At 46.9% G+C, this 138,522-nt stretch overlaps 1 protein-coding gene across 2 annotated transcripts; it reads left to right on the forward strand.

Moving 5' to 3' along the window:
• Window positions 1-21,488: 21,488 nt before the first annotated feature.
• On the forward strand, window positions 21,489-102,972 carry LOC146059104 (uncharacterized). 2 transcript variants are annotated; one of them, XM_083171226.1, is made up of 4 exons: window positions 21,489-21,562; window positions 98,176-98,362; window positions 100,397-100,610; window positions 102,420-102,972. In XM_083171226.1, the coding sequence occupies exons 2-4, from the start codon at window positions 98,341-98,343 to the stop codon at window positions 102,505-102,507; spliced, it is 324 nt and encodes a 107-aa protein (XP_083027352.1). In that variant the 5' UTR covers window positions 21,489-21,562; window positions 98,176-98,340; the 3' UTR covers window positions 102,508-102,972. The 2 variants fall into 2 exon arrangements, with proteins under 2 accessions (XP_083027352.1, XP_083027353.1); XM_083171227.1 differs by lacking the exon at window positions 21,489-21,562 and having other exon boundaries at window positions 98,083-98,362.
• Window positions 102,973-138,522: the final 35,550 nt, after the last annotated feature.

The raw sequence follows: 138,522 nt of genomic DNA on the forward strand, positions 1-138,522 counted from the left end.
GGGGCAGCGAGACCCTGACTCATTGAATACCGGAGCTGGCGAGGCTCCGGAACGCGGCGACCAGTGGCGAATGTGCAGCGAATCCTAAATAGGATTCGCTGCACGTCGCCGGTATTCACATTGAATACCGCCCACTGAGTTTTGATAAGAGAGGTGCATAAAAAGGTAGCCAGATGAGGCACTGCCTCACCTGCCATAGACTTTTTACTCCAGAGTTTTGAATATAAAAATGATTACAATAATAAAAATAAGAATTTTTTTTATAAATTATTTGTATTTGTGACATAATTTAACAGTTCAAAACACCGGAATATATGCTAGTATGACAGGAAAGGCTGTGCCTCACCCCACCGCACGCCACTGCGTGACCCTGCAACCAGGTGGGTAGATGAGCGGGGCTACATCTGTATACTGGAAAGTGCAGTAGAGCTTTTGGCATCTGGAGCTTGGTAAATCTCACAATATACCAGCCGGCCTTGAAACTTGTGGGGTCTCCAATATCTAATGTGGTACCCCCTACATACATCCTGAGGATGCAAAAATGTTATGGGTTTTCCCTGAAAATGTCCATTTTGGAAGGATTTCCCCAAAAATGAGTTTGATAAATATGAATGAGAAACATTATATAGACAGCAACTGAATTTACAGATGGAGCGCCTCTCAGTCAGCGCTGGGGCTTGCCAGAATGCCCCCGCTGGTGAGATGCTGCTCCATCTGACTGGGACGTGCGAGTGTCCCACATGCACACGCGTCCTAGTTTCCGGGGCGGATGTGAACCCTGCCCGTTGGAGCGGGGAGGTGGGGGCCAGCTGCAGGGACCAGTGGCGAGGCAGCGGGGACCTGCAGGGATCTCCGTTGTAAGGAGATCACCGCGCTTCTCATGCGTGGTCGTCCCCTTCCGGCTGCTGGCGGTTGGCGATCCGACCGCCAGACCCCTGCTGGATGGACAGCACTCCATCTGTACTCCAAGAAAAGGCATTTATTCCATTCATAACAACATTTTAATTAGTATAAAATAGCCATGGTAACAGCTATCCCCCTTTTTAGTTTAGATTAAACTTGGTATATTGAGAATTATTAATTTAATTTATTTTACAGGTAGTATTGTTTACAGCTGTGGAAGACAATAGCTGCGAGACAAAACATCCGTGTGCTCGAACTTACAATGAGGAGAATAGTTTCCCAGTTCCCCCTAAGGTGCGACCTGTAATAACCTTTGTGGAAAGTTGCCGTTTCTCAGGCTCAGTTTTCATATTTCTCACACTCAGCGTGAAGCCCCAATGGTTAGAACGTGATTGCTGGGTGTAGCTGAGTCTCTTGAGTCACGAATTGCTTAAATTGTTGCAAATGACTTCCCCGGGGACAGGATTCCTGGATTGTACAAATCAGAGTTTGCATATGGATGTGTCAATGCCACCTACTCCTTTAAGTCAATCTCTAGCATTATGTTTCTTGAATTAGAAATGAGAAATATAGCACTAGATAATGACAGAACTTCCTTCTACTGTCACCGAATGTTTCAGGATCTCTTATCTCATAAAATGGTGGTGGCGATTTTTTCCTTACACAGTTACAGTATATGCTGTTCGGTAAAGGCAGAAATAAAGGCACAAGACTTCTATACATCTTACACTTAAACATTGAGGTGGTGGGGGTGGAGCTTTATGATTATCTGGGATTGTCTAGGGGGTCGGTTACAGTATAGATGATAGACAATGTCTAGGTTGACAGTCATAAATAGTCTATTTACCCCTTGAATGGTGAGTTTTCCTGGGGCAAAACAAACCTACGACCACTCAAGCTGCAGCCACTACCTTTTGCAGGTAGTGGCACTGCAGCCAGCCCAGAAACAGCAGCGGTTACTCGGGAAAGTTCGAGGGGGCACTCGGGGAAGGGGGGAGAGAAGAGTGCCCAGCAGCAGCGTTGGCAGGGACTGCGCTCGGGTGTTCAGGAACTCGCGTGTTCAGGCACCCGAATTCCCGAGTGCACCCGAGTGGCCCCGAACTCGGTGGCAGCTGATGGGGATTGACGGTTGGTGGAGGAAATTGCCCGGCACTAAAGCGACCGCAGTGGGGTGGCGGCGGGGAGTGCCCGGGGGGTATGGGATGGGACAGGTGAGCGGCGGGGGAGTGTGTACAGTATGTAGGTGCAGTACACTTACTGGAGCCACCACTGGCGCGTGTCTACATACTGCATCATGGTATGTTCTGCCTGGTGCATGCTGCTTCACATAATGACCCTTATAGAGGGTCATTATGTGAAGCAGCATGCACCAGGTAAGAACATGGGGAGCCACTAATAGGAAAAGCTCTCTATTGCCCCAATAGTTTGTGGTATAATAAGTAAGGAGTACTTGTTTGTGGCATAATAAGTAAGTAATTCCCAACCTGGGAATGGCGAGTGCTCTTAGATAAGCTAATGTATCTGAAACCTGTGACAGCTGCCCCTTTAATTTTAATTCAGGTGTTGTGATAGGTGATTGTCTCACCTTTAAAAGCCATAAGCTAGTTGGCAGGTGAGCTCTAAACCAGACAAAAACACATTCATTTTAGCTATGATGTGTCAGCAGTTGGCAGGCTCTTGAGAGATTATTGTTAGTGTAGGACTTGCAGTGAAATGGGGTCCCTTGGCGATGGGCTGCAAGCTTAAATGCATTGATCAATTCATGAACTAAAACCTCATTATTTATTTATTTGATTATTTGTATATTAAGGTGAGTTAGACCCCTTTTACACCGTTGCAAAGCACCGGGTCTTCGCGGGTCAGACCCGGGTCAGCGGTGGTGTAAATGGGTCATGCCGTGTCCCTTTACACAGAACTTCTACCCAGGTCCTGACCTGGGTAGAACACTGCTAGGGCCTGGGTAGAGGGCGGTGTAAATGGGTACACCGGGTCATCCGACCTGGCTTCCATTTACATTAATGGGGGATGTGTAACCTGTGGACCGCAGCGTCCACAGGTTGGACAGGGGGGCAGAGACAGCCTGCGCTGCTGTCTACTGTACTCTGCAGACAGCAGCCGCGGCAGCGGAGGAAGTGAATGGATGCCTGTGTGCAGCATCCATTCACCTCCCCGACAAGAGCTGGGGGTTGCACGTGGGCTGGGGGCAGCCCAGCAGATTACCTTAGTGCTGGGCTTGCCCCCAGCGCAGCGGTCTGGGTCCCAGCAGCGGCGATCAGCGATTGGAGATGATGTCACGAACCGCCTGCGCCGGTGTAAAAGGGACCAAACACCAAGTTCCACCCGGCTTGAAGCTGGGTCCAAAATCCCGGGTGGGACCCGGCGTTTTGGTATAAAAGGGGTATTAGTTTATTATGGAGAGTGTTGAGCCCCTGTATTTGTATTTATTAGAGAATGTAGTCATAGGCCACTGCACCCCAACCTGGGAATGGCGAGTGCTGTTTGCACCCCATTCATAGGAATGGCCAGTGCGGTGGTACTCTGTGTATGTATGTATATATATATATATATATATATATATATATATATATATATATATATATATATACATACACACACACACAAATAAAAACATACTCCTTAACATATAAGGAGTACTACTATGTGATGCAATGTGAATAAGGAGTACTACTATGTGATGCAATGTGAATAAGGAGTACTACTATGTGATGCAATGTCAATGTGAATAAGAGACACTACTGTGTAGACAAGGCATTCCCAACCACGGTCCTCAAGGCACACTAACAGTGCAGGTTTTGTAGATATCCAGGCTTGAGCACAGGTGACTTAATTAGTATCTGAGGGATTCTAATTAATCCATCTGTGCTAGAGCCTGGATATCATTAAAACCTGCACTGTTGGTGTGCCTTGAGGACCGTGGTTGGGAATGCCTGGTGTAGACACTACTGTGTAGTGTGACATATGCACTACTGTACTACTGTGAGGTGTATTGTTAATAAGGGATACTCTTGTGTAGGGATGCCAATCCCGGGGCATTTTTTCAATCCCGGGATTCGGGATTGAAAAATGCTCAATCCCGGGATTCCCGGGATCCCGGGATTGGCTTCCCTAATAATAAAAAACACCCTGGCCGCCCGAGCGCTGGGTGGGTGGCAGGGACCGCTGGGTGGGAGGGCGGGTGGGTGGCAGGGACCGCTGGGTGGGAGGGCGGGTGGGTGCCAGGGACCGCTGGGTGGGAGGGCGGGTGGATGGCAGGGACCGCTGGGTGGGAGGGCGGGTGGATGGCAGGGAGCGCTGGGTGGGAGGGCGGGTGGATGGCAGGGAGCGCTGGGTGGGAGGGCGGGTGGATGGCAGGGAGCGCTGGGTGGGAGGGCGGGTGGGTGGCAGGGACAGGGACCGCTGCCGCTGGGTCCCCGTGAGCGCTGAGTGGGTGAGCGGGCGGGTGTCCGGCCGGACGTCAGCGCTGGGTGGGTGGGAGGGCAGGTGGCCGGGAGCGCTGGGCGGGCGGGCAGCCGTGGACGTGCGGCTGTGCCCTGCGCAGCGTGACCTCGCAGCGTGACCTCGTCACGCTGCGCACTGCGGGGCATGGGAGAAGCCGGGCAGCGTCTGAGTGCTCAGACGCTGCCCGGCATTAAACTGCGCATGCGCAGTTTAATCCCGAAATCCCGGGATTGGAAATTCCAATCCCGGGATTGAAATCCCGGCGTTTTGGGGGCCAAATCCCGGGATCCCGCCGATCCCGATCCCGGGATTGGCCACCCTACTCTTGTGGGTTTTTTGTGACTTAGGGACACTACTGTGTAATGTGAGTAAGGCTCACTATTGTGCAGTGTAATTTGAATTGGGGGTACTATTGTGTGTCTACACCCCTTCCCCATGAGCCCACATCCTGTTTTCAGCATGTATGTCTTTAATATGCGCTGTTCCTATTTAAAATGTAGTTGGGACACTTTCTGGTACATGGTACCAAAATATTTAATTATGGCTCTGATGGTGACAACTATGAAACCAAGTGTGTGGATGCATGCACAACTCAGCATGCAGGTAAAATGATGCATTTAGCCCAGTGCAGCAGCAATCATGGTCTCTGCAGTAGTCCCACAAAGTATAAATTCAGCAGAGCCATGGAGCAATACTCTCCATTACTAGTAAACATGAAAGCTATTCCCCCATCACTTTTTTCATCTAATTTATAAATTGATCTTGATTTGTTTCTTTCTGCTACATTGAGCAATCTGACATGACCTGATTAATCATCCCGATGGAATTAAGGGGGAAATTTACCAAAATGGATTCGTAAAAAATAGGTGTATTCGCAGGCAGAAATACGCCTATTTTTTACACATTTATATTTTCGGGATTTTCAATCCCGAAAATACAACAATTCGTATTCCTAAAGATGGAACATTCGTATTTGTATTTACAAATACGAATGTCTACACCATCGATAGAATACGACAGAAATCACCATTCAAAAGAATGGTGGTTCCTGATTTACTAAGCAGCCGTACTGATAATACGGCTGCTACTTGGTGTAAAACACCCACGCAAATACGACAGGAAAATACGCCTAGCGGCTCCTGATTAGCTGCTAGGCCGCAAGGCGGCCAATAGCGGCATTCGGGAGGCGGAGCCGCACGATGTACACAAACACCGTGCGGCTCGTCTGTCCAGTCTGGTTTCGCGTGTCGGTTTGTTTTTTTGCAAAGACCCATCCCTGGACTACGTCGCCCTGGGACAGGTGAGTATGGTTTCCTTCCATAGGTTCCCACATGGATTTCGTCGGACTCCGGACGCCAACGCCATTGCCGACATGGACAGCGACGTCGACATGGAGCCAGAAGACGACACAGGACCAGGACATCAGGACCAGGGCTACCTACGGGAAGAAGATAGGTAAGTATTAGTATGTAAGGGCTTTGGATGTATTAAAGTTTTATTTTAAATGTGTGTCAGTGTGTTTTATTTTACTATTTTTAATACTGTGGAACTACAAGACCCAGCGGGCCCTTTAATGCCCTTTGTGTTTCCTTTGTGGTTCTCCAAGTCCCAGTTTGCGGGGGAGGCTTGCTGGGACTCATAGTGCCCCAGTATTAGACAATAGATTATTCTTTTTTTTTACACCACTATCAGCCCGGTGACCACAGCCCAGGGTCACCGGGGACAGCACCAGGCTTCAGCCTGGTCAGGTAAGTCCTGGAGGGGGGGACCCCTTCATTGGGGGGGTCCCCACTCCCCCAGGGCCCCTGGCCAGGCTGACTGGTCAGTAGGGTTAATGTTTTGGCCGCGGGACCTTATATCATAAGTGTCCCCCGGCTTTGACATTACCCTGCTGGCTGGTTTGGCCTGGGGCTGGTTCTTAAAATACGGGGGACCCCTAGTCATTTTGTCCCCCGTATTTTGGGAACCAGCCCCGGACCTGGAGCCTGGGGCTGGTTGTTAAAAATCGGGGAACCCCTATTTGTCGGGTTCCCTGCTTTTTAATTACTGGCCCCGGCTCCTTCAGCCTGGTGCTGGTTACAGCTGTGGGGGGGACCCCACGCTGTTTTTTTTTAATTTTTCTATTTTTTTTACACACTGCAGCCTGCACGGATCTGACTGATCCGTGCAGACTGCCTGTACGAATTCGTATTAGCGGCCATATATAATATGAATTCCTACAACATTGGAGGGTTACAAAGCAGTCGTATATGACTGCTTTGTACATTCCCCTCCGGAACACGACTTTGCATACGACTGAAACAGTCGTATGCAGTCGTAGGGGAAATACCAATACGAAAAACTAGGTTTTTCATATTGGTAAATTTCCCCCTAAATGTTTTCTGAGAGTCCATAACTGATATAAACATGATAGCACAGAGTGAGGTCTTTCTCTGCTTTATCACGACTGTCTAGGTGGGAACATGGGATCTCTGTAGCTAGATATGTGGCGGGATTTGGCTTCACTTGAACTAGAATACATGTTCTGCCTGAAGAAATTTATACTAGTAATGTAACTAAAACTTTTTGGGCCCCATAGTATAACTCTAAAAAAGGCCCCCTCTGCTCACAATGTCACTACAATGCCACCAGGTAGAGACTTCTTATAAACATTATGCCAAGCAGAGCCTCCTTATACATGTTATGCCAGGTAGAGCCCCTATACACATTATGCCAGACAAGCCCCCTTAAACATGTTATACCAGGCAAAGCCCCCGTTACACATTACGCCTGGTAGAACCCTGTTGCACATTATACCCTGGGGGGCGGGGGGGGGGCGGAGCTGTGAGTTTTTTTATGCTAAAAGCACTAATGGGGACATCTGTAGCTGGCCCTTCTGGGAACATGATATGTAGCACACACTAATTATGTGATGAATGCTTAGCATTTAAATTCAGTGCCTGAGATTGTACAAAAACTTGGTTTCATGTTTTGAAACCTTGTCTCATGCACAAATAAAATATATTTGTGTGTACAGTATTTCATGTGTTTGATGTGTTTATACAACATAAATGCATTTTGTGTTCACACATGGGTCCCGTCCTCAAGATACCTCATTGAAATGTAAAATATTCTAAAATAAGGAAATAATCCATTGAAAATGCTTCTGGTTCTGAGCATTTTGCATATAGGATACTCAACCTGTATTAGAAAAACATTTACAAAGATCTCGTGATCAAATTGCTCATCTAACAAAAATTTTAAAGAAATTCGACATACAAATCCCCAATATAATAGACTAAGAGAAGATGTACGATTTTAGGTTCTAGGCAATATTTCATACCCCAAACTTTCACTATGATGCCTATAAAAATGACAGATGTTATAACATATTTTTTGCAATTTATTGGTAAATCGCGCATGTGTATGCCTCACACTGCACATGCAAGTCTAATATTAATGAAGATCGCAGCCAACAGATAACAGCCTGTGTAGAGCTGACTCCCTGCGCTACACAGGCTGAGAGCGTCTTGGGCTTATGCGTCTCAATGGAGACGCATAGCTCAGCCAATCAGGGCTGAGCTATGCATCTCCATGGAGACGCATCGGCCAATCACGCTCTCAGCCAGTGTAGCGCAGGGAGTCAGTGCTACACAAGCTGTTATCTGCACCGGAGAAAGACGGTTCAGCCCGCTGTCAGTGCGGGCTGAGCCGGCTCTGCTGCAGACAGACCAGTGCTGGATCCTGGATTGGTAAGTATGTTGGTGTAAAAGTGAGGTGTGTGTATGTAATAAAGTTATACTTCTCTGTGTGTGTCTTTTCTTTTAACATTCTTTTTACATGTGGACTACAAGTCCCAGCGGGCCCATTAATGCCCCGCATGCTGGGACTTGTGGTTCTCCAAGTCTGAGCCTGTGGGGGAGGTCTGCTGTCACTTGTAGTTCTCCTGTATAAAGCAATGTTAGGTATGTCAGATTAACCCTATCAGCCCGGCGGCCACTGGCCACGGATGCCGGTGAAAGCTCCGGGCTTCAGCCCTAGATGGGTGAAGCCTGGGGAGTGGGGGGGGTGGGGACCCCTTTATTGGGGGGTCCCCACTCCTCCAGGTACCCCGTCCAAGGCTGACCAGCCATGGTGCTCATGTTTCGGTAGGGGGACCTTATGTAAAAAGTGTCCCCCGGCTGTGGCATGACACCGCAGGCTGTTGGAGCCTGGTACTGGTTTCAAAATACGGGGGGACCCCCAGATTTTTTGTCCCCCGTATTTTTGGAACCAGGTCCGGCTCAATGAGCCCAGGGCTGGTTATGCTCAGGAGGGGGGAACCCACGCCATTTTTAAGACACATTTCCCAAATTCGCATCTCATTACATATGCGAATTGTATACTCTTCAATGGGAATACATCTGGATGCGAGTTCCGGCGCGTGTAAAAATCGCACTTTCAGAAATCGCTGATTTTGCGGCAAAATCAGCGATTTTTGCCGTTTTTCGAATCTCATTAAATATGCGAATTCGGTATTTTGTCAGTTTTCCGTGAAAATATCGCAAAATTCACATTTTCGCATCTCATTAAATGTCACCCTTTGGATTCCATTTGTAAACCCCCCTCTAAAAATCCTGCATTTGCAACAGCAAGCGACCGAAAGATGTGTTTCACTATGGCTGTATGCCTCATTCAGAAATGGAAGCAGTGCACATCGCACCTGCATTTTTGGATTCCCTGTACCCAAATGACAGGCTGCCGGTAAGGTTGCATTGTGTTTGATACTGGATCTGTTTTGCACATGCACAAAATGGGTACTGTACATGTGCAGGTGTCCCACCATGGAAGAATTATAGGAACCACAGCACGAAACATGTCATATGTTTACCCAATTGGAGTACATTAGGAATTTTAATTTCATATAATTTTATTTTTTTATTTAAAGATGATTTTATTCTTCATTTTATGTTCAAAGAAACCAGCTAGTCAAAATCCACACGCATCGCATTTGATGTGGAAATTAATATCAACATCAAATGTCAGTAAATTAATGATTTTGTACTGAAGAATGCAAAAAGGATGCTGATTTTAGTCGGTTTCAAGTGACCTTAAAAGTAAATACAAAATTGGTACATTAGTAAATATACCGCTGAGCCTGCTCATCTTGGTAATGCCAGGGGAAGGGCGGGGTGCACAGTATATGTAGCAGTGACTGTGGGTGGCTGGTGGTGGGGTTACTTCAGAGGGAATCTGTTACTACTGTAAGACCAGAAAGACTTGCTGGAGAGGGGATCTGAAGCACAAGGTCTGGCTAACACATTTCTAATATTATTTATTACACGTCTTTGTCTGAACCTGTACTGTGGCTCTGTATGAACACCATTGAATTGTATGCGTGATGCAACTCAGATGCATGCACAAAAAAAAAATCACACAAGAAAAAAAATAAAACACTGGGTACTCTTTACCTAGAACGGCGCCCGCGATCAGAATCGCGGGCGTCGGGGGTAAAAAATCGCGGTAATCGCGGGCATCGCGGGTAAATCGCGGGTACATCAAAATCGGGTACCCGCGATTACCGCGATTTTCCCATAGGGAACAATGTTAAAAAGCCTGATTGACCGCGATTTTACTGTAAAAAGCCTAATTGACCGCGATTTTGCATTCAATGCCTCAATGCCCGCGATTTTCCCATAGGAATCAATGTTAAATGGGCTACAGAGCCCAAATAGCCCCAATTAACCCTTAAATGTCCCCCCAATTTTTGTACGCCACCCCACGATCCACGCCAACCCGAAGCGTGGCGAGCGCAGCGAGCCCGCGAGGGGCGGCGGTACGCGTCCTCCGACCTTTTCATGCCCTACTATCCACGTCGGCGTGGAGTTGAGAATAGAATAGTGTGGCGAGCGCAGCGAGCCACCGAGCCCGAAGCGTGGCGAGCGCAGCGTGCCCCGCGAGGGGACGCGGATACCTTCACAGGTAAACGCGTCCCTTCGCGGGCTTCACAGATGTCCGCGTCGCCACGGACACCTGTGAAGTCCGCGAGGGGACGCGTATAACTGTGAAGGTATCCGCGTCCCCTCGCGGGGCTCGCTGCGCTCGCCACGCTTCGGGCTCGGTGGCTCGCTGCGCTCGCCACACTATTCTATTCTCAACTCCACGCCGACGTGGATAGTAGGGCATGAAAAGGTCGGAGGACGCGTACCGCCGCCCCTCGCGGGCTCGCTGCGCTCGCCACGCTTCGGGTTGGCGTGGATCGTGGGGTGGCGTACAAAAATTGGGGGGACATTTAAGGGTTAATTGGGGCTATTTGGGCTCTGTAGCCCATTTAACATTGATTCCTATGGGAAAATCGCGGGCATTGAGGCATTGAATGCAAAATCGCGGTCAATTAGGCTTTTTAACATTGTTCCCTATGGGAAAATCGCGGTGATCGCGGGCATCGCGTCGCGGCCGTTTATGTGCTGCCCGCGATGTCGCGATCACCGCGATGGGCGCCGTTCTAGGTAAAGAGTACCAAATACTGTATTGGTCCCCACAAAAATAAAATCAAATACATTGGACCTCACAGAAAATATACAAACACATTGTCCCCTACAGGAAAAAATTAAAACGTTTGCCTTTACTACAAAAACAAATAAAACACATTGGTCCCCAGAGGAAAAAAATAAAACACATTGTCACCAGCAGAAAAAGCTAAGACACATTTTTCCTGAAAGGAAAAAAAAATAGACACACTGGTCCCCACAGAAAAAATATGAAACACATTGGCCCCATCTCTTTGAAAATGAGTAACCTTTCAGGAGCTGCAGACTACCCCAAAAGCACTTCAGACAGCAGCTAATATGAATCAAGATGGCAGTGTAGGAAGCCAGAGGCTCCATAGTAGCCCAATTAATACCCCTTTCAGACAGAAAAAAAGACCCAGGAATTTCCCTGCTCTTGCCGTGTCGACCCGGGTTTTTCTTCTGTCTGAAAGGGTCAACACGGGTCTAAAGTTCCGGGATTTCGACCCAGGTATTTACCTGGGTTTTTCCCGTGTCAGACACGTGTTTGCGGCTGTGTGAAAGGGTCCGACCCGTGTTTTTCTCCCGACTATTGAAAAATCATGCTGATTGGCTGTGCAGCATGGCGCTGCGCGATTAGCTGATCTTTTCAGCTTCCCTGATTAGCTGAGCGGGCGTGGCAGTGGCGTGCAGCGCAGCACTAAATGGCCATGGCGCATTGGAAAGATGAGGAGATCCGTGAGCTGCTCAATGTCAGAGGGGAGGAAGAAATCAGCAAAACACACAGAGCGCTCATGACCTCCAGGTTCTGCAACTTGTCAGCCATGTTTAATGCAATGCAGTGAGCAGACACCTCCCACTTTTCATGATCTCATCTCTGTGTACCTTTAAAACTGTCCTTTTCTTATGACACACAGAGTTTTGCAGGAAAAATCCGGCTTCTGTGTGAAAGGGGTCGACACGGGAAATACCTGGGTTTTTGTTCCTGCGTGAAAGGGGGTCAGCACCTTGCTGCCTAGTTCTACCCGGGTTTTTGTATCTGGGAAATACCTGGGGTGTGTCTGAAAGGGGTATTAGCAAACGCCCGGTAAATAAATGAAAAACGTAATGGCTGCATAGTCATGTAGGAGATTAAACATGATAGCTGGGTGTGACCTTAGAGGTCATGTGACATGGAGAGCCTATGGCTGTCTTGGATTTGGGTTGTTGGCTGTAATCATTACTCTGGGAGTAGGAGGAGTCTTCCTCTTCTCCCAGAAAATTTCTGAGTGAGTACACGCATTTTGTTGCTCTGTAGGTTAGGCCCAATAGCTTAAACTTCACCCCTATTTCTGCTCTCCTTTAGACTAAAGCAGGAACATGTCCCGCTCTGCCCCCAGCCGCTCAAGGCGTGCTGTCAGGCCGCCCGCCCGCTTTGCGGAGGCCTTAGGATCCGGGAGGGGGGCTGCATCCTCACCTGAGGCAGACAGCTCTGCGTTGCGGGCTGCTGGTGGCTCCGGTGGAGGGCGTAGGGGCAGTGTGGCTGATGCTGCGGTCCCTGCGCCTCTTGACTGTGGGCTGACGGCGGCTCGCGGACGGAGGGCGGCGCGCGGCGGGCGCGCTGGTTCAGTAAGCGCCCGCCGCGGCCTGGCGCTGGTGGAAAGCAGCTTCCCCCAGGCGTTCCAGGCACCCGGGCGCGGTAGGGGACGCCTGAATACCCCAGCCGGGCGCTCGGGGAGAGGCCGCGTGACGGGGCCTGCAGCACAGCGGGTGCCCGATGGTGACGGCAGCCGTCCAGACGCGGCAGAGCAGTGTCATGCGGTGGGCGCAGGTCTGTTGACGGCGCCCGCCGCGCTGCTCGCGGGGCAGGGTGTGCAGGAGGCAGCAGGGATGGGATCAGCGCTGCTGAGGCCAGTGTGATGGCTAGCCCAGACCGGCGGCCATTACGCGGCTCAGCGCGAGCACATAACATGGCGGCCGGGCCTAGTCGCCCAAGAAGCCGCAGGGGGGTGATAGAGAATATTGAAGCAGGGCCTGAGGGAGGATCAAGGGGGTCAGAGAGGGGCATTTCTCCTTCCCCTGATCCTGAGACTCCCCTGTACGGCTATAGGCCTTCATGGGAGAGGCAGAGTCAGGATGAAGATGAGGGGTCACAGACTCCTCCTAGACCAAGGGGGAGAAGTAGCACTAGGAGTAGTAGGTTACACAGGAGTGTTAGCAGGGACAGGGATCTCGCAAGGGGGTCCGGAAATGCACGCAGGCCTTCCCCTGCAGCATTTGATCCAGCCTTATTATCTGCAGCCTTGTCATCAATGGCTGGGGCTCTGGCTCCTTTGATAGGGGAGGGTACTGAGGAAGCCGGTTCATCAAGGTCTGCCAACCGCAGATCTCCTGCTAGGGGGCAAGCTATTCCTGGTTGTGCAGAGTTTGTTAGGGCTTTTAGAAATGTCAGCCCCTCAGGGCATGATGCACGGCCTAGGTCTTCTCGCAGACAGGATGCTAACATCGCTTCCAGTGGTCGCAGGTCTGGCCGGAGCAGGGCAGGAGGGCCCGCCCGGTCTTTGTCTGTTGTTTCCTCAGATCCTGATGAGAGAGAGGCTGACCCTGTGGACGAAGGAGAGGCTGAGTTGGAGGATGACACGGATGACGACACCTGGGCGGCGCAGCCCGAGTCTACAGGTGAGGAAAATACGGATGAGGGGGCCGGTTCAGTGGCGTATTCATCCACAGTGGGGTCTGGCTCTAGTCGTTTTTCCTCTTCCTCCTCCTCTTCATCTGCAGGTGGGTCTGAGGTGGGCAGTGCTAAGAAGGCGCGCAAGCAGGCGGCCAAATATGCTAAAAAGGAGGCAGGTCGCCAAGCACTTAGTCGCAAGCGTAAGCGTACAGCTTCAATTACAAAGAGGGAGCGCAAGCGCCGCAACCTGCCTGGGGTAGTGCACTGCGACTACACTGCTGTGCTTAGGGGTCTTAGGGAAAGCTGTAGGTCAAAGATTCGGAAAGGAGAATTCGTGGACTTGTTCAGTTTAACTGACGAGTCCAAAAAAGCCTACAAAGCTGCCAAGGCTAAGGGAGGCATAGGAGCCGAAGCTTTCCGCTCTTATGATAATTGGCTGGCGGGATTCTGTGTTTTCTCCGCATGTTATCTGGAGGATAGGCCAAAGGAACATATGAACATCATTCGATACATTCACATGGTCCACGAGATGAGACGCACATATGGTGGGGTAGCCTGGAGGACATATGATGAGCAGTTCCGCCGCAAGCAGGACTGTTTGCATATCATAGATTTCGGGTGTAAGGACGTTGAAGTCTGGATGGCCCTCACCAGGACTCCCGTAGAGGCGGTGGAAGGCACGCGAGCCATTGTCGCGGCAACCCCTGCCACAACGGTAACGCAACGCCCCACAGGGAGTGACACGGCCGGGCCAAAGCGTTTCCACACAGGCGGGAGGTCCTTTACACCAGGTGCTGCCAAAGGGAAATGCTATGGTTTTAATAACTCTTTCTGCAATCAAGGGCAGCGGTGCCGATACAAACATGTCTGCATCAACTGTTCAGGGAATCATCCGGCATTTAACTGCTTTCGAGGTGGCCGCCCCTCTCGAGGGGCGGTTGCCTCGGCAGCACCAAGGCCCTCCGCATCAAGCAACCCTAGATAGAGCTTTTACTCCGGTAAGGGTGGAGTCCATGTCACCGTGGCTCCGCCAATACCCGGACAGAGAGTCTGCTGTTTTTCTGTTACAAGGTTTTACTGATGGTTTTCACCTCCCTATACAGAGCGAAGTAGTTGGGGGGAAGTTTAGAAACCTTCAGTCTGCTCGCGCCTTGTCCTCAGTTCTAAGGGACAAGGTTGACAACGAGCTGCGTTTAGGTCGCATGGCCGGGCCATTCCCTTCGGCTCCCCTTCCCAATCTAATTTTATCTCCAGTTGGTGTAGTGCCTAAGAAAGTACCTGGTAAGTTCAGACTTATCCAGCACCTTTCTTATCCGGCAGGTTCATCGGTTAATGATGCCATCCCGGAGGAATTCTGTTCAGTGACCTATCAGTCGTTTGATGACGCACTGGAGATGGTCCGGGCCAACGGTGCGGGGGCACTGATGGCGAAGGTCGATGTTGAATCGGCTTTTCGTCTCATGCCCTTGCACCCCGATGCCTTTAGGTACATGGGCTTCCGCATAGGTGAGGAGTACTTCATCGACAAGTGTCTGCCGATGGGGTGCTCTGTATCCTGTGCCTTTTTCGAGAGGTTCAGTAGCTTTTTGCATTGGTGCGTTGAGAAAGCATCGGGGATGAGCGGGATCGCTCACTACCTCGATGATTTCCTTTGCGTTGGCCCTGCTGGTTCCAAGCGCTGTGCTGTATTGCTCGCAACGGTTCGTTCTGTCTTCTCGCAGTTTGGAGTGCCAATTGCGGAAGACAAAACTGAAGGCCCTATCACCTGCCTGTCATTCCTGGGGATCCAGATAGACACAGTGTTAGGGCATTGCTGTTTGCCTCAGGAGAAAGTTACCAAGCTGAAAGGGGTCATTGACGCGTGCTGCGATTCTCGTAAGATTAGTTTGCGCCAGGCTCAGTCGCTACTAGGTCAGCTTAACTTTGCCTGCAGGGTCATCCCAATGGGTAGGCTGTTCTGCAGGAAGCTAGAGAGAGCAACCGCCGGAGTCGCCAGAGCTCACCATCTGGTGCGACTATCCGCAGAGATCAGACGCGACCTTGCTGTCTGGTCAACCTTTTTGGAGGACTTCAACGGCATCCGTATCTGGCTGGCTCCCGTGGTTGACAATTCCTCCCTGCAGTTGTTTACTGATGCTGCTGGCGCGACGGGCTTTGGATGCTTTTTGGCCGGTAGCTGGTGCGCGCAACCATGGCCCTCTTCGTGGTTTGCTAAGGGTCTCACGAAGGATATGTTGCTCCTTGAGTTGTTCCCGATCATGGTGGCAATGGAAATCTGGGGCGCGCGGCTTGCTAATCGCAGTGTGCTCTTTTGGTGCGACAACTACAGCACAGTACATGCGATTAACAACCAAAAGGCTAAGTCACCTTTAGTGCTAAGAGTGTTGGCGCAACTATTTCTGCAATGTCTCCACTTTAACATCCTCTTTAGGGCTAGGCATGTCCCGGGCACTCAGAACGGAGTAGCTGACGCGCTTTCGCGATTTCAGTGGGTGCGCTTTAGGGAGCTGGCGCCTGATGCTGACGCTGTTGGGGTCTCGTGCCCGGTTTATATTTGGCAGGTCATCAGCCCGGACTGGAGGGGCTAGCGGAATTGTCGGTAGCGCCGGCTACTCTTAGAACATACCGCCAGGCTTGGTCGGAGTGGGAGGCTTTTTCTGGAGGGTCAGCACAGCCAGGTATGCGTGGTAACAAGCTATTCCTATCCTTTGTCTGGGGTCTGTACAAGGCCGGAAAATCCAGAGCTGTCACAGCGCGGTACCTTGCGGGAATATCATTCTTTGCGCAGCTAAAAGGGGAACACGATTTCACAAAGTGTTTTCTAGTACGTAGAGCCTTGAAGGGTTGGGCTCGCATTGCCCCTGTAGCTCCCGATTGCAGGCGCCCCATTAGTTTCCCCCTGTTGTTATCCTTGTTGGATAAAATTAGTTCGTTTGCAGACTCCGAGTTTGAGACCTTACTGTTCAGTTTAGCTTTTTCCATGGCCTTTCATGGAGCCTTTAGAATATTGGAGCTGGTTTCGGCATCGAAAGTTAAGGTTGCTGCGCTATTACACACAGACATTCGCATAGATGCAGGGTCCCTTTGGTGCAGGATTAGGCGATCCAAAACTGACCAGGCAGCGAGAGGGACGTGGGTGCATATAGCCTCTGTTATACCCAATTCAGCTTGTCCGGTGGCAATGGCCGAGCGTTATGCACTGGTACGACCAGCGGGGGCCGAGTCATGGTTGGCACATTACGATGGGTCTCCCTTGACTAGATATCAATTTACCTGGATGCTCAGGAAATGCTTGGGTAGCCTGGGTCTGTCGCCAGGGGAATTTGGCACCCACTCCTTCAGAATTGGAGCTGCAACATCTGCTGCCAGCGCGGGCCCGTCAGTTAAGGAAATTAAGAGGCTAGGGCGTTGGCGCTCAGCGACGTACAGAAAGTATATTAGGCCTCACCTCCTGCCCTAAACTGTCTGTGCATGTATGGTTTCCAGCTGTGTGGTTGTACTCCTATGTTAACCCTGCCCGATTGTTTCCTACTCGGGGATTAGCCACGCTCTGTTGTTGGGCCAGCGTCCGGAGTTTTCACGCTTTTTTACCTGAACTGACGGACTGAATTCGGCTATTTCTAATTCGGCTAATTCGGCTTCAATTAAGAGTCCCTCAGCAGGTTCAGACGTTTTTTCCTCCGGCCGAGTAATCCCTTGTTTTCCAAACTCCCATCCAAACCCATTCCTACCTTTGTTTGTGGCTTCCCTTCCGTGTCCAGGAGTGGCTTCAATTGGTATTGAAGCATTAAGCACCAAATTGTGCAGCAACTACCAAATTCCGTTTTTTCTTTTGGCAGACCCTTCTAAAATTAGTGAATTAATGTTCCGGAATTCTAGAGGCAGCTTCTAACTGATGCTAAACATCTCCTTCTTTATAGGTGTGGGCTACGATGCATGCAGAGTATGGATAGATGGGCACTCCTTTGTGCATTGGGCGGCCAGGTTGATAGCCTCGGGCGAGGGCCCAGCGAGTGATTTTGGTCATTTGGTGAGGTGGATGGGCGTGAGAGGGATGTCCTGGCGCGAGCTTAGGACTTTCCTACTGATGAAGGTGAAGCGGTTTGGTTTGCCAGAAATATTGGCGATCCATCTTGGTGGTAATGATCTGGGGAAAATGTCCCAATTGCAGTTGCGGGCCCTGATTGTGGACGACCTGGCTGCCATTAAGGGTGCTTGGCCTGGGTGCACCCTGATCTGGTCCTTTGTGGTCCCCCGGTTGTGTTGGAGAGGTGCGAGAGATTGTAGGGCCATAGACGAGGCCAGGAAGAAACTGAATTCAGCTGTTGCTAAATGGGTGATCGGAGCCGGGGGGGCCGTAGTACCACACGATCGTATAAAGTTTAGGCATCACCAGCTCTTTAGGCCGGACGGGATTCATTTAGTTAAAGAGGGTTTGTATTGGTTCATCGAGGACTTGCTTGTAGTGATAGGTTCGGTCCTGTAATAGGTGGCCGGCGGGGGTCTCTGGGCAGTGACCCCGCGTTGGCGGGAAAGAGCGGCAAGTTATTGATTTAAGAGGTTCATCAAGTTATGTTATTGCGTATTTGGTCATGTTGCGGTGCGCTCGCCTCTCATTTGGCTTAGGCCTTCGCTAGATTACCCGACCGGGGATGGCGAACCCACTCGGAGGAGTGGGCAGCCAGTGCTGTGGGTTGAGTGGATACCGCTTTCTATGTTAGACGGATTACGCATGGGAGTTGGGTGGAGTTTAGTTAAAAGCCGCTCTTTTCTGGGCCACCATTAAAAATCTAAAAATAAAATAAAAAAAAAATTAAATAAAATATAAAAATAAACAAACAAATTAATAACAAAAAATTAGCATAAAAATCTCTTTCTAAATAAAATTCAGCTAACAACTGTTCTGCCAAATTCAAGTCTCCGTGTCTTTATTTATTACATAGAAGTATAAGTATTTTGTGACATCTGAACATGCTTGGGGTCACACATCTGCTATTACAATGTTTAGAAAAACGTAATGGCTGCATAGTCATGTAGGAGATTAAACATGATAGCTGGGTGTGACCTTAGAGGTCATGTGACATGGAGAGCCTATGGCTGTCTTGGATTTGGGTTGTTGGCTGTAATCATTACTCTGGGAGTAGGAGGAGTCTTCCTCTTCTCCCAGAAAATTTCCCCGCCCTCCCTTCCCTGGTATTATTCTCTAGAGGGTTTGGGTTAGTAGTTTAATCGCGTTAGCTGTTAGGCGGGAAAGAGCGGCAAGTTATTGATTTAAGAGGTTCATCAAGTTATGTTATTGCGTATTTGGTCATGTTGCGGTGCGCTCGCCTCTCATTTGGCTTAGGCCTTCGCTAGATTACCCGACCGGGGATGGCGAACCCACTCGGAGGAGTGGGCAGCCAGTGCTGTGGGTTGAGTGGATACCGCTTTCTATGTTAGACGGATTACGCATGGGAGTTGGGTGGAGTTTAGTTAAAAGCCGCTCTTTTCTGGGCCACCATTAAAAATCTAAAAATAAAATAAAAATAAAAATAAAATAAAATATAAAAATAAACAAACAAATTAATAACAAAAAATTAGCATAAAAATCTCTTTCTAAATAAAATTCAGCTAACAACTGTTCTGCCAAATTCAAGTCTCCGTGTCTTTATTTATTACATAGAAGTATAAGTATTTTGTGACATCTGAACATGCTTGGGGTCACACATCTGCTATTACAATGTTTAATTGCCAGGTGCATATATGCATGCTCCCATACTCATAAAGGGACTGGGCACATGCAAGGGCATGGGAGCATGGGTTTAGGCAGCTGCCCTGTGCCTCCTATGGTGTGGCACCCTCATGCAGCCACTCTGCTTGGGTGCCCTGCAAGTGGACTCTGATGGAAATATACTAGCCTACTAGCAATGTATATTTCTGCAGCAAACCTGCTGGTTTCTTGTGGTAGATACAATTACTGGTACAGGTTGTACCACACACACAGCCATACATGATAATCATTATCATCATCAACATCAACATTGACTGCCAGGCTGTGTGTGGTATAGCCAATGATAATATGACATCAAGGCAACTATTAGTGTCAGTATTTCAAGATGATATAGTGACAGTCTGTGCACATTTTTTCCCCTAGACTAGAGATGGGTATACCTTGGCAAAGAAACTCAGCAGTACAGACTGCGCAATGCCAAGATGGCGCAGCAACCAGTCAACTCGACTGAAGAAGCAGGCGGACTTGGAGTCAGGGCCCGGGGAATCACGCAGGGAATCATATTATACACAGGGACATGATTCACTGAGTCAGGTCCTTGTACACTACATTACTGTAACACACACAGCCAGGAATTCATATAGAATCTATATATAGATTCTATATGCAAGGAAATTGAATTCCTAGTGGGAAATGGTCATGGATGTATATGCATGAGCAGCTGTGTTTGTGTCTGTGTCTGTCATTACCCTCACAAATATTTTTTTTTTATCCCATTTGGGGTAATTTACCCCAGTTCCCTGACCACTGACCTAATTTATTTATTTATTTGCAGTTTCTTATATAGCGCAGCAGATTCCGTTGCGCTTTACAATAGTAGACAGTGATAAAACAAACTGGGTAACAGACAGACTTGGTGGTTAGAGGGCCCTGCTGCAAGCTTACAATCTATTAGGTATATAGGAGGGAAACACAAGGACAGGCATCAGTAATAGCATAGCAGTCCCAACAAGTTACAAGTCCAGAAGGGAAGCTATATAATACATAAGTGCCTCAGAGGGTTATGCGTGTAGAACTTAAATATGATAGGCTTGCCTGAAGAGGTGAGTTTTCAGGGAACGCTTGAAAGTTTGGAGGCTAGCGGAGAGCAGGGCCGGATTATAATGGGGGCACAAGGGGTCAGTGCCCCTGGGCCCCCCTCTAGCTAGGGGCCCCCTGTGGTTGGCATGTATTTTTCAAAAAAAAAAAAATTTTTTTTTTTAGCTAAAGGTTTTGTGCATGGGAGTGGGGTAGTGCTGCAGCTTCACCTATCTGCCAATGTGACAATGCTTAATGGTGCTGAGCATTGGGAGCCAAGTGTGAAGTGCATTATTGGGAGTTGACTAAGTCCCATGACACTTTGCACCAGAGAGACTGAGACGTTTGTGCTGAGCTCTGATTGGTGGAGCTCATTACATGCTTCTCAGGCCCATGGATAACAGCAGCAGCAGCCTAGTCATGGGAGGGTTTTTAATCAGAGGCAGCACTGGGACTGTGAGGTCTCCTACAGAGTAAGGTGCAGAGGGACAAACACAGGCTTTTCATGTGGTATGTATGTATGTATGTATGTATGCGTGTGTATATATGTGTGTATATATATATATATCCCCTGAAGTTACCCATTGACCAAGTTTATACTGCCTTTACTCTGTATTTTGACAGTGTAATATTCCCCATGCAGTTTGCGGCCAGTAATGACAAGTGCAAGGGGGCCCCCCTGTCTAAAGTGCCCCGGGCCCCCCGAAGGCTTAATCTGCCACTGGCGGAGAGTCTAATTGTGCATGGAAGGGCATTCCATAGGATGGGAGCAGCCCGATGAAAGTCCTGTAATAGTGAATGGGAGCTAGTGATCTGCTCAGATGAGAGACGCAAATCTTGTGCAGAGCGGAGTGGTCGAGATGCTCGACCTAATGCTTACCTAATGTATGTTGACTTTCAAACTATCGAACGTATCCCGTAATCAGTGGCGTAACTATGGAGGGTGCAGGGGATGCAGCTGCTATGGGGCCCGGGCCCTTGGGGGGCCCCATAGCACAGCAGGCATCCCCTGCACCCTTTTTCCTTATTAGTGCCGCTCGCTTGGGAGTGTCAGTGGTGCCTCTGCCCCCTCCCCCGCTAGCAACGATGCGCTACATATGAAGGGGAATGTGGTGGTCCGGCTGTTGCAGCCTTCCCCCCTCTCCCTTCTTTGATGCTGCCGGAGACTGACGTCACTATCTAGTGACCAGCCCCGGCGTGACACACGCTGTGCTGCTTGCCTGGCCCTGGGAAACAGGAGACACGGAGCTGTCAGTGCAGGAAGACTCGGCACTGACAGCATGAATTATATTGGTAAGGGGGGACAGGGTTAACTGTGGGTCGGAGGGGAGAGGATGTGAATAGGAGAAACACTGTGTGTGTGTGTCTCTCTCTCTCTCTCTGTATGTCTGTCTGTCTCTCTCTGTCTCTCTCTGTCTGTGTCTCTCTCTCTCTCTGTATGTCTCTGTCTGTATGTCTCTCTCTCTGTCTGTATGTCTCTCTCTGTCTGTCTGTATGTCTCTCTCTGTCTGTCTGTCTGTCTGTCTCTCTCTGTATGTCTCTCTCTCTCTGTACGTCTCTCTCTCTCTGTCTCTCTGTCTGTATGTCTCTCTCTGTCTCTCTGTCTGTCTGTATGTCTCTCTGTCTGTATGTCTCTCTCTGTCTGTCTGTCTCTCTCTGTATGTCTCTCTCTCTGTCTCTCTGTATCTCTCTCTCTCTCTCTGTCTCACTCTCTGTCTCTCTCTCTCTGTCTGTCTCTCTCTCTGTATGTCTCTCTCTCTCTCTGCCTGTCTCTCTCTCGCTCTCTCTGTATGTCTTTCTCTCTCTCTGTATGTCTCTCACTCTCTCTCTCTCTCTGTATGTCTCTCTCTCTGTATGTATCCCTCTCTATCTGTCTGTCTCTCTCTCTCTCTGTCTATGTCTCTATGTCTGTCTCTCTCCACCTCCTCTCATTTACTCCCTCCCCACCATGTCTCTCCTCTTTTTCTCCCTCTCTTCTGCTACAACCCCCCCCCTTTACACCTCAGCCCCTTCCATATAATCTCTCTCTATCTCCCTCCCCCCCCCCCCCCCCAAACACACACACCTGTCACCCTCTCCTTCTGTGGTGGGCGGCCCTTTCAAAATTTTGCTATGGGGCCCAGAAGGTAGTAGTTACGCCTCTGCTGGCGACGTGCTAGCCATCGCCCTTCCACTTGTGTGCGGCTATTTTACAGCTGAGGATTTATTGAATTAGAGACAATAATATTTATATATACTGAGCATTATACAGGATCATGGAACTCTCCACTCAAATAATTATTTTGGCGATTCTAAGTCTCTACTACCAGGCTTTTAAGCAAGTTTGATGATGTTTGTTATGGTGGCCTGTCTCCTGTCTGTACTCCTGATGGTGCGGAGACTGCAGAGGTCGTGGAGGGCAGCCTGCCTATATACACTACATATGTGAACGCTACTGCTCCTGTACCAGCCTCAGATATACGTACCTTTATGGGCCTGTCTGCTGTAAAACTTGCCATGGTTGCTTCAAGTCTCTGGGAAGCTATGTTCGCATGTCCAGAATGCTGCCTGGATTATCCCCGAGACGCTGGAGACAAACACCTTATTGCTATTTTTCCTATATTATATGGACCTAAGGACTGGCCGGATTGATCATTTACGCTGTATTGCTTTTTGTGAGATCTCTTCCACCGTTTCTACCCATTTTCCTTTAGCAGCACTATTATTTTTCCTCAGTAATACCGTATGCAATACCATGCATATATATCCATCCTGATTTTACTACTGTTATAGGTACTTTTAATGTATACTATGTGATGCTGCATTACTGATTCTGTATGGTGAACGCACTGTCATTGAATTTGATGGTGGGGGAGTTTTTTTTTATTTTGATCTGTCTACACATAAAGGTCAAGTCCACTTCCCCTGATATATCTTTGTTATAATATCCTGTAAATAAAGGGGGAGGGGGGAGTTTGCATAGAATAGTAGAATTTAGAATAAAGGGGTTATGGTTAAGGGATCCAAGTACGCCTTAGTTGTGGGTGGGTTGTACAGGGTGGGGGGGTTATAGGGTTGGTTTGTTTTGGGTTTTATGGGTGGGTTTAGTTAATTTTTATTTCTTATTTTCCCTGTTTGACCGGACACCTGACTTTGCAACAATCTTTTTTTTCCTTCCTTTTTTTTTTTTCCCAATGGGTATTATGCTGATAGTCTATATTTCTTTATTCGTATTTGCTATATTTTAGTGTGATATACTTCCTTAAATTTATGTGTGTTATATATCCGCTAGTATCTATAATCCAAATGGCACCTTTGGGTAATGGTAGTCCACATATCCTGCAATGAAAAGCTTTTGTTTGGAATGCTCACACTTAATACATTTTTGTCTCTGTATGGTATTTTATTGTTAACAACATTTTGATTATTTTCTACTGTATAAGTACCCTACGTCTGTCGTTTCGGGAACTGTGTCGGGCCTGGTGTTTATGTCTGCTTCACTCCTTGCCTATATCGTGTTTTTTGATTATTGTATTCTAAAAATTTCTACAGAAATCATTGAATTAAAAAAAAATAATTAAAATGTGGTACCAGGACCTTTTGTAAAGCAAAATATTGATCAAACTATATAGAAAAGTTGGTAGTACAAATAAAATATGTGCTTTCAAAAATTGCAACAGTATGTTCTACTTTCCTGTGCACTTAAGGCCCATACACATTTGACGATTTTGAGCTGAAAATCGGTCAAAACGGGTGTTTTGACCGATTTTCAGCTCAAAATTGCCTAGTGTGTATGGGCCAGAGATCCCCGACTAGCGATGATGCGCGCTCCCGCATCATCGCTACCGAGGTGGGCAGTCTGCTGGTTTTACCAGCACATCTAGCGATGATGGCTGGTTTTTTAGCCATCATCGCTAAATGTGTACGGCAGCCGGGCTGAAAGATCACAGACTTTCAGCCCAGCTGACCGCCCGCTCCCTCCCCCTGCTTATACTCACCCCTCCTCGCTCCCACGCTGACCGGCTCACACGGCAGTGACGGCACACGCTGCAGACCTGCAGCACAGACTTCTCTCCCCTCCCGGCTACACGCACGCCGGAGCGCCCCGCCCCCGTCCGAATGCCCCGCCCCCGGCTCACTGGCCGCATCTTCCCCCTGCTCCACACAGTGCGTGTATCATTATTTATGCACACGCAGCCGCTGACCACCAATGTTTAAAGGCAGTAATATATACATTGCTGGCACATGCCAGCAATGTATATATTCCTGGCACCACTGGCCACCAATGAAATTTATAATGCAGTAATATATACATTGCTGGCACAGGCCAGCAATGTATATATTACTGGCACCACTGGGCACCAATGTTATTAACAAGCCATTAATATACATTGCTGGCACATGCCAGCAATGTATATAGATGGCACCACTGGCCACCAATAATGTTTATAATGCAGTAATATATACATTGCTGGCACATGCCAGCAATGTATATATTACTGGCACCACTGGGCACCAATGTAATTAATAAGCCAGTAATATATACATTGCTGGCACAGACCAGCAATGTATATATTATTGGTACCACTGGGCACCAATGATTAGGTATTAGCTAGTAATATATACATTGCTGGCACAGACCAGCAATGTATATATTATTGTTACCACTGGGCACCAATGATTACGTATTAGCTAGTAATATATACATTGCTGGCACAGGCCAGCAATGCATATATTCTGGGCCGTCTTGATTCTAGGGGCCCAAGTTCCAGTGGCGGACTGTGGCAGGATGGCATGTGCCCCCCGAGCCAGTACAACTCTACAACTGCGGGACCGCCAGGTGACACTCCGTACATAAACAGCATTCACCTACTACCCGTCACTATCACCCACTGCCCATCACCCTCACGCTGCTGTCACCCACTATACGTCACCATCACCGCCACCCTTACGCTGCCGTCACCCACAATCCATCACTATCACCCACTGCCCATCACCCTCACGCTGCTGTCACCCACTATACGTCACCATCACCGCCACCCTTACGCTGCCGTCACCCGACAATTTGTCACTATCACCCGGGCGGCTCGGGGTGGAGTTTACCCGATTGCTGGGCTCCGAATATACGCAGCCCGGCAATCAGTTCTGAATCAGGCACCAAGAACAGGAATGCACTGATTAAAATGGCCCCTGCTCCCACCCTTGGAATTCAAACCCTGCCCATTATGTAAATAGCCTTGTATATGAAAGATTTTCAGCAAAGTCTTTCGCCTCCTGAAAATCTCTTGCTCTTTGAGGAAAATAGTCTAGTGTGTACGCACTACTTTGGTGAAAGATTTATCTATCAAAGATTTTGGCAAAGTCTTTTGAAATGAAAATCTTCAAGTGTGTATGGGCCTTTATAGGGAAGAGAAGATATTGCTTGTTTTAATGCCTACATTTTGGGATTAGATATAGTGAGCCCCAAATTCTCTTCATGTGATGTGGCTGCTACTTTACGTTTTCTCCTCCTCCCTCTCTCTCTGGGGGGGGGGGGGGGGGGGGGGGGGTTGTGCTCAGGGAGTACGCCTGCACCTATGTACTAAAAATAAGCATGCAATCTCCAAATTAAATGGGGTAAATCTTTAATGGAGAAGGATTTGGGGGTGGTCAATGTCAGTAGTCTGAAGCTGTGTACTCACAGGGCAGATATATTGCTGAGCAATATATTGCTCAGTGTCTCCTTTTCATCAGCGACCAGAGATGGTCGCTGATGAAAGGGAACCTCTGCCGGGGGAGCCGTAGAGGGAATCAGCTGGTCGCAGGAGCAAGCCTGCAACCAGAGATCATAAGGGGGCTAAAAACGGGAGCGCGCACCCGGTGATTTTTTTTGCCGGTGCACACTCCAATCGCTGCCAATATGGTCGCTCAGCGATTATAACCCGGGTGTACACAGCTTTACTGCTCAATGTCAACCAGCAGCTGCAATGGCTAATACAGTATAAGCATGCATAAAATGGGGCACAGAGGCTAGGGAAGACAGTGTCATTTTGTCACTACCTAAATTGTTGGTTGGGCCTCATCTAGAATACAGTGTACAGTTCTGGACACTTACTCCATAAGAAAAACAAATCTTGGAACTAGTAAGGGTTCAGAGAAGGGCAACAAGATCCAATATAGGTTGAACTTAATGGCTTTTTTTTTCAACCTCATCAACTATGTAACTATCATCAACTATGTAACTATGGGAGTTATTCTGAGAGATAGATTTGGGTTTTTTATTGTTTCTGTGCAGGGTAAACACTGGCTGCTTCATTTTTACACTGCAATTAGATATCAGTTTGAAGTACACCCCCCCCCCCCCACCCAAATCTAACTCTCTCTGCACATGTTACATCTGCCCCACCTGCAGTCCACATGGTTTTGTCCATCTAAGAGTGATTGTGGCTTTCCGATTGAATCAGAATAGCCCCCTATATATAACTATGTAAGGTCATTTATGAACACACAAAATAAGTCATTGCGGGAATTTACTAAGGTGGGAGTATATCAGGTACTATCTATTATCTTCTAGAAGATGCTAAATTAGTAGATTCTAACACTTACCCATAGTGACATCCCATATGAAATTGAACTCCCATCTTAGTAAAGCCCTGTACACATGCATCGATTTTTTTTTTATTTTTTTTACCGATTTTCAATTCGATTTTGCTTATAGAAGTAAAATCGAATCGAATCCTAAACTAATCTAATGGTTTTTGTGTCACTTTCGATCTACATTCGATTCGCGCTCCCGTTTTCACAAAATCGAACAGAAAAATCTACTGTTTAGCCAAGGAAATATCGAATTCGATCTAGTAAATCAAATGTGTTCAATGTACCATGAATGAATATCGAATTCGATATCTAATGCAAAAGTACAGATCTAATGCCAAATCGAATGGAAAGATCTAATGCCAGATCTAATAGAAAATCAAATCTAACATCGAATCAAAAGCAAATCGATGTGTATGTACAGGGCTTTAATTTCCCCCATACACACAATTCCTCTGTGTGCATAATTGTTAATATATAATATATTTTGTTTTGCGCTCCCTGGGTCAGGGTAGTGAGTGTTTCAGCTAATAAGAGTGCAGGATTCCTTTGTGACCATTACAATTACAGACTGCAAATTGGGATAGGCAGGATGAATGGGAAGTTCTGAATAAATCTGCACAATTTGTCAGATTTATGGATGAGGTGGGTTGCTGGGACCCCGAATCAGTGTGAACATTTTAGCACCAACAGTAATTTTTTGTTGTTGTTGTTACCAATCTAACAGTTTATGACACTGTAATTATTTCCTCTCACCTCCAATTTCCTCTTGACACATAGCAAAGTTTTCCTTTTTACAAATCTTTTTGAACAGAAATGCTGAATTAGTGCCGTGTGTTGTAGTGTTATATCATACAGCATAGATAAGAGCCCAATGTCCAATACAATCGGGAATATTACCAGCACGGGCATCTGGTACGCAGGGGTCACTTTACCTCTTCAGCTAAACCTGCTCTGTTTGCAGACACACACACACTCGCCTAGCTTACTGATAGGATGGATAAGCAAATAAAGGTGTAAAAAGGGATAACATTTATTGTACAATGTACATCATAGGTACCAGCCCAATGTCCATTTCAATCGGAAAAGATTATAGTATAGGGGGATCTGGTACGCAGGTATCACTGCAACAGGCAGACAAGGGTGAGACAGAAGCAGAATCCAATTACAACAAGCCGGGTCGGTACACAGAGGGTCACAGAGGGGCCGGTCAGGAGCGGCGAGCAGAGTTCATTAGTCCTCAGTTATAATTGGACGGCAGCAGAAGATGTACCGCAGACACCTGAGTATCCGCTTTCTGCACTTTCCTTTCCCTGGCTTGGCAGCTTTATCAGATGTTACACTGATGGCTGTTACTGGCTCAGGTATTATATTAGGGGTTAAGGCCGTCTCAACTGATGATGGTACCATCTGTGGGATTACAAGATCACATGTGCAGTTGATGAACCTCTTTTCAGCACAGGTCTTTTCCACAAGTATCACTTGGCCAGGACTTGTCTCATCCACATCAGGTGTTTTCTTTGATGGGATGACAGGATCATGGGTCCAGTTGATGAACCGCTTTTCAGCGCAGGCCTCTTTCACAAGTATCACTTGCCCAGGAATGGTCTCCACGCGAGGTGTTTCTATTGGTGGGACCCATGAGTGGTAACGTATCCACTTGGCAAATGGTATTTTAGCCACGGCCTCTTCCACAAGTATCACTTGGCCAGGACTTGTCTCATCCACATCAGGTGTTTTCTTTGATGGGATCACAGGATCATGGGTCCAGTTGATGAACCGCTTTTCATCGCTGGCCTCTTCCACAAGTATCACTTGGCCAGGACTTGTCTCATCCACATCAGGTGTTTTCTTTGATGGGATCACAGGATCATGGGTCCAGTTGATGAATCGCTTTTCAGCGCTGGCCTCTTTCACAACTGTCACTCTGCCAGGAATGGTCTCCACTACAGGTGTTTCTATTGGTGGGATCCATGAGTGGTTACGTATCCACTTGGCAAATGGTACTTTATCCACGGCCTCTTTCACTAAGATGACATTGGGAGGAAGCTCCTCTCCCAAATCTGGTGTTACCCTCGCTGGTCTCACAGGATCACGTGTCCAGCTGATAAACTGATTCTTAGCGCAGGCCTCTTTCACGAGAATCACATTGGGAGGAAGCTCCTCCTCCCAATCAGACATTGTAATATATTCTTTATATATTTTCTCTTTCTGAAAAAGGGAATGCATCCACTTTCCAACAACTCGTACTGAGAAGTGAGGATTCCACGGCAACAGCTCAAAACATCCTGTGGTTAGTGTGTGTGATGTCATACTGATCATGACATAATCTGCATATGAGACCCTACTACAGTGTTTACCTTTTATATATAGTAAATATAATCCCTTTTTTTTTTTTTTTTTACATTTACATTTATATAACAAATGTGAGCGATGCTGGTATTTTTAGCATCTCTCTGATGTTTGCACTCAAAGGGTTAATAGCCGAATAGTGTAGATTATACAGGTATAAGTGCAATGATAGCAGTGTGAGTGTATGTATACACATATAAGTGAGGTGATAAACTGTATATAAAGTATACTCACACTCTACCATCTCACTTTATACAATATAATTTCACATATACCCTGCTAATGTCATATAACCTGCCTTCATCTTAGGTCCATTGGCAACTAGTTGAATAATAATCGGTCCAGTGTGTGAGAGCAAACCATTACCAGCCATTTTCTCCCAGATGCTGGCAAACAGTCTGGCTAACTCCCCAACTGAACCGTTAGTTGGTGAGCGCAAGCCAACAGTGTCGGCCTACTTCACTGTCACAGCCTCCAGGGAGCTGCTTGTCAGCAGGAGGGGCAGCCTGGATCACCGCACCCCTCCAACCCTGTAATCAAAATTGCTGGACCCCACCCCCAGCAATTGTAGCACCCGCAAACTTCTTCCTCAACCCAATTTGCAGCACTCCATGCGCTTTCACCCCTTCACAATCTAACCATCATTAGTGCCCCATCATCAATGGAATCAGCACCCACCCATCATCAGCGGTAGCAGCACTCCCCCCAGTGTGTCAAAGTCTGTCAGCACCTGTGTTTCAGCATGTTATTGTCATCCTGTCAGCATCTGTCTGTCCATCATGTGTCTTTGTATGTTTGCGTGTCAATGTCTTATTGTTTTAAATGTTCAAAACATGCAGGAGTAGGAGAACCTGTTTGCCTACTTCTGTTGTATGGCCAGCATAACTTGTTGTCTGTCCAACCAACACACCACCCCACACCACACACCTAACCAACTTTTTCATCAGACCGGCCAACCTGCGAACCTTTTCCTCAAACCAGCCAACTTCTCTCCAACTTGTCATGTCACAGAAGTAGGCGGACAGGTTCTGCTTACTCCGGCATGTTTCCAATATTTAAAATAAAAAAACTTCTGCATGTGTCAGGCGAGCGCTGGCACACTGACACACTAGTAGCAGGTGCCGTTAATGAATGGCAGGGCCTATACTATACACAGTCCAGATGTGGATATTAATCTGGGTCCCTGTAATTGTGGGTGCTGCTAATGATCAGTAATATCGCTTGTGTTATGGGGCCTACACACGGAGCGATGTGTGCCAGCGATATTAGCAATGTAGATCGCTCCGGACACAGCGCTGCGTGATCTGTCAGGGCCAGTTTTCTCCGGTGAGAACATGATCGATCTGACTAGGTTTATACTGCATGCTGTATAAATCTAGATGGGTAAAAGCTCCGCTCTGGGACACATATCGCTATCGCCCCCACACACGGATTGCTTCGAAAATTACCCAAAATCGCTACATGTTTAGGCCCCATTAGACACAGAATTTCAGATGTAAGTATTGCCCGTGGACCCGTAATCGAGATGCAGCGAACAATAAGTAGATTCGAACAGCATGCAGTTATGGGTACAGGGCGGTACCACTAACAACCAGTGGTGTCACTTATGTTTCATACACAGTTTGAGTGTGGTCATTGCTCACAAACACTGTAATTATGGGTGCCATGAACAAAGTGGAGTTAGTATACAGTCGCAGACCCCAAGATCACGCGTGCTGCTAACTATCAACTGAATAACCATACATTCATTATTAATTATGGTAGCTCAGGTGACTGCACATCCCAAGTGGGGGTTACTGTGCTCACCATGGTTGAAGGGGGGGAAGCCGGGTGCAGGGGATATTGAAGACGGTGCTGTTGTAGGTGCTCATCAGCAGCACTGATCCTCTCCTGCTGATCAGTGTCCGCCTACATATCGGTCAGTTGGGGGGAACTTTAATCTACACCTGAACTGCTATTTGGAGAAAATTAAACCTGTTCTATCTTCCCAACTAGTTAGAGCAGCCACTTTGGGAGCAAACGGCATATTGGAACACTAACAATATCGTTCAGTTGGACGGTCGGAGGAAAGTTGGTCTGATAGATGCTCCGCTTTAGTCACATTAGTTATCTGGTTCTGCTAGTAATGTCTGGAGCCACTGTATTCTTTCCGATGAATGTGCCCCTGAACTTAATGAACCCTGGATGGCCAATGCTCAAAAATGTATGATTTTGAAAGCAGTTGTTTCACATAATTAAATTTACTGTTAACAATAAATGTGAATTTTTATTGTGTACATGGGTTTTAGTATATCTGTTTAGTGGCGATACATACAATATCACGGCAGTCGGAATGCTGGCATTAAAAAAAAAAACATGGGCTCCATGAGGGATTGAACCCTATCCCCCCTACCTTTCACCCTACCCCTCCCTTGCAGCAGCCTAACCATAACACTCCAGACCTCTGCCCAGCAGACTGATCTTAACTTTTTGTCTTGCTAGTGCCTAACCCGCATACCCGGCCTCCTAATCCTGAACTGATCTCTACACCCCTCCCCCAATTCGCGGCTGTACGCTAGCCTGTGCGAATACTAGCCAACCAGGATTCCAGCTGTCAGTATTCCGCTGTCAGCATACTGATCCTTTCTAGGCTCCATTGCCTGTCTTCAGACCGCCGTGATGCTGGCCACATCTCGCTTAGTGATTGCTACTTTATTATATTACAATCTAAGGATGTATTTATTACTGTGATTTCAGACTCTTGCTCCTTAAATAATGTAATAGTTCCCTAGTAGAAGCGACGTTCTCCGCTTTTAAGCGTAATCATGTTTACTACGTACATCTGTCGTTTTGAGGAGTTTTCTGTGTTTATGGCTGTAATATGTAGCTGGAACCAAATGCACTGGTTTTTTTTATTATTGTTACATGTTTCCTGCTGAGAAATGTGTTTTAAGTTGCTCTCTTTATGGTGTCTGCACTCTTTCTTTTAGAAAGAAAACATGACTCCAAGAACAAGCTCGGTGTACGATCTGTCATCCCGAAATCAGACAATGAATTGGAAAAACTCAAGATGCAGTCTTGAAAAAGAAAATGGAGGAATCCTCCAAATCAAAAATGTCAGAGGCGGAAAGGAACAGATTGCTGGCGGTAATATAAGTTGTGATATGCGATGGCGCTCCCTGTTAGTCATAGTAAATGACAGCGCTGTTTTTCTTATTTCAGTCTCAGGAAAGTTATCGGTACAATTGTCAACCTAATTATTTCTTCCAGCACTGAAGCCAGGCATGTCCAAACTGTGGCCCTCCAGCTGTTGAGATGAGCGGCGGGCACTTTTTCGGGTTTTGGTTTTGGATCTGGATCTTCCTTCGTGTTTTGGATTTGGATTGGTTTTGGCAAAACCACCCTTGCGGGTTTTGGTTTTGGATCTGGATTTTTTTTTTGAAAAATGCTAAAAATTGCTAAAATAACAGAATTTGGGCCTGTTTTTGCCCCTAAAGTGTTAATAACCTCAATAACATTAGTTTCCACTCATTTCTAGTCAATTTTGATCACTTCAACAGCTCACAAAATTGTTTTCATTTACTGTAGTTGGCCCAATTTCCCCTGTATGAGTTTCCTGCGCAGCCGCCGGTCTGTGCAGAGACTGACTTCTAATCTGTGGCAAGTGTTTATCTGTTCTGATCAGTTTAAAATTTAATAAGACCCCAATCTGTCGTGATCAGGTTGATGAACTCTGGAAACATTACCAGTTGCCTCCTTATCCATCACCTAATGGGTGGAGGGGAGGGGGGTAATTGGTGGCAGATAACCGAGTTCCTCCACCTCTCTAGGACCCCTGGTTTGGAGATCCCTATCTAGTCTACCCTTATAGACCCCTATCTAGGTTGTGAGGTCTATCATCTGTCACCCAATTTACCGCTAAGGTTAATTCGTTTGATATGACTGGCTAGGCGTGTGTTCCCTTACCTCCCTCACCACTTCACAACTTACATGTCACACTGGACACAGGATATATGTCGTCACACTGGACAATGGATATATGTCGTCACACTGGACACAGGATATATGTCGTCACACTGGACAATGGATATATGTCACGCTGGACACTGGATATATGCCGTCACACAATGGTTACATGTCACACTGGACACTGGATATATGTCGTCACACTGGACACAGGATATATGTCGTCACACTGGACACAGGATATATGTCACACTGGACACTGGATACAGTGGCGGAACTACCGAGGGTGCAGGGGGTGCAGCTGCTACGGGGCCTGGCGGCTGGGGGGGCCCGTGAACAGCAAGCAGTCCCCTGCACCCTCAGTAGTTTCATTCTGTTAGCATAGAGCCACCGCGGCCGTCTGCTTTAGCGTGCCTCAGCCGTGGAGAAGTACAGTAGCCGGGCGGAGGGAAGCAGCGCCGTGCAGTAGGAGCCACTGAGCCTCACCACACCTGACCTAACCACACAGGACGAGATTTGCTGCAAGGGTGGGGGTTACCGCAGCTAGTCAAGTGCCTGAAAGCAGCCGGCTCCCCCCCCCCCCCCTCTTTCTTCCGGTGACAGCCCGTGACCCGTCTACTCAGTGAGACCTGGAGGCTGAGGCGCAGAAGCTGACAGGGAATCCGCAGGCACTTGCCGGCCCGTGAGCTGTACGGGGAGAAGGAGGCAGTCATCGTCCAGGTGCGCAGTACCTCACTTCCGCGGCTTTCCCACACTGCCGCTAGTCAAAAGCCACCTGAGGCTGCTGGAGGGAGCGGAGGGGGAGAGTAGCGGTGCCGGTCCCAGCTGAGGGGGGTGTGGCTTAGTGTCGCCTAGACCCAGCAGTGCCAGCGGCCTGTTTTATGGGCTATTATCACCAGCGGCGCGCCTGTCCTGCAAGATGGCCTACAGCTGAGGAAGCTGTTTCTACCTCCCTGAGGACACTAGTTCTGCCGCATGGACCGTAGACCTCCGCCCCTGGCACTGTGAGTACAGCTCAGATGCCTAACTCTCTAGTTACCTTCTCTAATGCAGCCTAACAACTCTATAAACCCTCCTCCCTCGCAGTCTAAACTATACACCCCCCAATCCTGCAGCCTAACTGTACACCCCCACAGCCTACCTATACACCCCACAGCCTATCTATACACCCCCACCCCACCTATACACCCCCCACCCCCAGCAGCCTAACTATCTATTCAACCCCCCCCACCCCCACAGCCAAACTATATACCCCCGCAACCTAACTATACACCCCCTCCCCTCAGCCTAACTGTAACCATACACCCCAATAGCCTAACCTTAATTTTACACCCCCCTGTAGCCTGACCCTAACTATACACACACACCCCGCAGCCTATAACCCTAACCCTAACCACACACACACACCCTGCAGCCTATAACCCTAACCACACACACACACCACGCAGCCTATAACCCTAACCACAGACACAAACCGCAGCCTATAATCCTAACCACACACACACACCCCGTATAATCCTAACCATACACACACACACACACACACCACGCAGCCTATAACCCTAACCACACACACTGCAGCCTATAACCCTAACCATACACACACACACACACACACCCCGCAGACTATAACCCTAACCATACACACACACACCACCTTCAGCCCTCCTTTGGCGCACACTGTTCTCATTTTCAGAATGGGGAGGAAGCATATTTTTGTACCTGGGCCCACAACTCTCTAGTTTCACCTCTGTCTCTAGCTATCTATCTAGGGGGGGCACCAACTTTTTTCTTGCCTCCGAGCGACATGGACAAAATTACGCCACTGGTGAGAACCCGGGAGCGTCTGAGCGTGGGCATGGTAGGAGGCACAGTGCCACTGCCAGATTCTGTCTCCGTCCTCACTGTCCGATGCGGCGGCGGTGCTGGCGCGGCCGCTCACAGTTGATGTGTGGCTCAGTGCTGCTGCTGAGACGCGGCAGAGAGCGTTGTGTGGGTACGCACTCAGGATCTGTGAATCAGCCTGTGCGTAAAAGGCCAGGCTGGCGGCGCATGTGCAGAAGGTTGCGGATGCTGGGGCTGCACACACACAGCGTTTCTGTCACTGTCTCCAGCCAGCAAGTCCCAGTGCCTCAGCTCAGTTGCCGTTACCGTGTGGCTGTGAGGAGCCCTTGCAACCCTGGTCCCTGCTGCTGCACGGGGGTCAGGCTACTCTAGCAGGGCCTGGACAGGCTCCAGTCATGTGTTTTTGGCCCCACCCCCTTGCGGCCTGTGGCTGTCTCTGATGAGCCTTACGTTGCCCCACTGGCCCCTGCTGCCTGGCCCTAGCAGGGCCCTCCTACTCTGCCAGTCAGAGCATGAAACCCTTGGCATCGAGCAAGTAGCCCATAGCAACGAGCATGTAGGTAAGTGGCACTTATGTGGCGTAATATGTAATAGGCAGTACGGTGTGTGCTATTATATATAATGGGAAGTACAGTGTGTGGCATAATGTGTAATGGGCATTACGGTGTTTGGTATATTGTGTAATGGGCAATATGGACGTGGATCGCCCCCCCTTGCGGGCTCGCTGCACTCGCCACGCAGCGGGCCCGGTGCCTCGCTACGCTCGGCACACTAATTTATTCTCCTTCCGAGGGGGAGAAAGTGTCGGGATTTCGGCATTCGGGATTCCGGCGTCGGGATTTTGAACGCTGGGATCCCGACCGTCGGGATTTAAACTGCATCCCATTACGATGTGTCGCATAATGTGTATGGGGCCTTACGGTTTGTCGCATAATGTGTATGGGGCCTTGCGGTGTGTCGCATAATGTGTATGGGGCCTTGCGGTGTCACAATGTGTATGGGGCCTTGCGGTGTGTCACAATGTGTATGGGGCCTTGCGGTGTGTCACATATTGTGTTAGGGTATTACGGTGTTTAAGGGGCCTTGTGGTTTGTCGCACATTGTGTAATGGGCATTGCCAGGGGGGCCCCATTACACATTTTGCTATGGGGCCCACAAAGTTCTAGTTACGCCTCTGCCCGTAATGACAAATAATCTAGGTGTACGGGGAAAATACGAAAAAAAATGGGATTTTTCAAAAACTTATGGTTTTTGAAACAATTTGGTTTTTGGATATCCGGATAATGGCTAGTCAACCTGTAATATTTATACTGTGGTATATATACTGTGGGCCTAATGCAGAGGTGAATGTTATCTAAATGAAATGGCAATGTTTGTTACATAGGGCCTTATTCTGGTCGATGCGTAATTTTCCGAATTCTTTTGGATGGCGTTTTTTAGTCGTCTGCGCATGCGTGGGCAACGCTATGCGCATGTGCCACGCAAGGTCTCCGTACTCATTCTCACTAATACCGTACAGAAATGAGCACCGCATTCACTTGTGAAATATGGGCGTAATATAGGCGTCATTCTAAACTACACAGGGGCGTAGTTTCAAAGTGCGCTAAACTGGGCGTAAACATGGGCGTACACGAGGGAGTGCACTAATTCTGGTAGGCATGCATTCGGACAGCACATCGACTGCACACGAACAAAAAGGCAGGAAATATGCGGTCTTCATAAGCAAGTATTGCTTTGCGGACACCACTCGGTCATGCGCTAGGCATTCGGAACGCCCAATCAGTATGGGCGCACCTGAACCAATGTCAGCTGAACACAATACAATCCACTCCTTTACTCATTACTCATTAATTACACTCTTGTCATTGCTTCAATTGGAACCATTGCAGCTTAAATGGACCATTACTAAACACACAAATATATGCTCAAAGCACGGCTGCATTTGTTACACACATTTACACTGCAAGCAATGGACAGAACTTCCTATCACTAATGTAAATATATATGTCACTTTTTCATTCACCAATAACACCACACATTTGGGGATAAAACAAAAAATTTATTCCAGGAAGATTTAACACATAACATTTTAAAAGCATGTTTTTTGGCACATGCCAAAAATTAAAGTTACCATAACAGGAATTTTGTAACGAAATTAAAAACTAAAACATTGTATTGTTTGCATACATAACCACAGCAGTATCATTAGAAACACATCAGATGGCTTCACAACAAAAGTATAGCACCAACACTTCAAGTACAGCAGACGGTAATGGTAGCCGAAAGAGGGCAACAGGGGAACCAAACAAGACATTCGAACCGAGGGCAAATGTGGGTACCCTGTGCACGGGATTGGACACAGGAAGCTGACACACACAGCTAAATGAAAGATTTGGGAAGACATAAGGGTGGAGATTAATGCGGACACAAGTTCATTTGCGGCACTTTTTGGCCGTGGTAGGGCTCTTGCCACGTGCAGCAGCTCCTCGGCCATGGCCGCGTTGGGATGGTGGGGCAGGTGGAGCAGATGCTGTTGAAGGGGGGGATGGTGTTCCCCCTCTGCCAGCAGGGAGTGCTGGTGTTGGAAATGCACCAGAAACGACTGACAATAGGGCCCTATTGGTGGTAACTAGCTCCACCATAAGCTCATTATGGTGGAGGAGGAGGAGGTCATTTTGGCCCAGGGCTTGATCTGCCAGCACCTGCAGGCTGGCAACTATGGACTGCTGGGTGCCAGCCATGGCCTGCTGGGTGTCAGCTATTGCCTGCCGGGTGCTGACAATACCCTGCATGACATCCTCGGTCCTACGCAGCCGCTCTGATGCTAACTCTCCCTGCTGGTGAATCTGTCCAAGCATCTGCACCCACCTGTCAAAATCCGGTGTGGCCGTTGGCTGCTGCTGCTGCACATGGCTGCCACTGGTGGCAGGTGGCACTGACTCCTCCGGCTCCTCAAGAGATTCTCGACCAAACGGTGGGGATGCTGCTGAAAGAAAGAGAAACGTACAATTACAACACATTCCTGGAAAAATAGTACAAACCACTTATGCCATGCAAACAAATTACCTTCTAAAACAGAAACCAAAACGTCCACTGGGGCCTCACTATCCATGGTGCTCACCCCCCGGACCTCCTCAATTGCTATACAGCACTCAGCCATCTCCTTCAGGGGGGTGAGCTTCAGGCGGCCTGGCATGGGGCCAGCCCCAGAGGTTTGGCTGTGTTCCCACTGTTTGGTCAGTTTCTTCTTGAGGTTGGTTTTGAAGTAGTGCCACCTGCAACCAAAGTTTACATATTACTACATGTCACTCCTGATGTTTGCTGTAGCAGCCATTGCAATCTGCTACAGATTACAACATGTGCTTCATTCCACATAATTTACATTATGTTAAACTATAAAACCAACCCTTAGAAGATACATTCACACTCACCCTACAATAACTATCGACTAAGCTCCTAGCAACGTGACCGACCATTTACCAACTCCATCTAACATCTAATAAAAACATTACTGGTCTTGTTCTGCTCAAATGTAACACACATGAACTTGCCTCTTTTTGACGTGCTCCGTCTCACGAACTTGTGGAGCTACCGCATTAATCTCCACAGTTATGTCCTCCCAAATCTTCCATCTCCTTGTGTGTCAACCTGTCCTGTGGACACTCTATCCAATCCCGTGCACGGGGTACCAGTATGGCAAGCTCCTGCGGTTCGAATGCCATGTTCCTGCTGCTTGGTTCCTCTGTTGGCCTCTTTCGGACACGCCCACGGCCACCATTCGCTGTACTTGAAGTGCTGGCCAGGCTACTCTGTTGGGAAGCCACCTGCTGTGTTCCCAATGATTCTGCTGAGGCAGAAGATGGCCCAGCTGCAGATTGGGCATCTGTAGATTGGCCTGATGTTGCTGGGCCAGCTGCCTGCTCACCTCCCAATGGCTGGTCTGTGGTGAGGGGCACATAGGAGGTGCTGGAGTCCAGGCGAGCCATGAGTTCCTGGTACTCTTGGTCTCCCTCAGAATGAGAACCAACCATGTTTGCAACAACATTTTGTTTTTCTAGCACACCTTTATATACTATTTCTGTCATTGGCGTACATCAGCCACACCCTGCGTTCTTTGCGGCAGCGTTCCATACGGCAGCGTTCCGTTTGGCCGCGTACACCGTGCAGCACTTAGGCCACGCCCATACCAGCGGACAAACAAAATTTCAAAACCAGGCATACTTTCTAAGTCGTATTTTGTACTTATTGGCAAATTTGAACAACAATAAACACCTACAACTTTGGCCAGACATAAAATCTATATGTGAATGTTCATTTGTACTGTGCACTTGTTTGGTATGTACAACAAATGACACTAACCCATTCCATATGTTAATCCACTCCACAACTCAGGCAATAGTAATCAGTGCTTGCATCCAAATCACATGTGATAGGTCTCTCAATACTGGCTTGATGCTAGGTATAATGCTAGGCCATGTTTGGTGAGTATAATGGTTTCCCAACTTCTTTTACCCTGTCTGTTTTGTATATACTAAGTAATGCCAAGGTCAGCTCAAGCGAATGCCAACCTACAGCAAGTGTTGTTTTGCGATGCAATGTTTTAGCCGTTTGTTGTGGTGCATACACGCTGTTAATGTAAAAATGAACAATAAAGTTATTACCAAATATCACTGTGAACAACCAATTACAGGACATGATTGCTTGTATTGCGCCATTGATAAGATGGTGGCCTATGGGAGAGCAGCCCCATTCTCTCCAGCTGAGCTCAGGGCACTGGTCCCCGTAATGGAGAGTAGGCTGGGCCGTGCGGGGCCTTTTATTACGAACCGCCAAAAGCGCCATGCTTATGCAGCTGCCCGGCGCCGTATATACGCACGCATCCAGGTGCGGAGGACCATCGCCCAGCTGCAGCGGCGATGGTCAGACCTCAGGAGGCGACAGCCAGATTTGCTCCAGCAAATCAGGACCAGAATTGCTCAATGTGAGTGTTTACACAATAAATGGTCATTTTTACATGATTGCTTACATGAACTTTTTTAAGCCAATAAGGTAAACTGGCTGATCATGAGTTAAACATGCCATACACTATATGTGTGCTACTTCCTGTTTGACATCCAGTCATGTGGATATAATATGTAATTGTATAGGATTATTGTTTGTGATGCATACAATGGCCCAGATGTCACATCATAACTGCCATGTTACAGGCTGTGTTTGATAAAAGCCAGTAAGGAGCTGATTGGCTGGACATTTATCTCTACTTATCACCTTTGCATTTATTGCTTGTTAAGGCTTAATACAATGCCCCAATGACCCCTAATTGGCACTAATGTTTCTTTTCTCCAACACAGCACGGGATCGAGCACGACAGGCCCGGGAGAAAGCAGAGGCGGGGCAGGCCCAGGAGGAGGTGACGGAGGAGATGGTGGAGGAGGTGGTGCCGGAGGAAGTGGAGGCGGAGGTGGTGCCAGAGGAAGTGGAGGCGGAGGAGGTGCCAGAGGAAGGGGAGGAAGTGGAGGTGGCGGAGGAAGTGGAGGAAGTGGAGGAGGAGGTGGTGGCAGTGGAGGAGGCCAGGGATGAAGAGGAGGAGGTGGAGCCGGATGAGGAGGAGGCCTGTGAGGTGGTGCAGGCGCCAGAAAGTGGTATGTATACATAATGAATCATTATTCATTTTTTCGACTACTATTTGTTATGTAGCACTGGTGATTCAATTGTGTTTTACAATACAGGTTGAGTATCCCGTATCCGAGTATCCGTTATCCGAATTATTCCGAAAACCATACATTCCAGAAAGTAAAAAAAAAAATATTTTTTTTGCTAAAAACTCACTGGGGACATTTGTAACAGCACTACTGGTGACATGATATGTAACTGGCAGTATATATGTGCAAGAAAATGATTGCTTGGCATTCAAATTCAATATCTGAGATAGTACACAAATTTTGTTTCATGTTTTGAAACCTTGTTTTTTGAACAAATAAAATATATTTGTGTGTATTTTATGTGGTAATAAAATATATTTGTGTGTATTTTATGTGTTTATACATCATACATGCAAGATACTTCAAAATACATCATTGAAATATTAAAATATTCCGAAATACGGAATAATCCATTATCCAAAATTCTCCTGGTCCCGAGCATTTTGGATACGGGATACTCAACCTGTAGTATAAAGTCATAAAACAAACTGGGTACCAACAGACACACTTAGGGGTTAGATAGGGTGTCAAAGCCATCCCTTTCATCCTGGACTCATGTTAATTACACAGGTTCTGGGGATGGCTTTCAGCTCGATTTTAACTGCCACTGAACCTGTGTACTTAATCTGTATCCTGGATTAAAGGGATGACGTGCTCATCTAAGGGTTACATGTCCCTGCTGCAAGCGTACAATCTGTAGCCTCATATAGGTGAATAGAGTTTACAGTTGATTGATATTTCTAAACTAGATTAAGTATGGCATAAATGGAGTATGGACAGGCGTGGCTTAGAATGGAGTCACAAGTGGTCAGTGCCCCTGGGCTCTCCTCTAGCTAGCCACCCCCTGTGGTTTGCATGTATTTTTGCAAACATAATTGTTGGTTGATTTTGTCTTAATAATGATTTTGTGCATGGGAGTGGGTTAGTGCTGCAGCTTCACCTACCTGGCATTATGACAATGATTTATGGAGCAGACCATCAGCAGCCAAGCCATGCATGATTGCACAAATGTACTGTGCATTCCTGAGAGTTGACTAAGTCCCATGCCACGTTGCATCAGAGAACAGACACTGAGCACTTTTTGATGAGTTGTTATTGGTGGAGCTCATTACATGCTTCTCATAGCTTAGTCATGGGTGGGTTTGGATTCAGAAGGAGCACTATGACTGTGAGGTGTTCTACAGAGTAAAGGGTAGAGGGACAAAAACAGGCTTTCCATTTAGTATGTATGTGTCATATATATTTATATATGTCTCTATATACATATATATATATATATATATATATATATATATATATATATATATATATACACACGCATGTCACCTTGCATTTCTTAGATTTATGTATGACTATGTTAAATGTATTCATGATTATCATTACTAATTTTACACCCTTTTAACATACCCACAGATGAGCCTACCCAAGCAGATGAGGGTGTCCGTGGGGCCCTCCTGCGATTGAGGAACCACCTACACCTCGTCCTTGCAGACCTGCAGGACTTAACAGATCTCCTGCTCTAAAGTTTTATTTTATTATTTTTGAGTTTTCTAAATTTAATGTAAATAATAAATAGTTGTTCACAGTTAGAAGTTGTCTGTGTGTTTTTTTAACATTAAACAGTATATGTGTAATTTTTTTTTATATTTGTAAGTAGCAAAAGGTACATACTATATATAGATGTATGTTATTGTAGTGTGTAGATCCTTGCAATACACAAATGTACTATAATTGTAGAGCAATTAACATTATCCAAACAACAAAATATACACATTATGTTTATACCTGTTGTTAAGCACTTCACATGATGTAAGGGTTAATGTCTGTAATGAATGTGGAAGTAATGTGTTTAAGTATCTATTAGGATTTAATTGATTCCAATTCCAAACAAACACTTTTTAATGAGGTTACCTAATTGCATAAGTGTGTTATGTGACCGATTTCGGAGTTCAGATAAGAGTGGTGAGTTTTGCGAATATACACCGCATCGGTGCGTACGGGCAGGTTCCCGTCCGTTCTGACGCGGTAAGACCGTGCAAACGCTGTAAGACCGTGCAGAATATGTGTGTGTCCACCGCACACGCAAGGTTTGGATGTCGTCCGTAAACACACCCTGTTCTTCTAGTGTGAGTCCGGTGGGCGTTTCTTCGGATGATGTCCGCACAGCGTGGCGTGCGGACCGCTCCAAAAGATTTCGGAAATATACCCACCAACCAGAATAACCTCCATAGTTACATAGTAGGTGAGGCTGAATAAAGACTTGCGTCCATCTAGTTCAACCTATGTTTATAGTAGTTTATCCCTTGTTGTATAGTATGTTACAATATTTTAAAGACAGATTATGTTACTTATTCGTACCCGTGGATGTTTTTAACCAATAAATGTTTATCCGACCTTATTTTAAACGTATTTATAGTGTCCGCTGACACCACATCTTCAGGAAGAGAGTTTGTGTAGTTGAGCAATTTATTGCTATTGTGTATGCACACATTTTTCTGAAAACCCCTACAAAGCACACATGAGCTCACCGGACTGTATTAACAAAGGGTCACTAGTATCAGAAATAGTGTAGTAAAAAGCAATAGGCGTTCCTTGTTGGAGACTGTGAAGTGAATGAAAAAAATATCTGCAATGTGGGTGTGTTATAGGCATGCCAGTGGAAGTGGCCTACATCCTCAGGCACATAGCCAATTTGCACAGAGGCCATGTTCATTCTGGAGACACTGCACCTGCCATAGGGTTATGCAAGTAGATGCCAACGTGATGGTGCACCGACGGTGGACTGTCTAGAACCATCAAGGGTTCTCTTGTGTACAGTTTTGCAGAAAATGGTCATCTTAGGTTTTACACTCTCCAACACATGCTGACTGACATACGCCAACAGTTACCAATAGACGCTAAAGGCCCATACACACACTGGGCGATTTTGAGCTGAGGGCAGCTCAGTTTTGTACTTTGATCTGCTTTCAGCTCAAAAGCCGCACAGTATGTACGACCCAGCGATGAGTGGTGAGGAGATGAGCAATGGGGTGGGTGACATTCCATAGTGTCCTGTTATGGAAAGTTGTCCACCCCTGGAAAAATTGCTTAGACAGGGAAAAATCGCTCAGTGTGTATGCACTGAATGATTTTCAGCCCAGCGATTTAGCCCATCTCCACTGTCCATACATGCTGGGAAAACTCACCCTGCGTGAATGGACCTTTAAGCTCATACAGTGGCATCCCTCTCTTAATTAGGGCCTGTGTGAATAAAATGACACCTCTCACATAGTGCAAAGAGGAGGACAAAAAGCTCTCTACACATTGGAGTACTAAAGGGTCCGTTGATAGATATTGATTGCTGGGATCATTACGTGAAATTGAATTTAGCTGCCAATCTTAGCTTGTAGGAAGACTGTATAATAGGGTAGAAGAAATGTGTTTTTATATATTCGTACTTGCAATACCATAGAACGAAATGCAATGAAGTTTTCTCAGCATCCAAAACAGTTGTGATATTTGTTTAAAATAATATTTTTATTTATTTATTTAATGTCTCTAAAAAATTGATTTAAAAACACCCTCTTTTATCCACAATTCGTTATTGATACAATTTTTTATTTAAAAAAAAAGCTTTTATAAAAAAAAAATATGTATTATGTTTGTTTGTGTGTGTGTATATATATATATATATATATATATATATATATATATATATATACTGCATGTAAAGTCCGGCACACTGCCCCTCTCGCTCTTAAGGAGTCAGCTGGCCCGGGTGCCCATCGGAGGTGGAAACAGTTCCACTAGTATAATGTAAAGAAAGCGATGTCACTCCAGGTCTTTTTCAATAACAAAAGCATTTACTGATGCCTACGGCGTTTCGGGCCTAGCCCGTCTTCAGGACATAATCAGTTAACATTTACAATGTGTGACATATTTATACATAAGTGCAACTTACCCATCCCGGTGCTGTCTGCTCTCACATCCGCCCACCGGCGTGCTCTCCGTCTCCCTTCCGGATCCTCCCACCGGAGGTGACGCGGCGCCGTCCGGGGTCACGATGTTTTGACTGACAACACTGCAAGGCAAAAACGTGTATACATAACATTTATTAAGAAATCTCCACACATCAACATTTGTATATCAAGACATTGTGTGACATTTATTAGAGATCGATGTTGGGTTTTTGGCGATTTTTATCGCAAAAACGGCCGTTTTTTCATTTTTTTCCCAAATCGACTACTTAATGGGTAGTGTCGCGCTGGGACATGGGTAGTGTCGCGCTGTGTCGCGCTGGGACAGAGCGACAGAAGCTGTTAGCTGCATCGGAGGAAGCCGGTTCAGCCCGCTGTCAGTGCGGGCTGTCCAGCTCTGCTGCAGAGAGACCAGCGCTGGATCCTGGATCGGTATGTATAGCGGTGTAAAAGTGAGGTGTGTGTGGATGTGTGTGTAATAAAGTTTTACTTTTCTGTGTGTGTGTTTTCTTTTAACATTCTTTTTACAGGTGGACTTCAAGTCCCAGCGGGCCCATTAATGCCCCGCATGCTGGGACTTGTGGTTCTCCAAGTCCCAGCCTGTGGGGGAGGTCTGCTGGCACTTGTAGTTCTCCTGTATTAAGCAATGTTAGGAATGAGAATTTAACCATATCAGGCCGGCGTCCAATGGCCAGGGATGCCGGTGACAGCCCCGGGCTTCAGCCCTGGACGGGTGAAGCCTGGGGGGGGGGCTTTATTGGGGGGGTCCCCACTCCTCCAGGTATCCCGTCCAAGGCTGACCAGACATCGGTGCTCATGGTACGGCCGGGGGACCTTGTGTAAAAAGTGTCCCCGGCTGTGGCATGACACTGCGGGCTGTTGGAGCCCGGTGCTGGTTTCAAAATACGGGGGACCCCCAGATTTTTTGTCCCCCGTATTTTTGGAACCAGGACCGGTCCAAGAGTCCGGGGCTGGTTTCAGAAATACGGGGGACCCCTACGCTTTTTGTCCCCTGTATTTTTAGAACCAGGTCCCGCTCAATGAGCCCGGGGCTGGTTATCTACAGGAGGGGGGACCTCACGCCAATTTTTTTTTTTTTTTTATCACAAAATCGCACATTTTAACAAAATCGCACCTTTTCATGACTAAAAAAAATCGCACTTTTCATCCCGAAAATCGCCCTACATCGCACTTTCTCACACTTTTCATGCCGGAATACACACCTCATTAAAAATGCGATTTCTGGAAAAAAATGTGATTTTAAAAAACGGCGATACAGGGCGATTTGAGCAAAAATCGCATTTTCGGAAAAACGGTCAACACAATAAATCTCGCCCAATGGGTGAGATTTAATAGGATGAGAGATTCAGAAAGTGAGAGATTTGGAAAGGAATCTCCAGTTTTTTTAAAGCGGCAATCATGTACACTGGTAAACCAGTTTGATTTTGCAGTGTAAATGATTGCCGCTTTAAAAAAACCTGGAGGTTTCTTACTGCTTATTTCTTATATGTATCTGGCCTGCTCGGCTAGTTTCTATCCAGTGATCACTAGGTGGCCGAGCAGGCCAGATACATATAAGAAATAAGCACGAAATCACGTTTTTATAATAATAATCATCCTAACATGCAAAACATATTGTCTTGATATACAAATGTTAATGTGCGGAGATTTCTTAATAAATGTTATGTATACACGTTTTTGCCTTGCAGTGTTGTCAGTCAAAACATCGTGACCCCGGACGGCGCCGCGTCACCTCCGGTGGGAGGATCCGGAAGGGAGACGGAGAGCACGCCGGTGGGCGGATGTGAGAGCAGACAGCACCGGGATGGGTAAGTTGCACTTATGTATAAATATGTCACACATTGTAAATGTTAACTGATTATGTCCTGAAGACGGGCTAGGCCCGAAACGCCGTAGGCATCAGTAAACGCTTTTGTTTTTGAAAAAGACCTGGAGTGACATCGCTTTCTTTACATTATATATATATATATATATATATATATATATATATATATATATATATATATAGCACTTACCCAGCCTCCTAGAAGGAAAGGAATGGACCAGCACTCACAGTTTGAAGTATAAAGAATTGTATTAGCAGTTACAGCATGATGTGATACAAGCAGGCTGACCCAACAGCCGTTTCAACTGGATGCCTCTCCAGTTTTCATCTTGTTGCACCCCCAACAACATTTCTACATTAATAACTGAGTGCCGTCTTGCATATCCTTTTATATATATATATATATATATATAATTTATTTTTATTTAACCGATCCAACCCCAGCCTCGGGGTTCCAGGCGGCTGCCCGCTTTGCCGCCGTTGCCCAGGAACCGCCGCTGCGATTTATCCCATGTAAAAAATGGCACATCAATTGCCAAATCGTCAGTGTGGTCTGCTGGGGGAGCTCAGGGGAAATGGGGTCAAACCTGTCCTCAGTACAAGTCGGACTAGTGTATGGGGACCTTAAATGAGCACAAACTCCTAAATGAATACAAAAACTTGTTGATGCTAGTCACAGAAAAGCCGAGTCTTTTTGAATTTGGTCCTTAGAGGTTTATTGAACAAGATGAGCATGTGATCAGTGGTAATTAATGTTCAGTATTTACACTTATATAGAGGGTTTCATCAATGTCACCGGCAGCCTGATGCTGTGGAGGGTGATAGTAATATGTCCCTGGCTTTGGTGGTACCGATTGACAGGTACATCTAAAATCAGACTAATCTTTTCATCCAGTGGTGTAAGTTCCCCCAGTTGCCCGGAGGCAAGATGTATATTGGTAACCCCCCCCCCATATACACAAACACACACACAATCTTATATAAAATAGATAGAAAATGTCTCTTATGAAATATATAACTAGAGAGAGAGAGAGAGAGAGAGAACACACATTTCAGAACTCAGCCACAGATACTATATTAATGGCTTTCAATTAGTGAATTTAAACTCACAGGGGAGAAGTGGTGCCCCCTTGGGAGCAGGAGCCCGGTGGCAGATGACTCCATTGCCTCCCAGAGTTCTGTCTCCCTCTGATTTCACCACTTGTTATATTGACTCTATTCCAAAGAAAGTTGCCACTGTAGTTATCTGCTTTATTCGGTGTTAAGCTCTTCTTAAATTGAAAGTCAAATGAAATATCAGCCAAAACACTCTAATTGTGGTTCATATCACTCCATATAATGGGGTAGATGTATTAAGCCTTAACAAGAGATAAATGCAACAGTGATAAGGAGAGATAAACATCAGCAGGTGATTGGCTGGACGTTTATCTCTCTTTATCACCCTGGCATTTATCTCTTGTTAAGGCTTAATACATCTGCCCCATTGACCCCTAAATAATGTATTGCCTTTAGCTCTGCGCCAGCGACATGCCTGCAGCTAATACTACGGAGCATACAGCACGCTCGAGAACACTCCTCTCGTCGGGTGTGATCTGATACATGACTCATTTTTTTTACTGGTGAGGTGAGCAATGAAGCGATACTGAAGCTATGCCGCATGTCTATTGTATACATACCTAGATGTATGTCTGTGCCGCAAGTATTACATGTCCTGAATTTATGTCCTGGGTGGAACATCTAAATGTATTATAATTTATTATTATTTTATTTATAATAACTCATTAAGGATAACAGAATACCTATTGACAATTTATCTGGCCACTGATGCTGTACAAAAAGAGAAAAGATCAATGAGAGCAACTCCCCACTTCACAACCAAAGCCGACAGAAAGTGTCTCTCCCCTTCAATTAGTCTGCAGATTAGATTCTCTACAACCAATCTTGTTCCCAAAGTGGCTGAAATGAGAATGGGGAGAGGTCGGGCCAGAGCACACAAGGTCCTAGTTAATACATTCAGAGAAGGAGTTAACTCCATGCTTGCCATGTCAAGGAAAGATTTGAAAACACTTCATGTACGAGCAAATTCAGAGATATAAGCAACCCAATGGTTTACATACATGTCCAATGTTATATGGACTGAATATGTTCTGCATCCGTTATGCCACGCCACAGCCTGATTAATAGGCTGCTAGCATGTGGGGGCAGGGAGGGGGTGGCGACTGGAAGCTCCGTTATCACTGGTCACTTTATAGCTTCACCGGGCTTAATAAATCTGCCCGGGGCCGGACTGGGACCAAAAATCGGCCCTGGCATTTTTACCACACAGGTCTATCTTCTGTGGCCACACAGGCCCACCTGGTGGCACACACCATAATGCCCATTACACATGATGGCACACACCGTTATGCCCATTACACAGTATATACAGCATAACAGCACATATGTCCCTGCCACATAGGGGACATAGGTCCCCCCACAGATAATTATACAGCACATAGCCCCTCCACATATAATATAGCATATAGGTCCTCCTCACCCATATAATACAGCACATATGTCCCCCCACAGATAATTATACAGCACATATATCCCCACAACATATAATACAGCCCATAGGTCCCCCCACAGATAATTATACAGGACATAGCTCCTCCACATATAATATAGCATATGGTCCTCCTCACCCATATAATACAGCACATATGTCCCCCCACAGATAATTATACAGCATATAGCCCCTCCACATATAATATCATCTATACCCTACACTACACTACTGATACCTTTATACCCTACACTATTTTAATGACCCCTTGCAGGCCAGGAACTGCCAGTGTAGCTGCTCCGGGCAGCTGGCATTTTCTATAATAGCAAGCTGGGAGTTTAAACATGTTTACACTCCTTTTGGAGTATTGACAGTGTCTGGACCTAGTGCTGTCCCTACCTCTAATGCGGGGAGGGAGGCTGGAGACTGTGGAAGGAGCTGGCGGCAGTTGTATGGAAGCAGCGTCTCCCTCTGGTACGGTCCGGCAGTGACATCACCCGTTAGCCGCAGCTTGATCTTAGATGACGGGCCGGTGGGCGGGGAGGAAGCGGTTGGTCCACCGAATTTTGCTGCTTGCGCTATTTTTCAAGATAATCTTCACAGCTTGTTACGCAGGGAGAAAACCAGCGTGCAAGAGCTGGGGGAGGAGCTGCAAGAAATCAGGCCACAAGGCCATGCCAGAAGGACCGATGGCCAGTCCGGCCCTGAATCTGCCCCAGAGAGAGAGAGAACTCTAACATGCAGGAAGGGTCTTTTTACAGAAAACACCTACTGCAATAATAAATATTTTTGCACAGCAGTTGCATCCAAAGATGGAGCTGCTGTGCTTACTGCTTAATTCCCTTAATCAGGCCCTTAGTACATGAATTGTATTAAGGGGCTGTTTTAACAGAAGCCAAATTATATATTGCTCATGGCACAGTTGTGACTAAGACGCAACATAATAATATGGTAAATGCTTAACATCCAACTTTTAAAGAACGGAAAAAGGGACACGAGCAAGCGTCATCCAAACATAGACAAAAAATATTGGTTGGTGGGGCATCCCCCGGTCGGCCTGTCCCTGCTCGCCCTTTCGATACAGTGCCACACAAGAGTTTGATAAATAAAATGGAGGGCCTGGGATTAGGCGAAAGAATTTGTAGATGGTTAGGGAACTGGCTACGTAATAGAGAACAGAGAGTGGTTGTGAACAGGGCAGTATCAAATATGATACCAGTACTAAGTGGAGTACCACAGTGTTCGGTTCTAGGGCCCATTTTATTTAACATATTTATCAACGATATCGGGGTGGGAATACTCAGCAATGTTTCCATCTTTGCAGTTTATACAAACCTGAGTACAGTAATTACTAATTAGATCAACCGAGAATGTCTCAGCGCTTCAGAATGATCTTAATAAACTAGACGAGTGGGCAAAAAAGTGGAAAATGAGATTCAGTGTGGATAAATGCAAGGTTATGCACCTTGGGAGGCATAACCAGTGTGCTAGTTATAACATAATAGGGAGGCATTGGGTAATTCTGTACTTGAAAAGGATCTAGGAGTCCAAATAGATAACAAACTGGGGTAAAGCATAGCAACAAAAAAGGCCAACAAAATTCTGGCATGTATAAAAAAGGGGTATGGAAACCAGGGACTCAAAAGTAATTATGGGGTTTATTCTAGTTCATTCTTTCTGATAAAATCCTTCTTAGATGGACAAAACCATGTGCACTGCAGGGGGGCAGATGTAACATGTGCAGATAGAATTAGATTTGGGTGAGTTATTTTGTTTCTGTGCATGGAAAATACTGACTGCTTTATTTTACACTGCAATATAGATCTCACTTTGAAGAAAAACCCCACCCAAATCTAATTCTCTCTGCACAAGTTACATCTGCCCCACCTGCAGTGCACATGGTTTTGTCCATCTAAGAAGGATTTTGTCAGAAAGAATGAACTAGAATACCCCCCTATGTCTCTGTACAAAGCATTGGTTAGACCACGCCTAGAATATGGAGTACAATTCTGGGCCCGACACTATAAAAAGGACATCATAGAACTGGAAAAAGTCCAAAGAAGAGCAACAGAGCTAATTAAGGGAATGGAGAATTTAAGCTACGAGGACAGATTGAGCAATTTGGGACTGTTTACACTAGAGAAGAGACGTTTAAGGGGGGACATGCTCAACATGTACAAATATATCAGGGGCCAATATACGGAACTGTCAAGCACCCTTTTTACTGCAAGGAAGGACTATAGGACAAGCGGGCACGAGTTTAGATTAGAAGAAAGAAGATTTCGTTCCCTTAGAAGGAAAAACTTTTTCACGGTCAGGGCAGCTAAACTGTGGAACTCTCTTCCTGGTGAGGTGGTGTCGGCTGGCACAATAAATAGGTTTTAAATTAAGATTGGACAAACATTTATTGGTTAAAAACATTCAGGAGTACAAATAAGAATCATAACCTGACTTTAACAATATCAGAATAGCCTACATATAACAAGGGATAAGCTAATTAAACCTAGATTGAACTCGATGGACGCAAGTCTTTATTCAGCCTTACCTACTATGTAACATTGGGGGAGATTCTCTAAGAATCTCCGCCCCCTTCGCCGCCCATCGCATTTATAATTATTGCATATGTTCTAACATATGCGATAATTATAGCAAAGGACAGCTCTTGCGTTAAGAGCTGTCCTTTGCGGTGAGAGTCGCCGGGTCCCAGCAGGTCCCGGCGGCTCCCCCCTCCCTCACACACCCGGCACTGCTGCTGCTGCGCCGGGCTCTCCTCCTCCCTGCACCCGGAAGAGGATCAGTGCAGGGAGGAGGTCACAGGTCCGGGCAGCACTGCGCTGTGCTGCCCGGACACAGGTGAGAGGGGGGGAGGGGGCGATGCGGGGCGGCGGGGGTCCGTGCGGGGCGGCGGGGGGTCGTTGCGGGGTGGCGGTGGGATGCGGTAGAAGCCCATTGGCTTCTATGGGGCATCGCCAGATTTTTCTGGCGATGCCCCCCGCCGGGTTAACACGTCCCAAATTACAGCATCCCAAAATGCAGTAAAAACACTGATAACAGGGTTTTTACCGCATTTCTTGTTTAGAGAATCTCCCCCTATGTCATGTACTGTATGTAGATATACACCAACACATGTGTACAGTACACAGGAAGGGTTTGGACAGCTGTACAGATTGGATCAGCCCTAGTCTTGGGAAACATTACCCAAACCTTACAGCAGCCAACAGATTATAGAATGTGTAAAGGCAATTGACAATAAACACTGAACTTCAGTACAAGATCCATATCCAATTAACCTCTATATCTTCTGTTAGATTGTGGAGTAGGCAGCACAATAAATTGGTGTGGTAATCAATAGTCCACGGTTATCCCAGGGAATGTGGATCACATTAGGGCAGATGCACAGTGGACACTACAGGATGTTGGTGGAGTAAAGTACGTCATGCTGCTTTGTGCCATAAACAAACACACCAATATACTGTACACTGGGTGATTTTGCCCAGCTTGTATGCACAGCGATGATGGGGAAAATCGCTTTGCTGAAAATCTCTCAGTGTACACACAGTGAGCGATTTACGCCATTCTGAGCGATTTTTCTGGGGGTGGATGACTTTTCGTAGCAGGACGCTATGGAAAGCCATCCATTCTGTCGCTCATCTACTGGTAATACCAGAAGGTGAGCGGCGGCCGCTGGCGATGATGCAGCAGCATGCATCAGCGAAAGAAAGGTAGACAGTCCCCTCCACTGGCGCCAAGAAGTAGGAAGAGTACGTCCCTTTAAATAAATTTAGGATCCTCTTCTCCGAATAGATGTATAGATCACCATATATGTAAATAAAATACCGTACGCCTCCTTGCACGGGGTCATGGTCCTCTTCTCGGCCTCAGACTTAGATTTCCTATTTTAAATGTATGGATTCGAAATCCCTCCTCTCCTCCTGGTCACCCTCTCAGGGTGGTGTGGTGATTCCCAAAAGATACAGAGGTGGTGGCATATAGTGTAATACAGTAATTTATTTTGATAAAACCAACATACACACATATAAAGTGACAATCAATGGATGTAAATGGCCTGTTACCCTTTATGATGGAGGAACAAGGAGTGACCCCAGCCCTCAAATGCACATGGAAACTGAAGGTGAGTCCGGATATCACCAAACAGCTAGGCAGCTAGGCAGATAGTCTGGTACAGGTCCAGAAAAACAGTCCACAGTGTCCAAGTCCTAAGAACAAAAAAGGTCCTGGCTTCAAGTGCTTTCGACCTCCACTGAGGTCTTTTTCAAGAAGAATGGCACTCATGGCTCTTCGCTGCTCCGTACTCACTGGCTGGCTTTTGAACTGAAAGCAGCTCAAACGACAAAACTAAGCTGCTTTCAGCTCAAAATCGCCCAGTGTGTATGGGCCATAAGGCACATTCATCTGCCTGCATCTACATAGTAAACGGAAGGGCCAGGTACAATAACCACATGTTTGTGCAATTGCAAACACATTCAGGACCTTATTTTGGTCCATTCACTCCCCTGCAATGGTGTGCGCATAAACCATGCTTGATGGACATCCACCAGCAGCAGCAGCAGCTGTACCCAACACCTCATGCCACAAGAAAACAGTGACTTATATTTCGAGACAGTACAGGACAGGCATGTCCAAACTATGGCCCTCCAGCTACAAGTCCCATCATGCCTTGCCACAGTTTTACTATTAGGGAATGCTGAAACTATGGCAAAGGTATGCTGGGATGTGTAGTTTCACAACAGCTTTAGGGCAATAGTTGGACATGCCTGGTATAGGATAAGTGCAGGGTATATAAACACATCTGCATAAGCAGATGATACTGACATAAGTATTAGGGTGGTGAAACTCAATGTGAACGTAGAAAGTGTTGAGATGGTTTAAGTAACAGAAGGAAGGGTGTATTAGCGGGCCTGCTCAGAAGAATTTACATTCTAAAGGCATGTTACACTTCTGGTGCCGCCCATGTTGGGTCACTTCTACAGCTCCACTTTTAGGTCCCAATCCACTCCTGACTGTAAGTGATCCAATAACACCTGGCTTGAGGATATTTTTTGTGGTATTTATTATTTAAACATACAGGCATGCTCTAGATGTATAATCCCACATTATATTAGTAAAATGTTGTTGGGAATGGGTACCAGGCATCTCCAGTGGCTGACAACCAACTTTATCTATGCACATTATTAAAATGTCTGGCTATAGCTGTGTAGAAGTGGAGCAAACCATTTCCCTTGTTTTGGTACAACTAACACTCCCATCAGTATGAGTGTTTATAAGCTCACTATAAATAAGCCTACAGGTCTGTGGTATTGAGAGGTATAATATGATGAAATCCTGCCCTGTGTCAGCCCCTTGTCTCAACTTGTGTCTGACACCACCAGGACCAAGAACGACCAGAGCATCAGAACACTCTAGCTGGCTCTGTGGTGGCACCGGACAGGCCTTTAGGCTGTGGGTTGTTGCCAAATGCTAGTGTTACAGGGGAATGATAGTGTTGCCCCCTAGGCCTTGTGTGGTAACAGCACTCGCACTCCTTTAGTTATGACTCATGTCTGGATAGAGATATAACATAAAACCTTGTATAGCAGAAGAATTATCCTGTGCTGTATAAAATTAGGAAGATTGGGAACATTGGGAAGGTCAGAGAATCTCTAAATGGAATATAGTGCATTTGAGTAGGTAGGGGAGTCTGGGGAGTGGAAACAGCCCTAAAACTTGGTATTTTATACACTGGATACTGTATGAAATATAGTATTCATATTTAACAGTACAGATGGTCTATAGTATAGGGGGTGTTTCAAACATTTAAATAAGATAAGTGGTCAGGAAAAGTTTAAACATATCATCATAAATATAGAACCTGTACTTTACGTTCTAAGTTCACAACCTCCCACTTCATGGTAAGGCTCCTTTCTCCTCCTCCTGGCAGCTTCTCTCTGGTCCATTGCAATGTTTGAGGGCTCAGATACACACATACAGTAAATGTGGTAGAAGAAGCTGGTATACTGGGCATGTGCAGCAGCTCCTGTCACTTAAAAGGAATGAAAGGTCAGCTTTATTGATTATATTTATATACCAATACTATTTTTGTCATAATTTAAGGCACTTGCCAAGAGAAGTGGGTTTCCGGGCAACCAGAAACCCCCCCTGTGTTTGCCTACGGCAAAGTACCAAATATTGGTACTTTGTGCAGCACCCATTCTGCATGTGCACAAATGAGTCCTGTGACCTAGCACGAGCTCTGGCTGATGCTGCCCCCCATTGAGAGTCCAGTGATCCAATGCTGCGCTTTAGGACTCAGGTCGGTTCACTACTGCAGAAGGAGGCGTATGCTTGTAATAAACGTCTCCTGCTGCGTTACCATACAGAGGTATCACTATGGGTGCCGTATGGCTCCCCGACAGTCAGGATTCCGACAGTCATTACTCCAACGTCGGAAACCCGACTGCCCCCTCGTGGGGGTACACGAAGGGGCTTCATTGTGCTCCCCCCGAATACCGACTGTCGGTGTGTTATACCGCACCCATCACTGCTGCATCCAAGGAAGTAACAGTGATAGCAATTCCACCCACATCGGAATTAGGCTCATCGTGCTGTTGCATTATTTTTTTAAAATTCCAATTACATGATGGAGAGCTGCTTCTGCTGTATAAGAAAGGTTTTACTAATGTTAAGCAAATAGATTGCACTTTTTAACCACTTTTTAAAAGACAAGCAGTGTGCGTGACATACAGTATGCCTGGTCATAATATGTACGGCTCAGCATATAGGTGGAAATATGCTATTATTGCATGCGTCTTGTTATTGCTTGATATGATCCATTTTAATTATTACACAATAGTGTCCAGTTATTACTTTTATCAAACACACTCTTAAACTTTCCAAGCATCTGAGTCATTACTGATGAGCTGTGAAAGTGTAGAGAATTAACACCCAATGTATTATAATTGTTTCCAGTTTATATATAAGATGAACTGAAGACAAGTGAGCACCGTTGGCGTCAGATCACATCTGGGCTCTTTTGGACCAATCAATTTTCCTGTCCATTAAAGACATTTTTTAACACTGCCAGGCCAGAAACGTACAGTATCTTGTCTTTGCTTAATTCGAATCTTGTATACTGTCTTTGTAAATAGAAGGACTTCTTTGAATGGCCCTGTCATTGTTTAGCCTGTGATCACCATAATGACGATCTTGTAGAAGAAGACCTGTCAAACTGTAACTGCCCCTAAACATTATAAGGCGCAACAGAAGGAATAAAACATGCCATTTACTATAACTGATGAATTGTAGGATCATTTGGGTGATTAAACTATGGTGTGTACACACGGCTCAGATCGTATCGGGACTCGCATTGCACGGCATGCATGCAGAGGGACAATTTAGACTATATAGTGCAGATCTGCACTATATAGTCTTGGCTGCCCTCTCTATTTCACTGCCTATTTGCTCTCACACGGGAGCATGCATCGGCAGCACATCGGGTTCGCAAGCCCTAAAAAAGCATGCGATCTGCATGCGATATGGCTTCCGATGTTCACTATATCGGCAACATCGGAAGCCATATCTTACCGTGTGTACACTCCATAAGGTATACAATACTTACTAAATATAGAAGTAAAACAATAAATATCCAACAAACTATCTTATATGCTGTGTACACATGGTTGGAAACAGTGTTATTTTCAAACGATTTGGACTATGTTGCAAGAAGACCAAATTCTTAGATCTACGGACAGCGCTCCATCGATATCCTTAATATTTATTGCTGTAATTTACATTTAACTTGCCTAGATTGATCATGTCCATTTGGGATATTGGAGTCGCTCATTCATTGCGCCCCGATAACTCCTATTGTATATGATTTGGACTGTGTAGTCCAAATCAAATCGAAAATGACACTGAATCGCACAATGTTAGCTGCATTCAATCCCGATTTGAGACCCCGCAGCATCAGGATCGAAAGTAGAAATAAACTTGGCAGGCAAGTCTATTTCTGCTTCGATCTGCCAGATCGGAAGCATTTCCATGCTGATCAATGCAGCATCCCACCGCGCCATCCTCCCGCCGTCCCTCCCTCCCTCCTGGCCAATGCATGCACTCACTGGGTCTCAGCGTCTGTCAATATTGAATCGGTATTGATGGCCGCTGGGTTGGGCTGTGTGTACACGGCATTACTATATTTGTCTAGAGATGTCACTACTGAAAATGATCTGGCTTTATTTCTTCTCATAAAAATATTTTTTTATATTAATGCGATATACAGTACATTCATGCAGAGGTTAAGTACATGTTGCCATTTAAACCAACATTAAACTGAAAATTAGAACAAAACACAGGTGTACTTGATGAGGCAAATTATACTGTCATTGTTTTAATGATATGTTTGAAGCTGAAGTACAATTGCAGGCCATTATACCAATTAGCATTTTACATTGTGAAGTGTCAGGGGGAGCCGAAACCTAAATATAAATAATTACTTTCTAACTGTAATTGTTTCTGGTATCTGGGCTAAACTGATAATAGTACCAAAGATTTACTGAAAGAGCGAGAGTTTAGTTTGATTATCAGCACACAATCTCCTACCTGCTCCACCAACAGTTCTAGATGTGAATATAAATAGCCATAAAGCTGTAGAATAATGTAACAACATGATAAATGATAGATATATAATTGACATTATACATATAATAGGTCTGTTTATTGAGTGGTTTATGTATAAGGCTGCGTGTGCGGTGTTTGTAAAGGTACTTGTGGATTATCACGGCTCCCATCGCATGCCATATATAGTGGCATGCAATGGCATGCAATGAGATGCGATTTTTGTCAAAATCGCATCGCATGACCACCCCCACTATTAACGCGAACCCGAAGCGTGGCGAGCGCAGCGAGCCTGCGAGGGGCGGCGGTACACGTCCTACGACCTTTTCATACCCCCACTATCCATGTCGGCGTGGAGATGAGAATAGAAAGTGTGGCGAGCGCAGCGAGCCACCGAGCCCGAAGCGTGGCGAGCGCAGCGAGCCCCGCGAGGGGACGCGGACACCTATGAAGCCCGTGAGGGGACGCGGATACCTGTGAAGGTATCCGCATCCCCTCGCTGCGCTCGCCACACTTTCTATTCTCAACTCCACGCCGACGTGAATAGTGGGGGTATGAAAAGGTCGTAGGACGCGTACCGCTGCGCTCGCCACGCTTCGGGTTCGCGTTGATAGCGGGGGTGGTACAGCCTCAAAAATGCCATTTGGGGGCCATTGAACATGTTTCATACTAATTCCAATGCATTTGGATGCTTTTCAGTGAAAAATCGCATGCCATGCGATTTTTTCATATACGATGGCCATCGTGGAAGCCGTGATAATCCACAAGTACCTTTTGTAAAAATAAGTTTTTATAATGTATTGCAATTATATTCCAATTCTGGTAATTAATTCTAAGTCAGTGGTTCCCAACCTCTGGTACGCTGCAAAATAGTTGGGGGTACTTGGAATTAATATTGGCAATGGCGGAAGAAGAGGAAGAAGTCTCCTGATTATGGAAGTAGTCCCCCATTGCCGTGGATATGAACGCGTGTCACTTCCGGTTCTGTCTGCAGCATCATCAGTGTCTTCTCGTGCTTTTGACCAACCAGCAATCCACTGGGAGCTACCATCGCTGTCCTCTGACATGGGTGTTCATCTACTCCGTGCTGACACAGATGGAGGAAGCAGCAGAAAAAATTCTACAGGCGTTAGCGGGAACCCCGGAGACAGTACACAGCCACCCGTTTACTGACCACACACTACTCCTCCGCTACTCCCCAATATAAGGACAAACATAAGGATACACATACCGCTCACTTCCTCTGCACTCGAAACTACTGTGAATATTTCATATTGAGAGGGGTATGGGAGAGAAAAATGGTTGTTATTCACTTAATTCCCTAGATCTGTGATAACTACACATAACATACTAAACAGTTATGTACTAGGGTGGTACTTCACTAGCCTTGCCAGGCACTGGAAGAGACTATGGTGGGGCATCCAGCACAGGTAATTCTGTACCAGCTGAAATTTCACCTGCCTGGTTGACAATATTTGTGCCGACTAGGGATGTGCACCGGCCACTTTTCGGGTTTTGGGTTCTAATTACCTTGAGGTTTTGGGTTCTAATGGGTTTTGGCAAAACACCTCCTAAGTGTTTTGTGTTTGGATTTTTTGGGTTTTGGGTTCTGATTTTTTGTTAAAAAAGCAAAAAAACTGCTAAAATCGCAGAATTTTGGTTTTAATTTTTTGCTCCTACGCTATATTAACCTCAATAACATTCATTTCCACTCATTTCCAGTCTATTCTGAACAGCTCACACCTTACAATATTGTTTTTAGGGCAAAAGGTTGCACCGAGGTAGCTGGATAACTATGATTAGCCACACAAGTGTGCGGCACAAACACTAGACTGATATTACACACTTAGCATCCCCTCTAGGCTGATACTGCACACCTAGAATTACCCCTGGACTGATATGGCACAGGTAGCATCACCCCTGGGCTGATACTGCCGATTTAGCATCACCCCTGGACTGATATGGCACACTTAGCATCCCCCCTAGTCTGATACGGCACACCTAGCATCACCCCTGGACTGATATGGCACGCTTAGCATCACCCCTGGACTAATACAGTACACTTGGCAGCACCCCATGAATTATACGGCAGACTTGGCTCACCCCAGGAATAATTTGGCAGACTTGGCTCGCCCCTGGACTGATATGGCACACTCAGGGAGGACTAGGCATTTGCCTAGGGCGCCGGCCGCTTTAGGGCGGTACTGAGCCGCTGAGGTACCATAAAGAGGTACCCGAAAGCAGGGAGCAGGGAGCGGGTAAGTCTGTGTGATCCATCCTCCCTCTCCCCTCTCCTATCCCGCCCGTGGCATGGTCCCTGCTCCCCCCGCGCCGCCCGCTGCCCGCTGGGGGGATTTCAGCGCGGCACCACCTATGCTCCGGGGGGGGTAGTATCGCCTGCCGCAGTATCGCCCGCCGCACCCCCTCCCCCCCCCATGCCGCAGTATCGTCCGCACCCGTGCCCCCCCCCGCGGGCGGCGTGGGGTTTTTTGCCTGGGGCGGGCAGGGGGCTTGCACCGGCCCTGGACACATTTAGCATCACCCCTGGACTGATACGGCACACTTGGCAGCACCCCATGAATTATACGGCAGACTTGGCTTACCCCAGGAATTATACGGCACAGATGGTGGCACCCCTGACCTGATACAGCACACATGGAATTATACGGCACAGATGGCGGCACCCCTGGATTGATACGGCACACATGGCGGCAGGCATGGAATTGTACGGCAGACAAATTCCTGCAGTAAAAATAAAAAATTTGTATTCTTTTAATTATAAAAAAGATCAGCACACCTTACTTAGCAACACCCCATGAATTATACAGCACTCTTGGCTTACCCCTGGACTACAGCGCATTTAACAGCCCTTGCAGTAAAAAAAAAAAACAACACCTTATTTTTTTTTTTCATTAAAAAAAGGGCAGCTTACCTGGTCTGATATGGAACACATGGGGCAACCCTGGAATTATACGGCACATATGCGGGCACCCCAGGACTGATACAGGACACATGGGGGCACCCATGGAATTATATGGCACACATGCGGGCACCCCTGGACTGATACAGGACACAAGGGGGCACCCATAGAATTATACGGCACACATGCGGGCACCCCTGGACTGATACAACACACATGTGGGCACCCCTGGACAAATACAGCACACATATGGGCACCCCTGGATGGATACAGTACATATGCGGGCACCCCTGGACTGATACAGCACACATGTGGGTACCCCTGGACAAATACAGCACACATGTGGGCACTCCTGGATGGATACAGTACACATGCGGGCACCCCTGGACTGATACAGCACAAATGTGGGCACCCCTGGACAAATACAGCACGCATGTGGGCACCCCTGGATGGATACAGTACAAATGTGGGCACCCTGAACTGATGCAGCACACATGCGGGCACCCTGGACTGATGCAGCACACATGCAGCCACCCTGGACTTATACTGTGCACTGGCAGCAGTCATTTTTTTGCTTAATTAAAATAATGTAGCCCCCTCTGTAGCACTAGCAGCAGCCCCCTATGCATAAATCATCCCCCCCCCAACATTTTATCCCCCCAGCATGTTTCCCCAGCAGCTCAGCTCAGCAGACACCACAGACACATCCGTGCTGTCTGAAATCACCAGGCTGTTTGAAAATGGCACCGACCGCCGGGAACTATATATCCCCAGGTCTCGCGAGAATCCGACAGCGGGAAGATGACGTCCGGCCTCGTTTTGAACTCAGAAAAATGGCGGCGACCATCGAACTCCCGGGATCCGGCCTCGGATCAGGTAAGTCCGTGGGGGTTCGGATCTCTATGATCCAAACCCGCTCATCTCTAGTGCCGACCAATTACAAGTACAGCTGTGCTAGATATTAAGTGTAGAAAGCCAAGCCTAATGTTGTGCCATACCTTATAAGGAGAGACATAATTAAATGTAATTTACAGAGATATATGTGGTGCCCAGTCTTATAATATAAACCTAATTTTGCACTAACATTCTGAGAGTAATCTGGTACTCCGACTAATATGCAGATTAATATGTGATGACCATTTTAACATGCACATCTTTGGTGCTCATTCTTACATGTAGATATATAATGCATTTTCTAATATTGGTACTGTATCTAGTGATGAGCCTAATATACAGATCTAGTACCCAGTCAAAAGACCCATACAGTAAATGTGCCCAGTCCAATCAGGGACGGGGACAGGGGGGGGTCAAGAGGGACATGTGTGACGGGCCCCAGCGATCTGAAGGGCCCCCAGAGCTTCCCTGCCCTGATACAGCCGCTGCCTGTACTAGCTGGCCTGTCAGTGACCCGGCCTATCTGTGTGTGTGGCTGAGTCTGACTGACTCACTGTGTGACACTGCCAACTACTGTGTGTGCGCCCTGCTGTTCACGCTCAGACCCGTCTACTCTGTGTGTGCGCATGTACATGCCACTCATAGGCGTGCGCAGGGGGGGGTGCCGGAGGTGCACAGGCACCTCCTAGTGACAGGCACACATGATCGCAGCCAGGTCCGACATCACAGTTCAATAGCCGGCTGCAGTGACAGACGCATCAGACTGCAGCAGGATACACTACATCGTAGACAGGACCCTGGCTGCCTGTAGGGGGAGCTGAAGTGCACAGACAGACAGCTCCTCTCAGGCATAAGGCGCCTATTGAATTATGTTGTTGTTAACTCGTACCATTACTTAACTCTTATGCCTAGAAATAAATGACACAAACACCTTATCTAAAAATAACGACACTGACACCAACTGCGTAAGGTTAAAAAGGTCATAGTTGTTTATTTAAGTGGTATGACCCCTATTTGTATAAGGGATGGCAAAGAAAGCGCTTGAGACCAGCACCATAAACGCGGGTGTTGCCATGGTAGCCACCTCAGCGCCCGCCAATGGCCACACCCCTTCTTGTGGGTACAGCCTGCGCTGTGACGGACATACCGCCCCCTTCTATTGCATGACGTGGACCTTCCATGAAGGCCAACGCCCCCAGCCGGAACTGGGGACTCGCCCGCCTTCTTGGCAAAGGGGGGGCAATACCGCACAGAGACCCCCTGACACCCCACCTGCTTGCTGGTCGAGAGCGCCTTCTCGCCGATTGTTAACTAAAGCTATGGAAATAGAGAACCAAATTTGGTGGAAATGGCTTGATGCCAGGTAGCACAGAAAGAAGGGTAGGGAGGGTGGGGATCCAGAATCAAAGAGGCTCACTTCCTGTCTCTGATCACTGATATAACCTTCTCTGGCTGCCGCCCCCCTGCTACCTGATTGGCAGAACTAACTGCCACTCCACTACTATTTCCATAGGGCTTTACACAGATGCTTCTGCTGTACATTGCTTGTGGACAACAAATTCACAGGCTCTTATATTCCCTCCAGCCTATGCGGCCCTCGCTCTGTCTAAGGCGCCTATTGAATTATGTTGTTGTTAACTCGTACCATTACTTAACTCTTATGCCTAGAAATAAATGACACAAACACCTTATCTAAAAATAACGACACTGACACCAACTGCGTAAGGTTAAAAAGGTCATAGTTGTTTATTTAAGTGGTATGACCCCTATTTGTATAAGGGATGGCAAAGAAAGCGCTTGAGACCAGCACCATAAACGCGGGTGTTGCCATGGTAGCGACCTCAGCGCCCGCCAATGGCCACACCCCTTCTTGTGGGTACAGCCTGCGCTGTGACGGACATACCGCCCCCTTCTATTGCATGACGTGGACCTTCCATGAAGGCCAACGCCCCCAGCCGGAACTGGGGACTCGCCCGCCTTCTTGGCAAAGGGGGGGCAATACCGCACAGAGACCACCTGACACCCCACCTGCTTGCTGGTCGAGAGCGCCTTCTCCCCACAGCCTGTGTTACAAAGACCCCGCAGGGTCACCACGCGTAACCAGGCCCCGCCATACCAAACAAATAACAACCTACGCTAAACTAACCTGAACTAGAGAAAATATCATCCAAAAACCTGCCATGCCTGAGTCAGGAAGATGTACGCCATCTGGCCTGTACAAACCCACAGAGTCCTTAACAATAGTAGGATGTCTAACCGCCTTGCCGCCCCGGGCCACAACATGCATAGACACCGCATGGTTTAACTTCCTCATGGCCCTCTCGATTGCTGACACATTCCGGCAACCCCGCCAGTTAATGCGGGGAATTATGTCGGACCACACAATCCTCACACCGGGCCAGAGGTCCACCAGACGCACAAAGTCTGTCTTAATCTTAATGGTGAGCTTGATGCCCGTCCTCTTGACCAGGTCATTGCCACCTAAATGATTTACCAGAACATCGGGGCGGCACCACTTACGGGCTTTGGCGGATAACAGCTCCCATAGACTATCCCAAAGGAGACCCATGACTCCAAACCAGCTAACAGCGAGTGCCTTCTCCAGAACAGGAGCACTGGAGGCTAGTGGGTGCCTAGCAGCCCAAAAAATAAAAGAGTGCCCTACGAACCAGACCCTACCCAGAGCCATATCGGAAGGGGGAGGGGCTGCAAAAGAGAAAACCTAGTGGTTAACATCATGATATACTTTAACACAACAAAATGCATACTACGGCCCAAGTGAAGGTGAAAAACTTAAAAAAACCTTCTGTGAACTTTAGGGGACAGCCAATTGAATTAGTCCACAATGAAGGAAAAAGTAAAAAATTCCCTTCACACCGTCGATTCCAGAACGCTAGTCATTCCAGAACCGATTGTAAACAATCGTTTTTGAGCCGGCGCAACAGGCGCTTGAACTACAACTTATCTAACTTATCTATTCTTACATAACTCTTATGGCAGGATTTCCACCTGCCAACTGCCTGAATGGCAGAAGGTGATACTCCTGCCACTGCTGCGCAAGTAGCAGCCCCAATTCGAAACGAATGCGTTCCGAAATCCTGCTCCCGCAGACCCAATTCTACCAAACATTGCCGAAACACAGCCGCAAACTGGAATTGGGTCAGCGGTAGCCCATCAACGTGCGCCAAAAACTGCAAGGCGGCCTCTGGTCTGCGGGAGCTATATTCCTTAGCTAAGGAAACCGGACACACGGCGGCTTCAGCCTGTGCAGTAAGGGTAACCCAGTGGCCCCTGCCCATCTGATCCGTTTTGGACCGCTTAATCTCGCATAGCACTTGTCCTTCACGGAATACTACATCCTCCCCTAGGATGCCAGTGCGGGAGAGTTTGCTGGCTGCCACCAGCTCGCTGGTGCGAAAAGCGCCATGAAACGCAAATGTAAATGCAACCTTAAACAGTGCAACTCCGTATTCGCTCTCAGCAACCTTAGCCAAACAACCCCCCAGGTCCCCCAGCATACTCATGTCTATGGGTTTGCGTGAATCCGGGGGAACTGGACGCACCCGTGTCCAACCCTTCATGGCTTTGGACAATACAAAAGACCTCGTGGGGTCGGGATCGCCGTGTAAGCGCGAATAGAAAGCGATGCCTGCCAACGCCGCCGCCATAGCCGACTTTGACCTGCCCCGCCTATGGTGACCCCAAACAAAAGCGAGTACCCGGTCCTCGACCGACTCACCGCTAGCCTCGGGGGAGCCCTGAAACTCCACCCAGTCCTGCCATGCGGCCCCATAAATTCTACGAGTGGAAGGGGCCAAGGACAGAAGAGCCAGGTCTGTCATGCCAGCTCTATGACCTGCCACACAAAAGGGGGGACAATTAAGCCCAAGTGGCGAAGCCTCGGGGGCCAACTCGCGAAACCTCGCAAACTTAAACCTCGAAAGGGCATCCGCTATGTTGTTATCCACCCCCGGGACATGCCTGGCCCTGAACTGTATGTTATGCCGTAAGCAGAGCAGAACTAAGTGCCGTAGCAGACGCAAAGCCTTGGGGAAGCCGCCCTCTGATTATTAATGGCATGCACCACCCCAAGGTTATCACACCAGAACACTATGTTCTGGTTAGCTAGCTGGGAGCACCTTTTTCAGCTCTGCAGAAACTATAAATCGGGAAAAGCTCAAGAAGCAGCAGGTTGACCGTGAAACCACGATCAACCCACGACTGAGGCCACTTCGAGGAGCACCACTCCCCATGGAAGTACGCCCCGAAACCCGTGGATCCCGCCGCGTTAGTGAACAGCTGCAGTTCAATGTTGGAGGCGGGGTCAGAAGGCCAGATGAGCTCCCTATTGAACTGCTCGAGAAAAACTGACCAAACTAAAAGGTCGTCCCGCATCTCCCCACATAGTCTGACGGTGTGATGAGGGTGGCTAACACCCGCCGTGGACCTTTCTAGCTTATGGCAAAACACCCTACCCATCGGGATAATGCGACATGCGAAATTGAAAGAGCCCAGTAAAGATTGTATGAGCTGCAACCTGACTCTCTTCTTTTCCCTGCATTCAGTAATGAGAGCCTGCAGCTTGCAAACCTTGTCCTCAGGGAGCCGGCAGCAACCTGCTGCAGTGTCTATCTCAATGCCCAGATAAGACAGAACCGTGGCAGGGCCCTCCGTCTTATCTGCGGCAATGGGGACCCCTAAAGACGCCATTGATGGCGGATGCCAGGATGTTTGCACACGTGCCCTGCCCGCCTGGCCCCACAAAGAGAAAATCATCCAAATAATGCGCCACGCCACTACAGCCTGTGATGTCATGAATGTACCAGTGCAGAAAGGAACTGAATTTCTCAAAGTAGGAGCAGGATACCGCGCATCCCATGGGCAAACACTTGTCAATAAATATACCCCCGTCTCAATGGAAACCCATGAACCTGAAGGACTCTGGGTGTAGGGGGAGGAGCCTGAAAGCCGACTATGTCCGATTTAGCCACTAGGGCCCCACTGCCAAAGCCCCGGACCATGCCTAGAACCTCATCGAACAAATTGGTAGTGGACGCTACAATGTTGCTCGGGGATGGCGTCATTGATGGATGCCCCGTGGGGTAAAGAAAGGTGCTGAATCAGTCTATATTTGCCCGGGGTTTTCTTAGGGACCACCCCCAGAGGGGAGAAACAAATCCCAATCAGCGGGTCAGACTGGGAAAGGCCCCGCCATTCTGCCCCATTAGATTCCCGCCAGCACCTTTTGTCTCGTCACCTCGGGCTGCCAGTGCCGACCCCGCCCTGATCTGCATTGCTTGCGGCAGGTCTATAAAAAATTTTGGGGTGACCTGCCCCACATAAACTACATTTTGCCCCTTGGTCACACTTGCCGTCATGACAGGCAAAGCGCTTCTCTTTGCTGCCGGATCTCACCCCGTGTTTCCCCCTTGTAAAGGGCTTCTTGCCTAGAGGCTACACCGAAGGCAGGCCCCTACCTATGATCTCAGCTGAATGTCAACGTGTTTGCACCCTTTAAGATGGGTTTGGACCCCTTGCGAGTATGACAACACTTTACATAGTCATCACGCCATGCGCTGTCCTTGTCATTATGAACGTGACGTTAACCGGGAACAAGTAACGTAGTATGCAAGGAAAAAAGGTAAGGAAACCTGCGCTAACATCAATGGATGGATACAATTGTGGGTATAACAAAGAAATTTATTGGTAAAAATATACAATGAGTCTGGCAGGATGGGGGGTGATCGCAGTTAACGTCACTGTGATCAGGGTAATGTCCAGAGCTCAGGGTACTACCGCTTCACCCAGTGGTGTCTGCGGTCTATTCCCCAGATTGTAAGTGGATGCGGTCCCGCACAAATGTCCAAACATGCACTTCAGTTGTCCGTTGCACAGTGGAGGTGGCGTAAGGGGGGCGGAGATGGAATTCAGCGCAAAAGTCTTATAGGTCTTGGCAAGTGCTGGCGTGGCACCAGGGGCTGGCGTCCCTAGCACCCCCGGTGGTGCACTGACACACTTACCTGATACCTTCCGGCTTTTAACCCTGTAGACGTCCCTCGGTGTAGTTCAAACGTACGTCCCGTGTGGATGTGTGCAACATGCGGCGTTGCTGGAAATAGTTGTAGTTCCTTCCGTGTCTCTGCAAACGCCGGTGGTACACACTCCCCGGGGCTGCTGGAAAGCGGGCAGCGGGAGTGTTGTGTCGGCGGAAAGACACGCGCTCAAACTCTCAGAGGAGAGGAGACTTTTGTGAGATGTGCTGGTGCAGCTCCAATGCGTATCGACCCTCTGGGTCTTCTTCAGGAAGCAATGATGATTCACGTAGTAACGTAGTATGTTCACGACTTCATCGGGCCTGGTGCTGAGGTAACACGAGGCTAGTAACAGGCAACCCCCTTTAAGCCAATTGCTAAAACCCTGGCAAGCGAACTCACCCTTGGCTGAGGACCGTCTGGCCTTGGAAAGTCTTTTCCCGCATATGTGGTTAGTGTGAAAAGGTCTACAAAAAACTGTCCCCTTCTAATTATGTATTTTGACCTCCCTTAACCTGATGGGGCCTTCCCACTCTGGGTGCACTTGGACCCCCAACCTGCTGAGCTATAGCGCGCGCCACCAACCTCGCAAATTCGTGCGGGCGCTAGGGGGACCCAAATTCCCCGCTGCTAGCGGAAGAGTGTAAAGGGGATGCTGCACACACAGAAAATTCAGTGTTCTCACCATCGATGGAGGAGCCTCCGTGCTCGTCAGCAGATGTAGCCGGGATTTCTGATTCAGCTGAAGGTAAAGGAGCCGGCATGCCGGATCCACGCTCTGCGAGGCCGGTACCCTCAGCCGCCGGGTGAGTCGGGGATATCCCCCTGCTTGACATGGCCGCTTTGGGGAGTGCTCGCAGCTGCCGGGATGTGGACTCTGTGGAGCATCTGCGGACTCCGCCCCTTGTTCGACTGCTGACATCACCCGGGTAACTGCAGCCTCTGACACGGCAGGCACCGAAGTCCAGTGGTGATGGATTAGCCGCAGAGGAAATACGATCTGCACCAACTGTGACCTCGAAAGAAAAACACAGGCATGAGACATCACAGCGCTAAAGACCCTGGGAAAGAACATGGTGGGATGTCACCTCGACTGACCCACGGCCCTCAGGGCGGGGGGGCACATTGGGAAACTAGGGGAATGTGTAGAGACCCTAGCTGAAGGAAAACTAGCCCAGAAAAGCTTGAGAATGCGCCAGACTACCAAACGAGGGACTGCAGCGGGGATGCGCCAGCCCACACAGGTACGTACAGGGGCGTATTTCTGATATGCAGCCTGCTGCAATGGAAAAGCCCGGAAACCAAACTACTGTAAGCCAGTATAAACAACTAGGTGCCCAGCGGTCAGAGGTGAGGTAAACAACCATGTATTCTGCAAACTGGTGACCCACCAGCAACAAAAACATTACTGGTAAACTCGTGGTAAAATTAAGAGGCATAAGGCCCTGTAAGCAAGGCTGCTCAGACTGGGACCCGGCTATGCCAGTAGGCAGGGAGGCCACATGGAGTGAGCCCTGGAGGGCATGCTGGTTCCTGTAGTGCCACAAGGAGGATTTAGGGGTAACTCTTGATAGGCTGGCTCTCAACTCAGATATATTAAGTGCTGTTATCATGTAGCCTTACAGTAAGACAATTATATCCAGTGTAAGACTTCCGGCATCAGAGAAGCCGTGATGAGGCCTGGAAGCGTATCATATCTTCTGCAAAATATATGCAACTAAGATCTCTGAATGACCCTCTATTATGTTGGTTTTGCAAATCTTATTACTAATGCCCTTTGGTGTGCTGGGGGTTAAATCCCCCTCCCTTGCAGCACCTGGGGGGCATTACTAGTTTCATTGAGCAGCTCTCACCACTGTTTTAGCTAACAGGGAGGGCAGAAATGGTGGCCAACTGTAACAGGCATGGCTGCACCCTCCCAAGTGAGGCAGGGAGCCCACAGACAGAAGGCATTGTGCCTCAAAGACACCCCCCATATTAAATGCCACAAGTGAAATAAAACCTAGTAACCAGGGCACCAGCAAGTGGTGCTGTAGTATCACCACTGCCAGCATGGAAATCCCCAGCCCTGACACTGTCTATATGTGGCTGTGATACAGGACAGGGTATTCTGTGCAAGCAGGAGCAGTTAAAGTACACAGACAGAAAAAGCAAGCTGTATAGGGAGGAATGAGGAGGCATGAGAGAGAATGTGAGCAATTGAAAAGTTACTTATCCTGCTTCAAGATTTAGCTGTGCTTCAAGATTTAGCTGTTGTGCTTCCAGACTGATCCAGAATCAAAGAGGCTCACTTCCTGTCTCTGATCACTGATATAACCTTCTCTGGCTGCCGCCCCCCTGCTACCTGATTGGCAGAACTAACTGCCACTCCACTACTATTTCCATAGGGCTTTACACAGATGCTTCTGCTGTACATTGCTTGTGGACAACAAATTCACAGGCTCTTATATTCCCTCCAGCCTATGCGGCCCTCGCTCTGTCTTACTTTACAGTGCTGTCCGAGTGGTCGGGTGAGGAATCAGGAATCAGTGTAGAGATGGGAAAAACGGGTCACTAACGAGAGCTGGGATCCAGCAGATCAGTCCTTGAAAAGATCTGTATCTTTTAGGCGGATCAACGTTTCACTTTGAAAGAAGGGGTAATTTGATAATAACAAAGCATAAATTGTTTTACAATCATTTATTGCCATTTTTTCTTACTTTTTTTTTCTTTTTTTAAACAGTGAGCGGAACAAATAACCGATACATGACCGAGTAAAACACTGATCGATGGCTGGTTGCAGAATTGCCATCGATGGCAACCATCAATGGCATCTGCAACGATGGCCACCCCTAGCAGCAACAGCCTTGTTATTCCTTCTTTTACTTGCAGCAGCAGCACTGTACTCAGTCTCCTGAGTCAGCTGCTACAGGTGGCAGTGCTGAGCTCCCGCAAATGCATTGTAATGAAAAACGAAACTGGAAGTAAAACAACGACGGTTCACCTTTTTGGGATCGGCGGCTCCCTGAGGGGTGGATTTATCATTGTGAGGCTAATGTTCGTTAAGGGCGCAGGTATTTTTCTCCACTTTTGCGCAGTGAAGCGTACCTGTTTAATGCCCTTATTTACGAATATGTGTGCGCACGTTATGGGAGTGCGTTATCACTGACCTGTGGTGATACGCCTCCTCCCATAACGAAGGGGGAACCTCCGGCCGGCGGTGTCTTCTGCGCATGCGCCGGATACCTTGGCCTCGCGTTGTGTATCCGGCACATGCGCAGTTTTCCGCTTGCTGATCTCCGGCGTCTGCAAATTCAAACTGCGCATGCGCCGGGTAATGTTCGCCGGGGATGCTGTGTACCCGGCGCATGCGCAGTTTGAATTTGCAGACGCCGGAGACAAGCAAACGGCGAAAAAGAGAGCAGGAGAGCCCCGCAGCGCCGGAAAAAAGTGGCGAAGTCTGGAGGGCGCAGACTGCATCGCCGCGGACATAAAGAAGATTCTTACATAAGGTAACGCATAAGCGCCCTGTACAGAAAAATGTACAAGCGCTATGCCTGCGCCCCCGCACCGCCGCCGCTATTCCACCCGTCAAACGGGTTTCATAAATAATGGGAAGCGCTATCCCCTGCTATAGCGCAGGAGGATAGCGCACATACCCCTCAGCGCACCGTAATAAATCCACCCCTCAGTCTTTTATGGGATCCGTTCAAAAGACCCGCTTCGTTCGCGAACGACCCATCTCTAAATCACTGAGGACTTCCTGGTGTTTAAAATGTGCTGTAGGTGAGCTGGAACAGGGGGGTTTGTATGTTATATGAGGCTATGACTTTGTTTTAGAGGGGGAGGGGGAAGGTATATTGGTCTTTAATAATGCTGGCTGATTTTTTTTTATTATGTCATAAAGGTGTGTGTGTAAGCTTTTTTAAGTATACTGTGTGTGTGCATAGGGGAGCTGTGTATATGTTTACTATGTGTGTGGGAGGGGGCTCTGTGTATACTACAGTACATTGTGTGTGTGCATGCTGTGCCTGTATGTATACTATGTGTCATACCTCCCAACTTCTGTGTTGGGGAAATAGGGGGCGTGGTGTATGCAAATGAGGGCGCAGCTTATGCTAATTAGCCGCAACCTCATTTTCATACGATAATAGACGCTGTGCGCATGCGCACAGCGCCTATTCTATTAGATTGGGGGGTCTCCCAACTGCCACCCCCCGCAGCGGGACAATGCCTGCCGCGGGTGGGACAGCGGGACAGGACCCGAAAATCTGGACTGTCCCGCTGTAATCGTGACAGTTGGGAGGTATGCTATGTGTGTATATATGTGTGGGCTGTGTATATCTGTGTATATGTATACTATGTGTGTGTGCGCGTGCATAGGGGTGCTGTGTATATGTATACTATGTGTGTGGGAGGGGGCTCTGTGTATACTACAGTACATTGTGTGTGCGCATGCTGTGCCTGTATGTATACTATGTGTCTATGTGTGGGCTAAGTATAACTGTGTATATGTATACTGTGTGTGTGTGTGTGTGTGTGTGTGTGTGGATATATATATACTGTATATACAGTATATATTTTGTGTGCATACTGTAGGGGGCTGTATATATGTATACTATGTGTGTGGGGGCTCTGTATATGTATACTACATCTGTATGTGTGCAGGCTGTGTGTGTATGTGGGGGGCTGTGTATTTGTATACTATGTGGGGGGGGGGCTCTGTATGCATATGTGTTTGTGTGTGTGAATGCATAGAGGGCTGTGTATATGTATACTATGTGTGCGGGGGGGGGGGGGGGCATTTGCCTCTGGGTACTTGGGGTACAAGTGTCCCGGGCCTGCCGCAGCCTCCTTCCCTTTTGAGCTGCTGGCCGGATGCTGCCTGCCACTGACAAGTAAAGTAGCTTCAGTGTGCGGCATGCAGCATCCGGCCAGTGGCTCAAAAGGGAAGGAGGCTGCGGCTCCTGTGGTCATCTTATAAGAAGAGCACCCAGCGCTACCCGGAAGTGCAGATTTCCGGGAGCGCTGGCGTGCAGTGCGCACCCCCAGCAATGAGCATGAAACTCCCCTTGTCAACGAGCATTGAACCACCCCCCTTCCCAGAGAGCAGGAAACCCATGGTAAGGAGCATGTGATTCCTGGCAAAGAGCAATTCACACCCCTTCCCCCCATGGCATAATCTGTAATGGCCATCACAGTGTGAGGTGTAAGGGGCATCACAGTGTGAGGCGCAACGTGTAATGGGCATTAAGGAATGTGGTATACTATGTAATGGCTGTGTGATGTGTAATATGCATTACGGTATAAATTTTTGGTAGTCCCTATTGTCCCTGTCTTTTTAAGCCCTGGTATAATGTGGAATGGCCATTACTGTGTGTGGCATGTGTGATGGGCATTTTTGTGTGTGGCATTATGTCTAATGGGCATTACAGTGTGTTGCATTATGTGTAAAAATAGGCGATGACGGACACGACCAGTAAGTAGTGATAGACACGCCCCTCCAATGGTGCACCCCCTAAGAAAATGGGCTGCGCACGCCTATGATGCCACTGGTGCTGTGGCCTCAGTCTCTGGCTCCTGTACTTTTACTGCTCATGCACGAATCATCTGTTCTGCACTGTGAGAATTAACTACCTGCCTGCCTGCTCGTAGTGCTCGCCATTCTTTTTTGAAAGTGACAGGCCAGCAGCAGCAGCCAGGCAAACACTTTACTAGAAGGGGAGTGCTGGACATAAAAAGCTTGTGTGTGTATATATATATATATATATATATATATATATATATATATATATATATATAGAAGGGGAGACTGGATGTGGATATTGATATCCACATCCAGTATGAAGCTGACACTCCCCTTACGGCAGGTGGCTTCCAACACAGCACTCCAGGGACTTATATAGTGAAAAAACTTTTCACTCATCAAACACCTGACGACAAGACTTAGTGTCTCGAAACGTTGTATTTAAATAAAACGTTTTTTTCACTATATAAGTCCCTGGAGTGCCGTGTTGGAAGCCACCTGCCGTAAGGGGAGTGTCAGCTTCATACTGGATGTTTGTAATTATTCTTGAAAGGCACTCGGGCAGTTGTCTTTTCGAGTGGAGTGCCGGCTCTAACCCATGATTTTTATATATATATATATATATATATATATATATATATATATATATATATATATATATATATATATATATATATATATATAAAATCTCAGTACTTGTTTAGTTTCACGACGGCAGCATGGCCACCCGCTACTTCCGGGTTCGGCGCTCGGAAAACTATCTAAAATAAAGTCCATGCCAATGTGAATTGGTTCATATCCCCACTGTCCACGTTGGCATGGAGTTGATTTTAGATAGTGTCCCGAGCGCAGTGAGCCACCGAGCCCGTAGCGTGGGCGAGCGAAGCGTCTGAGACACTGCCGCTGTGAAACTAAACAAGTACCAAAATCTCAAATATATGTAAGCTGCTTTGATAAAAGCCTTAATAAAGGCTGAAACGTTAACCTTAGCTACAGGTTGTTTGGTCGTTTTTTTTTCTGTTTATATATATATTGGGCGTCATGCCGCTTGTTGTCTCTAGTTATTTCTGAGTGCCGCCGTGTTGTGGATATATATATATATATATATATATATATATATATATATATATATATATACAGTATAGACACAGGCTATTATTAATATTGTAGTTTATTACTGTACCCCGCTCAGTGGCTGCCCTGGGGCCCTCAGACCTGCCAGGCTCCCTGATTGCCAGCGTCACCGCCGCCCGTCGGAATCGCTAGTCCTGTGCTGTGCGTTGCTGCCTGCTGGGGACGGGGATCACGTGGGCAGCTGGCGTCACCAGCCATCCTTCCTTCTGAGTCCTCAGTACCGCGGGAGCAGCTGTGTGTGCCCGCGCATGCGCACCAGCCCTCCCGTGGCCATTTTAATTTTGGTCACAGCCGAGGCCGGCCGCGGCCATCTTTAATTAGCATTTTGCTAATTAAAGCAAAAGGGTGGGTGGGCGGCCACTACTCCTCTAAAATGTGGTTTCCCGGTGGGCCAATCCGCCCCTGAAGGCAGGACACCTAAAGGCTTTCCATAATTTAAAATTGTTGTTTGTCTAATATTCCATTGTCTGGCTTCACACATGCTGGGTGAAATTTAATACAAAAATAAGTATAAAATAGGCATATTCGTATCCAAAAATAAACCTATTTTTTACGTATTCGTATTTTCAGGATTTACTATCGTGAGAATATGTCCATTCATATACGTATTCATGGCACATTCTTATTTGTATTTACAAATACGAATGTATACGCCATCGACAGAATACGAATAGGAATCACCATTCAAAAGAATGGTGATTCCTAATTTACTAAGTGCTGTATTTAAAATACGCCAATTACCAGTAACTGGCCACTAATTACCAGCCAAATATGTGTGGAAAATACACTTAATTTTCCAGGCGTACATGGCTATAGCCAGCACGGATCAGTCAGATCCGTGCAGGCTGCAGTGTAAAAAGAAAAGTGAAAAATAAATAATTTTGAAAAATGGCGTAGGGTCCCCCCCACAGCCATAACCAGCCCCAGGCTCAAAGACCCGGTCCTGGTTTTAAAAAATCAGGGAACAAACTGAGTAGGGGTTCCCCATATGTTTTAAACCAGAACCAGGCCCAAGGGCCGGTCCTGGTTCCTAAAATACGGGTAACAAAACGAGTAAGGGACCCCAGTATTTTAAGAACCAGCACAAGGCCCAACTAGCCAGCAGGGTAATGCCACAGGTGGGCAACACTTATTATATAAGGTTCCCCTGGCCAAAGCATTACCCTCTGGCCGGTCAGCCTTAGCAGGGGTCCTGGGGAAGTGGGGACCCCCCCAATGAAGTGGTCCCCCCCCCCTCCAGAACTTACCTGCATAGGCTGAAGCCTGTGGCTGTCCCCAGTACCCCTGTGCTGTGGGTACCAGGCTGATTGTAGTGTAAAAGATAGAAAAAAAAACCATTGGGTTCTGCTGTGGAACTATGAGTCCCAGCAAGCCTGGACAGCATACTGGGACTTGGAGAACCACAAGTCCCAGCATGCGGCCCATTAATGGGCTTGCTGGGACTCTAAGTTCCACAGCAGTACCAATAGTTAAATAAAAGCACACACACTAGAAAAATAAATCTTTATTATGCACAGAGTCCACACATATAGATACTTTCCTACCTTGACCCTGTAGGTAGGTCTGCATCCATCTGTCTGCTGGTCCTGAAAAACCAGGGGGTACCTGTGGAAGGAAATTATACTTACAAGTGTCCTCCGGTGTAGATCGGTCAGCTTCATTCCATGTACAGTAGCATCCAGGTAAGATGAAAAAATAACAAACCAAAACCCTAGCCAGTACGGACTGACAGGAGGAGAAGCCACACGATGAGTTTGCTTACATTGTGCAGCTCCTCCTCCCGAATACCGCTATTGACTTTTATTTACGTCGGATTCTACGAAAGAGGGGTCGGGCGCTGATATAATGTGACGTCAGCCACCCAACCCCCGCAGGCATCAGCATGCCTGCTTGCCCAGGGGAACACACAGCATCTTCATGGGGATACCCATAAAACACTGAGAATTCCCCTGCTCCGGGCACAAATATGAGCCTGTAAAAAGGGTGGTGCGGTGTGGTGCCTGCTACTGTACAGGTGTATCCCGACCACTTACCTGGCACCGCACCCTCTCACCATCCGGCCGTGACGAACCACGGTCCTGGTAAACTCTGGCACCTGGACATGAAGACCTAGGAGGAAGGAGAAGTGGTGAGTACAGTCCTCCCTTAGCGCAGACTGATGTGCCCTCCATTCCACGAGGTCTCTACGAAATAAAGGTTCGGGCTCTGGGAAGCGTCATCCTTGGCACACGGCCCCAGACCTCTGGGCATGTGACATTTTTTGTAAGCGGGCACTTAAAAGGCAAATAGTACTCTCATTGCCCACAAACTAATATATAGATGAAAGAAAGGATTCATTAAGAAATTGCTGGACTTTTTTTGCAGAGGCTACACGGTGTTATGGGAAACATGCATGGAAGATTCAAGCAATGCCTGCGCAGTGACGGAGGAAGTGATCTGCAGGACAGAAAACAGCCGCATGCTATGTACTTAAAGATAGCACATTTGTAATTTGCCAAGTAAACATTATTTTTAATTACTGAGTTGTAAAAAATACCCGTTTCCCTGCACCACCTTTGTATAGAAGTAGTTGAATATTCCTCCATCTGTCATCTATACATGCAGTAAAATCCGGACTAAATTATCAACGACAGCTATACTCCTGGACATGGCCATTGAGTGATATAGTTAACGATATCGGGCCTAATTTAGACCTGATCGCTGCTATGCAAATTCTCCCAGCGGTCGATCATTGATTGACTGCCATGCATCATGGCCACAATGCATGAGCGCGATGCCATCCTCCAATACAATTCTGCTACTTTTTTTGATTGCTAGCGTTTCGCAAGGTGATTGACAGGATGCCGCGTTTGGGGGTGGGAAATGTCCGTATCACGGGAGTGCTAGAAAAAATACAGATGTGTCCAAGCGTTTGTGTAACATCAGCTCTGGCCACAATCAGCCTGTTTCCATCGCAGGTCGTTTCTTCAACATCGGAATCCTGACAGTCAGTAGTCCGACAGGGGGGTGAGTGCATCGGAGGTTGCCACCTGTTTTATTCTCCCTCTATGGAAGTCGTGGACCCCCATGAAGGAAAATAGCCCCCAGCAGTTGGGATCCCGACTGTCGGGCATTTAGCAGTCAAGAATCCGATGTCAGAGAAATGATCATTGGAGAGTCATCCTACGGCGCGCACTCTTCCTGTTTTGCCTGTGCTGGAAGGGCAGTCATCAATTCCCTTTCCGGCACAGGGCACCAAAATGTCTAGTTAAGGCACTGGTGCTGTATAATGTGAATAAGATTGTGCTACTGCGTGGTGTAATTTGAAATGGGAGTACTATTGTGTGACCATGCCCCTTCCTTGGAAAACGCTGTACCTTTGTAAAGTATGGGAGGGCGCACATTTATAGTTTGCAGGAGGGCGCCAAACACCCTAGCACCGGCAGTGGCTACGAAGCTGGCTCCACCACCCGCCTCCTCCCCCGCCACCTCCCCCAGTGCCCCTCGCCCGCCCACCGTCCCCCCTATCCCTGCCCGTCTCCCCGAAGAGGAGACGAGCAGAATGCCGCTGCGGTGCTGTCCTGAAACTGGGATGCACGCAAGAGTGTCCGAGTCAGATGGAGCGCCTCTGCACCGGCGATCGCCAGCGCAGGCATGCTGGCGATCGCCGGCCAAGGATCAGAGGCGCTCCATCTGTAGTTCCTGTGTTCTCAAAAGGCAAAGTGGATGTCAGAAGTAAAATGAGTGAGGCGTCAACTCCGGGTTGCCTACTTTTAAAGTCTTCTCTCCGGGAGAAGACCGGAGAGGAGACTGTCAGCAGCACTTCGGGGGTGTGGCCTGATGTATACATCACCAAGCCCCTCCCCCCAGTATGGCAAATCCCGTAATTCGTGGGTCTTCCAGGAGGGGACGGGGCTAAATGACATGATTTGCATATTTAGCCCCACCCCTCTCTCTGAAAATAATTGTGGCAAATTAACGCTGCCACGGGGGAGATGCGGGGGCCATCGGTATCCGGGAGAGTTTCCCACCTTTCTGGTAGGCTGGGAGGGGAATCCGATTTTCGGGAGCCTCCTGGCCAATCCGGGAGGGTAGGCAACACTGGTATAAATTTGCAGATGAAGCAACAGAACTTGGATCATTTGGGCATTCGTACAAGTGACAGACATTAACAGTGTAATCTGGCAGAGTTGTTTTGTCACTTGCAGTTGTTTATATACCTGGACCTGTCATGTTCAGTAGGGCATATTGCACAACTGACACTACAGTGTACGGGGACACTTCTGTATTGTAAAGTAATAAAGAATAGGAAGTTACTTGGTATATAAATAAATGATGATACAAATAAATACAGTAGACCTGAACTTATCTAAACAAAATATAAAAAATTGTCAGTAGATAGCAGTAGCAAACAAGTCACCAATTAGTCTTTTAGCTGGAATTTTTAGGTATCAACTTAACCAAGACATTCTATGTGGCATAACAAAATAACCTGTTGACCATAGATATTGCACCAATTATGAACTTTCAGGTGATGGTTTAACATTGTCTAAGGTTGGGTACACACTCGTGGATATATCTGCAGATCAGTTGTTCTGGAGCTATATCTGCAGAAGGATCGGGCTACGTGTTCGCCATTCACACTGACTGATCCGTCCGGATTGACATCAAAAGTGAGTGGGCTTATTTGCATGCGCCCACGCACGAACTTTCAATTAACGGTGGCTCCCGGGTCAGCTGCATGGACGGTTGGTGGATCGACTGTAAACACAGTACGATGCACCGATATATCTAGATATATCAGGCATTGGCTGTGTTGCAGATAATTTAACCTCTCCAATAATTGCAGAGGAGGATGCCTGGGAGATTGGGAAATTAAAGCTGGCCAAAGCGCCGGGCCCTGATGGCTTCTCAAATGCTTTTTTTTAAACTCATGTGGTCACAAATAGCGCAACCATTAGAGGCCTGCTTCAACTCTGTAGTTGAACAGGGTTTCCTCCAAGATGCTATTATTAAAGTCTTACCAAAAGCAGGCCGTAACCTACAATTGCCAGGGTCTTATAGGCCAATTTCTCTTCTGAACATTGATTTACTAAGATTTTAGCAGAGCGATTGAAACCTATATTACCAATTATAATTCAAAAAGATCAGTCTGGGTTTATAACGGGGAGACATTCTGTAGTCAATGTCAGAAGGGTCCTGGCAGCTATCCAGCAGTCAAATGGTTTGTCAGCACATTACATTAGATGCTGAGAAAGCATTTGACTTTGTGTTATGGCTGCATCTTTTTTAAAGCCTTGGATGGATTTCACCGAAATCGCCTATAGTTTGTAATGGTCTACTCTCATCGCCCATTAAACTCGGTAGAGGTACCAAGCAGGGCTGTCCCCTATCTCCCCTTTTATATGCATTTGCTATAGAACCCCTAGCTGTTGCAGTTAGAACCTCACCATTGATCCGTGGGATTAAGATTATAAATGAAGGGGCAGATGTATGAAGTGTTGTTATGGGGGAGAAGGGGTATCAGCGCACGTTATGTGCACTATACCGCTTCTTCCCCATGTATGAAGGAGCTATGCGCCCCTGTCCATATCGGCGCTGCTATCCAAATGATAGCAGGCCAAATGTATGAACCGTCAGCATCGCTGACCATTCCGCCCACTGCCGCTTTTGGCTTTGTCAGCATCAGGCTGGCGAAGCCCAATCTAAACAGCAAGGACAGCGCTGTCCTTGCAGTTAGCTGTGGGCTGCGCTATGGATCTTGCGGGAGCAGCGAGATCCCGTGCATGCCCATTCGAGCCAGCCGGGGGACAGGAGACAGTGCATCAGTGTAAACTGATGCGCTATCTCCTGGAGGGGAAATCGCCGGAGGGGGGAGTAAGCGTTCCCCTGCTTCGGCAGACAAGATGTTAATACATCTTGTCGATTTCCCTTCCTGCTTCGCCTCACTAATGAGGCGAAGCAGAAAGTATTATAGCGGAGCATTAAGCGCCGCTATAATACGTCTGCCCCGAAGAGTTGAAAATTGCGCTATTTGCAGACGATACACTGATATTTTTATCAAGTCCCTCCCAATCCTTACCTGATTTGCTCCATCTCATTGACTCGCTCTATAAGATAAATTTGCCCAAATTTTTAATTTTACTATTGGGAAATGTCACTTTATCTTTTCTAAAGTCTCTGAACACTCCATTTTTTATTTCACAATCGCATTTTTAATTTCTGCATCAGATTTAGCATGGCCAAAATAGCAAAACTGAAGCAGAGCATGCTGGGATGTGTAGTGTCAAAACATCTGGAGTGTCAAGGTTAGCCATCAAGGTACTAGATAATGATCTTACTAAATTATACTCTTTGAATTTTTCCCCTATTATTTCACAAATTGAAATTAGATTAGAATCATGGAAGGATCTTTCCATATCGTTATTAGGGTGATTAGCGCTAATTTAATCTATAATTTTCCTAAAATTCTGTACTGCATGCAAATGTTGCCGATAACCTTAACCCCTTCCCGACAATTGACGTACATTTACGTCATGGTCGGGAAGTACTTCCCGACACATGGCGTAAATGTACGTCATGGCTTGTAACTGTCACCGCGTCTATAGACGCGGTGACAGTTTCAACATGTCTGCTGTCCCTGACAGCAGACATGTCCGTGCATGCCCAGGGGGGGCTGCGATGCCGCCCCCCCGTCGGCGATCGCTGTGATTGGCTGTTCAGTGTGAACAGCCATTCACAGCGTTTTCCTGTGTCACCGGCGAATAACGTTCGCCGGTGACACGGGATCGGAGGTGATTGGTGCTGTAAAGTACAGCACCAATAACCGCGGGGTGTAAGGGTGACACTGGTGTCACCCCACCTCACCCCGCCCGCCCCCAAAGGCCGTGATTGGTTCGTCGGACCGACGGACCAATCACAGCCAAGGAGGGGGATTTAAACTAACGGTGACTGCACTGCAGACGCCATTCCGGTCTGGAATAGCGTGCAGTGCGGTCACCGTGCCTAGCTGCCGCAGTATACTGACCTGAACCTTGCCAAATACTTACCTGATCCTTGCAAATACCTTGCCTGATCACTGCTTCATCACTGCTTGTAGTGTGCTGGATGCTTCCTGGATCCTGTTACTTGTGACTTCCTGTGTTGTGAACTTGTGCTGCTGCAGTGTAATAGCGTTAGATAGAGAGAGATAGAGAGAGATTGTGTCAGAGAGTGCTATATTTTGTGCTGCTGCAGTGTGATATAGTTATAGATAGAGACATAGAGAGAGAGAGATAGAGAGAGATAGAGAGAGATAGAGAGAGATAGAGAGAGAGAGATAGAGAGAGAGAGATAGAGAGAGATAGAGAGGCCTAGTGACAGAGAGTGCTATATTTTGTGCTGCTGCAGTGTGATAGTTATAGATAGAGAGATAGAGAGAGATAGAGAGAGATAGAGAGAGAGAGATAGAGATAGTGACAGATTGTGCTATATATTTTTTATATAACTGACTGCTGCCCCCCCTTTTGTGCTGATCAGTATAAATTAACTGATCAGCAACTTTTTGGGGGCGCAGGTTTTTTTTTATATATATATATACCTGTCACTGCTGCTGCTGCAGTGTCATAGAGTGATAGATAGTGAGAGATAGAGAGATAGAGAGAGATAGTGACAGAGAGTGATAGAGAGTGCTAAATTTTGTGTCTGCTGCCCCCGCCTTTTGTGCTGATCACTATATCTGAGGTGATCAGCAACTTTTTGGGGGTGCAGAGGTTTTTTTTTTTTATATATACCTGTCAGTTGCTGCCAGTTGCACTGTCAGTTGCACCAAAGGTTGTGCACCTGCTGCCCCTCACTGGTAATCAGTGTCGCATCACTGATCACCTTTTTTTTTTTTGTGGGTGCTGTGGGGTCTTTTTTTAATTTTTTTTTTACACACACTGTGATTTTGTGGGTGTCCTGTGGCCACTGTGCGCTGATCAGTGACGTACATCACTGATCAGCTTTTTCGGCACAGGGTTGATCTATTTTTTTTTTTTTTGGATCAAATTCCTGTTGCCTTTGAGCGCTGTTCAGTGACGGACATTACTGACCAATGTGGTGGCCGGTGCACGGAGAGAACGAATCAGTCTCACCTGGGTCTTCAGCCGCAAGCAGGTTTGTCAGTCCTTCGACTATCCGGTAGACAGGAGGTACGCGCTTCAAGGAAAGGGGACACAGTAATTGCGGGACAACTCAAATTTATTCAAGGCTGAGTGTAGTTTCCAACCACTGACCCCCTCGGCTGAGCATTAATTTAGAACACAAAGGCACGTTGGTGAAACTGTAATCAACCACGGTAAAACAACTTGTAAAGTATTCCTATCAGCACCACAGTTAAGAAGACTAATGGGATAAATGTCACGTAATTGTATGTCTAGCTGCCTAGTGACACGAACAACCAAGTTACTCACAAACTCAACAATATATAGAAGCTCCCAGTGTTGGAGGTACCGTAACTTCACTTGGGCCAAACGCCCCTGCTTTTCCTTTGCTACTGAATCAACAAGGCAACCACGGTACCACCAATACTGAAGCCTATCTCCTAAACATTCCTGACTCAAATCTTACATAGGCACATCACATCAAACATCGACACAGTAAATAATTAAACAGCTGGTGCACCAGTACAATATCCTAGCCGTAGACCTAAGGTGACGTCACCCTAAATGTAGCTTAGTCCCGGGCTACCTGTACAGGGTTTTGCTGGGCTGTAGGGCTCCGTGGGGTTAATAACCCTGATGCAGTTTCTGTCCCTCCTAGCAGACCCCAAGATGGCGCTGTCCCCTTACACACGGGGAGTCCCTGTTAGCGTGGACACCGTTGATTAAAGGCAGCAGGGTATAACTGGGAATAGGGGCAGTGCAGCGTGGCTTTATAACCGGGGCAGCAAGCCTAGATGGGGACACTGCGTGGGTACAGGTGGGCAGGGGAAGCGTGTGGGTGACCGGCCTGGGGAACAGTACCTGCGTTACCCGGTCACAGTTGCAGGCTCCTGCCTGTCACGAAACACCGCTCCTGCAGTCCGGCCCTCTGCTGACTCTCTGCTTTAGACCGGGGCGCACTAGTGTGGGCGCTGCAGCCGCAGCGTTGCCGCACTCAGTGCCTTCTTGGTCTCGGGCTTGGGGTAAGCTGGGCGCCCTCTTTCTTCTCTGGTCGACGCATCCTCTCCCCGTCGGGTCTGGATGACGCGTCACTCAGCGTCTCTTCACTCAGCTGCCGTGCTGTACGGAGCGGCCGTCGCGCGGCTCCTGCTTCTCCTGCTCACCGCCGCCGTTCTCCGCTTTCCCGCTGCCTCTCCTTCTCCTCCCTTACGTGAGTCTCCTATAGCTTCCGTCCTTTTGGCCGCTTCCCAGCCAATCACGTCCCGTCCTGACCTGCCAATCATCCTTGGGCGCGAAGCCCCGGGGTCAACATTAACCCCTGGTGTCCTGCACATTAACTCCTGCCGCGCATGGAGTCCTGGGGCACCACATTCACCCCCGCTTTTTCGGATGCGTGTCCCCGCGCATCATAACACAACGGTGAATTTTCCTTTTTCGCTCAAATTACATTTGCAACGGTAACAATGACAGTGCTTTATAGTACATGTATAACAGATTACAGGCAGCTATCTAATCCTGGTACCGCCGGGGAAGTGTACCCCGAGTACTCCTTTCGGAGCGCCTTAGCTCAGGCTCGGGGGCCACCTCCTCGGCCGCGCATAATTCAACTGGCAGCCTAGGCTGGGTTTGCCGTGGCATAATGGACCAGCCCACCGTCATTAATAGCTCGAGAGGGTCAGTGGGCAGCGGAGGCGAGAGGACCGCTTCACCCTTCGGCTCTTCATCCCCACCATCCTTTGGTGCTTCTTTTAGCTTCTGGTCCTGTCTTAGGCGGAGCCTACGCTGACTTCTATGGGCCGATGCTGGGGGGGTGCCGTCGAACTCCGAGGTCTGGCCACCCGCCACTATCAACATGGATTCGACTGCGCTCGAGTTCAGCCCCCGTTTTGAGTTCACTCCGGTATGTGACCGCTTCCTCCTCATTGGCTCGCTTTGTACTCGAACCTGTGAACTCTGTTGGCCACATCCGTACGCTTTCCCGTTACTTCTTCCTACCCCATCTTCTGTTCCTTCGAGGTACACACCACTCCGTTGGGGCGGATCTTTCGGGGGGTAGTACCGTGGGTGACTTCTGTGGCTTGGGTAATTCCAACGGCGCTCTCTTCTTGCGGCATATCGGGTGCCTCTAACTGGAACGCCACCAGGGCCAGTGACGTCGACTGCCCGGAGGCCCTTTCTTCCCCTGATGATGTCGAACTCCACCGGCTCCCCGGCTTCGAGGCTTCTATAAAAATCTCTCGCATTCTTCTTTGGGATGGCTGTGAAGTGGACGAAGACATCCCTTTCTGTATCAGCACAATTGATAAAACCGTATCCCCGTCGTACATGGAACCAGACCACCCTTCCCTGGTTCTTTACGCGGGCTGAAGGGTAACGATCCGATGTGGCAGGTGATTCGCTCGCACTTATATAGCATTGTCTGCCATAGCAAGCCTGCCCATCTTCTGGGGCTGGACCTAAGCTTCCCGTGCTCCCCAAGGTTCGGCCCTCGACCTCGGGGTGTTGGGGTTTAAATCTTTGTCCCGGTTACCGTCTCTCTCTGTGCTTCCGGCCTCCTGGCTTCGGTAGTACGTCGGACGTCCCTGCCCATCCATTAGGTCGGGAGGCTGCCGCCCATACTCTCGGGGCGGTTCCCACCTGCTTCGAGCCGGACTTTGTCTTTCAGTTCTCCATCTTGGTTCTGCATAGCTCGGTGTCGGTGTACTTGCCATCCGACGTATTTCTCTCTGCATCTCCGCCATCCCAACGGCCAGTTCCTCCATTTGTTTCTGGAGCGTCTGCATCGCATCTCTGTCGGGCTGCTGGCCACCTTGCACCGCCAAGCCTTGGGTCCGTTTTGCCCTGTCAGTGGGACTGGCTGTGGCTCCGGTTGAGTTTGCTCCTTCTTTGAAGCCGATCAGTTCTGGATACTCCTCTTCCCTATTTTTAGGGTTACCAATGATAGCGAGGGCAGCCGTCTTGAAGTCCCGGAAGGTCTTGCCAGGTATCTGCGACCTCAGCAGCCGTAACTGGACCTTGACATTTTCTTGGGCCACCCCTTCGACAAATTGAACTGTTAAGGCCTCGTCGGCGTTTCGCACCTCCTCCGGGTCCACTGCTTGGATAGCCTTTAACGTCTCCTGTAGGCTCAGGGCGTAGTCCCGTAGGGACTCACTTGGCTGCTGCTTGCGAGCATACAATTTCATCTTCAGCTCAGGGATGGTCTTCGTTTCAAATGTCGTGAAGATTTTCTTTAGCATGTCTGTCGCACTTTTTCTATCTTCCGTTGACCATGAGGCCACTTCTCTGCGCGCCGATCCAGTCAGCTGCCCCATCAGCATTTCCACCTTCTGCTGTTCGCTAGGCTTATACATCCGGAACGTGGATTCTATGTTGTTCCTGAAGTCCGCAAATGGGGTTTTCTGTAGCTGGTCATCGTCTCCGCTATAGGTCAGGAGCCACGGGGCTCCGAAATAGTACGGTAGGGTGATGGCCGCGGCCGGTGTCGCATCTTCTAGGTCTTGAACGTCCTGTTCTTGATTCTGTGGGTTTGGTGGCTGTGCCGCCCCTCCGCCTTGTTGCTGCTCCATCTTTCACCGAGCTGTCACTCTCCTGATGCACCCGGATCCTGTTCGTGACGCCAAAAGATATGTGGTGGCCGGTGCATGGAGAGAACGAATCAGTCTCACCTGGGTCTTCAGCCGCAAGCAGGTTTGTCAGTCCTTCGACTATCCGGTAGACAGGAGGTACGCGCTTCAAGGAAAGGGGACACAGTAATTGCGGGACAACTCAAATTTATTCAAGGCTGAGTGTAGTTTCCAACCACTGACCCCCTCGGCTGAGCATTAATTTAGAACACAAAGGCACGTTGGTGAAACTGTAATCAACCACGGTAAAACAACTTGTAAAGTATTCCTATCAGCACCACAGTTAAGAAGACTAATGGGATAAATGTCACGTAATTGTATGTCTAGCTGCCTAGTGACACGAACAACCAAGTTACTCACAAACTCAACAATATATAGAAGCTCCCAGTGTTGGAGGTACCGTAACTTCACTTGGGCCAAACGCCCCTGCTTTTCCTTTGCTACTGAATCAACAAGGCAACCACGGTACCACCAATACTGAAGCCTATCTCCTAAACATTCCTGACTCAAATCTTACATAGGCACATCACATCAAACATCGACACAGTAAATAATTAAACAGCTGGTGCACCAGTACAATATCCTAGCCGTAGACCTAAGGTGACGTCACCCTAAATGTAGCTTAGTCCCGGGCTACCTGTACAGGGTTTTGCTGGGCTGTAGGGCTCCGCGGGGTTAATAACCCTGATGCAGTTTCTGTCCCTCCTAGCAGACCCCAAGATGGCGCTGTCCCCTTACACACGGGGAGTCCCTGTTAGCGTGGACACCGTTGATTAAAGGCAGCAGGGTATAACTGGGAATAGGGGCAGTGCAGCGTGGCTTTATAACCGGGGCAGCAAGCCTAGATGGGGACACTGCGTGGGTACAGGTGGGCAGGGGAAGCGTGTGGGTGACCGGCCTGGGGAACAGTACCTGCGTTACCCGGTCACAGTTGCAGGCTCCTGCCTGTCACGAAACACCGCTCCTGCAGTCCGGCCCTCTGCTGACTCTCCGCTTTAGACCGGGGCGCACTAGTGTGGGCGCTGCAGCCGCAGCGTTGCCGCACTCAGTGCCTTCTTGGTCCCGGGCTTGGGGTAAGCTGGGCGCCCTCTTTCTTCTCTGGTCGACGCATCCTCTCCCCGTCGGGTCTGGATGACGCGTCACTCAGCGTCTCTTCACTCAGCTGCCGTGCTGTACGGAGCGGCCGTCGCGCGGCTCCTGCTTCTCCTGCTCACCGCCGCCGTTCTCCGCTTTCCCGCTGCCTCTCCTTCTCCTCCCTTAAGTGAGTCTCCTATAGCTTCCGTCCTTTTGGCCGGTTCCCAGCCAATCACGTCCCGTCCTGACCTGCCAATCATCCTTGGGCGCGAAGCCCCGGGGTCAACATTAACCCCTGGTGTCCTGCACATTAACTCCTGCCACGCATGGAGTCCTGGGGCACCACATTAACATCTGTGCTCAATTTTTGGCGCAGGACCTTTTTTTTTTTTTTTTTTAACCCCTTCAATTTTTTTTTTTTTTACCCCTTCAATTTTTTTTTTTTTAACCCCTTCAATTTTTTTTTTTTTGTATAAAGTAATTTTTTTTTCTGCACTACATACACACTACACACTACATACCCCCCGGGTTGAAATAAAGTTTGTACCCCCCCTACACTATACACGTGTTGAAACATTTCACTACCAGTAACACAAAAATAAAAATGGCATCCCAAATGTCATCCCAGTCATCCAGAAGAATGTATTCAGCGGAGGAGGCATATGCCATGCTTGCCTCTGACTCTGACACAGCCAGTGATGCAAGCGGGGAATTTGAAGGCTTCGTCTTAAGCACCTCTTCCTCCTCTGGTGATGAGGGACCCCCTCAAAGACGCCCCCGTAGAGCAGCTGAGACCCCCCCCCCCAATAATTGATCTCGTATGGACCCCACCACCAGACAATTTTGAGCCCCAGGTTCCTGAGTTTTTGGCCATGCCAGGAATCCAATTTGATTCCACAGGTCTCAGAGAAATTGACTTTTTCAAATTATTTTTCTCTGATGATTTTATAAATTTAATGGTGGACCAAACTAATTTATATGCCCAGCAGTTTATTGCTCAAAACCCCACGTCATCATTTGCTAGGTGGACCCCTGTAGATGCAGTAGAGATGATGACGTTTTGGGGTCTGGTGTTTCATATGGGCATAGTAAAAAAGCCAGAAATTAGGCAATATTGGAGTACAGATGTTCTGTACAGCACCCCATTTTACCGTATGGCCATGCCCCGGGCTCGATTTGAGACGATCCTTAAATTTTTGCATTACAACGATAATGCACAGTGCCCACCCAGAGATGATCCCACCTTTGACCGGCTATTCAAAGTCAGGCCGGTCATTGATCATTTCAGTGCCAAATTTAAAGACATGTACATCCCAGATAAATTCATTTGCATAGACGAGTCCCTTATACATTTTAAAGGAAGGGTTAAATTCCGCCAGTACCTTCCCAGTAAGAGGGCAAGGTATGGCATAAAAATGTATAAGCTGTGTGAAAGCACCTCAGGGTACACTCACAGGTTTAGGGTATATGAAGGGAAGGATTCAAGAATTGAACCGCCAGAATGCCCCCCCTCCCTCGTAGGTGTTAGTGGAAAAATTGTCTGGGATTTAGTGCACCCCTTCCTGGATAAAGGTTATCACCTCTATGTGGATAACTTTTACACTAGCATCCCCCTGTTTAAGGCCCTTGGTTCAAGAGGTACAGCAGCTTGCGGTACTGTGCGCAAGAACCAAAGAGGCCTCCCAAAAACGCACATTGCCCAAGTAATGAGAAGGGGTGAAAGCAGGGGAATATGCACCGAAAATATGTTGTTGGTCAAATATAAGGACAAGAGGGATGTCCTTATACTGACAACAATTCATGGAGACAGTACCACCTCCGTCCCTGTACGAGGTACAGGGTACCCACACCTCAAAACCTAATTGTATCCTGGATTACAATAGGTACATGGGCGGAGTGGATCTTTCAGATCAGGTACTGAAGCCGTACAGTGCCCTGCGGAAAACAAAAATCTGGTACAAGAAGCTGGCCGTGTATATCATCCAGATGGCACTGTATAACGCTTACGTGCTATTCCGTTCTACCGGCCAGAGGGGGACATTTATGCACTTTCAAGAGGAAGTCATAAAGGGCCTAATATTTGGGAACCAGCAGGCAGAGGGCCCCAGTACTTCTAGTACTGGCCCCCGTATTGTACCAGGGCAGCATTTTCCTGATGAAATCCCCTCCACTGGAAAAAAGGGCAGGACACAAAAAAGGTGCAAAGTTTGCTATAAAAAGGGAATAAGAAAGCAAACTATTTTCCAGTGTGACACTTGCCCCGACAAACCCGGCCTATGTATAAAGGAGTGTTTTAAAATATACCACACATCTATGGATTATTAGGTTCATAATTTCACCGTGCTTCGGGGGTCTTGCTAATGCCACATAGCACCCACCATTCATTCCACCAGAATCTGAGCCGCAAAATCCAAAAATCACTCCTTCCCTTCTGAGTCCTGCCATGCACCCAACTGGTATTTTTTGGTCACATGTGAGGCATTGCCGTACTCGGGAGAAATTGGGGCACAGATTTTGGGGTGCTTTTTCTCCTTCATACCTTCTGAAAATGAAAAATTTTGAGCCAGAACTGCATTTTTGTGTAAAAAAATGTAATTTTTCATTTTCACTGCCCACTTGTATCAAAATTGGTGAAACCCCTGGGGGTTTGAAATGTACACTATACCCCTAGATGAATTCCCTGAGGGGTGCAGTTTGCAAAATGGGGTCACTTGTGGGGGGTTCCACTGTATTGGTGCTTTGGGGGTCTTGCTAATGCGACATAGCACCCACCATCATTCCACCAGAATTTGTGCTGCAAAATCCAAATATCACTCCTTCCCTTCTGAGTCCTGCCACTTTTTGGTCACACATGAGGCATTGCCGTACTCGGGAGAAATTGGGGCACAGATTTTGGGGTGCTTTGTCTCCTTCATTCCTTCTGAAAATAAAAAATTTTGAGCCAGAACTGCATTTTTGTGTAAAAAAATGTAATTTTTCATTTTCACTGCCCACTTGTATCAAAATTGGTGAAACCCCTGGGGGTTTGAAATGTACACTATATACCCCTAGATGAATTCCCTGAGGGATGTACTTTGCAAAATGGGGTGACTTGTGGGGGGTTCCACTGTATTGGTGCAACATAGCACCCACCATTCATTCCACCAAAATCTGTGCTGCAAAATCCAAAAATCACTCCTTCCCTTCTGAGTCCTGCCATGCACCCAACTGGTATTTTTTGGTCACATGTGAGGCATTGCCGTACTCGGGAGAAATTGGGGCACAGATTTTGGGGTGCTTTTTCTCCTTCATACCTTCTGAAAATGAAAAATTTTGAGCCAGAACTGCATTTTTGTGTAAAAAAATGTAATTTTTCATTTTCACTGCCCACTTGTATCAAAATTGGTGAAACCCCTGGGGGTTTGAAATGTACACTATACCCCTAGATGAATTCCCTGAGGGGTGTACTTTGCAAAATGGGGTGACTTGTGGGGGGGTTCCACTGTATTGGTGCTTGGGGGGTCTTGCTAATGCGACATAGCACCCACCAAAATTCCACCAGAATCTGAGCTGCAAAATCCAAAAATCACTCCTTCCCTTCTGAGTCCTGCCATGCACCCAAATGATATTTTTTGGTCACATGTGAGGCATTGCCGTACTCGGGAGAAATTGGGGCACAGATTTTGGGGTGCTTTGTCTCCTTCATACCTTCTGAAAATTAAAAATTTTGAGCCAGAACTGCATTTTTGTGTAAAAAAATGTAATTTTTCATTTTCACTGCCCAGTTGTATCAAAATTGGTGAAACCCCTGGGGGTTTGAAATGTACACTATACCCCTAGATGAATTCCCTGAGGGGTGTAGTTTGCAAAATGGGGTCGCTTGTGGGGGGGTTCCTAAATTTTAGCATCTTATGGTGCCTAGTAACCTACATGGTGCCTAAAAAATAATCTCATAAAAAGGAGGCTCCAAAATCAAGTAGGTGCTCCTTCTATTATGAAGCCTGTGGTTTGGTCAACGTGCACACTAGGGCCACATATAGGATATTTATGAAAACAAAAGAATTGGGGGAATCAATTTTTAGTCACATTTCTCTAGTAAAATGTACTGTGTTCCTTAGAAAAATGTATTAAAATTGCAAATCTGCAAAAAAAATGAAATTTTGAAATTTCACCTACACTTTGTTTTAATTCCTGTGAAACACCTAAAGGGTTAACAAACTTCCAAAATGCTGTTTTGAATACTGTGAGGGGTGCAGTTTTTGAAATGGTATCATTTATGGGGGTGTCTCACATACAAGTCCCTCAAAGTCACATCAGAACTGAACTGGTCCCTAAAAAAATCAGTGTTTCACAAAAAAACACAGACTGTATTGACCCAAATTTACCACTAACTTGAAGTACAATGTGTCACGAGAAAACAATCTCAAAATCACTGGGATAAGTAAAAGCAAAAAAAAGTTATCCCCACTTAAGTGAGACATGTCAGATTTAAAAAAAAGGGCTCTGTCAGGAACGCAAAAACTGGCTCTGTCAGGAAGGGGTTAAAAATCCAGATATAATACGATTAGAATCATTGTTCTTTAAATTTGTATGACAAAATAAAAGGATAGCAAAAGCTAAGTTAGAATCCCCTAAATCAAATGGTGGATTCGGTTGCCCAGATTTACAAACTTATTCCATAGCAATCATTTTTAGATACATTGGAGATTGGATATTGTACAATTCAACGTATATTGACATGAACCTGGACCGTGCAATATTTTGCCCTTATGTCCCGGGTGCCCTGCTGCAAACTAGTTTACGAGATGTACTCTTGGAGATCAGAAATATGTTATTTAGGGATAATTATGCTGCATGGCTGCAAATTAACAAAATGTGTAATAGGAACCCCTTTATCTCTCAATATATTCCTTTATGGGGTAATCACTCCTTTCCTCCATCATGGATTAACCATACCTCCCAACATATGTGAAAGTGAAAACGGGACACTAGCGTGGCAGAGCCGTGTGATTGCCCGAAAAGGAGCCATGGCCTATGAAAGGGCATGGCCTCATGTTATGATGTGTCCTCAGGCCACGCCCCATTTCCTGCCCTTCTGCGATACTGAATAGACAGCGTCTATACCCTTCAGGCTGGGGGGACTTCCAACTGCTCCCCCGCCCTGCATCGGGACACTGGCGGCCCCGGGCAGGACCACCCCAAAATACTGTGGCAGTCCCGTGAAAAACGGGACAGTTGGGAGGTATGTATTACCCCCTCCTTCAATACATGGAGATACAAAGGCCTAGATTTGGCCAGTAAGGTTTTTGACCCAGGGAAATATGAACTACCCCATTCCCATATGTTCATGTACAGTACCTTTAAACAAGACACTTTATAAACACTATTAAACCTAACTTACTTTAGCGCACATAAAATCCATAGACTCACTTTTTATGTTTAGTTTGGATAGGCCATATAAGCTGAAACACCTATATCAGATGATCCTAGAAAATTGTTGTGATGGTCATCCACAATGGACAGTGCTACTAAGTAAATGGAAAGCGGATATACCATCTATTGAAACCTTGGACAATATCGTATGTATGCACTATGTATACCACTATGTATACCACTATGAAGTTGTTAAATTCTGTTTATATCCAATAGATGTACCTGACAACCATGCATAGAGCTTACATTACACCCTATCATCGGAGACACATAGTATTGGAAAAAATGGGATACTGCAACAAATGTGGAACTCCCAGGGCAGAGCTCTCACACTGTGGGCCTTATTCGAGTTCACTCTTTCTGACAAAATCCTTCTTAGATGGACAAAACCATGTGCACTGCAGGGGGGCAGATGTAACATGTGCAGATAGAAATAAATTTGGTGATTTTTTTGGTGATTCTTTGCAGGGTAAATACTGGCTGCTTTATTTTTACACTGCAATATAGATCTCACTTTAAAGTAAAACTCCACCCAAATCTAATTAGATCTGCACAAGTTACATCTACCCCCCCTGCAGTGCACATGGTTTTGTCCATCTAAGAAGGATTTTGTCAGAAAGATTGAACTCGAATAAGGCCCTGTATGTGGGACTGTTACAAATTAAGGAGAATTTTGTGCAAAATCACCATTTATATTAACGATATGATCTCTACAACATATTTATAACATACAGTATGTTCATCTATAACATGATGAACTCAACTTTTAAAAATGGCCAATGGATAAGATCCATAGAACCGCAATTCCTCTACTATTAATTATAACAGTCGCAAGAAAATATATCCTGATTTTTTTGGATGAAAAAATCCGCTCCACAACTGCTGAACGTTAAACAAAAACTGCTACAGATCCTTTACCTCGAGAGAAAGTGTGCGAGATTAGACTTGCGGGACGGGTACCATAAATTCTACCAGAAATGGACGTTGTTCATTAATACTCTCGATGTTGATATTAAAACACATATAATTTCCACTTTTGGAAATTCGCTGGTTTAATGTAACTTGCTAAGAAATTTCAGAACCTATCTATATGATAATTGCTTCCCCCCATCCTTCCTTACCCTGTCTGTCTTTGTAATGTCTATATTTGTCTATATTTATGTTCTCTTCAGTTCTATTTAGAAATTTGTTCTTTGCTAAATATATATGCATATGTGTACTATCACCTGATTAACCAAATTGTATATCCAGTATATCACGTGATAGTAGAAGCCTGTTGTCTCTACTCGTGATGTGTAATATTGATCACATATGCATAACAGACTCTTTCTATACTTGTTTGTACTGATAACATTTCAATAAAGATGATTGAAAAAAAAAGCATAGCGGCCATTTTGTAACTATGTCACCATTATGACATCACAGAGGCTCTGTGCTACAGGGATTCCATCACCTGAGTCTCTGCATTTGTCAGGAGAAGAAGCATATTTTATGCTCTCTTGCTATATTGCTTATATTTTAATTTTCCTGTACCTCTGGAGATATTATGGGCTGTCTGTGCAGCAAACTGTGCGTCCCTGCACCCAGCAGGAAGGTAAGTGCGCTGTTATATTTATGGGTTGTACATTACACTTAAAGAGGATTATCACAGGCTGCAATAGGGGGGAGCTCGCCCGATATTGGGTGTTTCTGTGCAGATTGGGAGGTGATTTGTCCAGTTTTGTAGGACTAAATATGAGGGGTAGGTATCATTTTGATTGACCGGTAACTATTACTAGTAACTTGTAAAATATAAATGTTTCACCTTGTATGAAGCATTAGAGATACATGGGTGGGTGACGCTCCCTGTATGTAGCATTAGGGGTACATGGGTGGGTGATGCTCCCTGTATGTAGCATTAGGGGTACACATACCCTCCAACTGTACCGTTTTAGCCGGTACAGTACCGTTTTTTAACGGCCTGTACCGGCTAAAAATCCTTGTACCGATTGTACCGTTTTTTTCATTTTTAATTCAGTAGCACTGCGCTTCCTCCCCCGAGGTGGCCAAGGGGACTCTGGGAGATGTAGTTTCCTACACCGCCGGCTGCTTATTAGGTAGCGTGAGGGGTAGCCAGCTGACAGGACTACAACTCCCAAGGTGCACCACCTCGGGGGGAGAAGGGACGGAGGCGGAGCGTGCCGCGAGCCAATCACATGGCAACAAACTGAGAGGTGGGAGAGCATCAGCGGGCGCCGGGTGAATGAAAATGTGCAGCGCCGTCTGTGTTTGCTCCAATTCTGCTGCCCATGTGGAGTCAGTTCTGTCAGGTATAGTGGTTGCTGCGCTGTGTTATACTCCGGTTGCCGCGTGTGCTTATGTGAGCGGGCCAATGCGGGGACACTGTACCATAGCAGCAGCAGCATTAGTATAATTTTATGTTCCACTCCAGTACCTTTGAAAGTATAGAAAACGAAGTATGACCACGCCCCCTTCACATGGCCACACCCCTTTTCCCAGTTGTACCGAATTCACCCCTTCAAATGTTGGAGGGTATGGGTACATGGGTGGGTGATATTATGTACCTCTCCTGTACCCTCCCCTGCACAGTTCCCAGGCAGCAGTGTCTTATAATGTGGACATGTTGTGTAGTAACACTCACGTTTTACCATTAGCCTCACAGGCTCTCACATTATCAGCACTGAAGCGTCATCTCCCCTTCTCGCTGGGCTTTGTAGTTCGACAGCACTTCTGCTGCTGACATAAACGTAGGTTACTCTGCCAGTAGCTGCCTTCTGCCCATGCTCCTCCTGTCTGACTGTAACTGCCACTAACTGCCCATGCTCCTTAGTGTTGACCCTCCTAGCAGAGTCTACCTCACCGTGAAGAGAAGGGGGATTCACCGACAGTCTGCTCTGTTAAAGCACCCCTGGGAGGTGGCGTGGAGATGGCGGCCTGGGGGCGTGAAAATGTGATGCATCGTTATAGCCCTGCCCCCTGCTATTACCAACATTGCAAAGTGTGGGCGGGGTTATGATTAGGTGGTTTAATGGGAATCGTGTCATTGCCCCACCCACTTTGCAGGGGTAAGGAGGGCTCAGCGGACTAAATGAGGAAGTGCTGGCAGGAGGGGCAAGGCATTGCGGGTGACCTGGGGCCAATTTATGGGAGCCTCATGGCCTATCTGGAAGAGTAGACGAGTATGATTTTTGCCTCTTTGCCTTATTATCTCATGTCTATCCCACGTGTTCTGTGAGCTCAGATAGGTCTGCATTGCATGTAATGTGAATTCCCCACTGTACAAGAGTTACTGCTCCCTCCCTGCAGTTCTGCAAATGTAACTATTCTCCTTTTGGCATGCTGCCAAATATCTGCCAATCACCTGAGAGCTCAGATTGCAGCAGCTGCTGTGACAGCAGCCCGGCCTGTGCTCTGTATAAAATATGTGTAAACATGACAGGGATGGCCATCATTGACCATCGATGATTCCAAATCATTGATGGTTTATGGCCGAAGTTGAACACTTTTGCTATAGATGGGGGAGAACCAGATGGTTTCTCTCCATCGATGGCACAGCAAAACCGATGATTTGCTTTTCTTTATTTTTTCCAAAGATCCCAGAACACTGAGCATAGCTCTGCACGACATCTGCAAAACACTGCCCCTGTGTTTTGATTGGGGCACAGGCCAACCAGTGAAACATAATGGAATACCATCGATAGGTAAAAATATCGATGGACATCCATTGCATAGTTTAACACTATCGATGGCCAGTTGCACTATTGACATCAATGGCAACCATCAATAGCAATCGCAACCATGGCCATCCCTAGTACAGTACTGTAATAACGTCATCACTTATAGCTGCTCTGATTTTATTAATCGTACATACATACCTACCAACATATCCCATTCCTGGGCTTCCCTCTGATATTATTACTTGTGCATACATACCTACCAACATGTCCCATTCCTGGGCTTCCCTCTGATACTATTACTCCTGCATACATACCTACCAACATGTCCCATTCCTGGGCTTCCCTCTGATATTATTACTCGTGCATACATACCTACCAATGTGTCCCATTCCTGGGCTTCCCTCTGATATTATTACTCGTGCATACATACATATCAACATTTCCCATTCCTGGGCTTCCATCTGATATTATTGCTCGTGCATACATACCTACCAACATGTCCCATTCCTGGGCTTCCCTCTGATATTATTACTCCTGCATACATACCTACCACTGTGTCCCATTCCTGGGCTTCCCTCTGATATTATTACTCGTGCATACCTACCAACATATCCCATTCCTGGGCTTCCCTCTGATACTATTACTCCTGCATACATACCTACCAATATGTCCTATTCCTGGGCTTCCCTCTGATACTATGATTGCTATATATATATACATACATACCTACCAACATGTCCCATTCCTGGGCACCTCTCTGATATCATTACTCGTGCATACATAACTACCAACATGTCCCTTTCCTGGGCTTCCCTCTGATACTATGATTGCTATATACATACATACCTACCAACATGTCCCATTCCTGGGCACCTCTCTGATATCATTACTCGTGCATACATACCTACCAACATGTCCCATTCCTGGTCTTCCCTCTGATATTATTATTCGTGCATACATACCTACCAACATGTCCCATTCCTGGGCTTCCCTCTGATATTATTACTCGTGCATACATACATATCAACATGTCCCATTCCTGGGCTTCACTCTGATATTATTACTCATGCATACATACCTACCAACATGTTCCATTTCTGGGCTTCTTTCTGATAGCATTATTTGTGCATACATACCTACCAACATGTCCCATTCCTGGGCTTCCCTCTGATATTATTATTTATGCATACATACCTACCAACATGTCCCATTCCTGGGCTTCCCTCTGATACTATTACTCCTGCATACATACCTACCAACATGTCCCATTCCTGGGCTTCCCTCTGATATTATTACTCATGCATACATACCTACCAATGTGTCTCATTCCTGGGCTTCCCTCTGATATTATTACTCGTGCATACATACATATCAACGTGTCCCATTCCTGGGCTTCCCTCTGATACTATTACTCCTGCATACATACCTACCAATATGTCCTATTCCTGGGCTTCCCTTCATACTATGATTGCTATATATACATACATACCTACCAACATGTCCCATTCCTGGGCACCTCTCTGATATCATTACTCGTGCATACATAACTACCAACATGCCCCTTTCCTGGGCTTCCCTCTGATACTATGATTGCTATATACATACATACCTACCAACATGTCCCATTCCTGGGCACCTCTCTGATATCATTACTCGTGCATACATAACTACCAACATGTCCCTTTCCTGGGCTTCCCTCTGATACTATGATTGCTATATACATACATACCTACCAACATGTCCCATTCCTGGGCTCCTCTCTGATACTATGATTGCTATATACATACATACCTACCAACATGTCCCATTCCTGGGCTTCCCTCTGATATTAGGATTGCTGTCACCTGTGTTGAACTAGTTACTTGCAAAGAAAGTTGTTGTTAATCATAAATTAAGAGCTGGGATGGCGATCAATTAATAGTCATCGATGGTTTATGGATGATGTAGAATTTTTTTATGGAGTAGACCCAATGGTTTCCCTTTATCGATGGGGTAAACCCGATGGTTTCCCTTTATTGATGGTGCATATATCAATGGTGTCTATTTATATAAATATGCCAGTTACAGCTGGCTCCATTGACCTGATCTGTTCTATTGCTTCCATGGTAGAAAGTGCTTGCACTGCGGAGAGTTATGTAGTCACAGCTCATGATGTCTCTTCCTCTGCTCCTTACAGCCAAGCAAGTCTGCGAGGCTTAAGAAGGGAGCGGCAAAGCACCCCACCAGTGTGCAGCCCCCCACCAGCGAGCAGACCCCCGTGCCCAAGGTGTCTGGCGAACTTCCCACTGAGCCGGACACTGCTCTGGTCACAGAGGACGTGGCAGCAGTCGTGGCAGAGATCATGGAGTACCTGATCAGTGAAGGTAAGCTTACCCCAGGTGCAGAGGCATAACTAGTATATATGTGATAAGCTGGGAGTTCTGTGACAGGCAGGTAACTAGTATATATGTGATAAGCTGGGAGTTCTGTGACAGACAGGTAACTAGTATATATGCAATAGGCTGGGAGTTCTGTGACAGGCTGGTAACTAGTATATATGTAATAGGCTGGGAGTTCTGTGACAGGCAGGTAACTAGTATATATGTGATAAGCTGGGAGTTCTGTGACAGACAGGTAACTAGTATATAGTGATAAGCTGGGAGATCTGTGACAGGCAGGTAACTAGTATATATGTAATAGGCTGGGAGTTATGTGACAGGCTGGTAACTAGTATGTATGTAATAGGCTGGGAGATTTGTGACAGGCTAGTAACTAGTATATATGTGATAAGCTGGGAGATCTGTGACAGGCAGGTAACTAGTATATATGTGATAAGCTGGGAGTTATGTGACAGACAGGTAACTAGTATATATGCAATAGGCTGGGAGTTCTGTGACAGGCAGGTAACTAGTATATATGTAATAGGCTGGGAGTTCTGTGACAGGCAGGTAACTAGTATATATGTGATAAGCTGGGAGTTCTGTGACAGACAGGTAACTAGTATATAGTGATAAGCTGGGAGATCTGTGACAGGCAGGTAACTAGTATATATGTAATAGGCTGGGAGTTCTGTGACAGGCTGGTAACGAGTATATATGTAATAAGCTGGGAGTTCTGTGACAGGCTGGTAACTAGTATATATGTAATAGGCTGGGAGTTCTGTGACAGGCAGGTAAGTAGTATATATGTGATAAGCTGGGAGTTCTGTGACAGGCAGGTAACTAGTATATATGTAATAGGCTGGGAGTTCTGTGACAGGCAGGTAACTAGTATATATGTAATAGGCTGGGAGATTTGTGACAGGCTGGTAACTAGTATATATGTAATAGGCTGGGAGATTTGTGACAGGCAGGTAACTAGTATATAAGTAATAAGCTGGGAGTTCTGTGACAGGCAGGTAACTAGTATATATGTAATAGGCTGGGAGATCTGTGACAGGCAGGTAACTAGTATATATGCAATAGGCTGGGAGATCTGTGACAGGCAGGTAACTAGTATATATGTGATAAGCTGGGAGTTCTGTGACAGGCAGGTAACTAGTATATATGTAATAGGCTGGGAGTTCTGTGACAGGCAGGTAACGAGTATATATGTAATAGGCAGGGAGTTATGTGACAGGCTGATAACTAGTATATATGTAATAGGCTGGGAGATCTGTGACAGGCAGGTAACTAGTATATATGCAATAGGCTGGGAGTTCTGTGACAGGCAGGTAACTAGTATATATGTAATAGGCTGGGAGTTATGTGACAGGCAGGTAACTAGTATGTATGTAAAAGGCTAGGAGTTATGTGACAGGCTGGTAACTAGTATATATGTAATAGGCTAGGAGTTCTGTGACAGGCTGGTAACTAGTATATATGTAATAGGCTGGGAGTTCTGTGACAGGCTGGTAACTAGTATATATGTAATAGGCTGGTAACTAGTATATATGTAATAGGCTAGGAGTTATGTGACAGGCTGGTAACTAGTATATATGTAATAGGCTGGGACTTCTGTGATAGGCAAGTAACTAGTATATATGTAATAGACTAGGAGTTATGTGACAGGCTGGTAACTAGTATATATGTTATAGGCTGGGAGTTATGTGACAGGCTGGTAACTAGTATATATGTAATAGGCTGGGAGTTATGTGACAGGCTGGTAACTAGTATATATGTTATAGGCTGGGAGTTATGTGACAGGCTGGTAACTAGTATGTATGTAATAGGCTGGGAGATCTGTGAGGGGACAGGAGCTTGTTATCTCACCAGCCTGATTCTGCGTTATACATTATTCTGCTTTATATCTACAGAGGAGATTGCACCTCCGAACAGAAATCGCAACCTGTTAGATATAGCCAATAAACAGCATGGGGTACATTTACTATAATAACGAGCTGATGTTGTCCATAGCAACTTCTGTCTATCATTTTATAGCCTGCAAGAGTGAGGTGAAGAGGTGTGAGGAGTCCCCAGTGTCCATGATGACGGATGACACTGTATCATCTTATGACATCTCCAATAGCAGCAGCAGTGGCTATTATAACCTGACGGACCGGTCATCATCCTCATCAGACACCAGCAGCACCAGCTCTGAATCCTCTGATTCCTCCTCAGATACCTCAGATACCACCAGTGACTCCTCGCGCAGGTAGGTTGCCGGCACAATACTCGCGTCCTCCCTGCTCTGGTCTCTGGGGTGGATTTCAGGTCTCTTGTCTTACAAACATGCTGTGATGTAGAAAAACGTTATCTCCATATCTGCTGCAGCTGGGGCTGCTACACAAGTTCTACCACACAGAGGCCCTTATTCTGATTGACGCGGACTTTACCGCGTACTTACGGATCGCGTCTTTATGGCGTCTGCGCATGCGTGGAGAACGCTACGCGCATGTGCCACGCCTTGACTCGGTACCAGTTCGGGCAAATCCCGTCCAAAACTGTTCACCGCTATCAGTCGGGAAATAGGGGCGTATTATGGGCGTCATGCGGAATGACACATGGGCGTAGTTTCAAAGTGGGCAAAACGGGGCGGAAACATGGGCGGACACGGGGGAGTACACTTATGTTGGGGGGCGTACATTCGGAAACCACTCCGAATGCACGCGAGCAAAAAGGGCAGAAATGTGCGGTGTCCACAAGTGTACTATTGCTTTGCGGACACCACTCGTTCATGCGGTAGGCGAACGTACGCCTAATGACTACAACCATTAACACCTGAACCCAATAGAATCTACTCCTTTACTCATTACTCACTAATAGGACGCTTGTCAGTGCTTTAATTGAAACCATTGCACTTCAATTGCTGTAAGGGTTAATGTGTGCAATGCATGTGTTAGGCATGCTTGTAAGGATATATTGGAATCTAATTGATTCCAATTCCAAATAAGCATTTTTTTATGAGGATAGGTAATTGAATAAGTGGGTCATGTGATGTATAGCAGAAGATACTTCATAGTGGGTTGTTTGGCGTAAATACTCCGCTTACGTGCGGTAGCACCGCTTGGCTCCCGTTCGGATGCGGTATTCCCGAGCATACTCTGTAATACTCTGTAATACCGTGCCGAATCGGAGTGTTTCTCCCGCACACGCATGCTTTGTATGTCGTCCGTAAACACGCCCTGTTCTTAAAGAGTGAGTCCGTCCGAATGCGGAGGACCCGTGGGCGTTTCTACGGACGATGGCCGCACGCGGCAAAACACCGTGGCGTGCGGACCGCACCGTAAGAATGCGGGAATATCCGCACCGATCAGAATAAGGGCCAGAGCGCTGATGGGCTGGTATTCTACTTGTATGACATACATGTATATATCATTATACTAATGAGTGTAACAATATAAGAAGAGCAATGCTACAGGAGAAATGAAGTCATGTAAATTATGGGGCCTATATTGCTAATATACGTAGCGATATTATCAGTGATCTGAATGATGCTAGATCGCTCAGCGCACAGCGCTCAGCACACAGCGCTCAGGACTGCACCAGCGCTCTGCGTTGAACGATCTGTCACTGTCCACATTCTCAAAAGAGAGAACACAGGTGAGGACTAGATTATTACTGCATGTAGTATCTATATCTCCCAGCGAGAGCGACACACAGGGCCACACATCACTATCACTATGGGCCCTACATACAGCGATGTGTGCTTCATTTCTAGGCAATCTAGTCAGATCACTTAGAAAATAGGCCAAAATCTCTGGGTGTGTAGCCCCATTAGAGGGATCTCACATCACTGTACACTGGGCTTCCTGTATGGGGCCGTCCTTGTCATGTCACACCCACAGTATCAGCGCTCTTATTGGTCCAAAGAGGAATCACACAGAGAAATGTAGTCAGTAAGGGCCACTAACATGGTGCAGGCCCTAGATAGCAGCAGGCCCGGGAATAATGAGATGACTTGTACATAGCAAGCGTTTGTGTCTTTACAATAACAGTCACTGATCAAAGTTTGTTTTTATAGGACAGTCATCTACAAGACACATATTGATGTTGGCTTCCTATGGCAGGAGTGGCAGGAGGAGGACGGAATGCCAAGTTTTTACATTTAACCTGGAAATCAGACTCACTGAGCCCTAAACATCGCCTATCCCATAACCTGGGAACTTGTTTTGAAAAGTTTAGTTGATTTGACTTGTGTCAGTTACTGCATCAAACTTGATCATTATAAGTTTGTGCAACTGTTAAAGCCAGTCCCGTTGACGGCTATTCCCCCTACCCAAGCCAGTCCCGTTGACGGCTATTCCCCCAAGCTAGTCCCGTTGACGGCTATTCCCCCTACCCAAGCCAGTCCCGTTGACGGCTATTCCCCCTACCCATGCCAGTCCCGTTGACGGCTATTCCCCCTACCCAAGCCTGTCCCGTTGACGGGTAATACCCCTACCCCCAATCTCTGTCTTCACAACTCCCTCTCTCCATATCCAGCAAGTTTGAAACATCATTATGCTCTCACTTTCTATGGAGTAATTTGGTCGCTGAGCGGCCTCTATATGAATCTGTTGTTGTGAACAATAAAAAGCAAGACAAGCCAATCAGTGTCTGATGTGTTATTTCCCACTAATGTCAATGTTTCCCATTGTACTACTGTACTGGTCTGACCCATGTTCATGTGTTACCCTTTGAGGGCCAAGTGAATTTGTCAAAATAGGTGTAAAAATTGTCAAACAAACATTTCTATCCATCATAATGACCTGTAATGTTTGCCTTGTATAGGAAGCATAATATTTTTTTACTCAACATTTTTATTTTAATCTATATAAGAAATGTGACTGACACTGGTATTTTTAAAGGATATTTTGCAGATCTCTCTGAGATGTTGGCACTCAAATGAATAAATAGCTGTGATAAAGTATATGGTAGGTTGGTGCAGTACTGTGGGCTATAAGGATCTGTGCAGCTACACCATACTATTTTCTGCAAAACAGGGGGGGGGGGGGGGGAGAACCGGTGGGATGTAAAAGGGGTGTGTTGGGGGTGTGGCTTATGGTCATGTCCCACACTGGGGGAGTGGCCTGCACAAACACGTCATCTTGGCCATGTTCCCTGCTGGGCCATGCCAGCATTACAATATGCATCATTTGGTCCCCACAGACCCGCCACAAAGGGTGGATAAAGGAGACTGTCAGCAGTGGCGTAACTTGGGGTCCGCAGCCCCAGCGATGGCGGGGTGGAGCAGGCTCCACCAGGGCGCAGGTTAACTTGTATACAGCATTGTACATTTGCCGCCTGGGATCCCGGAATACACAGCAGCGCTGCGCGCAAGCTGGAAGGGCAGCGGGCATGGTGGATGGGGGAGCGCTCTCTGGCTGTCTGTGTGAGGACGCAGTGACAGGTTCACTGAGCGTCCTCACACAGACAGCCAGACTCACCAGAGAGCACTCCCCATTCCACCATGCCCGCTGTCCTTCCAGCTTGCGCGCAGCGCTGCTGTGTGCAGCTATACGGTGATTGTACAATGCTGTACAGTTTTTCCACCTGCCTCGCCGCTCCTTGCCACAGCGATCAGATAGGCTGTCTGATCACTGTGGCCAGGAACAGCGTGGCAGGTGGAAAACTTGGTAAGGACCTGGCAGGACGCGGTAAGGAGGGGAGAGGGGGAGAGAGATCGTGCTCACCTCCTCTTGCTATTAGCCGGGGAATGTGTGACACACGTCAGTGTCCAGCTTTCCCTGATCCCCACTCCCCAGGCGGCGTTGCCTACTCCGCTCGATCCCCGGTGGCTGCTGGAATTTTAAAAAAAAATGAGGGTGGAGGAGGGGGGCGCCAGAATTTATTTTGGCTGGGGGGAGAAAAATTGCTACTTACGCCACTGACTGTCAGCATTGCAGGGGTATATAAATATTTAATAAGAAGAGAGCGCTACAAAATATAAAGCCAATTTATTAAAAAACATATTTAACCATTAAAAAATATTACAATACTGATGTTAGGTTAACCCTTGGTGCTCCAGGAAAAACAAAACCAACGAACAAACTGATGCAGGGGAATGCGGGGTGTTTTATTGAAAAACCGAAGAACACAGGAACTGATGCAGAAAACAAGAACAAACTTTATGAAACAAAATATGAAGTGGCTGGATAGCAGAATAAACACAAAGGTACCGGTACAGATGCAGGCGGTCCAGTAGTTGGCTGAGGCTTAGGCTGAGGCACGAGGCACAAGACATGAGACACAGGACACGAGGCACGAGGCACAGGCTGTAGTAGTAGTAGTAGTAGTACGTTTATTTATAAGGCGCCACAAAGTGTCCGCAGCGCCGTACATAGCAAACAAAAAAAAAAAATTACAAGGTAACGTACAGGGTGTGTAGAAAGATACAGTATAAATAGGGGTATAGCTGGTAGAACTAAAATCAGCATCAGTTCAGAAGTAGGTGTCAAAATAGTCAAGGAGACCGAAGATGAAGTAGAGGAAGGGAAGAACAGGACAGGAGCACAGGTGAGGTAATGAGGTAGGGTGAGTACGTGAGGAAGGAGGGCCCTGCTCATAAGAGTTAGCATACTAAAAATAGGTGGGTGGACGAACGAAATACAATAGGATAAGTAGGAACGGAGGGGAACGGAGGCAGGATAGGAGGATCAAAAGAGGTTAGGAGGAGGGATAGGCTAGTCGAAAAAAGTGGGTTTTGTAGGAAGCTGAGGCACAATACACGAGGCACAGGACACAAGGCAACGGCTGTAGGAGGCTGAGGCACAAGACACGAGGCACGGGACACGAGGCAACGGCTGTAGAAGGCTGAGGCACAATACACGAGGCACAGGATACGAGGCAACGGCTGCAGAAGGCTGAGGCACAATACACAAGGCACAGGATACAAGGCACAGGACACAAGGTAATGGCTGTAAAAGGCTGAGGCACAATACACGAGGCACAGGATACAAGGCAGATAGGGAAACACTCCTTTCCACAACAGGAACATAGAACAATGACCAGCCCTGAGTGCTGGTCTGGGGAAGACTAAATAGACCGCTCACAGGTGTCCAATTGAGCAGATTGCCTCCAATCATCAGGCACCTGATACCTCAGAGTCTGGAGACAGAGAGATAAGTCCACAGGTGCCTGATGCCCCTAGTGGTGATATACATGGAAAGAGAAACAGACATAACAACTGGTGGTAGATAGTGGCGCTCAAACCCAAATTTGGCCGGCAGCTAGGTCGAGTTGGTCCCAACTCAGTTAGTGATGCTTAGAGGTATGACCAGCGCTCGGGCAATATAATATGTACTAATGACAGCAGATGACCTGTGTGATGTCACATAAATGTTTGCTACGTGCACAAATGAATAAATGGTCTCTGAGGCAAGAGTGGGATGAATTGCAGTCTTTATTTGTATAACACAGCACACACAGGATGGTGGTGTGTGTCTCCTGACGTTCCCGGCCGGGAAGGCAGAAGGAAGGGCTCAGCGGCTGGCTGATGTGCTCCCTTGTGGATGATGCTGCTGGGGTGGGGAGAGTAGCTGGGGGTCGGGTGTGGGAAGGTGGTGGAGAGGAAGGTGGTGGTCTGGAAGCTCTGGGTAAGGGCGCAACCCAGATGTGTTCCGAACCAGGTGGGTGTGTGGAAAGTCACAAGTGTCCAAGATGATGAACGGATGTCAGCGGGAGGGTCAAGGGAGGTGTCAGGGTGTCACCAGAGGCTGGCGTCCCATGCACCTCTGGCGGTGCACTGTGCACGTACCTGATACCCGGAAACAGAGGCAGAACTCTGGGAGACAATGGAGTCATCTGCCGCCGGGCTCCTGGTCCGAATGGGGCACCTCTCCTCCCCATCAAGTTTGAATCAGTTAATTGAAAGCAGTTGATATTGCTAATGTGGCTGACTCTCCCTTCTAACATAATTTTTGCAAGTATCACACCCTGTATTAGATTCCATGACCTTACTGGAGACAGACACCTTACTAATTGAGCTATTTGGGGGGCACCAGTACTTATCTTGCCTCCGGGCCACTTGGATGAACTTACGCCACTGCCCGGAAACCTTCTTTCTTCTGGACATTCCGGCGTGTGCGGTGGGAGAAGACGCCGGCTGTCCAACCACGCCGCTTCAACACACGCCGTCTACACTTCCGGGTTCAGCGGAGTTCGCGTAACCGGCTGAGGAGGCGGGTGGAGAAGAGTGGGCTCGACTCCGGGAGGAGGAGGCTTGGGTTTGCAAGTTTGGTGAGTGGTGGGCATGTTGATCCAACGTGTTTCTGCCCTACTGGGCCTTTCTCAAGGATGACGCGAACTCCGCTGAACCCGGAAGTGTAGACGGCGTGTGTTGAAGCGGCGTGGTTGGACAGCCGGCGTCTTCTCCCACCGCACACACCGGTGCAGTCCTTTGGCCGTGGCTGACTACAAGGGAACGTCCAGAAGAAAGAAGGTTTCCGGGTATCAGGTACGTGCACGGTGCACCGCCAGAGGTGCATGTGACGCCAGCCTCTGGTGACACCCTGACACCTCCCTTGACCCTCCCGCTGACATCCGTTCATCATCTTGGACACTTGTGACTTTCCACACGCCCACCTGGTTCGGAACACATCTGGGGTGCGCCCATACCCAGAGCTTCCAGACAAACCACCTTCCTCTCCACCACCTTCCCACACCCGACCCCCAGCTACTCTCCCCACCCCAGCAGCATCATCCACAAGGGAGCACATCAGCCAGCCGCTGAGCCCTTCCTTCTGCCTTCCCGGCCGGGAAAGGCAGGAGACACACACCACCATCCTGTGTGTGCTGTGTTATACAAATAAAGACTGCAATTCACCACACCCTCAGAGACCATTTATTCATTTGTGCATGTAGCAAACATTTATGTGACTTCACACAGGTCATCTGCTGTCATTAGTACATATTATATTGCCCGAGCGCTGGTCATACCTCTAAGCATTAAAAAATATTAGACACAACATATAATGAAGAAAATTACATATACATAATTATATTTTAAAAAAAAAATACATATACATCAAAATTGAAACTCTGGTGTTTAAGCATAAAGGTCAGCACTTTATATTTCAGGAGGATAGATCTGCACCTATTGGATACCTCAGGTGTGTAGTCTCCAATGTTCCACACAATCTCCCTTGTGGGTTTATAATTGCATTGAAATTGGAAGCAACTGTATAGTCATCGGAGGAACAGTGTACTGAGATGTTGTCAAAATGTGGGTAACCTGTCAGGATGAAACAATGTTGTGGGGGAATGAGACTAATCTCTTATAGAGGGATTGCTGTCTTTCGGGGCAATTTTCATATGAGGCAACTAGAGATTTGTGGGTTCGGTTTCACTCTGATTTATTGGCTAGCCAAAATATGTAACAGCCAATAAGATCCAGATTTGAGAATCGAGTAAAATCGAATCGGCACATCTCTAGAGACAACACACAGATCCCTGCAGACAGACGCCGTCCTGTGTGGACATTATTCTAGAACATCTTACAAAGTAGCTACATACAGATGGAGCCCCTCTCATTTTTGTCTGACTCTCGCCAGACCGTCCCCGCTGGCAAAAGCTGATGGAGAGGGACTACATCAGACTGGGATGCGCGTGCGTCTCAAGCTCGTCCCAGTCTCTCAGTGGCTGGGAAGCAGGACCCTGCCCATCTCCGCTTCAGGGAGATGTGCAGGGTTGGGGGGGGGGGGGGTTTGAGGCGGTGAGGGCGACTGGTGGCGGCGGCAGCGCGGGATGGAGGCGTCTCTCCTGGTGGGAGCTGGCGGGGGCTGCCGATAGAATTGCCAGCCCCTGCAAAGATGACATGGGCTACATCTGTAACAGACCATTTATCAGACATGAGGGGGTTTATTTACTAAGATGAGAGTTCTATTCCAGATGGGATGTTGCTATGGGTAACAAATCAGAATCTAATCTATTATCTTCTAGAGGGTGCTAAATTAATAAGGATAAGATTCTAATTGGTTGTTACGGCAACATCCCATGGGAAACAGAACTCCTATCTTAGTAAATAACCCGCGAGATGCCTTAGGACATAGGGGGAGATTCTCTAAACTAAAAATGCGGTAAAAACCCGGTTATCGGGTTTTTACCATATTTTGGGATGCTCTAAGCATCCCCCGCCGGGTTACCGTGGCATCGCCAAAAATATCTCGCGATGCCCCATAGAAGCCTATGTGCTTCTAACACGACCCCCCGCCGCGCCGCACCGACCCACCGCCGCCTCGCACCGACCTTCGCCGCCCCGCACCGCCCCCCCCCCCCCCCTCACCTGTGTCCGGGCAGCACAGAGCTGTGCTGCCCGGACCTGTGACCTCCTCCTCCCTGCACTATGATCCTTTCCCGGGTGCAGTGAGGAGGAGAGCCCGGCGCAGCAGCGCCGGGTAAGGGAGGGAGGGCTGACGACTGTCGTCTCTCCTCCACCCTGATCACTGCTTCCCATGCTAGAGTACAGGACTTTGCCTGTGCTGCACCCCTTCAGTGGAACGCACTCCCTCGCTCCATTAGACTCTACTCTACCTTGCATAGCTTCAAACGGGAACTGAAAACTCACCTATTCATCAAAGTGTACCCTTCCACTGCATAAACTAGCTGGTTCTCTGACCCCTTGCCTGTTTACATCCTGCTATCTAGCCACCACCTACTTGCTTTCACCTCTTGTAATCTGTCTGTCTCCCCTTCCTACTAGATTGTAAGCTCCTCCGAGCAGGGCCCTCTTCCCTCCTGTCGTCAAAGCCCACTTCTCTTCAAAATTAACTGTGATTTAATACATCTAGCTATTTAGCCAGATCGGCCGTGAAGAAACACTGGCCTATCATTGCCACAGACACCTCTCTAACTTCACTCAAAAACAAGAAGATTATGACCAGTTACTCCAATGGTAAAAACATAAGGGATTTTGTGATACATTCAGACATAACCAATTTGGGTAAAAGCCCATTACCAGGGGCGAATTGGCCCGCCAGGAAACCGGGCCATTTCCTGTTGGGCCGGTCCAGATTGCCACCTGGCTGGGCCGCCGACCCTGCTATCAGGTGTGACGCCATCCTATGCGGCCGCAGCATAGCCGCATAGGATGACATCACCCGACTCCTGCATCAGCGGGGACCTGGAGCTGGCCGGAGCTGCATGGGACAAGGAGCTAAGGTGAGTAGCACCCTCCCTCCCCACTCCCGGCAGTAGCGGTAGCACGAGCACCCCCCGGCACTGCAGTAGCGCTCGTCTGACACCACCACATCACCCCCCCCCCCCGCCATCAATAACACTCGCCCGACACCCCCCCAGCAGCTTACTCACAGTATGTATAGCACATTAGCAACACTTCATTAGCTATATTTAGGATTTCCTGAGATGCTTGATGGGGTATTAATGATTGGCAGTGACTTCTATACTGATAGCTCATAAGCATCTACTTGCTAGACCAGTATAGCAACAGATTATTGACCTGGTCTTAGGTGTCTTTTCCTATATGAGCCCCAAAACTGACTTTATATGACATTAGTCTGTTTTAAGATATGACTAATTATTTGGAGTCATTCGGTGACTATGCACAGAAGTCTGTATTTGACAACTTGTGAACGGAACTATTACACAATGAATTCTTAACAGATGTAATCTCCTGCTACATAATACATTCAATTTCCTAACTAGCTGTCATTCGTCTTCCTGTAATTAACAGGGATATACACCTATGAGCAGTGAGGGGGATGCTGCAAGGTCTATTTAAAGTTCTATCCACAGGTACCTGAGAATTATTAAGAAATCATTTCATTTTAAACTTTATTGGATACAATTGTAATGGAGTTCTTATATTTCAGTGAAGAGTCACTCATCTTGTATCAGACTATATCAGTCTTAATGCGATCATTGGCACAACACTAAATTAGTCTTGGAAAAACTTTCTTAAATTGGGATATATGAATTATTGCATTTTTTTATGGGAACAAGATGAAAACTTTTAGAAAAGATTTAACTCAAGGGGACACTATCAAATCCTTAATTATTAATATAATGATTTCAATACTTTCCTATACTTGTATGGAGTTGAAAGTATTTGGGGTCTAATTCAGAGTTCATCGCTACTGCGTGAATTCCCAATCCACTTCGTTATCGAATGACTGCACATGGCAGGGTATGAATCATAGTGCGCATGTGCGAGCAAAAATAGAAATAACAAAATATCTTTTTGCAGTCCCCTCGCAATTTACCATGTGAACAACCAGCGTTTTCATGGGAACGCCCATTCCCATGGGCTATGCCCCTCGCTGCCGCCCTCGCCCGCACTGCTGGATGCAACCAGAGCAGCGAACATACAGTTCACCATGCTCTCTCGCACCAAGTGTCTGCACATGCACACATAGACGCTAAAAATTGATCCCCCGTGCGAGCGTTGGGGGGACCGATTAAATCAGAATAACCCCATAGTGTGGGGTCGGGGCAGCACATTTGTTTTTAAATTGTGAAATGAAATGAGCACAGAAAAACAATGTGATTCAGTGTGATTTTATGTAATTGATCTATAAATACAGTATCCTCTATCCTCTGTTTAAACCAGATTTCCCTCCACAGACACCTAACATTATTGGGAACAGTGATATTTTCATTGACATTTGTGGCACTAATCAACTGTATTCTTATAGTGTATAGACTTGCAATTAGCCCCTAACTGTGATTTTCAGGCTGTTAAAAATTAATTATGTTCTTATTACTCATATGATACATGGGGCTCCAGTCAATCAGCTCCTAACTGAAATGTGTTTGTAAAGTAACAGGAGCTGATTGGCTGGACCACCATTTATCAATCGTTGTTAAATCTGCCCCATGTGTTTGAAAAATATAAGGAACTGATTGGTTGGTATTTTATCTCTCCCCACTATATCTCTCTCCAAGCTTTGATATAGCTGGGCTTATATCTGTTTGGCTATAGCTAGCCTTATTTAGTTAGCATTCCCCCACATGAAAGTAATGTGGAGGACACAGACCAGGTTTTAGAGCAGTAACAAACCGAGGCGTCTAATCAGCAGAACCTGGGGTTTCCTGATATAAGGGTTTCCAGGGCAGAGTCACCTTGCTCTTGATGGGGGATTAGCTGCCCAAGCGACAGGCCAGGGTCTGTGGGCTGTTGTAGGGACCATTGGAGCCTTTGCAAAGTCTGCGATGCTGAGGATGCCTGTATGCTACTGCCTGTAATAACAATTGCATATGGATAAACCTGAGATGCTGTGACCTGCTGTTCAAAATAAACAACAAAATCTTCATCTGAGTTCCTGTGTTTGTGGTCTGTGTCAGTGGTCGGGAGCACTTGGAGCTGTCTGACCGCTCGGTCCATCATTCGATGGTCGGCGACCATCAGAGGATGGGGGAGGTTCCCACAGATGGGGGAGTTGTTCATATGAAACATTCATTCCCGGTCCATTCGCTCAGTGTCTTACCGCATTCGGACGGTGTGAGCAATCCGTATGGTAGGCGGGGCTAAGAACACTCGGTGGCCATCCAAAAATACGCGTCAGTCCGAGTCAACTAGAATAAGGGCCAATGTTCACAAACATAGTGGGCCTAGGGTCTAATACAGGTTTATTTATTTATTTGTTTAGAGTTTCTTATATAGCGCAGAAGATTCCATTGCGCTTTACAATTGTAGATAGTGATAAAACAAACTTGGTAACAACAGACAGACTTGGAGGTAGGAGGGCCCTGCTGCAAGCTTACAATCTATAGGGATATAGGAGGGAAACACAAGGACAGGCACCAGTAATAGCATAGCAGTCCCACCAAGATGCAGGTCCAGAAGGGAAGCTATATCATACCGGGATGCGGTCATTTGGTCTACTGCATTATGGTAGAAAGTCATTAGGTCGAATCCATTAGGTCGACATGCTAAAAGGTCGACATGACTCTAGGTCGACATGGGAAAAGGTCGACATGATTCTAGTTCGAAAGGTCATTAGTTCGACAGGTCATTAGTTCGACAAGGTCATTAGTTCGACATTGTCTATGTCGACATTCACAAGGTCGACATGGAGTTTTTCACTGTTTTTTGAGCCAACATGTGCCGACAGGCGGTATTTCATGCCCTACCATCCACTAGGGCGTGGTGGGAGAATAAAATAGTGTGCCGAGCGTAGCGAGGCACCGTGCCCGACGCATAGCGAGCGCAGCGAGCGATGCGAGGGGATGCAGTGCACTTTAAACTGTGTCCATGTCGACTGTGTTGACATTCAGGTAAAAAAACAGTGAAAAACCCCATGTCGACCTTGTGAATGTCGACATAGACAATGTCGAACTAATGACCTTGTCGAACTAATGACCTGTCGAACTAATGGCCTTTCGACCTAGAATCATGTCGACCTTTTCCCATGTCGACCTAGAATCATGTCGACCTTTTAGCATGTCGACCTAATGGATTCGACCTAATGACTTTCTACCATAATGCAATAGACCAAATGATCCCAACCCAATACCATATATCATAGTAAGTGCCTCAGAGGGTTATGCGGCTGAAACTTAAATATGATAGGCTTGCCGGAAGAGCTGCGTTTTCAGGGAACGCTTTAAAGTTTGGAGGCTAGTGGAGAGTCTAATTGTGCGTGGAAGGGCATTCCATAGGGGTGGGAGCAGCCCGATGAAAGTCCTGTAATAGTGAATGGGAGCTAGTGATCCGTGCAGAAGAGAGACACAAATCTTCCACAGAGCGGAGTGGTCGAGATGGGAGATATTTTGTGATAAGTAGAGAGATATATGCTGGTGCAGTATGGTTAATAGCTTTAAATGTGAGTAGAAGTGTTTTATATTGAATACGGTAAAATACAGGCAACCAATGGAGGGACTGCCAGAGCGGATCAGCAGACGATGAGCATCTTGCTAGGAAGATCAGCATAGCAGCAGCATTTAAAATGGATTGCAGTGGCGAGAGTCTGTTCAGGTTGTCATGCTAAGCAGCGGTCATTCGCTGTTTAGCGAGCACCTTACCGCCGCTCCGCCAACAGCCTGAATCCCCTATCTGCCATGCAAGGGGATGTGTTCACTGACCATCAAATGATTTCTCCTGCCTTTCAAAATAAAAGTCAATCTAAACTTACATTTATTTCCTCCGCAGATCACTGAAGACAGGGTGGGCGCTGATGTCATGTCAAGTCAGCCTCCCGCCCCGAGCAGGCATCAACCCACCTGTGTTCCTACGGGAATGCCCAGCATTTTCATGGGGACGCCCATAAAACACTGGGCATTCCCATGCCAGGGTGTCTGCCCCCCTTCTGCCCCTACTCGTGCAAACTCCTCGGCGAGTGTTATACTCCTGTACATGGGCATATACATCGATCACTATCGAATCACCCACTAATACAGCACAAGCTCTGCCAATAGAACAGAAATCATAGAACACACTTCAAACTGGTTCAAAAGAGTTCTTTAACTGGGTACTTGTGTATTTTCATGGCGCACGATATATCGGATGCGATATCGGCCGATATATCGGATGCAATATCGGCCAATATATCGGTGTGTTCCGAACCGATTTTTGACCTGTTCATAATGATTTTATGTGGCGAGCGCAGTAATCCGCGTCCCCGTGCGGGGCTTGCTACGCTCGCCACACTTCGGGCACGTTGGCTCGCTGCGCTCGCCACACTATATAAAATCGACTCCATGCGATATATCGGGCACCGTGAAAATACACAAGTACCTTTTTAAATGTGAAAAACAACATGACATCTGTATTTGAAACAAGGGTTTCACCGATAGATTGTGAGACCTTCATGCTGACATTCTTCTACCGGGGTCAAGAGAGACCTTATCCTTTTTACTTTAACCTTCCTCAATTGCTACCAGAGTTCATTTTAGTTGTGAGCAGCAGCTGCTTCTACCTCTGGGTCCTGGGGTTTTACCAGCCTGAAATGTGTGCAGGTGTAGGATTGTGATGCTGCTCATGTGCACAAACTAACATGCAGCCCAGGCTTTTAAGGACTGCCTCAACTGCAGCCATGAGAATCCAGGTGGGGCTGAAGTTATAGCAGGGTAGTGGCTCCCCACTGTGGTTGCTGACCGTACTGCATTCTGCAGGAGACTCCCTGAAATAGTAGCAATCTCCCTACTTCCTGATGAACCTATAAATCTCCCGCAACTTACCCACATTATGCAGCTGTTACATTTTTTTTTGGGGGGGGGGGAAGAAATCAGAGATAAATATATTCAAATGGTATTTCCTGCATTGGTTATAAGGCACAATGATCCCTACGGTTACTTGCATTTTAAATAAGGTTTCTCATGGCACCCCTATTAGTATACATCAGTGGTCGCCAACCCGTCGCTCGCGAGCTACCGGTAGCTCGCCTGAGCGAAATGGGTGGCTCGACCACTGCTGCCTGCCCGGTCTGCCTGCCCGCCCGCTGTTGCCGCTGGCTTGCGGCGCTATAGCCGCCACCTCGCGCCGCTATAGCCGCCTTGCCCCACTACAGCCGCCGTCACCTTCCCCCCGCTGTAGTCCTTGTACGCAGAGTCGGGACCAGAGGAGACAACAGGCGCTAGAAGTCATATTTGACCTCTAGCGTCTGACAGGGAGCACCGCGCTAAGCGCTCCCGGCACTTCCGGGTAACGCTGCAGCGCTGTTCCCTGTCAGATGCAAATATGACTTCTTCTAGCATAGTGTGGGGGACTCCATAAGCCAGCAAGGGGATGATGGAGCTGAGCTGAGCTCCGAACGCGGCAGCAGCAATGACTATATTATTATTCAGGAATTTATTATAGTGAAACTGCCCACTATGCCCATTTGAAGACGGGCATAGTGGAGGGGGCAAGCAGTGACCCCCTTGTCAATGAGCATTAACCCCTGGCAACAAAAATAAACCCCTGACAGCAAGCAGGTAATTTACATTTTTTTAATAGAAGCCTTACTGTGGGACATTGTGTGCAATATGTGTAATGGGCATCATTTGTGTGGCACATGTTTAATGGGCATCACGGTGTGACATATGTATAATGGTGCATGACGATGTGTGGCATATGTATAATGGAGTATCACGGTGTGGCATATGTATAATGGAGCATCACGGTGTGTGGCATATGTATAATGGAGTATCACGGTGTGGCATATGTATAATGGAGCATCACTGTGTGTGGCATATGTATAATGGAGCATCACGGTGTGTGGCATATGTATAATGGAGCATCACGGTGTGTGGCATATGTATAATGGTGCATCACGGTGTGTGGCATATGTATAATGGAGTATCACGGTATGGCATATGTATAATGGTGCATCACGGTGTGAGGCATATGTATAATGGTGCATCACGGTGTGGGGCATTTGTATAATGGGCATCGTGTGTATGTGGCATATGCATAATGGAGCATCACGGTGTGGGGCATTTGTATAATGGAGCATCACGGTGCGGGGCATATTTATAATGGGTATCACGGACTGCACTATTGTGGTCATGTGTATCTGGCACTGCACTATTGAGGGCATATGTGTAGGGATGCCAATCCCGGGGCATTTTTTCAATCCCGGGATTCGGGATTGAAAAATGCTCAATCCCGGGATTCCCGGGATCCCGGGATTGGCTTCCCTAATAATAAAAAACACCCTGGCCGCCCGAGCGCTGGGTGGGCGGGCGGGTGTCAGGGACCGCTGGGTGGGTGGGCGGGTGGTTGTCAGGAACCGCTGGGTGGGTGGGCGGGTGGTTGTCAGGGACCGCTGGGTGGGTCGGTGGGTGGTTGTATGGCACCGCTGGGTTGGTGGGGGGGTGTTTGGCAGGTAGCGCTGGGTGCCCGTGAGCGCTGGGTGGGCGGGCGGGTGGCCGGCCGTGAGTGCTGGGTGGGAGGGCAGGTGGCCGGCCGGCAGCGCTGGGTGGGCGGGCCTTTGGCCGGCCGTCAGCGCTGGGTGGGCGGGCGGGTGGCCGGCCGTCAGCGCTGGGTGGGCGGGCGGGTGGCTGGGAGCGCTGGGCGGGCGGGCAGCCGTGGATGTGCGGCTGTGCCCTGCGCAGCGTGACCTCGCAGCGTGACCTCGTCACGCTGCTCACTGCGGGGTATGGGGAAGCCGGGCAGCGTCTGAGTGCTCAGACGCTGCCCGGCATTAAACTGCGCATGCGCAGTTTAATCCCGAAATCCCGGGATTGGAAATTCCAATCCCGGGATTGAAATCCCGGCGTTTTGGGGGCCAAATCCCGGGATCCCGCCGATCCCGATCCCGGGATTGGCCACCCTACATATGTGTATCACACCCCCATTTTCCATGGCCGCACCCCATGTGGCTACAGCTCTTAGAGAGCTGACTATGCCCCCATAGCGGAAAAAATGGGGGATGTAGCCTCGCAGGAGTTCCACGGTAGTAGCTGAACCTTCTAATTTTTGGCGCATGCCTACGGCACGCGCAGATGACTCTTCTCCTCTGCCTCCAGTGTTGGGAGGTATGTTTTGGGGCATTGCAGTGTGTGGCATAATGTGTCTGGGGCATTACAGTTTGTGGCATTATGTGTAAAGGGCATTTTTTGGGATATTATGCAGATTTTTAATTTTTTTTTACTTTAGTAGCTCTTCGGGCGGTTTATTTTGTCGCAAGTAGCTCCCGACCCAAAAAAGGTTGGAGACCACTGGTATACATGAACAAGCCCTGACACGTATCAGTGTCTTTTCCTCAACAAGTGTAGTAGATCTAACTAACTGCCTTGGGGTTCATCTTCATTTGGATGTAAGTCACCTTGTGGCACGTCTCTCAAATGTAGCAGTACATGTCCACTCTTCTAGGTGCCACCTTCATAATCTCTGTGAGATGCCTTTTCAAAAGTATGATCCCACAGGAAGAGTACCACCCACCACAGTGTGACCTGCTGTTGGCACATGCCTAGCAGTTACCCCTCAGTTGACAGCAGCCCCCAGATGTTTGCTGTATTTGGAGAGCTCTGGTCAATGCTGTCTATAGACCTGAAGTGCAACAGTCATACATGCAGATAAGGAAAAGATCCTCAGTGGAACCCCCTTGATAAAGTTGTCTGAGGACAGCGAAAAGCTGAAAACCAATTTACATCTTGGATCCCCACCTTTGCTGCATACCAGCTAACTGGACATTCATTCTGGGACACCACCACCTGCTCAATCTTGGAGCCTATCCTGACTGTGAGTTAGGACCATCCTATTCCTCACAAGTGGATGCAAGGTAAAAGGCATCCAGCCAGTTATATGGATACCCACCATACCAGTTTACAAATGGACCCTTACATGGGAGATCACTTATAACAACTGGTGGAGAGTATTACTAGGAACGAGCAGGACTTACCCTAAGTATAATTTCCATTGTCCTTCCAGCAATACCGTATAATTGAGTGCATTTTTATCTTTACTGTATTTTTTACTATCATCTTTGCTCGGCGCCCGCCAAAGCCTCTCCTCTGGCGAGGGACTACACTGAACTGGGACGGGTGTGCGTCTCACGCGCATGCGCGTCTCAATCCCCAAAACTTTCCCCATTTTCACAGGATTTTCCCGTGGCCAGCAGTGTCCTATGTTGGTGGGAATGTAGAAGTCAATTTCGAGGAGTTTGTGAAGATGACACCTAGAAGCGTGGAAATGTGATGCTACATTAGAGAGGAGTGTCATAAAATCACTCACATCCAAATGTAGATGAGTCTTAAAGCAGCAAGAAAGAGCTTTAGTATCTGAAAAGACACTGACACATGTCCGGGTTGCTCATGTTTTGTGTTTTACACATGGTTCCATACACAGATGGAGCCAAGCTTATTCAAGCTGCTGACGCAACAGAGCATTCTGTCTTGGCCTGCCGTCTGCTGAGACGGTCAAGTACAAGTGTCTCAAATGCACGTGCGAATTGCCACGAATGAGTGAGCATCTCACATGTGCGGATGTTCCATTCTCGGCAAACGGCACACCGAGATGGACCGTACCGGCAGGTTGAATAAGCGTGTCTCCATGTGACCACGAGAAACCTTCTGCATTTAGCCATAGGGATCATTGTGCTTTATAACCAATGTAGGGAAATGCCACTGATGATTTAATTTGAATGTATTTATTTGTCTGATTTATTTTTTTCCCCAACAAAAATTAACAGCTGCATAATGTGGGCTAGGTGAAAACGGGAAGATTGCTAGACTAATCAGGGAGAGAGGGAGATTGCTATTATTTCAGGGAGTCTCCTGCAAAATGCAGAAAGGTAGACAGCTATGCCTTAAGGTAAACTCTCTTCGTTGTGGGATGTTGATTTATTTACATCCTAGCTCTAAACTGTACTGCAACAATAGCTGTAGCGACTGTTTTCTAATGTCATGAGACTGACCTGAAAGTGATTACTTCTCACACTAGTAACACAGGCTTTGCAGCTGTAAAATTTAACACAGATTGTAGTTGGAAGAGACAGGTCCCTTTGGCTACGTTTAAACCAGTTGCTGCCTTCTCTAATTAGCAAATACTATTAATACATTTTAAAAAAAACAGTTGAGAGAGAACGTCAAACTCTGAGTCATAGCTGGTCCTCGCTCTTGAGATACATGTCCTCAGTCACGCATCTACTATTATCCAGACTTTTAGTGTTGTTACCCATATCACATTTAAGTAAAAGTAGCAGGTTATATATAGCAAAGAATAAAACACGTGTACTTTAAAGAAAAAATAATATTTATTCATATTTAAAATTAACCATTTTTTTATTAACAGAATATTAGCAGTAAATTAGGTTGTGTTTTACAATTGGAAACTAAGATAAAACAAGCTGGATAATTCTAGGGTGGGGCTAATGCGCTTGACTCCCCCTTCCTGATGCAGTGACAATTGGCGCTGAGTAGCATATAATCCCGCCCTCTTATTTATTTATTTAACGTTTCTTATATAGCGCATCACATTCCATTGTGTTTTACACTTGTAGACAGTGATAAAACAAACTGGGTAACAACAGACAGACTTGGTGCTGCAAGCTTACAATCTATAGGGACATAGGAGGGAAGCACAAGGACATGCATCAGTAATAGCATAGCAGCCCTACCAAGTTGCAAGTCCAGCGCAAAAGCTATATAATACATAAGTGCCTCAGAGGGTTATGGGTGTAGAACTCAAATATGATAGGCTTGCCTGAAGAGGTGAGTTTTCAGGGAATGCTTGAAAGTTTGGAGGCTAATAGAGAGTCTTATTGTGTGTGGAAGGGCATTCCATAGGATGGGAGCAGCCCGATGAAAGTCCTGTAATAGTGAATGGGAGCTAGTGATCCACGCAGAAGAGACACATAGGTCTTGCGCAGAGCGGAGTGGCCAAGATGGGAGATGTTTTGTGATAAGTAAAGAGGGTACTTGTTTCCTAGCAGGGTGCCCACTAAGCTATTTGCTTAGTGGGCTATTCTGCATAGTGAATTCACATCGCACATCGCATCGCATGGCTTTTTGTGTCTTGCGATGCGTGCGATGCGATCTCAGTAGTTAATTTAGTTAATTTATTCACTGCACCCTGAGTGAAATCGCATCGCAGATGAGATCAGATGAGATCTCAGTAGTTCATATGGTAAAACACCTAAAACAGCACCACTCTCCACGTCACCCCCACTATCCACGTCGGTGTGGTGAGCGCAGCGGAAGCGTGGTGAGCGCAGCGGAACGCATCCTCTGACCTTTTCATACTCCCACTATCCATGTCGGCGTAGAGTTGATGCTATATAGTGTGGCGAGCACAGCGAGCCACCGAGCCCAAAGCGTGGTGAGCATAGCGAGCCCCGCAAGGGTACGCGGATTACTTTACATGTATTCCGCGTCCCCTCGCTGCGCTCGCCACACTACATAAAATAAACTCCACACAGACTTAGATAGTGGGGGTATGAAAAGGTCGGAGGATGCATTCCGCCGCCCCTCATGGGGCTCGCCACGCTTCGGGTTGACGTGGAGAGTGGTGCTGTTTTAGGTGTTTTACCATATGAACTACTGAGATCTCATATCATCTCACATCTCACACCACAAAAAAGGGCCATGCGATGCGATTTCACTCAGGGTGCAGTGAATAAATTAACTAAATTAACTACTGAGCGTACGTAGGAAATCTGGGCGCCCTGCTAGGAAACAAGTACCTTAAAGAGATATACATTGGTTCAGAATGGTTATGGCTTTATATGCTAGTAGAAGTGTTTTATATTGAATACATTAAAATACAGGAAACCAAAGGAGGGACTGCCCGACCAGATCAGCAGACGATGAGTGCCTTGTTAGGAAGAACAGCCTAGCAGTAGCATTTAAAATGGATTGCAGTGGCGAGAGTCTGTTCTTGAGAAGACAGTTAGGAGATTATTGCAATAATCAATGCGGGATAAAATGAGTGCATGGATAAGAGATTTAGTAGTGTCTTGTGTGAGATACGGTCATATTCAGATTGAATGTGGGGAACAAAGGACAGTTCAGAGTCAAGGATGACCCCTAGGCAACACACTTGTGGGGTAGGGTAGATTGTCGAGTTGTGAACAGTCATGGAGATAACAGGATGGTAATTGTTGGTTGGTGAGAATATAATTAATTCCATTTTGGAAATATTGAGTTTGAGGTGGCAAGCAGACATCTAAGATGAGATGGTAGAGAGACATTCAGAGACTCGGCCCAAAACCACTGGTGACAACTCTGGGGTTGATAGATAGATGTGATACTGAAATCCGAAAGAGCTGATTAGTTTGCCAAGAGAGGGGGTATAGATTAAGAAAAGCAGAGGACATGTCAAAAGCAGCAGACAGATCTAGAAGAATAAGTTGTAATAATGGCCTTTAGACTTAGTACTTACCAGATCATGCACCACTTTAGTCAGTGCTGTCTCAGTGGAGTGTTGGGAGCGAAAGCATGACTGAAAAGGGTCTAATAGGGTGTGAGAGTTCAGAAGGTGTGTGAGGCGAGAGTAGACAAGTCTCTCGAATAGTTTGGAGAGACATGGGAGCGGAGAGAAAGGTCGGTAGATTGTGATCAGAGATAGTGAAGGGTGTGTTACTAAAAAAAGAGACTGAGCACAACCTGGTGAAAACAAGGTCAAGGCAGTGGCCTTCCTCATGAGTAGGAGGTTAGAGAGAGGCATTTGGAAGCCTGCAGAGATTGTGGACTGTCAATAGCAATATTGAAGTTACCCAAGATGATGGTGGAGAAGTCATAGGATAAGAAGTGGGGGAACCATGCAGATACATTTTCCAGAAATTGAGGTTTGGGAAGCCCAAGGGGGGCGATAGATGGCAGCAACACAGAGAGAGAAAGGGGAAAAATCCTAATAGAGTGAACTTCAAATGATGTGAATATGAGTGAAGGAATTGGTGGTAGAACTGAGTATGTGAAGGATTGGGACAGTAAAATACCTACCCCACCTCTTTACAGGACATAGCAGAGCTGCCTACTCTTCCATGGCTAAGGGGGACTACCCAAAAATCGGGAGACCTTTGCAGCTTTCTGAAGGGTTTGGCAAGTATGAAACCCACTACTAAGGGTAATACATATCATACTAAAACAAAAATAATGTACACTTTAAAAACTGCTTTCAGCAGGAAAAATGCATATAAAAGAATGAATAAAGTTCAGAAACAATTAGCAACAATGTCTCACCATAATGGAATCAGTCCTCAGTCGATACTTTAGGAAATGTAATACAAACATCCAGAACCACAGTATACTGAAAGCTGCAGAAACTGTGTTCACAAGAGATAGGAAGCCAGTAGCAGTTACTGTGTTCTCTCTTGGAGATCCCACTGCAATGTTTAGAAGTGGCGTCCAAAACCCCTCTGTGTGGTACATGTGTTAGCAGTAGGGTGGCCAATCCTGGGATCGGGATCAGTGGGATCCTGGGATTGGAATTTGCAGTCCCGGAATTTTGGGTATTAGACTGCACATGCACAGTCTAATGCAGGGCAGAATCTGAACACCAGCTCAGACACGGCCGACTGTTCCCAATCGCAGGCATGTGGCTCTGCGCAGTGTGATGGTCAGAGGCCACTGCCATCCTTCACTTCCGCCATTCCAATGTGCACCCGGTTGTCCGCTTTCAGAGGCACAGCCGCACGCCCCTGCCGGGTTTGGCATTCCTAATAAATACAGATGAAGCTTGGGATGAAGCTTGTCCAGGATGAGTTATTGTAGCTTAAAGTTTCCCATGCACCTGAGGAATGTGGGGGTGATTTCTACACTGAAACACTTTGATCTGAGCATATATTGGGATATTTCCCATTTAATTTCTGAACAACCAACACTTTGAGGACATGGACTATAAGCCGTACCTACTGCTGTCTGGACATCCAGTGTGAGGACTACTAGCTATTTCAAGGACCACACGGACAGGCTACATCCCCTAAAGGGTAACTCTGATCAACTGGCTGAAAATTACACCAACACTGTTGTTTTCATTTGCACCTTGTCACCTATACACTGGTGCTTAACTGTTTCACCTATGGTAAATCACTGGATGTCATTTGGATCATATCTCTCTCAATTCACATTAGATAGTATTTAGAATACCGATGACTATAATTGGTACAATATAATACCTTGCATCCATGAATTGTTTTTCAATGTATTTATTAGTTAGGTATTAAGTATTGTATTTTATTCACCAACCTACATTGCACATTTTGGTACTTGTGTATTAGCAGGGCACCTACTAAGCTATTTGCTTAGTGGGCTATTCTGCGTAGGGAAATTGCATCGCATGGGACGTTTTTATGCCCTGCGATGCGATGCGATCTCACTAGTTAATTTATTCACTGCACCCTGCAATGGGATTTAGCACACCCCCACTATCCACATCACCCCGAAGCGCGGCGTGCGGAAGGCGTCCTCTTGACCTTTTCATACCCCCACTATCCGCATCGGCGTGGAGTTGATTTTATAAAGTGTGGTGAGCGCAGCGAACCACTGACTCCAAAGCGTGGCGAGCGCAGCGCGACCCGTGTGGGGACGCGGAATACATTTTCAAGTAATCCGCGTCCACTCGCCGCGCTTCAGGCTCGGGGGCTCGCTGCGCTCGCCACACTTCAAAATCAACTCAACGCCGACGTGGATAGTGGGGGTATGAAAAGGTCGGGAGGACGTGTAACCGCGTGCGCTCGCCACACTTCACGGTAAAGTGGATAGTGGGGGTGTGCATGGGTGCATTTAAAATGAAGTACCCTCACATCTCATCGCATGGGTGCTTATACAATGAAAAATTGCATCGCACCGCAAATGGCATGCCATGCGATCCGCGGGCAGGGGTGCGCTAAAAATTAGCTAAGGAAAATCGCATCGCATTGCACAGCAAAATTGCATGTGATGTGATTTTCCTACGGTGCTGTACGTATGTAAATTGGGCGCCCTGCAAATACACAAGTACCCATATTTCTTTTGAACTTATTTTCAAGTAATCCGCGTCCACTCGCCGCGCTTCAGGCTCGGGGGCTCGCTGCGCTCGCCACACTTCAAAATCAACTCGACGCCGACGTGGATAGTGGGGGTATGAAAAGGTCGGGAGGACGTGTAACCGCGTGCGCTCGCCACACTTCACGGTAAAGTGGATAGTGGGGGTGTGCATGGGTGCATTTAAAATGAAGTACCCTCACATCTCATCGCATGGGTGCTTATACAATGAAAAATTGCATCGCACTGCAAATGGCATGCCATGCGATCCGCGGGCAGGGGTGCACTAAAAATTAGCTAAGGAAAATCGCATCGCATTGCACAGCAAAATTGCATGTGATGTGATTTTCCTACGGTGACGTACGTATGTAAATTGGGCGCCCTGCAAATACACAAGTACCCATATTTCTTTTGAACTTATTTTTAAGTGCACCATTAGATATATCAATTCTCTTCCTATTTGTTTTTAAGGAGGTTGGCACTCTCCTGTAAATAGCAGCTAATTGACAAGCACAAATATGGTCCTTTTGTTTATGTCTGCAGGAAAGATGCTTTGGACAGAGATGTAGAAATTGTATACATATGTTACACTATTTCGCCATCTAGTGGTGTCACAGAAGAATGTTACAAACATCATATACTATTAATACAGAACAGATATTGGAGGACATTTATTAAGAGGGGAGTTCTAGTTCACATGGGATCAGATACTATCTAGTATCTTGTAGAAGGTGCTAAATAAATAAGTAGATTATGATTTGTTGCCCATAGCAACATCCCATGTGAAATACATTTACCAACTTAGTAAATTTCCCCCAGGCAAATTCAATTCGGAGGCGAATAATGGATTGGTGAGCACTAGAGCAATAATACTGAACTTTGTCCATGCTTACTTGTTATACAATTAAAAAACATGTAATTAAGGGGCCTATTCAGACTGCTTCATACAGGTCCGAATATGCTCCCATCTGCAGTGGTGGGGGTGTGCTCATTCGCATAGTCACACATGCACACATGCAAACCCCTTGAGTAAATGCCTTCGGTGAGTTTTTCACTGGCCAGGGAGTTTGCAAATTTATTAAAAGGCAGGGGTGGTCGTTGGGGGTCGCATTTTATAAACGGCTAGCATAAAGGTAATTCCAGGCGTACTTTTATCTAAGAGACGAAAAATCATTAGATGTGCGTAACGCATGCGAGCGGTTGTGTAAGCACATCTGCTGGTAGCATAGCCTGGGGAATCGGGCAGCGAGGGGGGAGCGTGCTTTCGGTGGGGTGGTGTTAACCAGCTTTCTACAGCGCATATACGCAGCCTAGCGAGAAGGTCTGAATCGTGCCCTAAGTACATTTCCGATGGGATTAAAAATGAGATCATACTATAAAGATGAGTATCAACTTTTAGGAATAAAAGTGAATAGATTACTGTACATGAATGATTAGCTACATAAATTAATTTACAAAGTGTATTTCCGCTAGACATCAGCAAAAGCAATCTAAACAAGAAGAAAAAAGAGGAAGGGTAGTTGTACGGATGAACACCAGATCTATCTCTTATGTGTAAATTATGGAGTTGATTACTCAAAAAGTGGGGTATCCTCTATAATCTTTAATAGTTACAGGATATGGGATATCCCACCAAAAATTGCGAAATTAGAGAGGTTAAAATTTTTATGACTTACAACATATATACATACAATAAAGTGGATAAAGATTGAAAGATATTGAGTGATATAGACTTTAAAATGTAGGCAGTAGGGGGTGGGTGCGGTAGTATTTTTTCACACTGGGATTGTGTCCAGTCCGACTCTATTGGAGATTGTATTCCTATAGATGTGTATTTTATAATAATCTTCGATTATGCCTGTATTGGCTTCTTAGACACGTATAGGATAGGATATAAGTATATCGGAGACTCCTATAGGGACTCCAAGGTGGTGCTTGAGTGTCCGATGGGGGGCATTAGTGTTGGTATTGATTTGAATACCCTTTGCACAACCTACACTTTTGGTATAGCAGGTGGTCTGATTTGGTTTATGTACAACAATTCATTTTTGACATAATAGACCTATATTGGCTTATTAGGTGCTGTTGGTTATACACAGTATGCCAATAGGCTGATTAAATGTAAAATGGTTGTACATGTTTTTGCCACTGTTGGCTGGTTGTGTGCCCGTATTGTTTTAATTGATTGACTGATTTATTACATATACTGGGTTCACATATATTATGCCTGCATCGGCTGGTGCTGGTGCAATTGTGATAGAATAGTTCACCTGTCTGGGCTGTTCAGATTTTGAGACTTATTTTGAATATATTTCTCCAGCCTCTGGGTGTTAATTCATTTGTGGCTCCCCATTCATTAAATACACATGTGTACTCATTAGATACAGTGTCTAAATCACTATCCTGGTACCCAGGAGAGTAGTTGCAACACTGTTGCAGAGTGAGATTTAATTCTCTGCTGTGTGCAAGTTATAACTATGCAGCCTCGCTAGGGAAAAAGGGGACTTGCTTCATGACAGCAGAAAAATTGCTATTTTTCCAGATTTTCCCATTGAGGTTCAACGGGATAGAGCGAGATTTAAGGAAATCAAAAGTCGTCTTCGAGAGCTGGGTTTGAAATATAATATGTTGTATCCAGCCAACCTGAGGGTTGTGGTAGATGGAGCCACCAAATTCTTCCCGTCCCCAGGGGAGGCAGCTAGCTGGCTGGATATTACATTTTCTGGCAAGCGCCAAGTTTTGGCGAAGAAGCCAGATTGATATATTTGTAACTGTTTGCAATTACTGTTGTTTATTCTCCCCTTTTGTTTGCCACTTGAGTAAATATGTCTTAGTGGGGGGGGGATAAGGAGTGGGTGTGTACTTAACTTTATGTAGATAAGCAGGCTGGGAGATGTAGGAGGGGGGGGGGAGGTGGCTTGGTATTGGTAGCCCCAAAAGAAGAAGAGAGGGTTAACAGGGCGATGGCTCAAGGTATGCCTTGGATAGGCAATACAGGGTGGGGGGAGGTTTGGGGTAGGGGTGATGTTAATTGTTTTTTATGTATGTATTGTTATGCGGGCCGCACCCCGTTTAGGTTGTTATCCATGCAACCCAGGAAAACATGGTTACTGCTTAGGCCGTAATGGGGATCCGTTGCTTAAGCTGGAATGTGAGGGGCTTGAACGAGAGAATCAAGAGGGCCTTGGTCTTGAACCAATGTAAGCATTATGAGGCCGACACTATTTGCCTCCAGGAAACCCACCTGGTGGGGGACAAATTGTTATCTTTGAGGCGGCCTTGGATTGGTTCTCTGTTTCATGCTCCCTTCACTAGTACATCCCGCGGGGTTTCCATTTTGATTAGGAAGTCATGTGCCTTTATAACTGGAACAATTAAAGTGGATCCTGGGGGTAGGTATATCTTTTTAGAGGGGCGGATTAACCAGATTAGGCTTTGTATTCTTTCCGTTTACATTCCCCCACCCTTTTCATACGAAGTTATCAGAGAGGCTGCAGAGTTTGTGGCAGATTACCCCGATGCCCAAACAATTTGCTTAGGGGATTTTAATAAAGTCCTTGACTCCCGGATAGACAGATGGAAACCTGGCCAGAGTTTGAGGAATGAAGGCAGTAAATTCAGGGAATTTATTGGAGATTTAGGATGGTGTGACCCCTGGCGTATCAGGAATCCAGCACGGAAGCAATTCTCGTGTTATTCAGCGTCGTATAAAGTATTCTCAAGAATTGATTTGGTGCTGGTTTCCTTTGGTATGCTAAATAAAATTCGGCAGATAGATTACAAGCCCCGTGGAGTCTCAGACCACTCCCCGTTAGTTATTCAGCTTGACCTGGATATTGATAGGGGGTTTAGCTATTGGAAGCTGCAACCCTTCTGGTTAGCTCAGATGGATGATCAAGAGGACTTAGTAACCAGGATGGAGGAGTTTTTTTAAATAAATAATGGGACCTCAAGCGGCATTGTGGTCTGGGAGGCCTTTAAGGCGTATGCCAGGGGCTTACTGATCAACAAGATCGCGTTTTTGAAGAGATCTCACAGGCTTAGATCCCTAGAACTAGAGAATCGTGTTTCTGAACTGGAGGCTAAATACGTTATAACAGGTCTGGACGTGGATAGATCGGCTTGGCATGCCGCCCAGCAGGAGTGGCTGGATTACAAACAAAATATTGAGTCGCGTAGAGTAATAGTGGGGGATCATCGTAGGAGTGCCAACATGGACCGTTCGGGGAAGTGGTTGGCGCTATTAGCGAAACAAGACTCACCTTCCAGGACTATTTCCAGCATTAAGGGGTTATCCGGGGAACTGGTTTCAGATACCCCCTCAATTGCATCGGCCTTTGCCGCGTATCACAGTGAAATCTACCAATCTCGGTTGGAGAAGGGCAAGGACACCATTGAGGGTTTTTTGAGCTCAATAGGTCTGCCAAATTTACCCGAGGATGAGAGAGTTCTCCTGGATTCTCCCATAAGTCTAGAAGAGATAGTGGCGGTGATCCAGGGGTTACCTAAAAATAAAGCCCCAGGGTTGGATGGGCTGCCCGCCGAATTTTACCAAAAGTATGTTAAAATTCTTGCCCCAGCCATGTTTAATTTGTTTCGAGCCATAATGGACAGTGATACCTTCCCTTTGTCTATGTCAGCGGCCGTGATCTCAATGATCCCGAAAGTAGGAAAAAATCCCCTCGAAATGGACTCTTATCGTCCGATATCGGTTTTGGCCACAGACGCAAAAATATTTGCAAAAATTTTTGCTAATCGGTTAAGTAAAGTGTTAGATCACATTGTTCATCCTGACCAAACGGGTTTCAGGGCGGGCAAATCCACTGCGGTAAATCTAAGGCGAGTTCACTCCTATATTCAGATAAATAAAAGTCAGGCTAGCAATGCTGCGTTGGCTTCATTTGATGCTCAAAAGGCCTTCGATGTGATAGAATGGGAATATTTATGGGCCGTTCTTAGGGCTTTTGGATTTGGGGAAGGCTTTATTAAAGGAGTCAGATTGATGTACCAAAAGCCGGACGCTAGGGTTTCAGTTAATGGGTATACGTCTTCCCCCTTTATCCTGGCCAGGGGGACCCGTCAGGGATGCCCTCTATCGCCGCTGCTCTTTGCAGTTGCGGTAGAGCCCCTTGCGTGTACTCTGAGGCAGAAGCTCGCGATAGGCACGGCGGATTGTAACTACTGCAGCAATATGGTGTCCCTTTATGCCGACGATTTGTTGGTTGGAGTTTCAAACCCGGAGACTGATCTGCCCGTGGTTTTGGAATGCCTGGAAAAATTTGGCCTCTACTCAGGTATCAAGATGAATTGGGCTAAATCAAACTTAATGTGCTTGGGAGATAGAACAATAGAGGTCCAGATGGCAGTACCACTACACCGAACCAGTAAATTTAAATACCTGGGTATTTGGGTCACAGCAGATCCAATGGAGTACATCCAGGAGAACATTAGCAACCTGCTGGGTGAAATTAGGCGTAAGTGCCATAGATGGCTTAAGTTGCCCATTACACAAATTGGCAGGGTTAATCTGATTAAGATGGCCATTCTCCCTAGCCTATTGTATGTTTTTCATCACTCCCCGGTGACGCTTAATAACAAACTATTCAAGGAGATAGACGGAATCCTTACTTCGTTCATTTGGCAAAACAAACGCCCAAGGGTAAAAATATCTACCCTGTGTAGAGACAGGGCTAACGGCGGGCTGGGGATGCCAAATATGAAATTGTACTATATTGCCGCGCAGTTGACGCACATCTGTTCCTGGATTCGGGACGGGGAATCTACAAAAGAGGACAGGGAACTTGTGGCCTATTTTGATCAAGATTATACCTTGTTACAGGCAATCTTGTCTCAGAAGTCACGGCGGGATTCCCCGCCAATCTTCAAGCAAGCATTGACCATTTGGAATTGGGCTCAAAAGACTCTACAATATCAGGGTGTGGATCCCGAGTCATCTATCTTCTCTGTGGCAAACACTAGAAGCATAAAACTAATGCAAGGGGGCACTATTTGGGCCAAATTCGGGCTAAGTTCTATTGGCCAATTTTTTAGGGGGGACCAATTCAGACCCTACTCGGAAGTCCAACAGGAATTTTCCCTCCCTAACTATATGCAGTTCAGATTTCTTCAGGTTAAGAGTGCGTTGCAGCACTGCAATATTGGATCCCAACTGATACATTCCCCTTGCAAAATTATTATTAGGCAGTTGGGGTCCGCCAAAAGATTATCAAAATTATATAAGTTCCTACTTACAAATTGGCGCCAAGAGGAACTTGAATCTTTGAAAAGTAAATGGGAGGGAGCCACCCCGAAATAGCCCAGGTACCTTGGAATGAAATAGTGTCGTTCCCTAGTATAGCCACAACATCTATCCGCGTCCAGCAGGTTCAATTTAATATCCTCCATAGAATATACGTAACGCCAGTGGGTCTAAAGAAAATTGCAAATACGTACTCGGATCGCTGTCCGAAGTGTAGCACTGATACTGGCTCATTCTGGCACATGCTCTGGGAGTGTGGGAAACTTCAGTCTTTTTGGGGTGAAGTAATGACTGTTCTGGTGAACCTGGGTGCCCCAAGAGGAGAGCTAACCCCTTTGAGCATGGTACTTGGTGTGTGGGAAATAGGCAACAGCAATGGGGAATGGAAAGTTATGGTCAGTAATGTGTCTGCAATCGCAAAAGTGATTATAGCCAGAACATGGTTCTCCTCGTTAGCCCCGTCTAGGAGGGAATGGATCAATTTGGTTAATAGAATATGCCAACAGGAGAGATTTGTATATGCCTCTAGGGGGGCAAATGGAAAATTTTATAAGATTTGGGGCAAGTGGAAATCCTCTATTTACTTCTCACAGCTGCCTGAGGTATAGAGTACAGCATCTGAGCTGTTAGAATGGGCAGCTTGTTATCTCACTTAAACATTTTTTTTTTTTTTTTTTATCACTAGACACATGGACTCACTCTGATAATGGAGGGATACTGATTTTTTGATACACGTTATATACTTATTTTCTATCTTTTTATTTATATCATTATATATCTCTCCTTGTTTGCGGATACGAATAGTTATTTTTTCCTTTTTTGTTAGGAGTAGTCACGGATTAGCACAGATTATCACCTTGCTTCAGCTCTTATTATGTGCACTAGTTAGCAAATTAGCCACAAGATGCTTTATTAGCATTTATCACAGTTAATACAAGATAAATAAAAGTCAAATGTTTATTGGGTAGAAAGGTTCTCCAAGGTATAGTCATCATTTTTTTTTTTGTTTTGTTTTTCTCCGTTTGTCCTTATTAAGTAGTGAATTGGTAGTTAATTGGTTTTGATTCACTCACCTCCAAGTGCCTTCAAAAGTTTTCCCGTCTAGGTCAACGTCCTGATCACCAGTAATAAGTCTGTAGTCTTCAGGCAATTTTCCATGGTTGAGACCTAATCCTTTTCCTGGGGGCATGGACTCCCTCGCTCGAATGCTGATTAGTAGTTCCTTTTTTTTGTTTCTTTGGTGTGCGGCTCGTCTTGTTTGTCTTTTTTAATTGTTGTAGGATGTGATGCATGATTATCCATATGTGGATTTGGTGGATTTATTATTGGGTTCTGATATCCTACAGTGTTGTATTTGTTTGTATGTTTTAACATGTTTGTATTTTTGCATTAATAAAAGACTCAATTAAAAAAAAAAAAAAAAAGTTATAACTATGCACTATAGTTTTGCTGACACCTGGTTTCCGATTGAGAAAGCCATACGTGAAACGTACGTCTCGGAAACACAGGTCCCCACTGTGCACAAGCAGGCACCTCCCTGCCTCACCTGCTATAGACATCCAGATCCCGCAAGAGCTATCCTGCTACTGTGCTGATTGTGCTGACTTCGCGATTCTATCCACCGCAAACACCACAGCTGCAACAGCCATCTCCCCCCCCTCACAGCCGGCTCACGCTGACTGCATTTCCCACGCCGGAAGAGACCAGTGAGACCAGCCAGAATACCCGGCTTTCTGCTGTTCACTCTATCCACCAGATTCACGGAGATCCCTGGCCGGCAGCAGATCCCTGTTTGCATTGTGATACCTGACACCCGGTCATTCAAGCACCTCTCCTGCCAGAATACACCATATGAAAGCTGACCACCGCTTCTGACAAGCCGGCCTCTGCAGATAAGTGTATCCACACCAGGCAATCTGCCAGATTGTACATTACAAATCCTGGTCTGTGAGTTCAGCAGCCACTGCGGTATCCCCACCTGGCAATCTGCCAGATTGTACATCACAAATCCCGGCCTGTGAGTTCAGCAGCCATTTTCGGTATCCACACCTGGCAATCTGCCAGATTGTACATCGCAAATCCCGGCCTGTGAGTTCAGCAGCCATTGCGGCATTTATCTTGTAAATTATTACTGTGAATATTTCCTTACCCTCTTGTTGTCTCCTCCATATATAAACATCATTGTTTAAATTATACTGCGGCATTAGGCAATCACGCCAGTCACTGACCAAGTATAATTATATTATATATGGACCGGAGACAGGGGCGTAACTAGAACATTGTGGGCCCCATAGCAACATTTTTAAGGGGCCCCCCACAACTTTTAATGCTGCACCACAATGCATAGTGTATATATATATATATATATATATATATATATTCATACTGTACATGTACACATGGGATGTAGTCCCGGCAGTTAGGATGCTGGCGTTCAGTATACTGATGCTGGCATCCCAATTGCTGTCAGAAGGTTCTGGAACATCAAAATGGATCAAGATGCTCACACTGGAATCCCAACACCCAGAATCCCGATTGGTAAGAATGCAGGGAGTGGTAGTGTTCGGCTGGGGAAAGGGGGGGGGGTTTAGGTTTAGGCACTACTGGATTAATTAGGGTTGGGCAATGGGGGGGTTAGTTTTAGGCACCTAGAAGGGGGGCTAGGCTGCTAGGCGGAAGTGGTTAGGTGCAAGGTGGTTAGGCATTAGCATGGAGGGCTAGGTCAGGCTGTGGGGGTTTAGGCTGTGGGCAGGGAGGGTTAGAGTGGGGCAGGGGAAGTATAAATAACTGATAGACATTCATACATAAAGTTACACTGCCTCTCAAATACAAACACACGTACCTGTACACTGGTTCCATACATATAGCCTGTACATCCCAACCCTGCAGCATGGCACATTGAGACCACTACTATCACCTTCCCCCAGGCCCAGGCAGTGACTCAATCCTACCAGTAAACCCATTGACTTTGGCCAGGTTAACGATGTGTTGGTGCTGGCGCTGCTGCCCGCTGAGGAGCAGAAGGAGATGCAGCTTCCCTCTGAGCTGCTGATGGCGGTGGGTAGGAGGAAAGGCAGCTGCGTGTTGCGGGAAGCGGCTGCTGTCCCTGCTTACACGCTGCCCACTGAGGAGGTGAGGCAGCGTCCCATTGATCATGTCGGCGGTGGTGGGAGCCTGAGAAAAGGCACGCAGCTACCCGTTGTATCCAGCGGGTAGCAGCTGCTGTTGCACCACTCACTGGGGAGCAGAAGGAGAGGCAGCGTTCCGTTGCGCTACCTCCTCAAGTCCTGGCTTGGAGCTGCTGTGGGTGGGGGTGGGAAGAGACGGACAGGCAGTTGCCCGTTGATTCATGCGGGGAGCTGCTGCTGCTGTCTCTGCTTTTGCGGCGCAGCCAGCTAGGGAGAAGAAGCAGAGGCAGCGCGTGTGCCAGTGGTGTAACTCTAGAGGAGGCAGGGGTGCACTTGTTATGGGGCCCCCCAAGCCCTCGGGCCCCATAGCAAGTGCATCCCCTGCACCCTCTATAGTTACGCCACTGACCAGAGTTCAGCACCCACATCAAATGCCTTGCATACTGCTCATACAGTTATTCTCCAACTAATTGCAGGTTTCTAAAAATAGGGATCATATCAATGCTGCTTCCCACAAGTGGTTAACTTATTTCTCTTCTGTCCCTTCTCTTTTTTGACCTATCTTGCACGGCATCCCAGTGGTGTACCTTTGAACCTAAGTTACTGTCCCTGCAATGCCATTTTCTGACAACAGGGACTAAAACTAGGAACATTTGAGGACTACATGCCTAAACGCACTCAAACACTTACTTCCTTAACCCCTTCCCGACATATGACGTATATTTACGTCATATGTCGGTTGCGGGGGAATCAAGCCAGCTCACGGAGTGAGCTGGCTTGAAAGAGAGCAGGTAATGGCTGTATATTACAGCCAGGTCCCTGCTCTCACGGCCACGAGCGGCGAGTTCGCCGATCGTGGCCGTTTAACCCTTTAAGCGCCGCGATCAAAGCGCCCGCAGTGCTTAAATAGCTGATCGGAGGGGGGGCGCCCCCCTCCGGCGCCGATCGGGGCCCCCCGCAGCGAGATCGGAGGGTGCCGATCGGTTGCCATGGTAGCCAGGGGTCTAATGTAGACCCCTGTGCTGGCCGTGTATGCATACCTATTACATCCTGCCTCAGGCAGGATGTAATAGGAAGTGCATAAAATCACTACGTTCAGCCATAGAGCTCTATGGCTGAACCTAGTACAGGCGATCGCGCCCCCTAGTGGTCAAGTACACTAGGGGGCCTTGTAGTAAAAGTAAAAAAATAAAAGTTTAAAAAAAAAAAAAAAAATATTAAAAGTTCAAATCACCCCCCTTTCCCCATTTCCCAAATAAAAATAAATAAAAAATAAAAAAAATAAACATATTTGGTATCGCCGCGTTCCTAAAAGTCCGATCTATTAAAATATAACATTAGTTATCCCGCACGGCTAAAGGCGTAAGCGGAAAATAATCCCCAACGCCAAAACTACGTTTTTTGGTCGCATCGCCTACCCAAAAAAAAAATAGCTAAAAGAGATCAGAAAGTCGCCCATATCCCATAATGGTATTAATTAAAAAGTACACTTCAGCCCGCAAAAAATGAGCCCTCACCCAGGTCCGTAGGTGGAAAAATAAAAAAGTTATAAGCCGCAGAACATGGCGACGCAACGCAAATTCGAAAAACCGTAACATTCTATTTTTTTTTTTAGTCGTAAAACGTAACGAAAACTATAGAAGTTTGGTATCCCTGGAATCGTAACGACCCATAGAATAAAGATAACCCATCATTTTAAACGAACTATGAACTCCAAAAAAACCGTAACCAGCGCAAAATTGTGGAATTGCGTTTTTTTTTCTTTTTACCCCACATTGAATAATTTCCTGATTCCCCAGAATATTATACGGTATAGTAAATGGTACCATTAGAAAGTACAACTTGTCCCGCAAAAAAAAAGCCCTCATGTGTCTATATAGCCGGAAAATTAAAAAAGTTACGCTTATTTGAACGCAAGGAGAAAAAAAAAAAAAAAATACCATAAAAGGCAATGTCGGGAAGGGGTTAAATACTTCACTACCAGGGTGTTATCGCTCACACGTTGTCCACTACAGTTATCACTGTACACAACGGGCAGCAGCATACACCAGGAACTATAGTGACTGGTATCTTACCTATCAATACTAACTATTGGTTCTCTCATTCCCAGAGGCCCAAATTGTGACCCTGCACTGTTCCATATACAACAAGGTCGATTTGGTTACCCCTGGCAACAGCAGAAACCTTCTTGTCTCTCTAATCCTATACTTGTGACGCTCTCGGGGACCGCTCAACTACGCATTCACTGAATACCCTCACATGCGTAGGCAGCAACCACTCCCTGAGCAAATACCCATCCCAAGTATTTCATTTACTTCTTAAATATCTTCCACCTTACCACCATAATTCTTAAGCAGCTACAATGTATTGATTGGATGTCACTGCATACAATGTCAAAATAGATCACTTTTAAGCAATTTGAGGCTAGTTGTCTGTACAGGTTGAGTATCCCGTATCCAAAATGCTCGGGACCAGGAGAATTTTGGATAACAGATTATTCCGTATTTCGGAATATTTTAATATTTCAATTATGTATTTTGAAGTATCTTGCATGTATGCTGTATAAACACATAAAATACACACAAATATATTTTATTACCACATACAATACACACAAATATATTTTATTTGTTCAAAAAACAAGGTTTCAAAACATGAAACAAAATTTGTGTACTATCTCAGATATTGAATTTGAATGCCAAGCAATCATTTTCTTGCACATATATAGTGCCAGTTACATATCATGTGGTGTAGTGCTGTTACAAATTTCCCCAGTGAGTTTTTAGCAAAAAAAATATTTTTTATTCACTTTCTGGAATGTATGGTTTTCGGAATAATTCGGATAACGGATACTCGGATACGGGATACTCAACCTGTATTACCAGTGGAGACTATATATTCTTACCCAAAAAGGTTTAATTAAGTCATATCTCTCCATAAACTTTGACTTCCAGACAACAGGGAAAGCTTATATTTCACAGCTTTCTCACCAGTAAATATCTCCCACATTAATTCTGTTACAAGTGGGAACACAATGTGTTGTTTTGTTTTGTCTCTGTCCTATGTCACTTAGGTCTGCCTTAATAGACCCATTTTACTAATAATAAAATACAGTTTTAACAGAGTTATAACACTGTACTAGAAGGCTGTGCCCCACCCGGGAGATTTCTTCATATCCTATCTTGGATATTTTTGTTTGAGGTGTTATAGATACAGCAATAATACTGGGGAAGAATGCCCCTGAGTACACAGTGCTAATTTATATAATCCAGAAATATTTCTTCTGTTAGCACACTTAGGGTGTACTCTATAGGAGTATCATGCATGATATTATCCACTCCATAGTCGTACTTGTTTAAACATATCACAGAAAATAAATTTTCTATCTACCCTTTTCCCAGCCCCCTAACTGGCACTACAAACATTAGAACACGTGTTTCGCAAGTATTGCTTCTTCATGCTAACCAAGAGGCTGTCCCCCGGGTCGTATCTTTATTTACATGATCCACCAATCATAGGACCGAAGTTTGACATGTGGCAGGGATAAGCCAATGTCTATGTTGATTGTCCGGCGCATTATTCAGTTTACTTCCGCCCATTCATGGGCGTATGCGGCACGCCGTCCCTCTGTATCTCATCATGCAGAGTACATGATCTGCATCCCGCGTCATGTGATGCATCATGTGGTCCATTTGGGCCAATCATGATGTGTTATGTCATTGTGTAGGAGGTTTCCTCTCTCAGTAAAGGTCTAGCATCTATATTTAGTGTGCACCTGCAAACTCCTCCTCCTGCTTGCTGCACTACAGGTCTCAGCAGGTAGCACCTCATATGTCCAGGGTGTGCAGTTTAGGGCCCCTCCCCCTATGTACTATATATATTGTGTATTCATACACACTGGAAGGAACTAGAGACGCCTTCCTCCTTAACTAGCACCCCGACCACCTGTCCCAGATTGTTTTTAATTAGGTTTGAGTCCAACATTCAAGACTGCACATTTCAGCTTGGCACTATGAGGATAAGTCCTACTATACATATATGCTGAGTGTTAGTCTGTGGGACTGTGTTTGGGGCGCAGGGCTCTTTGGGCTGCTGTTGCTGGGCTGCTCCATGGCATCATATCGTACACTTTCCATCACCCCTTTAGTTTGTTTAGTATATATGTAGCACCCTCCACATTTATTATTACCTCTTACCTAGGTAAGTCTTATCACATATAATTTCCCCTTTTACTATCACTTCCATTTCACACTAATGTGATGCCATGGGGTGGTTCTGCTGGGCTGGCCTGGGGGGCCCTGTGCCCTGGACCTGTCTCAGAGTAGTATTAGGGACTTGTCCTATTGAGGTAACCTGGACGTGGTGGACAAGCCGATAATAATGGCCATCATTATGCTAATAACCTCAGAAATGCAATATAGCAATAATATTAAAAGGTCTAGCATTTATATTTAGTGTGCACCTGCAAACTTCTCCTCCTGCTGACCATACTGATGTGATTACTGATTAAAAGAATGTCAGGCTGAATGGTTGGCCCCCCACATTTTCACCTCACAAAATCTGGCCTTCGTCGATGTTAACCCGCCGCCCCCCGCGCGGGTTAACATCCCCGACCCCCACCTCCTCGCATTGTGTTTAAGAACCCCCTCCCCCGTGAAGCTGGTACCTCCTGAGTTTGCAGATGATCCCTGCAGCCACAGTACTGTATGGACGGCTGGCTGCGCTTATGAAAAAAAAGGGACTTTCTGAAAATGGCTGCCTCATAGGAAAACCCATTTAAAAAAACTGTCTTTCCTATGGGGGCAGCCATTTTCCAAAAGTCACTTTTCTTATAAGAAAAGTGACTTTCGGAAAACGGCTGCCCCCATACGAAAGACAGATTTTTTAAATTGGTTTTCCTATGGGGCAGCCATTTTCAGAAAGTTCCATTTTTTTTCATAAGCGCAGCCAGCCATCCATACAGTACTGCGGCTGCCGGGATCATCTGTAAACTCAGGAGGTACCGGCTTCACGGGGGGGGGGGGGTTTCTTAAACACATATTGGGTGGGTTGTTAGTCCTGGGGGGGGTGTTAACCCGTGGAGGGGAGGGGTTAACGGGGGGGGGGGGGTTGTGTGTGTTAACCCGCGCGGGGGGGGGGGGGGCGCTGAAGACTGGCTTTGACCCTGTATTTGGAAAGTTTCCAAAAACGGGTCTGCCAGTGCCAAAAAAACCGCACTTAAACGGTAATATACCATTTAAGAGATGCGGTGTGAAAAGGGTTTATTCCATCAATCCTGGTGCTCAATCTCACTGAGGATGCTGGGAGTTGTAGTCTGCTAAGAGCTCTGTATCATGAAGCATGACAGCATCAGTATCCGCAATCCGGAGATGCCGTACTCACTGGTTAGAAGCCATCTGTGTGCTGCAATATTTCTG

This window comes from Crinia signifera, chromosome 2, assembly GCF_055691185.1.
Source record: "Crinia signifera chromosome 2, ASM5569118v1, whole genome shotgun sequence".
Classification (NCBI taxonomy): domain Eukaryota; kingdom Metazoa; phylum Chordata; class Amphibia; order Anura; family Myobatrachidae; genus Crinia; species Crinia signifera.

Coding starts and splice junctions, on each gene's coding strand:
- LOC146059104 (XM_083171226.1), top strand. CDS start 98,341: ATGGAGTACCTGATCAGTGAAG. Junction 98,363..100,396: donor GGAGTACCTGATCAGTGAAG/GTAAGCTTACCC, acceptor ATCATTTTATAG/CCTGCAAGAGTGAGGTGAAG. Junction 100,611..102,419: donor ACCAGTGACTCCTCGCGCAG/GTAGGTTGCCGG, acceptor TTGTTTTTATAG/GACAGTCATCTACAAGACAC.